The 121,896-nt window shown below is 37.4% G+C and overlaps 2 protein-coding genes across 9 annotated transcripts; one reads left to right on the forward strand and one right to left on the reverse strand.

Moving 5' to 3' along the window:
- Positions 1 to 5,047: 5,047 nt before the first annotated feature.
- gc (GC vitamin D binding protein) lies at positions 5,048 to 49,510 on the forward strand. The gene is made up of 12 exons (XM_053481405.1): positions 5,048 to 5,227; positions 7,524 to 7,593; positions 10,843 to 10,975; positions 15,928 to 16,139; positions 28,135 to 28,267; positions 33,074 to 33,162; positions 37,509 to 37,635; positions 37,956 to 38,149; positions 42,645 to 42,774; positions 44,434 to 44,528; positions 46,653 to 46,758; positions 48,425 to 49,510. The coding sequence occupies exons 1-12, from the start codon at positions 5,152 to 5,154 to the stop codon at positions 48,464 to 48,466; spliced, it is 1,407 nt and encodes a 468-aa protein (XP_053337380.1). The 5' UTR covers positions 5,048 to 5,151; the 3' UTR covers positions 48,467 to 49,510.
- A 3,535-nt stretch (positions 49,511 to 53,045) lies between these two features.
- slc4a4a (solute carrier family 4 member 4a) lies at positions 53,046 to 121,620 on the reverse strand. Of its 8 annotated transcripts, none has more exons than XM_053481402.1 (27): positions 121,414 to 121,619; positions 121,085 to 121,150; positions 112,365 to 112,438; positions 103,330 to 103,476; positions 85,497 to 85,632; positions 82,229 to 82,389; positions 80,430 to 80,582; positions 77,301 to 77,377; positions 74,946 to 75,103; positions 74,368 to 74,455; positions 74,119 to 74,273; positions 72,273 to 72,386; positions 69,897 to 70,071; positions 69,308 to 69,441; positions 67,461 to 67,732; positions 63,814 to 63,884; positions 63,039 to 63,224; positions 62,757 to 62,870; positions 61,140 to 61,301; positions 60,192 to 60,370; positions 59,707 to 59,779; positions 58,384 to 58,452; positions 58,088 to 58,261; positions 57,119 to 57,283; positions 55,423 to 55,516; positions 54,747 to 54,820; positions 53,046 to 54,346 (listed from the first exon to the last, which is right to left on the reverse strand). In XM_053481402.1, exons 2-26 carry the CDS (start codon positions 121,102 to 121,104, stop codon positions 54,783 to 54,785), a joined length of 3,189 nt encoding a protein of 1,062 aa, XP_053337377.1. In that variant the 5' UTR covers positions 121,105 to 121,150; positions 121,414 to 121,619; the 3' UTR covers positions 53,046 to 54,346; positions 54,747 to 54,782. The 8 variants fall into 8 exon arrangements, with proteins under 8 accessions (XP_053337377.1, XP_053337379.1, XP_053337376.1 ...); XM_053481404.1 differs by having other exon boundaries at positions 80,403 to 80,582; positions 121,414 to 121,618; XM_053481401.1 differs by lacking the exon at positions 55,423 to 55,516 and having other exon boundaries at positions 121,414 to 121,620.
- Positions 121,621 to 121,896: the final 276 nt, after the last annotated feature.

A 121,896-nucleotide genomic window follows, 5' to 3' on the forward strand; every position in this document is an offset into this window, starting at 1 on the left:
TTGCTATGCCATTGCAGTTAAAAGAACAATCCAGCAGATCAGATAAATGTGTGCTTCTAAAAAAGGAAATAAAACAGATTGACTATCTTAAATATTTTTATGTGGAGCCCCAATTGGCTTCGAGTACCAATAAAAACAAATCATTTATCACTTTATTAGCACTTTATTTGAACATTTTATACGGATTTCGCTATGTAAAAGCTATAACCTCTGCAACAGATGGACAATTCCACTAAAAACCTAATGCAATGAGTTTAAATAGTATGGACCTTCAATCTCCAAATCATCCGTGAAAATGGTACAGATAATGCGGTATCTGATGGCCACTCTAGTTTTCAAAATGAAGCTTTACTGAATGAGCATAAATGCAGTTATACTGAATATCAGCATGGCTAAAGCTCAAAGGTGAGGTCACTGAACGTGATGTCACTTAATATGATGTCTCATAGAAAGTTATTAACCACTTTTCAGCATAAGTTTATGGCATCATCACGGCTGACACATTTGAGATTTCACAAATCCCTCTGCAGTTTTGCATCCTCAATGTTTTTAGATCACATAGGCCCAGTTTGGTGGTGATTGTATAAATTACCTAGGAAGGGTGTATTAAATTTATCCTGGTACGTTTATCCTGGTACCCCAAAATACCTAATTTCCTGTTGAGTTGAGCCCACGACATGCAATGTGAAAGTTGTTTAGCTCAACTGCCAGTGGCCCAGATTCCAACCTGTCTGACAATTTTCATGGGTTTATGAGCATAAGACCTAAAAAAAATTCCAAAATGTTGGGAAGAAAATTCTTAGGAAAACAATAGGCTCTTCACAACTTACAGTATGATGACATAGGATGAAGTCATAGTGCTTGGGCCCTAAATAATATGTAATGAAATAATAACCAAAGGTAATTTTGGTCTGAGCATTTCGTGTTGCCATGAAATATCTTTAAAAAAAAGCATCTGCTGTTCTAAATGAGAAATAATTAGCTCATAAACCTAATCTAAGATCATCAGATTTCAAGCAAATCTAAGATCATCGGATATCATCCTAATAATATTTTTTAAAATATACAGTAAGTCCCTGACTTACAAACAAGTTCCGGTTTGGAATCATGTTCGTACTGTAAGTCTACCAAAGTGAGTCTTTTACACCATTGACACAAGTATACAATGTAAAGCATAAAAAAACACATTTTCTCATGTTTCCACATCACTTTCCCTGTAAATCGCTCGGGGAATCCTTGTTGCAAGGAGAATCCTTGGATGCTTGTTTAAAGGCAGCATGGGTAGACATCAGGGAGAAGATAACGCTACTGTACATGGTGTTTACTGCGCATTTGAATGGATGCAATTTTGTCTTAGAGCTGTGCTGGACTGTGAACTTGCTGAAGATTTTCCGAAATTAGGATTATTTACCTCCAGCACATCTTACAGGACAGGGTTCACTGATTCCCAAGCAATTCCCAAGTGGAGTGAAGGCTAGCCCGTCTGGTCCTTGGATGCTGCTTGCAGAGGGGCTGGTTTGAAAATCTATTTGTGAACCTCTTCAGTTGAACTGAATGAGGTGAGAGATGGGCATTCCTGCCAATTTATTTTTATTTGTACATCAGTGCAAACTTCCTTCAGCATAATAAAACTGAGCCGATCTAAACCAGGACGATGGTTTTATGCAAATATATAATAAGATCAAACATCATACACAATGCACCTCGGTAAACTCGTACCATCACTTTGAGGACATCCATCATATTAAGTCGTATTGGAATTGCCATTTTTGGGTCCCAAATTTGGGTCAGTAATGCTGTTGGTGGCCTGTTCCAGCTGCTCCTGTTGAGGCGTTCCCAAAACAGAACATCCGATCTGCATGTTTACTCTCGCACAGGTTTTATGCTGGATTCCCTTCCTGATGCAACTCTCTCATTTTTATTGGCTCATGGGACCGCCCCTGGGAATTGAACCCAGGCCTTATGTGTGGCAGTTGAGAGGTGTTGATCTTCTGGTATTTCAAGTTATCAAATAAAGATTATTAGATTATTGAAAATAAATTATATGGACAGATGAAACCATCTTGTACCAGAATGGTGGGACACAGAGGACAGAACAGGAAAGAGAAATGGAGGACAAAAGTAGTAGAAGGAAGGCTAATCAGATTTAGTCAAATGCTGCAAAGCGGACAGGACGATGCTTCACATGACGAATGCATGATAACCCACAACACACAGCAAATTAGCTGACCTTAACCCAATCGAGCATGCTTTTTACTCTCCAACAGGAAACTCAACATTTGTTTATAAAGATATTGGTTGTAACAATAAAAAAAGACTATTCCATAAAGGTCAAATTCAGAATATATTTTTCCACCAAGTTATCGAAAGCCTCAAGAAGTCTTTTGAATGGGGATATTTGCCAGATAAGGATCTTTTCCTTTGATTGGAAAAATCCTTATGTTTGTGGGGGAATAAATAACTCAAATCATGAACAAAATATATCTGATGGCTTCTGTTTTGAAAAGCTAAAGCATTTTGAAATGGCACAATGCCGATGATTATTATTGGAGATGCAGCCCATACCATGCTGAGACCTTAAATTTCTATCATTTTACAAAAACAAACTTCTACGACCAAGTAGCACGGATAAATTTAGGAGTGATTTAGATGAAATTGAAGAGGCTTTAAAAGTAGATCATTCAATTTTCTGGGGAAAAGTGTAGATATTTATCAGACAGGAATTGCCTATTTTTATAACATGGCTTCTTATTGATTTTGCTCACATCAAATGGTGAATATGATGAAAACAAATAAAACAATTCCGCAGGTGAGGTAATTTTACAACAATTACTTCTCTATTTAAATTGCAGTTACTACTTTACACTGGATTGCCTAACTGCTAGGACTGTTGGATGCAGGAACTAGTTTGGACCAATCTCTTATACTATTATACTATTACAATCAATTATATTATTATTATTCAGTATGCATTGTAAATAAACACTTACTCACTCACTCATCTTCTATATCCTTTACAGAATCACGGGGGGCCTGGAGCTTATCCCAGAAGACTTAGGGCACGAGGCGAGGTACACCCTGAACAGGGTGCCAATCCATCACAGGCCACAAACATACACACATAATCACACACTATGGGCAATTTGGGAACTCCAATTAGCCTACCCCACATGTATTTGGACTGGGAGATGGAGAGAACATGCAAACTCCATGCATACAGAGGTGAGAAGGGAATTGGACCTGGCCGGGAATTAAACCCAAGGAGGTTCAAGCTGACAATACTGACCACCAAGCCACCAGCCTGTAAATAAACATTTAAAAAATATATTAGCATGCTCAGTTTCCTGTTGATAGAATTAGAAATAGAATATCCATGCATTAACATTTACATAATCTTAATATTATTGGATGATGCTCCTAGTAAAATGTTCTTCAGTCCGTAAGAGCTTTGATTTCTTTATTGTCTTGACACATACAAACTGTTATGTTTTTAAAAATTGATGATTGACACTTGCCGATTAGCTTGGACATGGTGGCCGAGAGAGAAACAAACAGACATGCACAATATAGTGTCAGAATGTGCTTAGGTTTATTCAAAGAAAAGGATGTATTTACATCTTGAGCCATTTCCCGAGTGAATACAAAGTACATACATGTCACATCCATCTGTTACTATGTCAAAGAGCTTAAGCCATCATCAACCCATGGAGGGCAGTATTGAAAATCAACATTGAAATGTGACTCAGGAATGTATATGGCTCCCAAGTGCCTACTGTACATGCACTCCTAACAACATCTCGGCATGCTCCTTGGAGTCGGTGGATGCTGTCCGGGGGGGTTCTCCCCCCCCAGACCTGGATCAGGGCATCAATAAACTCCTGAACAGTCTGTGATTGTACTGTACTTGGTGTCTTGGTGTCAGATGCACCCAACAAAATGTCCCATAGGTTCTCAGTTGAATTCAGGTCAGGGGATTGAGATGGTCACAATTGGCATAAATTCTGTTATATTGAACTTCCCTGTTAAATCTGGGTTCTCTCAAGGTTTCTTCCAGTTGCTATCTCAGGGAGTTTACATGCCAACATTTATCGTTATCCTCAGCTTGCTCATCAAGGACAATCTAAGCATTATGATTTACACACGTTTCTTACTCATCACTTTTTCGTAATTTTCTTTTAATTTTGTTAAGCTGTTTTAAGACAATGTTGTTCAATTTAATTTAATCCTTCAATTATCCAGAAGGTAATTTCAGAATCTGTATATTAGGTACAGTTTTTATGTTTAGTCAAGTAGTTATATTAGTGGATACATTTTACTTTTACTCCACCACATCCTACAACTAAAGATCTTTACTTCTACTTAGTAGTTTTTGAAGAACTTATATCACCACCTAACATTATTGTGTAATTCGCGTTCCTCCCTAAAACACATGTAACATTTTTACAACAATTATTTTGAATACATCATGGGTAGTGTTACCGGCTCACAGCTTCACGGTCCTCAGTTCATTCTTAAGTTCAGATGACTGTGTTGTGATTACTTTACCATGTGGCTTGTCTAAAAATTTGGGTTTTACCCCAAGAACACAAAGTGGATTGGCTATGATAAAAATCCTCTAAGTTTACATAAGGGTGTAAAGGTCGGTGTGTGTGCATAGCGCCCTGTGATAAATTGGCATCCGATTCATGGTGTAGTTATGCCTCATTCCCAGTCTTGCCAGGATCCAAACTGGTGTCTTAATTATATAATTGGTTTGCAACATTTATAGAATCAGAAACCAACTGGGAATAAAAAAATTTTTCCAGCCTCAAAATGTGTACATGTTCAGTTTCAGATATACCTGTAGCTCAGCATTTAGGCTTTATCCAAAACGCATAGTATGAAACTTAAACTTTTGAGTGATACATGAAAAATTTCGTTTTGATAAGTAACGCAGTACAAATTCCATTTATTTACCAACCGTAGATCTGCAGATATTTGCCTGTCCCAGAGTTCTGTTTGCATTAAAGCATTTGTTGAACTCTAAGCTTTGTCTTGGGTTAATTCTTAACAACGCATGTGTAACTTCTGTGCCTGGCAGTACACTAGCAGTTCAATGACTGACTAATTCAAAATTTCATTATACACTGCCTGAGCTAAATAATAAGAGTTATGAGGGCTCACATACTAATTTTCATTTTTGGTTCTGCCATTGTTGTTTCAAGTATAACCGCGGACAAAGGCAAAGGTATGAAAATTTACATTTTTATTCGACAGTTAAAATCTCAAATCAAAACGGTGCACCAATTTAATATATTACTGAGGATGTGATAGTAGTTTGCCTATAACATTAAGAATAGGTTTATAGTAATGGAGTCACATGGACTTGTATGGTACTAAAAATGGACCAGATAAATTTTGACCAAGAAAATTTGATTAAGAGACATGTAGTTCTTTAACAAAGGAAAGCTTACAATTATTGACATTGTGATGTTTTCTGTAAGGATTTGTCATCCATTTAAAGAGTATTTAGTGTCAGCACATTATAAAAATCAATCCACAGGAGTGTCTCCGGGACAGGGTATTTGACATATTCTGGTGTCTCAGTTATACATCAAGCTGTGTCAATATCCTCAAGAAAACAAGAGAGACACTTGTGAGGGATCTACTGTTAAAAGTTAGTGTAATGTAGAATACTTTATTGCATACTATTAATGTAAATTATTTAGATTTCCTTTTTTACTATAAATGTATACACCTTAATCCAAAATAGCAAAATACAAACTTTAATTAAAACCGTATTTCGTTAAGCTCAGCATTCGGGGATTAATTTGGCTAAAAGCCCTTCAAACTGCATCTGGTTTACTTTGATTGCTTTGAGATTGAGGTGTTGACTCTAGAACTTGACGGAAGAGTCTGCGCCAAATTCAACTGATTCAACAAGATTTAAAAAAGCACTGTGAGCTGGTCTTACAATTCACAGTGCTTGTCAAAGAAAAATCAAACAATTTTAACAGCTTTCAATGTCCCCAGAAGCACAGTGTGCTCCATCATTGTAGAATGGAAAAAGATTAGAACCACCTGTATTCTTATTACAGCGGTTCATCTGGGTCAAACTCAGTAACTGAGCTAGAAAGGTTTTGGTCACGGAGGTGGCCAAGATCACAGCAGTCCTCTGCATTGATGGGAGCACCTGCCAGAAGGACAGTTATCTTAGAAATACATCAGCAATTAGACTTTTATGGTCGGAAGTCTCTGCTAAGTAAAAGTTATATGTTATATAAAAGTTTTCTCACACATACACACTTCCAAATATTTTCTTTTCTGTTCTTTTCTTTTCTAAAAAAAAAAACACAATTCTTAAATTTTTTGTGAAGCTGCTTTGAGACAATGACCATTGTTAAAAGCGCTATATAAATAAAATTGAATTGAATTGAATTGAATTGAATTGAATATGGAATTTACAGGACTAAGAGCATAAGCTAAAATATTTTATCCGTACGACAGGCACTTAAAAGACTTTTAAAGGCATGTGAAAAAAGATTTTCTGATGAGCCAAAAATGTAAATGTAAAATCCAAACTTCAAGTGCTACATGTGGCAAAACCCTGGTACTGTTTCTCTTACTTAAACCTTTGCTACAGAGATCATGGTGGTGGTAGCATCATGGTGCATTGACAAGGATATGTTCATGCATGTGGGATTGACAGCATGAACATAAGAATAGTACAAGTCAAAAGTTTTAATTTATGCATTCTAATGCAATATTAGATTTTCAAAACTATAAAATACTAAAGTAATGATGACAGCTGTTCTGGAAAAGTCCTTGCAAAACACATCAAGCACCATGATGAAGCTGGCTCTCATGAAGACCTTCCCAGGAAAGCAGGACCAAAACTTAACTTCATTTAGTTAAATTAGAGTTACTAGCCTCAGAAATCACAAATTAACAGCCCCTCAGATTAGAGCCATTATGAAGGCTTTACAGAGCATAAGTAGTTCAAAGGAAATTATTGCATATTTTAGATGCCTTTAGCGTTGTACAGTGTAGAAAGAAATAAAATCTGAAAGGCCATGAAGTTAAAAGGTGTGTCCAAACTTTTGACTCTTTTGAAACTTTTAATGTATATCCTCAAGACAACACTATAGTAACTATGAGTCAAGTCTTATAATATCCTTGAGTGGCTCAGCAAAAGCCCATACTTAAAGCTCGTAGAATGTCTGTGGAGAAACCTCAAGATGACATTGCACATATACTCCCCGACTATTCTGCAAAAAAAAAAGAGAGAAATTGTCTTAATTCAGGATGTGCATAATTATCAGGGATTAACTAAAGAACACTGTAATTGCTGTAGAAATGCAGAGAAAAGTTTTTTCTTCTTAAAAAAAAAATCTTAATCTCATTATAGGCTCTGAGTAAATTAATGGGCAAAAAAGTTCCAGTATACACCATGCTGTAGGGTAGTTGACAATTAAATGGATCTTCAATGATAACAATATAGTTGGTTTTGCCAAGTAAAATTGTCTTTTTCTCCTTTCTTGCAGGAAAGCATTATGAAAAAGAAAAAGTGTGTGAAGAGCTCCGAGTCATTGGATCAAAAAACTTTAAAATAATGTATGTGCATATATTATGCAATCACATTTTATATGATACCTTGTACAGTATTTTGTTTTATCTTTAGCTATTTTGTATAAACTAACTTTAATATCTTTATCTAAACTGAAATGTTACATTTTCATGCATAATCTTCATCTTAATTTTGCATAAAACCTGGCTAGATCATGTACTATAATGCTAGGTACTTTATATCTTAATGCATAAGAATAGTTTAAGGCAAGAAACTGCTTCCAATGCATGCAGGTTGGGTTTATTTGAACCCACTCTCAGATGGAAAATCTCAGACTGATTTAAGGAGCCATAAATGATATACAGTAGTAGTTCAATTACTCACTTTGCAACGCAGGCAAGAAAGAAAGCATCTGAGCATGCACTAAACATCTGAGCCTATTATGGGCACAGACTCTGAAAACAGTTAATAAATAGAATAAAAAACAACATTGTTTTCTTTCGAACCTCAACCATCCAGTTTGTGTGAGCCTCAGCTTCCTCAGAACTGTTGCTCACTTAGTGTTTGTTTTGTGCACCATTAGGTTATTAACTCTAGAAACTGTTGTACACTGTGTGTGAAATGCCAGATTGAACCAGATGAGCCATGCTCAAACCAGTAACCAATGCTACTGTAAAATTACAGAGATCACAAAAAAAGCTCATGACCTGATGCTTGGTATAAATTTATTAGCAGTAAGTTCTGTAATTTACAGGGTGGAGCCGCCATAATTTAGACTTGTTTGTCCAGCACATCCTATAGATGCAACTGGATTAGATCTGGAGACCAGGTCACCTCCTTAAATTCATTGTCACATTCCTCAGACCACTCCTGGCCAACTTATGGCATTTTTCTGCTAAATGCAAAGAGGGGGTGTACTTGGTTTTCAAAATCATGCTGGTGGTACATGTCAAGGTAATATCCACATGAATAGCAGGACCAAAGGTTTCTCAGCAGAACATTGCCTAGAGCATCATATCTCCACCACTGGCTTGCCATCATCCCCAGGTACAGTAAGTAACACACATCCTGCTGTACAAATGATTTAAAAGAAAATGTGTTTTATTAGACCAGGCTGCCTTTTGCCATTTTCTCATGGTCCACTTCTGATGCTCACTTGGTCATTGTGGACACTTTTGTTGACGGACATGGGTCAGCTCACCGGTCTGTAGCTATGCAGCCTCATATCCAGCAAGCTGTGATGTACTGTGTGAACTGACACCTTTTTATTATCCCCAGCATGAACTTTTCCAGCAATTTGTGCTACACTAGCTCTTCTGTGGGATTGAACCAAATGAGCCAGTCTTTGCTTCCCAAGCTCAATGACCTTGGACCACTTTTGCTAGGTGTCCATGTCAATGTCCTTGTCGATTTGTAGATGCTCTGACCAAGTCGTCTAGCCACCACACTTATGCCTTTGTCAAAGCCATACAATTTTGATGAAATGGCAAACAGCTTATCAATTTATTGAGCGATAAAGCATTTTATTAGATATTTCTATTTTCTGCTCCTTTTAGACTCATGCTGAAACGTTAGCTCGCCCAAAACTGTATCAAAAACAATCTTTCCTCAAAACAGTAATTTAATCCTTTAAAAGAAAGTAAAATCAAGCTTAATGTCTATACCACACAGAGGAAATTGCTATTGATTACTCGATTCTATCTGATAGAAACCATTTGATCATTTTCTTTTCCCTGCAGATGAGGGAACACTCCAGGAAGCATCTTAATCGACTTGACACATAGTGAAAGAATTGTTATTTTTGTGCCAAAGAGTTACTGATAGTGGAGATTTTAATTATGCTTTTGTCATTATATGAATAATGAGGCTAAAATAATAGAGGCTTTAAAAAAAATAAACAGGGCTTTACATTGGCAAGGCGTGAGATGTATTAGGCCAAGTAAGCAGTCATTTTTCAAAGAATTGTTGGCTAATTTGCTATTGACAAATTATATGACATGAGGTCAGAGCCTCTGCAGAAGGGCAGGTCTTACAGCGTGTTATTGGTAGAGGTACAGATAGTACCTAGTAAAAATGGTCCAAGGAGAAAATCCAAGGCTCACTGGCGTGTATATGGAGTGAAAGCTAGCTTGTCCTGATCCCACAGCAGCGCTTTAGCTTTTGTAATCATCAGAACCGGACAATGGAGCAGCAGTAGAAGGTGGTCTGATTTAATAAATCGCATTTTCATTTGCATCATGAGGAAGGTTGTGTGCATGTGCATCATTTTCCTGGGCAAGAGATAGCGCTTGGATGCAATATGGGACGAATGCAAGCCAGCAGAGGCAATGTGATGCTCTGTGCAATGTTCAGTCGGAAACGTTGGCTTGGCATTCATGTGGATGTCATAAACCACACATACCTAAACAATGCACAATAAGTACACCCATTCATGGAAAATATCAAAAATGTCCTATGCCAGTGGCCTTTTCCAGAAATGGTTTGAGGAACTTGACTGCGTTATCAAAATTACTGTATATGCAGATGTGTTCCAGATAGTTAAATTTCTCATCTATCTTCTTCTTATCAAGAAGTAAGTAACCAGAACATGGAGAACTAATTATTACAGCAATTGATAAAGGCCTATTCTACAGTATCTATTCAAATTTGTAAGAAACAATGGGTATCAAAACGGGTGAATTGAGTTGAGCAGAAAAAATTACCACTGAAAGCCACATTGCAGTCTATAGAAAAAAAGGTCTTCATGGCAATGCAAAAAAAGCCTTTAGTAATTTTACTCATTAAATACCAACAGCTGAAGGCTAGCACTGTGGCCTCGCACCTCCAGGGTCGAGGGTTCAGTTCCCATGTGCATGTTTTCCTTGTGCCTGGTGGGTTTCCCCCCATTTTCCAAAGACATGCAGATTAGGCTAATTAGCACTCCCAAATTGCCCATTGTGTGTTTGTGTGTGGATGTATGTGTGTGCCCTGGATTGTGCCTGGATTGGCACTCTGATTTGACCCTTGTGCCCAAAGTCTCCTGGGATAGGCTCCAGTCCCTGTCCCCCATCCCCCAAACCCTGTACTGGAAGGAGGTATAAAAATTAATGATGAAGTTGAAAATAAAAAAAACAAATTATGATTATGATTATGATTATGATTATTATTATTATTTAATTACCATAGATTGGTCCACATTTTCTAATCCATCCAGACAATGTATGTTCTTTTGTGTTACATTTGCAATGTATTTGTTACTTTTGTGTTTGTTTGTTTTTTAGCATTTTTTAGCTTTAATAAAAGTATTTATGTTTCAGAGTGAGAGCCATATACAGCCAAAAGTTCCCAAATGGAACATTTGAAGAAGTAAACTGCGTGGCTGATGAAATGGCTAAGCTAGCAGAACAGTGCTGCCAAGATGATGCTAGTCTTGACTGCTATGACAAAGGGGTAAGCTGCCAGTTACAGTACATCGTTTTTGTTTGTTTTTTTCTTTAAAACCCAATCATTATACTGAACTCTATATAATAATTTGTAGAAGAAAATGTAGAGGAAATAAAAGGACTTATTTTATTAGCAGTACATACTGTATTCATACTGTTTCTTGGCAGAAAACTCATCATTTTACTTGAACAGCCGTAAAACAAACTGAACATACAGTTTCAGTACAATACAGTATACAGTATGCAGTATATAATGTACAGTTTCAAATACTGTACATTGCACCAGTGTAATCCAACCATAATCTGATCTCAAATGTCAGTATAAAGTATAAATCGCTCATACTCTCTGTGTGAGATGTCAGATGTAGTTGGCCAATTTTCAGCATAATTAAGACACTTAATTATCAAAATGTACATTTTGGCATTTGGCATACATCCTTACTGTATCCAGAGCAACTTACTGTACATTTTTATCTCTATATACATCTGATCAGTTGAAGGGTAAGGGCCTTGCTCAAGGGCCCAACAGTTGCAACTTGGTGGTGGGGTTTGAACCTGAGACCTTCTAATCACTAATCCAATACCTTAACCACTAAACTACCCCTACCCTCTGAAATTAATTAATCAGATACTGAGAAAAATAATTGTTAGAAGTGTTAGAAGAAGAAAGATGCACCATTGCTCTGCATTGTTCTCTGTGTCTTTACTGTGAGGTTTCCTCTGTGTAAATGCTGTGATATACAGTAAAATACCCCTGCAAATTTCAATACAGTCTTTGTTAAACCCATTTTCCTTAATGCCCATTACATCAAATGTGTCTTGCAAGTTGTTTCATTCGCAAACGAAGACTTTTGATTTCCAAGTTTTTTTTTTCTCAAGCATCTGATCAAATTTGCATCAAAATGAACAACATAGCAACTCATCTTTTTTTTTTTTTTACATGATCTCTTGCAAACGTGATCTGCATTAAGTAATTGCATTAAAAAGACACAGAATCCACTTCATACAAACCCACCTTATCACCAAATCCTGGGATAGAAAATCTATGCGTGTTGAAATGTCAGGGGGTTTCAAAGGTATACTTTCTGTTTCTGTCAGTCTTGATTGACAAGAAAAAAAAATCTGTGGGTGGAAATTTTTTTTTTTTTATAAAAAGCCACTATATGATTTATCTGCAGTGTCAAAATCATGGAGTATGGCACACATAACACTTTATAGTTTAAGACATGTAAATATCATTGTGTAATACTAGATTTAATATTAATCGATTAATGTATAGTATTAATAAGATGTGGTTTTAGTTGAGCTTAGTGGACATAATATACTGTATCTTGGAACCATTTACTTCACTGATTCCCTTTTCACGGCATGTGATCATTGTTTTTTTTTTTAATTGAGGTCTACAATTTAAGTTCTGTGGATTGTTCTCTTGTTCTTGGGGAATTCTAAACTGTCATGGACGATATGAGATGCACTTTAAAACTTTGATATTAGCTACAGAGTTAAGCAAGGCTGTGAAGTATAAACACAGACAGTTTTTATAGACTAGGAATAGAAAAACAGCTTGTTTTTTTCCCGACTGTCTAAGAAAAACAGAGTTATTGACTCTGCTAGAATGATAAAGCAGCTTGTCACACATTTTTACCAAAGGTATTGTTCTCGAGCAGGTGAAATTTCTTTAGAGGGCACAGCAACAAGGTGAGACTGTTGCTGCATATGTGGTCAGGCTGAAGCAATCATTTACTTTGGGGAAGAGAACATACTGAACAGCCAATTTCTGTTTCATTGGTAAATAAAGCAATCAGCAACAGATTGAGAGAAAGCTGCTGCAATAGACACTTAGTATTTAGTATTTGTGCCAAAAAGGGCTTGATGCATATTAATGTCTGTTGTAATGTAACTACAGTAGAATAAAATTGCTCATTTCTGTACAGTTTGGCATTTGGGGGGGGGTAGGGGGGGTACCATATTAAAATTCTATTTCTGGGAGCTTAGAAACAAAACTGAGAAACAGAGAAATCATTTTACTTTGAAATGTGGAAATTATGATGACACTTTTGTTACTGGCGACAGTGTATAATAATAAGTTGCATTTGTTTCTTACACAGTGCTTGCAAGTCAATTCTAATTATTGCAGGATGGCAAAAAAAGCATGATATCCGAGGTAGCAGCTAATAATGAATGCTGTATAGAAAATCCCACAATAGAAAAACATAGCCTTGCTTATTACTGTATGTAATGTATACTTGTGCAATGGATCACACTCTGTCCACTATTCAAACTGATACAAAAAAGGCAAACAGACAATTTTCATTACAAATCTTCTTACTGGAATAGGACGCATTAAAGGTTTTGAGCATTCACTTCAACGAGTGAATATACAGGGTCATATGTTTCAATATGATCTCCAGATGTGATAACGCGAGTTCATCAACAGTGAGTGAAAGGTATTACGATGTGTTTTCAAACCAATGGTAATCATGTAGAGAACATTATATAAATAAATTGTTTCTTATATTAAAAAAAATATTTATTACTAAAAAATTTATTAATTAATTTTTAATATAATTTATTAATATAATATTTTTTAAAATATTAATTTTATTTTACTACCCTTAATTACTCTTTATTACTCTTTATAGAAGTTTCTTTTATGCAGAAATGTTTTCAAAAGCATATTTTGCTTATGCCATATTTTTCTATGTACCCAAGACTTTTGCACAGTGTTATAAGTAAAACAGCTGTTAGGTTTTACTGAGTTTGCTGGAGAATATGAGTTCTTTTGGTAACTTTGTCACACTCGCTCCTTTTTATATTTTAAGCAAATCCCAGGAGCATACATTAGGTTTTTTGTTTCCATCTAAAAACTGGTCTGTCTTGTACTATTTTTTTTGTTTGCACCCATACATATATTCTCCTGTGATGTTATTTATTTATTAATTTTTAAGTTATATACAGTATGGAAATACTGAATGATTTTGTACATAATTATGCTAAATTGATAAACATACACTACCGTTCAAAAGTTTGGGTTCACTTACAAATTTCTTTGTTTTTGTTTAGTAATTTATTTTTTTACATTCTGCAAAAATACTGGGGATTTTAAAACTATAAAATAACACATCTGGAATTAAGTAATTACGTGACAGCAACAAAAACAAGTTAGTTGTTATTTGAAGACACAAAGGTCAGCCTTTCTGTAATAGTTCTTGCAAGAACAGTATTGTCAAGTGCCTTTGCAAAATCCATCAAGCATCATAATGAAACCGGCTCTCATGAAGGCCACCCCAGGAGGGCGAGGCCAAAACCTACCTCTGCCGCAGTCGAGAAGTTCATTTAGAGTTATCAGCCTAAAAAATGACCAATTAACAGCACCTCAGATTGGAGGCGTCATGAAGTCTTTACAATGCAGAAGTAGCAGACCCATCTCACCGTTAACTGTTCAAAGGAGATTAATGCATTTTTTGGACGCCTTCAGTATTCCTTTACAATGTAGAAAGAAATAAAAATCAGGAACCATCATGGAGTTAGAAAGTGACCCCAAAACGGTAGTGTATATAACAAAATTGGCACAGCATAGAATAGGATGCCTAAGACTTTTGCACAGTACTACATATACACAGTTAAATCTTGGATTGTGAGCATAATTCGTTCCGGGAAGTGTGCTCCTATATCAAAGTGAATTTCCCCAGAAGAAATAATGGAAACTCAGATGATACGTTCCACAACCTAAAAATATTCATATAAAAATAAAGAATTCAAAATATAAAGTAAAAATAAAACAAATTAACCTGCACTTATCATGGCTGGAGTAAGACGAGAGAGGAGAGGAGCATGAGGGGGGCTACTGTGTACACACACACACACACACGCACACACACACACACGCACATACAGACTAATTGAATCACTGCTTTCTGACAGAGTCTCGGTCGGCAAACTCCTTTAACAAGGAAACTCTTTAATGCCACTTGCTTTGGCCTCTTTTTGAGAATTTTATGAAAATGTGACATTGTATTTTTGTTAAACAGATTTATCTCCCGCACTACTACAGTCTACTATTACTTCAGTATAGTTACTAAAGAACAGTAACTACATTTGGATGCAAAATAAAAGAAATATGCTTTACATGGCGTGCACCCACACGTGGTCACAATGTTATAGTATACAGTACACCCGCACATAGATGTTCACTACATGAGTGACGCATTGACACTAATACTGAGCATGGGAGACAATTACCCACAATCCTGCAGACAAAAACAAATAATGTGTCAATAATACATAGTTTATTACCATAAAAGATATTACTTGCAGTTACTCACTTTCCTACAACATACACAAGAGCTGTGTGGTTAAATTGATTATGCAATTTATTCAATCTTTTATTAGTCAGTTCGAACTGTTCAGTTCTGTTTCAGAATTGATTCACATTTTTTAATTATTGATTAAAAAAATACTATTTGGTGCATTATGACCACCTACTGGACTGGAGTGTGGAGCAAAAGATCATCAGGAATAAAGATTATTGTTAAGAGACAATATTTGAACAACCAAGAATACATCTTACAGTACATGGCATCTCACTCATTCACTGACTCACTCACTCACTCACTCATCGTCTATACCGCTTAATCCTGTGCTGCTCATCATGCTATTTCATTGTTTATTTAATATTTAGCAGGAAATATATTTAGGAAAAATAGTTCCTTGAAGCAATACAGACAATGAGCATTAAAGCTATTGAATCAAATTAAACTCTAATTGAACTGACAATCTAATAATGATCAAAAGTGCTTATAAAATAAAAATTTTGTCCACTGAAAATGGACAGCAAAAATATTAGTTTTTACTTTGCATTTTTGTTTTTGACATTTTACTGGCACAGATATTCCAATAATTGTCATTATCCAAAGGCATAGGATGCTATATTATTATTAAATATGTCCATCTCTTTAGGGCACAGAGATCTCAGACAAGTCTTGTGGGAAGGACTCACCTTTTCCCAAACACCCAGGCATTGATCAGTGCTGCAAGGTCCAAGGTGATGAGAGGAAACTGTGCTTGGCCATGCTGCGCTATTCAGCAGAAGAACTTCCCTCTCTGCTGGAGCCCACACCTGAAGAGATCTGTACACAGTATACTCAGGACCCCAGCAACTATTCTCTGAGGTATGTTAAAGCATAACAAAATAAGATTCATTTAATAAGTCATTTATTTCCTCTACAAATAGATCAAAGCTGCGTCCAGAGTGAATTCCTTAGGATCATTAGACCCTTTCTGATTGCTCGCAACAGGCAAAATACAGATTGGCATATTACAGTGGCAAAAAAAGCAAATGAACCATTGAACCATTTCCTGGCTTTCGGCATAAATTGGTTATGAAATATGATCTGATTTTTAACAGAGTCAAAGGAAGCTTGAATTGCTTGCTTGAGGTTATTGTTGCCAAAGTGTTTTAAACAAATATTAAAACACTTTTTCACTTACAATCACCTGATGGGTGTGTTCAGTGAAGACACAAAAGATCATAATTGTGTTTACCAGCTTAAAAAGATTGATAATCTTAAAAATATGGTATTGCTTTTGTTTATATTTGTAACTCAGATAACACTTCCTAACCAATTTATGCAGTAAACCAGGAAATGTTTACTTCCACTGTGGGAAGTAAACTTAAATAAGCGCCATGGCTAATATAATTGTGCAGGTTATCATATCGCACAGTGCTGCGGCATTTTACTTGTGCACTGATGTGGCAAGCTCCATGTTCCCCCTTTGAGTTTTTTATATTACAACCTGGGATTTAAATAGACTTCAGCACATGAGTCAGAACATCAACAAAAATGCCATGAGTAACCTCAGACTAATGCTCCCAGTACCATGTATCACTAAGCGGATGCTGTTCTTTAGGGTGATGAGGAGTCTCTGATAAGACTACAAAACATTCCATTTTGGTCTTAACAGACTAGAAGACCTTATTCTATTCAACTAAACTTTATATGGCTCATTACTCTTGGGGGAAAAAATGTATAATGTGGAATGTATAGAACATGCGTGGGTGTCTCCAGCTCCATTTCCCAGATTGCTTTGATACCTCCTTTGTCTTCATGATGCTATATGTTTAGATATATTCTTTGACAAATTGAGACCATGTAACAATAAATACAGACATGTAAACATCAGTGATCTAAACTACTTCTATTTCCATGTTGTACAGTAAGTCTACAAAGTGTGGTAAATGGACTTTACTGCACTGTATTAATTTGCATTAAAACTGCAGTGTTGATGAGGTCAGCATGTACATTAATAATACATGGGATCTCTTCTCTACCTTCTCTATAATACAAAATGTCACTGGACAGAATCTGTCATGTTGTAATACATCATCATGTTAATGTTTTTACCCAGACACAGACATCAAGACCTAAGTTCTTTAATGCATTTCAATGTAGATATACACATATCTATGGTGCATTAACAAACAAATTGCCTGAAAAAGCTAATTTACTTTTTCAATTTAATTTAAATTTAAAGAAATTCAGCAAAATTCTGGACTCCTTCAGCACAAATTAGTCTATCAATTCTGCATAGCATAAAGGTGATCAGCCTGTGGCACTAGTGAGGCTTTACTGAAGCCCAGGCACAGTAATATCATGGTCAGCAAATCTGTTAGTGGTAGTTTTGGCACCGTGTGCAGGTGATCAGTCCTGTTGGAAAAGAAAATCAACATTTCCATAAAGCTTGTCAGCAGACAGAAGCATGCGGAGCTCTAAAAGCTAGTAGACAGCTGCTTTGACTGAACTTGATAAAAACACAGTGGAACAACCACATCCTCACTGTCTGTGAAAACTTCATACTGGACTTCAAGCAACTTGGATTCTGTGCCTCTCCGCTCTTCCTCCAGACTCTGGTACTTTCAAATGAATTGCAAAATTTCCTTTTATTCTAAAAAAAGGGCCTCCTGATGTTTGCGCTGGAGTGGCTTAATAATATGAATGCAACAGTTGTAGCCAATTTCTTGAATACGTTTGTGTATGAAGGCTCTTGATGCACTAACTCCGGCCTCACTCCACTCCTTGTGATGCTCTCTAAAGTTCCTGAATCAGCTTTGCTTGACAGTCCTCTTAAGGCTGCGTTGCGTTTAGCTCAGTTGCTTGTAGACCTTTTCCTACCACACCTTTCCCTTCCAAACAACGTTCTATGAAAAAGCTTTAATAAAAGTACCTTATGTGGTTTACTCTCCTTGTGAAGGGTGTTGATGATCATCCTCTGGGGAACTGTCAAGTCACGCATACACTCGGCCCCCTGTGAAATCACGGTCCAGAGTTCACGGCCTCAGTCATTCGGATAATTTTTCTTAGAACCTAACTATAATTGTTTGCGGAAATCGCAAATATCCTTCACAATTTTTATGCTTTTTTTGTGGCAATATATAATTTTCTATGCATTTTAAAGCTAAACTATTGAGAATAATATAATTTAATAATTTCGTAACATAAATATTAATGTAAAAAAATCTGCTAAATTTCCATAATATAATACTGTATAAATTTTTCTGAACTGTACAGAGAACATAAAGCAACCATAGAGAAAAACACAGCTTGTGATGCTGAATTATTACTGTTTTTTCGACTGTATAGTGAACTCAACCAAGATGGTACATTGCGTTCATACTGTATGTAATTTACTTAAGCTTAAATTGTAATATACCTAGTATTTTGAGATATTGGATTTTCATGAGCCGTAATCAATCAAATATTTCAGTTAGGTGTAATAAATGTAGAATATATGAAAGTATCACACATAAATTAAATTACAAAAACAAAACTAAAAAACTAAAAAACGTTTATTCCAATTTATAAATTAAATAAATGTATGTCCGAGATTATTATTAAGAAGGGTTTGACGGCTATTTGATTTATACCTGATGTGTTTGTGGGTGTGTGCATTCAATAGGTTATTACTATTAGCTCATACAGCAAGCTACATCATACATCAGGTTTGTCGCAAATGTACTCTACATTTTCTTTTGCTTTGAGCAGTTTGCTAATGGAAAATAATTATTGACTTGTTTTGGGTGGCTATGCAAGGTGTTGTGGAATGCAACACTATAAAAAAAATAATTACCTCATACTTACACAGTCCATTCATCTTCCTGTGTGAGAGCCTGTAGACTTGAGAAAGCCCCACCAACATGATGCCAAGCTTAACATACTACTTTAGCAGTCATGTCTTGTGCCATCCTTATCCAAATCAGCAAGTTCATGATAGGTACAAGGTGACAGTGCTAATGGAGGTACAAGGTGACAGTGCTAATGACTACAACACTGTGCCGTCTTATAGCTCAACAGAGTGATGTAACCAGCTGTGTCTGGTACCATTTTAACCAGCAGAAGTAAAACTGTATACAGTAGATGATTTTGTTTATCAGAAGAGCAATCTTATAATTAAAGGCTTGTGTGAATATCTCGTGTAAAGATGTCAAAATAAATTGAACCATAAAAAGTTCATACAGGTCAGATTTTAAAGAGGATACATGTGGTTGTCTCTGGTTAGATCTCTCAATCAATGCAATTCTTGCTGATGTTCTTATTGTAGATATCTTGGCCTTATTATCCACACACCAGTGGTTCATTTTAATTCAGCTATGTCCTAATGAAATGGAATTCATTGACCAAGCATATTTATACCCAAATTATACCATTTGTTTAACATGGGCTTTATTTTAGCTGTTATGTCGGTAAAAACAACCCACTTCTGAGTTTGTGTGCACAAATTAGCTGTCATAACATATTCAACATAGGAAGAGATATTACCTCAAGGGTGTACTTATCAGATCTGACAATACAGACAATACGCACATAAAAGAAAATGCCTGCCATACATTTTGAAAAGTGGATGAAGGGTTTTTCCCCCCGGCAAGTAGCATGTTTTGGTAGTTTCTATCAGATTCGTGACTTGATTAAAAATTGATCTTCGTATAATGGTTGAATCTTCACATAATAGTTTAAATGGTCAGTCTTGTGAATGATGCTTACTACTTGTTCTGCCATTAAACCTAGGAATGAATATTGTGACTATGGTTACAAGTGAGCTCTAAAAACCCGGTTTGACAGAAATTTGATAAGTAGCTTGCCATTTGCTTTATAAATTGACCTTCTCCATTTCTAACTGCTATGGAGACATTGAATATTATCTAGGCGACATTTAAATACAAGCACAATTTTATCTGCACTATATGGGTCCATAATGCATTTTTTTAGTCATTTAAAGCCAGTTGACTCGCCACTCGCACAGCAAATTTAGCGTGATGCTGTGACAAAATCGGCTGGACAGACATACAGATATACAGACAGAAAATTTGGTTTCTGGTCCTCCAATGTATGAAACATAAAGGTATCATTAAAGGGCGAGTTCTAAACAATGTACAGATAAAACCTTTTATTTATATAGATTCAAGCGCTCACATTAAATATATCAAACAGAACAGAGCTTTAAATTTTAAAACTACCTCCATTCAATTCTGTGCTGGCACAGTAAATCTCTCTGACTTTTGAAGGTCCTACTACTTAAATGACAGAAAGGCAGCCATCAGAAAAGCATCCACGAGTTCAGCTACAACACTGAGGTGGTAACAGAACTTATTGGTTGATCTAGGAGAACCTTTCCAAACCTCAACAGTGTCATTAGCTTGTTACAGAGTATGCGGTCTAATCCAAAACGCATCATGTTTTGCATAATCTAATACAGCTAAACCAGGAGGTAACAAGTTAATTGGTGGTAGTGTCTTTTCATCAGGAGGAACTGGAATGTTTGTTGCCATTGGCACCATGGATGGACCTAATTGATTGAGGAGAACTAGTTCCAGTCAGCCAGCTTTTTGTATTTAAGTGAATGTATATGTTTTGAACATATGAACAATGAGCCAATATACATAGCAAAAAACTAACATGGCATCGTCAAAACCAGACTTAAGAAAAAAAAAAGGGAATTTTAAGGAGACTAGAAGACAGACAGGAGAAGGTATGAGGAAGGGCAATGAAGAGTCTGTTTTATAGACATATTACAGAGGACCAAGTGGGACAACCCATGTTAGATGTTTTGGAGATAAAGTCAGAGAGGCCAGATTGAGGTGGTTTGGACATGTTCAGAGGAGAGATGTTGAACATATTGGTAGAAGGATGCTGAGGTTGGAACTGCCAGGCAGGAGGTCTAGAGGAAGACCAAAGAGGAGACTTATGGATGCAGTGAGAGAGGACATGAAGTTAGTTGGTGTGAGAGAAGAGGATGCAGAGGATAGGGTTAGATGGAGGCAGGTGATTCGCTGTGGCGACCCCTGATAGGGAACAGCCGAAAGACAAAGAAGATTACAGAGGACCAAGGGCGATGGAAAAAAATAGTCCAAGATGGTTCAAGATCACACAACCCTAACGATGCTTCCTTAAATTCAAACAGAATTTGCAAACAATTTTCATTCAAATGAACAATATATAAACAGTCACATGTGTCATAAAAATGATACACAAAAAAAAACAATTGTCATGACAAATGACTACCGTATGTGTGGACGTGAGAAGATATTCCCCCTTTTTGCAGTGTCTTCACGATGCATGATGCACTTGCACTCCATTATGGGTTCATGCCCTCAATCTTCCACTGAGGTTTTCAATACTTCATCTTTGCTGCCATTTCCAATTTTCTACTTCTTTCTACTCATATATGCATCTGCATCCAAATCATTAGGCTATGCTGTCCGGAGATACATACTGCACTGTATGGCTGAGTTTGGGATACCACAGAAAGTGGAGCCAAAAATCCCTTATTGCCTGTTGCTGCTTTCATAATGCAGTCAATTTCAGAGAGCTGTTCGGTTGGGTTAAAACAATATTCATGCATTTTATTAGACACGGTTTTTCTCAGTTCCTTTGGAAATCCTTCCCTGATTGCTGCAGGAAAAAAAGGTCATGAATGGATTATCTAGGGAGGGACCAAGCCCTTAATTTACAGTAATGTTAAAGGTTAAGACGTGTTTCATACAATATCATGATAAAACTAATTTTAAAAACCCATTTAAAAATATTTTTTCTGATACATTTCAAAATGTCTAAAGAATACTGCAATCTACACTTGTATTACTAAAACATGTGACCATGAATACACGCCTTAGCGTTCCTGAGACAGTTCCAGTCCTGTCCTCTAACCAAGGTGGCGATTCACAATAAAAAAGGAAAATAATAATAATAATAATAATAATATATATGTATAATTTTTTTTATTATTCGATTTTTTTTATTTAACGGGGTATCTGGATTACAAGAATGCATAAATATATATATATTGTTCCTAAGAAACACTCAGGAAATAGATCTTAGTGCTGCACACTAAACCCGCGTATGACTATATCAAATTGTGGATTCACACATTTATAATTGCAACTACATGCTTAAACTGGAACCACCAAAATTTACGCTTTAAATGCCTTCTTAAATTAAAAGTGACATCAAACGCCCCTACAACTACAAATTACAACAAATTATGTATAACTGTGAATACTGTACATACGTCAACCACATTAAATGTTAAAATGACCGTACATGTTAAAGGAAAAAATTAAAAAGTAACCCACTAGCAAAGGAAATGCAGCAATGAAGAACATAAGTCACAAGGAATATGTGTACAATGTTAAATACTAGACAATGTACTTTTTCTTAGACAGCTGTGTCCTGTTTCTTAATATATTTAATAATAGATCCACAAGCAAGTAAAACTAGTTGATGTACGTATGTGTAATGTAGTAAGTTAATGGTGGTGGGATTGAGTTTCAGGAAACATTACAAGTGCAAGAACCATTGACATTACAGTACTTTACTTGTGGAGGTTTCCCAGTGTACCCTGAGACATAGTGACAGGGTTCATATTTATTAATAATAATAATCATCATCATCATAATAAAACTTGAGTTAAGACGCAATCACTTTAAATCTGTATTCATATACAGACAGTAGCATTATGCCACATCTCTATGCCCAAGACTACTTAAATTTCTTTGCTGTGCCATGTTTTTGCTTATCTAAAAAGACAGATTGTTGCTTTTACACCAGTCTCCACGATGCTTCACCTCTTTCCTGTTTGCTGACTCATAATAATGTGGTGAGTGCTAATAATGCTCATCACTCTTGTGTCATTTGTTTTTCTTAGAAGTGTGAAATGCAGCAGCTCTGCAGTGTTAACTATATTTTCTGGAAGACAGACAGAGCTTATCAATCTTTAAGAATCAACGAGAATGATGAAGAAGACGCTACGGCCCAGTTAGGATTACTAACAATAAAAATGAGACTAAATCAAAATAATCAAAACTGAAACTCTTTCTTTCTTAAGGCCAAGTTTTCAATAAAAAGGCCGGTTATGTTCTCAAGAAGGCAGGACCTCCTACTCAATCTTTGTGAAATTTGTTGACATAAGTAACAATGTTGTCTTGAGCTCACAAGAAAAATTGTGTACGTATGCCAATATCACCACTCCTAATCTAAGCCAATAAAGAAAACTTGAGCCTGGACTTAATTCCAAGACCAGATTTGAGGCAGATGTCGTTATCACCAAAGATCATTTCTAGAATTTAACACAGTTACAAACTAAACTAAGTGCTAAGAAAAACAAATCTTTTATAATACATGTGCCCTAACTATTGCAAGATGCTATCCTATTAATATGGGCCAACATTTCTAAAGAATGCTTTCAGCACCTTGTTGAATCAACGCCACGTAGAATTAGGGCAGTTCTGAAGGCGAAAGGGGGTCAAACACCGTATTAGTATGGTGTTCCTAATAATCCTTTAAGTGAGTGTGTGTATATATATATAAATTGGAAAAGTGAATGACAAGGGTGAAAGTGATTTGTTATTATTTTCCACTGGGATTTTTTACACTGACTTCATGTCATGTCTATGTCTTGCCCAATGTTTCATCATGCAATGCTATATGCAATAAATTTCAATTTCCTTCAACAGCCACATGAATTTTAACGCTGGCATTTAATTTAATAAAAGTTGAGCTCGACTGGTTATTTTTATTATCACAAAATAAATATATATATGGATTTACATACTGAAGACCTCATGACTTTTTAGTTAAATTCTAGAGGTTATTTAATATATTTAAAAAGTTTCCTCTTTGTAATTTTTTTTTTCCCATTAATTGTTCAGTATTGAGTGTTTAAATACTTTTCCCCCTGCTTCCATCATATTCCGAGCCCTGGAATATGGCCATGACATCAGAGACGTAAAAACTCCATAGATATGATAACCTGCTCTTTTAGGTCATCTGACTTCCTTTTATTGCCACATGACATTGCTGAGTGCCAGGCAGAGCAGAGGGCCTGGTTCCTTCGTTGACCACATTTCTTTGGAGAAGTTTAGAGTTTCCCAATCTCCCACCAGGTTTTATTAATGCTTTGAACAGTTCTTTACCCAATTCAGCTATTTTCTTTCATTTTCTTAGCTTTATGTCCCTTCTGAAATAGCTTTTGTTTTTTCCCAGGCACTGTATCAACCTTCAAATCTGATTTAAAATGAGAAATGAGATATATTTAACAGTAATAACGAAATCACTCATGAAAAACTTCCATTCATTCTCTTTTTTATTATTATCAGTTTGAGATGAAGGTTCAGTGTGATGATTATGAGGCCATCAGAATCAGAATCATCCATCTCAATCAAAATTATTTTATTAAATATATTGGTACTCCCTAAGGATATCTAACGGTTTCAGCTTATTACCTAACATCACCTTCCACATAATATTACTTCTGAAAGAAAAACAAAAAGATTTTCTGTACGGATACAGTCCTGCTATAACAGATAGGTTTTATATTTCTTATATACTTTATATTTTTGAAAATTTTTATATTTTGTTCTATTTTCTTATAGTTAAGCTATTTATTTCTTGTTTTCTTTTCTATTTCACTTTCTTATTCCTTGTTAATTGTTTTTTTAATTTTTAAGGTCACAGGCGGTCATTTAAGCATTTCGTATTGTGTATGACTGTGTATGTGACAAAATTTGAATTTAAACAATTCATTCATCTTCTATACCGCTTTATCCTGTAGAGTACACCCTACAGTAGACAGGGTGCCAATTCATCGCAGGGCACACACACACACATTCACACACTACAGGACAATTTGGTAAGGCCAATAAGCCTAATCTGCATGTCTTTGGACTGTGAAAGAAAAGCGTTGTACCCAGAGGAAACCCACTAAGCACGGGGAGAGCATGCAAACTCCATGCACAAAGACCCTAGGAGGGAATTGAACCTGCAGCCAGGAGGTGCAAGGCAACTGTGCTACTTGCTACCACCTTGCTACTTGCTACTTAGAATATTTCTAAAAAAAAAATAACAATGAGTTGCTAAAATGGTGCAGGAAACATCCTTGGGAACGTTTAAACCATGTAGTCACTGGCCTCAAGGGATAACATTTGGCGGTAACATTTTAAGCTATTTTAAACAACGTTTGGGTGTAAAACCTCCTACAGATATTCAGCATCATGTGCAGTAACTGGCATATTTATTATATTTTTACTTGTGGGAAAAAAAATTATTCACACTTCCATTACATTTGACAGTAATATATGCAGAAATGTATCTTGTCTATCAGATGCAAACAAACATGTTTTGTTCTTGCTTTACCATCGGCAGGCAATTATATAGAGACACCGCTCACTGCATTATAGGTTCTATTGTTAATGCAATTACAGTACGTACCATACATATCACAGAAAATCGATGCTGCACAGTGCATTCCACTAGAGTTATGGTGCAAGTAATTAATAATGCATATATTAAAAACAAACAAATATTTCTACTGTAGCTATCTATTTACAATCTATCCTCTGTGTGGCTCTTGAGAACAATTAGTACACACAAAAATCTCATTAACTAGATTCCCCCGTACACACATTTCGCAGACAAAATCATTTACAATCATTATTTGTAAATCACCCAGAACACACCTGCTAAATGTGCAGACAATTTATCAGATGATATAAATTACACATGTAATGTACAGCACTGTAGTGTAATAAATCAGGCCCATGAATTTAGTTCCACATTATTAACACTGCATTAGACGGCTGCTCCATGTTTATAGTGTTCTTTGTTGTACTCTACATAATGTGATGTCTATTTTAATTTGAGTGCATTGTCTATATACTCTTATTCAATTGTGGATTTACAGCTGCACAAGCCTGAAAGAGTTTTTTTTATCTTGTCTTGTCATTCAAGTGATTTTTCTTATTTATCTGTTGATTTAAAACTTACAATCTAATACAGTTGTTTTGCATGGATGCCATTTATAGATTTTTTGCTTATCGACATTTTTCTAGACATTTCTGTTATACTGAGGACAAGGCAATAAGGGCAGCACATTGCATCCTTAAATACATGGGCTGTATACACGATGCACACCACTGTCCTATATGCCAGCACCTTACTGGTCCTCATCGCTCTGACATCCTATATAGTATTATGTAGTATGCCTGTTGGGACTTGAATGTGTATGACTTGTCTCTCACATCCAAAAATGTTAATTCAAAGCTATAATTTTTCGATTTGCTTCATGGAACGAACTAGTTTTGTACGTCTTGCCCCGAATTACTTACTAAAAACACACAACAATCAGATGTCCATTGTCTACATATACACGCTTAATAAAAACCATTAGCTCAACAACAAGCTTAAAGTGAGGCAGCATTTTGCGTTAAGCATTTTAAGGTTACAGACTATAGATAATAGGCACATTATCAATGATGGTCAGAAAAGTTCAAAGTCTATTAAGGTCAAAAAAGAAACAGGAGCAAGTGAAGACGTCAGCATGAAACAATAATGTGATTTGTGAATTTGTCATTTTGATTTGTGATCCAGAATTTAAAATTAATGACATATTATTAAGCATTATGTAAAACATGTTTGGTTTGGAGTAATGTCGACTAAATTCTAAATATGTATGATTATGATGATTATATTTAAAGCTCTCTGAATGCAGAAAACAAAAAGGCCTCAACCCACACAATACAGTGAGCCATGGTGTGCCACGTAGCCCTTCCACAAAACATTATTATATATTTTCTGGCAAAGAGCTAATGAACTAAGAATTTTCATAAAACAGCGCACACACACAAACATTATATATATATATATATATATAAAAGCAATTATCTAAAAATTCTTATTGTTAAAGAATCTTCTTCTTCTTTGTCTTTGAGCTGTTTCCTTCCTGGGGTCGCCACTGCCTCCATCTAACCCTATCCTCTGCATCCTCTTCTCTTACAACAACTAACTTCATGTCTTCTCTCACTACATCAATAAATCTCCTCTTTGGCCTTCCTCTAGACCTCCTGCCTGGCAGTTCCAACCTCAGCATCCTTCTACCGATATATTCACAATCTCTTCTCTGAACATGTCCAAACCACCTCAATCTGGCCTTGACTGACTTTATCTCCAAAACATCTAACGTGGGTTGTCCCTCTGATGAACTCATTCTTGATGCTATCCATCTTTGTCACTCCCAAAGAAAACCTCAACATCTTCAGCTCTGCTACCTCTAGGGTTAGGGATAGGGTTACCTAGGGTCATTCACAATTCGCATCATTAATTTGGCAAATGTTTTACGTCGGATGCCCTTCCTGACACAACCCTCTGCATTATCCAGACTTGGAACTGGCACAAGGAGACACTATATTGCGCCCCCCGTGGTTGCATTTGATTACAACATATATTAATATTTTATAGTCTTGGCTTATTAGCTGTGGTGGTGTTGACCTTGAAATAGTCCCTTTGGACTTCAGAACATTATAGTCTACTCAAAATTCCCAGAACTCACTGACTTTAATCTCTGAATTCTGACGTTATTCTTTGATGGTTTAAGAAAAAGGTTAGCATTCTGAGACTAACGTCTGAACTCAAATAAATTGCTTATGGCAGCCCTAATCCTCTTCTGTTCAAAACATTGGCTGACATCAAATAAAAGGTATAAAGACAAAATATGAGAAAAGAAAAAAATTGCACCACTCTACGGCTCTGCACCAAATGTCCAATTTGTTTTTCTCATTTAAATGCTGCTACGGTACACATTTGCTGTAGTTAATTTCCACTTTCTCTCTTTGCTCGATAGGTATGTATACGAGTTTTCCCGAAGATACAGGAATATCCCAGCAGGATTTGTTCTAAATGTCTCTCAAAATCACGTGAGGATGGCAGAGAACTGCTGTAAGCCCGATGCATCAAAACCCTGCTTTTTCAAAGAGGTACTGTAAAAAAACAAAGCTTTACTCATCTTTTTTGCCTAGTTTCAGGATATTATAAAGATTAAAATGGTCTTAATAAACAGCCTCAGTTAACCCACAACCAGATCTTTTACTCTTCCTAAAGTTGAACTGAGATGATAGTATAATAATGGAAACATTTTGACCATTTTTTTTTGTTAGTTTCCTTATCTGGAAGAAAAAGATCATGTTCTCATTAACAGTTTTGACTTTCCTTTTGTTATTGCTTACAGTATTTAGACCCTCAAAGTCCAAAAGTTTAAAACTTTAAAAAAAACAAAAAACATCACAGTGTATTTGATTGTGAGCATTTAAATAAACAAATAAAAAGAATTTGGTCCATAGGCCAATATTGGGTAATTTCACACATGTATGGTTTTTTTTTTTACTCATTTACTTTTAATTAAAAAGTTTACTGTCCCAAAATCTGAGCACTGCACACCAATGACCTAATGTATAGTACTGTAAGTATAAAGAATCTCACCCACAAAACATTACTAAATGTTACTAAATTACTAGTAAAATTATCACCTTGCAGCTGTTATTAATAATTGGAGCAATTAAAATAGCTCAACACAACTAATATAACAAGTGGTTTCTCCAAATTCACCACCAACGGCCCCTTTCTGACATGTGTCAAATGTGTTTTCTCATATTTTTCTAAACATTCCCAGAAATACAGTAGGAAGCCTATTTTGTAATTTCAAAGTGAAAATTTTGGATGGCTTCCTCATTGTTTTACAAAGTAAAAAGAATTGGCCCCCCTGTTGTTAGGGATGCTCCTAACAGCACTTGCGTTTTTATGTGGACAAAGATATTTTTAAAACATAGGTTGTGTGGACAGAATTATTTAAATAAATAAAGTACAAAAATCTTAGATTAAAAAAAAAAAAAAAAAACTGGACATGCCGGAAGTGTCCTGGAGACATAAAGTTTGTGGAAGCATGGCAGACGGCAGCCAATCACACCCTCTGGAGAGCAAATGGCATGCTACAGTCTGCTCTTGTCTTTGGCAGTTGAGACAGAATTCCAGATAGTGATGGAGCAGGTGAGGACGGACTCAGGGATTCAGGTGTAGAAATGCACCATCACTGACTGTGGCAGGTAGAACCTCTTGAGCTGCCGCAGGAAGGACATCAGCTGCTGTACCTACTTGGTTAGGGTGCCAATGTTAATCTTCCACTTGAGGTCCTGGCTGATGATAGTACCCCAGAAGAGGAAGGACCCCACAATACTGATTAAACCCAATCAGGATGGTGCCATCTGCAAGTTTCAAGAGCTTAATGGATTGATAAGTTGAGGTGCAGCTGTTTGTTTACAGGCACACTAGAAGAGGGGAACAGCTCTGTGGAGAACCAGTGCTAATTGAAAGGGGGGGCGGGGGGGTTCCCACCTGCTTCCTGAGTATAAGTAAGTCTATGAACCACCTGCAGATGTCTGGCATGTTCAGCTGTGAGATTGTTGTCTCTGTAAGCAAACTGTATGGAGTCCAGGAGTGGGTTTGTAATGACTTTAAGATAGATCAGCTCAAGGCACTCAAATAACTTCATTTCTACAGAGGTCAGTACAATAGTTCTGCAGCCATTGAGCCCTGTGACCCTTGGATTTTGGGAACAGGGATAATAGTGAAAGATTTGAAACGGGCTGGAGCATGGCATGTCTTTAGAGAAAAGTTAAGAATTTCAGTGAATACAGGAGAGACCTAGTCAGCACAGTGCTTCAGCACGGAGGGAGTCTGGGCCAGCTGCCGTGCATGGATTTTGTAACTTGAACAGCATGTTAATATACCTCTCCCGAATAGTGAGTTTTGATGTGCCTCTAATAACGAACTGAACTCCATGTTAACTTAAACACATCTCCTGTTTTATTGAACTTCCAGCCACCTAACACACACACTGTCTGACTGCTATTATGGGTTTCCTTTTCAATCTGGTTCCTCTTAAGGTTTCCTCGCCAGGGAGAATCTGATCATTTTAATTCATACACATTTTATACTCATTTGCATTATTTTCTTTTGATTCTGTAAAACAGTTTTGCGACAATGACCGTTGTTAAAAGCGCTATTGCAAATAAAATTAATTGAATGTGTGAGGAGGAGAGGGGTCTCTGAGTTAAGCAGTTGAAAATTGACCTAGAACTCAGCTAAAGTGAAGGAGCAGAAACTGGAGAACGGGAGTGAATGGCAGTCATCATGTGTGGGACCATGTTTTTGTCTTTCAAGATGATAGAGGAATGCATTTAGGAAGCTGAATAAATGCGTCATGGTCATGAATGAAGTAGGGGGTTTTAGGCTTGTAATTTGTGATCGGTCTGAGGACGTTCCAGAGTCATTAACTAAAGAAACGTTTTTAAAGCTTTTTAGAGTACAGCTTGATAGACCTTTTGAAACCCGTGTTTGGACCTGGCCTATTCCCTACTTAAAGTATTATTATTATTTTTTCAACCTAAGCTTGCTGAGTTTAGCTAGAATTTAAGCTTGAATGGTCACCGCCATTTTTATGTCTCTAGCCTGAGATCCTGAGCCCAGAGAACTTTCTCGCGCAGAATTGCCCTTTATTTTTCTGCATTCATTTCCTTTGTATTCTGTGTCCCAGTCCCAGACACCGAAAACCACGATGCAGCCACCACTGGGTTAGACTATAGGGTTGGTTTTTAATAAGGTCATGTGCAGTTTAGTGCATTTGACTTTATGGCTGCCCACACTACAATACCATAGAGGCCAAAGTGGTAGAGTGCTGCAGTGAAGCCTGTCCCATATAAACAAGGGAACTCAGGATCTCTTGGGTTTTTGGTTACCTGTCTGACCAAGGCTCTTGAGTGCTCTTTTAATGCTGCAGAAATGTGTGTGTGTGAGACAATGAATTCAACACTCGTGGACTCGAGTTAAGTTGTAGAAACATCTCAAGGACCATTGATAGGAGTAGGCTGCACCCGATCTTAACTGCAAGTGTCATAATTAGTCTAAATACTTATGTAAATGGGATAGGTCAGTCTTATTTAATTCCTTAAAGGTAGCAATCAGTTATCATAAACTCCAGTAATAACATCTGAAAGCTGAGAGGGTAGTAACAAAACCCTTCTTGCATGCATTTTATTTTTTTTTATATTTTTTTCCCCAATGTGATCTTGTTTATCTGTATACTAACAACTCCACCTAATGACATTTTTATTATGTCTTATACAAATTTAATATAACGATAAACACCTTTTTGCTTTTTTACAGAACAGTAGCCTGTAGCTATTTTTTATACAATCTGGGACACCATTCAATAGATTAAAATAAAAATTTATGCAAAATTTATATTAAAAAAAGGTGTCTTCTCTTAACATTTACTGTGTGAGAGATGACCTTGCTGATGCTGAGATTAGAATTCAGTCAGAAATGACCACCTTTTTGAACCAGATGATAAGTCTACCACACTGGTTATCAAAAAAAAGCTTACTGCTCTTGCATCTCTAGATATACTTCTAGACTCATCCAGGTTGAGTTCTTATATACTCATGGCAAAGATATCTTCTGTCTAGAATTGGGAATCATTGGGAAGACGGGAATCATTGGGGAAGACGATGATTGGGAAGACGGGAATCAAGCCTGGCCGATTCCCGGCCAGGCTTGATTCCCATCTCTGTGTGCATGGAGTTTGCATGTCCTCCCCGTGCTTGGTGGGTTTCCTCCGGGTACTGTGAAATAATAAATACAATGTTCACCATGGCCTCCAAGTTAAACTACAGGTCCCTAGGTAGACTACGAGATAACAAGATAGATGAATGGATTCTGTCACAAAAATCAATGACAGGACACAGATTAAGTTGCAAAAATGTGAAGCTTTATTAATAAAATTAAAACAAGCAGAAATAATAAAAAAAAAAAAACAGAATAGGGATGAATTAGCAAAGCAAACCCGACAGCAGGACAAGAACTCAACCAAGACAAGCTCTTCATGAATTGGCAAACCCCCCTGGGAAAATAAAATGCCAAGCAACTGATAGAAAATGCTGGACTTAAATAAGCTGATGATTACAATACAAGGCTTGTGTAAAACAGCCAGAACTGGGAATTAAACAACAGAAGAAGAAAATGTCCAAAAAGTGTGCCATCTGGTGGCTTGGTGAGGAATTGACCAGGAGCACTTGGCAAAGCGCCTAATATTGCAAGTTTTAGGCCTCTCTTTATCATTTGTCTTATGTATGTAATTAGATTGATGGCTTTTATTTCAATACCTTAAGCTTATTTTATGGAATATGGAAGCATGGAATATGCTGGGTCGTCTTCTCGTCCATAGCATATAGTAAGGAGTTGACCTGTGTATCTGTAAATCTGTAAATTAATACATCAGTATTTTTTTCTTTATTCTAAAGGGTTTCAAGAACATTTATTAAAATATTAGACTAGTTTCTAAAACAACAGGGAATATAATAGACACAGTGCACGCAATTATTTGTATCTGTAGTTCAAAACAGAAAAAAAAATTACTCTACCTAAGCCAAGATTTGGAAAAAGCAGTGTGTCATGTGTCCAAATTGGCGATAGAAAGGGGGACAGTTGCAGTGAATGCTTTTTTGTTGGAAATAAAGTTGAAAAAAAAGTATAGATTTAAAGCACTTGTTTGAGAGACAGGCACAAGGTCAAGCTATAGATTTATGATGCATCCTGGAGTTAGGGATTGGAGATAAGAAGTTTAATGCAGGTTCTAACATGGACATGCCATAGTGATGATATTGATTATAAAGGTGACAGTTCTAAATGAGAAATAAAAATAACTGGAAACAATGTTTTTCTATTTGCAGAGGTTTCAACAGAGGAGCACAGCCAATTTCCTGAAGTTTCTCTCCAACATGTGTAACAATGAAGTCAATTTGAAGTCTCACAAGACTGGGTAAATCCAACTTTCAGTTGAATCCAGGAAAAATCATTGCTTATACATTACAGTGGTCTTTTATAGTTCTCACCATTGCAATAGTTTGGTTGTTTTAGTTTAGTTCTGGTTGAAAATTAACATTTAAAATTATGGAAATTGAATGGTGGAATGAAAAATTGCTCGACCTTTAGTGAAAGTTAGAAAAAGAAAAATGAGAAGAATGAGAAGAATATCTGCGTTTCTATTGCAGTGAGGATTTGCAGCAAAATTCCTACCTGGCCTGTGAGACATGTCGATTATTTGCCACCACTATACAATGACACGCCAGGGTCGACACTCCATTGCTCCTCTTTTACTTTTTACAGTTTACTACATATATTGTGCTAAGAGTAAGTAGACCTAAACAGAACATAATAAGGTATAAACAATGTTTACTGAATAGAATATTTCCTTTAAGCACGCACGGCATAAACAGTCCAGAAGAAAAGCCAGTCTAGCAAGACAGACACACTAGAGAAAAATGCACTGCACGCTAGCACATCACCTTAACCTTAAGTGTTACTGGCTGCTTTTAAACTTGAAGAGGAGAAAAGAAAAATGGACCTGCTGTTCTTGCAGTTCAAATGTGAACATTGACACAAACTTTAACAAGAGAGGGAGTTGGTTGTGATTAACCTTGGTTCAAGTGTCACAATTGTACATACACTCATCATGAACATGGCAATATTAAGCTTGCAATGAACTTGTCTTTTTCTAAGAAAGAAATATGCATGCAATATTAGTGCACCCTTTTTTTTGTGTGTGTGTGTGTGTGTGTGTGTGTGTGTGTGTGTGTGTGTGTGTGTGCAAAAACATAATAAAAATCATTTTATTGTAGTGGGTCTCAAGCCTTTGGGTGAACAACCCAAGTTGCCATTATTTATTTAACCGTGTGGCTTCATGTGGGCAATACTAAGTAAGTACCCACAAGATTCAATAGCTTGTTCCATCTTTAACTTGAAGTAATTATTTCTTGTATGACTTTCAGTCTCTTACATTTTTGTAAGAGACTTTCAGTTCATTGAGGTTTTTGGACATATGAATATGCACAGCTCTCTCATCATGCCAAAGCATATCAATTGGGTTGAGGTCTGAACCTTAATTATTTTATTTTTCAGTCATTTTGATGTAGATTTACTGGTGTGCTTTGGATCCTTGGATTATCCTGATGCATGACACATTTGCCTCTAACATATACAAGAGGTAAACAGAGACTTGTAGCTGCAAAAACAAGCCCAAATCATCCCCCTTCCACCCCTGTGGGAAGTGATGGTGGGAAAAACCATGTTTCTACTGAAATGCTTTTTGGTTTTTGCCAAACATGGCACTGGGCATTGAAGCCAAACAACTCCAGGTTTTTTTTATAAGATAATCAATTAAGGGCTGATGATTAGCGACACCTGACTACAATTTACCCGCTTAAATCCTGTGAAAGCATTCAGGATGTATTTAGTATTGGCCATTTTTTTTTTCTTTTTTGACTTATATTTTTTGTTAAATAAATAACGGCACTGTGAAGAAAGTTACATGTTTTTAAGGTTGTATTTCCCTTAGTACATTCCACCTTCAGCAGAGGCATAACTGCTCATAACGTCCCACTCATTATTTTGATTTCATTTAAGGCACAGGTTTAAGTTCTGTCTGGCTGGAGAGACATATAGACAGAAATCTTTCTGAGACTGGTTTCAAATCTTTCTTATATATATATATAGTATATGAACACAAAACACTCCATATAATTGTCTATTCAAAATCTTATGTACATGTAATGTAATCGGGTGAGTTGTGCCCCTACAAAAGAATTTGAAACCAAACATTTGGACATGTCTGGTTTTTTTATTATTATTACTGTTTCTGTGAAACTATTTAATAATAAAGAAATGCTCTGACTCAGATGTCTAGCCATCACAATTTGCCCTTTGTCAAAGTTGTTCAGCTCCTTACACTTGACCATATTTTTCTGCTTTCAACAACATCAATTTCAAGAACTGACTGTTCACTTGTTGCCTAATATAGCCCACTCCTTGACAGGTACCACTGTAACAAAATAATCAATGTTATTCACTTTATCTTGCAGTGGATTTAAGGTTATGGCTGATTGGTGAAAATGTATTTATAACGCAATTTTTTTACATTAGTCAAGATAATTAAAAAAATGTCTTTAAAAAAAGTTATAGTTTGTGTCTATACAAATGTGTCCAAACATGATGGAGTATAATGGCATTGTCATCTGTCACCCCAGGGACGGGGGTTTAACTCTTGATCTGTCTGTCTAGAGTTAACTTGTTCTCCCCTTCCTTGGTAGGGTTTTTTTGGGTACTCTGGTCCAACGACATGAAACATAGGTTGGTCAGCATTTCCAAATTGTCCATAGCATATGAATCAATGAAATAAAAATCTGAAAACTGTGGTGTGCATTTGTGTTCAGGTATCAATTAGTCAACTAATTAGTCAATAGAGTCCACCTGTATGTAATTTATTCTCTGTATAAATACAGGTGTTCTTTGAAGGCCGTAGAGGTTTGTTAGAGAATATTAATTCAGCAAACAAAATCATGAAGCCCAAGGAACACACCAGACAGGTCAGGGATAAAGTTGTGGCTAAGTTTAAATCAAGGGTAGGTTATAAAAAGAAATATCCCAAGCTGTTAACATCTTACAGAACACTGTTCATTCATCCATCCATCACGGAACCTCTAGTCCAACTAGGGACCATGTAGACCAATGGTGATGACTGTATTTTTCTCATTTGTATATTCCTGATAAGGTCTGGTCACAATCCATCATCCGAAAATAAGAAAAAGTATGGCACAATTGCAAACCTACCAAGACATGACCATCCACCTAAACTGACAGGCTAGGCAAGAAGAGCATTAATCAAAGAAGCAGCCAGGAGACCTCTGAAGGTAACTCTGGAAGAGCTGCAGACATCCCCAGCTCAGATGAGAGAATCTGCACACAGGGCAACTATTAGTTGTGTGCACTCCACAACTCTGGCCTTTATAGAAGAGTGGCAAGAAGAAAAGCATTGCTAAAAGAAGCCATAAGAAGTCTTGTTTGCAGCTTGTGACAAGCCATGTAGGTACACATGTAGGTACTCAAGAAGGTGCTCTGGTCAAATAAAAACCAAAATTGAACTTTGTCGTAAATGCAACTAACACTGCATATCACCCTAAACACACTATTCCCACCATGAAACATGTTGGCGGCAGCATCATGTAGTAGGGATGCTTTGCTTAAGCAGGGGCAGGGAAGCTGGTCAGGGTTTAAGGGAAGATAAATGGAGCCAAGTACAGGGCAGAAAACCTGTTTAAGTCTGCAAAAGACTTGAGACTGAGGTGGATATTCACCTTCCAACAGGACAATGACCCTAAACATACAGCCAAGGGAATGGTTAAAGAATAGATCAAAGCATATGTATATGTAAGAATGGCTTAGTCAAAGTCCAGCCATAAATCCAGTTAAGAATCTGTGACAGGATTTGGAAAAATGCTGTTTACAAATGCTTTCCATACAATCAGATTGAGCTTGAGCTATTTTGCAAAGAAGAATGGGCAAAAATGTCACTCTCTAGATGTACAAATCTGGTACATACACCAAAAGACTTGAAGCTGTAATTGCAGCGAAAGGTGGTTCTACAAATATTAAGTCAGGGGGACTGAAAACAAATGCACACCACACTCTTCATATTTTTATTTGTAAAAAAAATTTGAAAAGCATGTACTGTATAATTTTCCTTCCACTTCACAATTATCTGCCACTTTGTGTTTTGGTTTATTAAATAAAATCCAAATAAAATACATTTACACTTGTGGTTGTAACATGACAAAATGTGAAAAAATTCAAGGGGTATTTTTTCATTTATTTATTTTTTATTTTATACATTTATTTATTTAAGGGTAACTTTTGCAAGGCACTGTGGATAATTACTAGATCTATGGAAATGTTACTTGTTTATTTTCTCACCTTTTAGCCAGTATCTGAAAAGTCTGAATACAAGCAACACCATCTGTGACCGGAATCATGCAAAAGTACATCTGACACATCTTAGTGTCGAGTGTGGCCTTCATTTTAATCTAATTGCTGCTAGCTAATTTGGGGTTGTCTCTAAGCGTATGTGTACGGACGTAGCCGGAATGCATTTAGTCGCTCTATGACGTTGCAAGAGCGTCAGTGCCTGAATCATCAGTGGCTGGTTTCACATGTCTTGCAGGAAGCGTATCACCCTTGAATACAGGGGAAATAGTGGACTTCATAAACGGGTAGGGTTTAGCCAATTGCTTGGAACTGTAAGAAAAAAAAATATCACTTGCCTTATCATTTTAGGCTGACTGCATATTTTGGAAGGCTCTTAAGAGTACCATTCGAAGAAGCATTGGCTATTTCTAAGCAGTTTCAGTCTGGGCTTGCAAAATGCTGTTTGCAACCACAACCTCAATGTGTCACTGAAGAGGTAAGGTGAAAAAGAGTACACTCACACTCCCAAATACAATAACAATGCAATTATTATTATTATTATTTTTAAAAATTATTAATTCTGTCCTAAAGATATTGTTGGGCCTTGCAGAGTATGATCTACCGTATGTTAAATTTCTTTAAGGGTTTGAATGTTGAACACAGAAAAGCCAATACTTTAGTGCAATACTTTAGTGCAATCTTTAGAATTTCTAATTTACCAAATTGTTATGTATTATTGCTAACTATTTAATTTGTTAATATAAATGTGACCTTACCTTAGTTGCCAGACTAATATTCTGTCTTAACCTGTGTTAGTTTATCAGCTTTCAAAGGGTCCTCTGTAAGGATGGTGGCAACGTATCTACGGAACTGCAAAGATGCTGTAACAAAGACCCTCTGGATGCTGTCACCTGCATGGATAGCGTAAAAAAACATCCTGTCATCTCTTCAGATCTGCAGATCCACTCGGCACAGCTCTGCGAGGAAGCCCGACCAGATAGCACAGAGAGGTGTTCATTTCAACATTTATTCTACAATGCATTTTATATATATATATATATATATATATATATATATATATATACGTGTGTGTGTGTGTGTGCGCGCGCGTGCATGCGTGTGTGTGAACTACAGGTGCGCAGGAATGTGTGAATAATTTATAGGATTTATTTATTCAGTAATAAATACCTTACTAGGTATCTGGTCAGGGCCATGATGGATTCCATGTTTATTTTGGTCTACATAATTTGGAATACAGAATAAACTTAGTATGTTAGAAAACATCATGTGTATGTGCAAAGAAAATATAATGTAAAAGTCTCATGCATATCTCTAGTTTACGTATGAACTTTAATGATATTGCTGACCTTGAGGAGTTGTCAGAGCAAGAATGCATTCCCCATGTGCTTTCTAGAGTTTCCTTTAAAAAAAGACAGAGAAAGAAAGAAAAAAAGAAAGAAAGAAAGAAAGAAAGAAAGTAAGGATGATAACCGATTCTGGTTCATGTCACACTCCATACTGGGTAAAGTCCAAAGACATATCAAAATGCATTGCATTACTTATGTAAACAATTACAAGCAAAACCCTAACTGTTCTGATGAGTATTTGTGATATCACATGCCATAAAAATGCTCATAGGGCTACAGGTCATTTCTATTTTCTATTTGTGGCATTCGCCACGCAAACGTACCCAGAGCTACATTTATCTTATTTATCTCTGTTGATTTCTCTCCCGCATTTTCAGCTATTTTTGTTTCTCTTTTTATCCTCACTCGACCCATTTTTAAATGTTTGCAGACTCAGAGGGACAATTAGGACCCATCTGTGTGAGGTTCGCTGTAATATTCCAAAATCTGGTGAATAGATTAGTGGGTACACAAAGAGTCAAAGCATAGACAGAATTGCAGGCCAAGTCATAATTATTGAGAAAAGAAAAAGATTCAAAACTAAAATAAAAAATCAGACTTGATTATAATCCTCAAGCCTTCCGGACAGATTGATTGGAACTCTTTGTTTGTTTGTTTTTTTACTTTGTGTGCTTATATACTGTGTGTTATAAAAATGAGCTGAATGTGAATGAAGACTGGGTTAGTATTCAGGAGATGGCGGAGAGGGGAATCGATGGGAGTTGAAGCAAAGTATAATAACATCAATATGTCATTGTGTTGTGTCAACTTGACATTAAACTGGTCGCAGCAGTCCTTATGACAACCAAATGTTGGAAAATATGTATATATAACGTATGTATATATTATTAGCATTTTCATTATTATTATTATTATTATTATTATTATTATTATATTAGTGTTGTATGTTATCCTGGAAAATTCCACTGATGGCACTATGGTACTGATCTTGCATTACTTCATGAGCATCCCTTCTTACCCTGACAGAAGTTCCATAGTTCCAGCAATTTCCATTTTTCACCCTTCTGAAATACATGAACATCTTTTCCATAACCACAAGATCTGTATTCTGATAAAAATCTACTCACTTCATCAGTCAGGCCTAGAACAATCCGTACCACTGCAGGAACTTTCTATCAAAGAGCCTAAGGCATTTGCTTATTTAAATCCAAACTTTTATTTGGGACTTTTATTTTGGTACATTTAGTTAAGTTGACATGAAAGCTACTGCAAGTATCATGTGGTGCTGTAAATACTGCTTTTAAGTAAAGTGTTACCATCTATACTCATGGTATTTGCAGCATATGTTATTATTTATTTATTTATTTATTTATGACATATTTCTAAAATATATTAACGAATGCATAAATGACTCTGGATGCTTAAGTAACTTAATTCTGCTTATTTAAGACCAGGTTATGGTTCTATTTTGTATGCACAGTATTCAACATAAAAAAAAAAAGAACCCAAATATCGTCTCATTTTTACCACAATTTAAATTCCCCTCCAGAACTTTATAACAAAAAAAACAAACAAAAAAAAAATCCTTTAACTGAAAACCTTTCATTACTCCAAGTTTTAGTGGGACTTTCACATTATTATCAAAATTAGCAAAAGTTATCTTTACCGAGCCCCATTCAGTGCTCTTTTTCATCTCTGTTTCAGTGTCTGAACGTCTCTGCTCAGTTTTGCACCTTAGCCTGGCACACAGTGCTTAGTACAAAGATGCACAGTAGGCTATGACGTGCTGCACACAGCTGATAAATTAGCTCGTGTGCATGGGTGGACAAGAAAGGAAGAGGCCATGCCGAGAGGATGTCAGCTTCCCAGAGAGGCGATGATTCATTTATTCTAGATTGTAATTAAGTGGTCCTCTCTACATGGCTTACCTTCTATAGTGGAAAAGGAGAAACAGCCTGAGCCCTTAATTTTATCAAGGCATATTTAGAGTCATGTAGTGTTTCTAGACAAGCTCGTGCACTGTATAGTGTAAGTGTTGTCTGAAGAGCAATCATGATTTTAAATATATTTGTTTGTTAGTATTGAAAGGATTTTCAGATTACTACAATTACTACAATAAGTTACAGGCTAGGATCAGATCATTTTTGGGAGAGCCCTTATTCCTTGGTGCCAACAATGAGCATTTATTCATTTGTTCAATTACTAAGTTCAATCAGTAAGTGCTTTATCTTAGTTAGGGTCATGGTGGACCACTGGGTGAAAAGCAGGATGATTTATTGTTTATTTACTCTACACCATTCAGGCATGTCACTAGCACCTCCGCCAGGTGAACTGAACATCTTTAAATCACAGACTGCTAAGTAGGGGCTAGCAGGCAAAGAGTTCAAGATTGTTGATTTGGCCTCCAAATTCTTCAGATCTCAGTTAAGCTTGCTGGACAAGAAGATCCCACTGGACAACCAACAGCACCCAAAAGATCTGCTGCCAACATACTAGTGCTAGACAGCCCCTCATACCCCAAGGCCTTGTGGAATCATACAGGGGGAACCTACGCAACATTGGGCATAATGTTTTGGGGTTAAATTTGATGGCTGTTGTAGGTGTATGTATTGATGTCATTTAAATACCATCATTTAGACAGTACCTACCGACCATCTTTGGACAGTTTGGACAGTATCCGACATGCAGAGAGACATATTTGCAGAGAAACACATTGTAAACTAGAAATAAAGGGTGGTGATGGCTCAGTGTGTTGAGGCTCTGAGTTACTGATCGGAAGGTCAGCGGTTCAAGCCCCTGCTCCACCAGGTTCCTGCTGTTGGGTTCTTTAGCAAGGCCCTTAATCCTGTCTGCTCCTGGGGTGCTGTATAATGGCTCACCCCATTCTGACCCCAGCCTACTAACAAGATATGGGATATGTGAAAAATAAACTGTGCTATAATGTTTATGTGATGAATGAAGGCTGAACTTATATATACATATATAATATTGGCCACTTCCACTTCATTGGGTACGTATTAGTAGTACTGAGTTGGACCTCCATTTGCCTTAAGAACTGCTTTAATTCTGTCATACTGTAGATGCAACAAGGTTATGAAAACATTTCCTTGAGATTTTATGTCCATATTGACATGATAACATGTTGCTACAGTTTTGTCGGCTGCCATAACGCGAAAGAAACCAATTTGAGCTGATTTTAGCTTTGTGACACTATCCTGTGGTCATAAAGGGATGGACGTGGTCTGCAACAATACTCGGAGTGTGCCAAGAAAAAATCCCCCAAACCATTATACCAGGAAGAGCCTGAACCATTGATATAAGACAGGATGGATCCATGCTTTCCTGTTGTTTATGCCAAATGCATCCCATCTGAATGTCACAGGAGAAATTGAGAAGAGTCAGACCAGGCAATAATTTCCCAATTTTTTCTAATGACCACTTTTGCTGAGCCTATGTGATTTGTAGCTTCAGGTTCCTGTCATCAGCTGACATGAGTGTGATCTGCTGCTGTAGCCCATCTGCTTCAAGGTTCGACGAGAAGCTCTTTGGCATACTTCAGGTTTGACAAGATGTTATTTGAGTTACTATTGTCCTTCTATCAGCTCAAACCAGTCTGGCCATTCTCATCTGACCTCTGGCATCAACAAGACATTTTTTTTTACCTGAACACTGAATATTTTCTCTTTTTTAGACCATTCTCTGTAAACTCTAGAGATGATTGTATGTGAAGATCCCAGTAGATCAGCAGTTTCAGAAATACTCACACCAGCCCATCTGGCACGAACAACCATGTCACATTAAAAGACACTTAAATCACCTTTTATGATACCCAGTTTGAACTTTAGCAGCTCATCTTAAGCATGCCTAAATGCATTGAATTGCTGCCATTTGTTTTGGTGATTAGATGTTTGCAATAAAAAGCAGTTGAATAGGCATACCCAATGAAGTGGCTGGTAAGTGTATATATTAATAGTGTGTTTAAGGAGAGTTCCTTTCACCCCAGGTCTTCATGGACATAAAGCCTAAAATTACTGTAAATAACAATAAATATATTTAAGCATTTGAAGCAAATATGAGCCATTGTTGTTGTATGTTTGGAGCATCTATAACCTCTGTATGTCTGTCCATCTGTTTCCAGATATCTGTTCCAGATTGGGGTGAAGCATGTGTCAGTCTCATTGCCTGTACTGACAACTATTCAGGATGTGATGAGAAGCACAGTGGCAGCCTGCTGCACAGACACTAATGACATCACAGCATGTTTAAAGGTAGGAACCAGCAATCAACTTGTTGATATGTGTTTAAAGAAAGAATTAACAGCAGCAGCACTTCTAGACTCAATGACAAGAACACAGGCAGCATTCAAAAACAGAAATGATGTGATTAGCTTGTGATAGCAAAAGAAAAGGAAAGAAAATAGCCAGTGAATTAAGATGCTTTCATGTGCCACAACACAAGTGTTCATCCCTTTTTAGCAGAGGTTGCAATTGTATGACAGCATCTCTGACCAGCAGTCCAGAGGAGCAAACTTGACCTTGTATGTGTTATTGTATGTAGTGAGTCCATAGCCTGTATAAAAAGACCTAGACGGGCCTCCAGTGACATTACCCATAGTTTTCTGAAAAAGAGTTTTAAAGCTCAAATATGAGAGCTCTTCTCATTGCCATCTTGGCAGGAGCTGACTCTGCCTAAACCCCAGTTAATCCCTAAATGGAGAAATGAGCAGAATGAATAGAGCCGGGCTGCTTTAAAAAAATCTGCAGAATTCTGCCTACAGGTCCAAAATCAGGCACCACAGATCCAGACAGAATTGGTACATGGTGGCTAAAATGAGATTGATACAGTAAGTCCCCAACTTACGAACATTCGAGTTATGCATTTCTGCAGATATGAACGAACTGCGGATCTACAGTTTTTATACAGAACATTCGTAGATGTGAAAAAATCGCAAAATAAATACCAATATTAACAATTATATACAATATTTTCAGTGTGTAAATGAATGTATAAAATGTCTGGTATATTGCATGTTTGCGTGTGGGGGTGTGGGAGAAATTAATCAGTCTGGGAGCACGATGATAGAAAATAGCTGTCCTGTAAAGCTCTCCGGATGGTAAATAATCCTAATTTCAGGGTTCACTGTCCAATACAGGTCTGAGACAAAAAAGCTTTCGTTCAAGCGTCATGTAAACACCATGTAGTGTTATCTTCCGTCAATGTCTTCCCATTCCCCCTTTAAATGCGATCAGCTGACATCACTGCATCAATTCCTCTCGTGATTTGGAGGCGAAGTCCAACGAGAGTACAGTATGATGTTGAACCAAAACACAGAATCCAATTTTATTTCAGACTCCAGCAACCTCTGTGATTAGCTCTTAATAAATATTCGAAAAAAAATTATGTACAAGTCAATGTACAAGGCAGGTCTGTTTAGCATGGTTAGGGCTAGTTTGCACAAGTACCACAGCTTCTGAACCTTTACCTCTTTCTTAAATGTCACAACATTTATTGTGATTACACATTAGTTTTTTTGTTTTGTTTTGTTTCTTTGCAACTACGCCTATGAGCACTTAAGCCAGACAGAGTGACAACACACAATTGGGAATCATTAGAACGCATTTAATTAAATCTGAATATTGGTGCCAGAGGGTAAACAAGAATAATTTGCATGCATATGAGGAGCTTTTGCAGGTCCATCAAGTATGCTTTTTTTTCTTCAAGATTTATTTTTTTCACCTACAAAAAGTACACTTTTACTCATGAATTCATGACAAGGTGCCAAGAACTGTATTATCCAACTGTACAGTCTGTGTCAGCATTCAGCACTGAGGTCTCCAAAATGTAGTCTTATTATTTCTGCCATTTCAAAAGCCTGGATGTCACACTGACCAAAGAAGTTGTTTCTTTTCAACTTTCTTGTTTTGCAGGACAGTAAATTGGAGAAAGCAGCAATGCTAGTGTCAAGGATTGACAACTTCTGTTCACAGTATTTTCAACTGGAGTTTCCAGCATTCAAAACAAAGTGAGACTTAAATCATGTAACCTCTGTGCTGTGCAATATAAAGAAGTCTGCTTCCAACGACATGCTTCCTCTGTTATAGTTTTATAACATCTATTGCATTTTTTTAAGAAAATGAAAAATAAACATACCATCAGCCAACTGTCATTCAACATATGTTTTCTGCCCACTATGAGAATTTAACAGCTTTCATAGAAAATAAGCCACTAACACTAAAGAAACATGTTCCTTAAATAAATAATATATATTTAGCTAGCACTGCAAGAACTTTATCCTGAGATTGTTGGCTATGATGTTTTAAAGCAACTACCAAAATGTTGATGCGGCTGATAACAAATACAGGTAGTCCCCGACTTATGAACATTCAAGTTCCACAGATACGAACAAATTGCGGAAGTAGCTGAGGTGTATTGTACAAAAATAGACACTGCAGTGTATTGTATGTGTGTGTGTGTGAGGGTGCGGGAGAAATGTGTCGGCCTCACTTGTTTCAATAAATCAGTCCTCAAGCAAGATGATAGAAAATGGCTGTCCTGTGAAGCTGTCCTGATAGTAAATAATCCTAATTCCGAAGAGAGAGAGAGAGATGTTAATTTTACTTGAGTTTTCCACTTTCTTTCGTTGAGGATTTTTCGGAATTAGGATTATTAAAAATCCTACAAAAAAAAAAGCTCATCCTAGTCCTCCCCTGTCGGGGTTGATTCTTTTCAAAGGTTAAGAACAGGTTAATTATTTACATTTTTACTTTATATTTTCTATTAATTATTTTTATTTAAATATTTTTGGGTTGTGGGACAAATCATTGTGGTTTCCATTATTTCCTATGGGGAAATTTGCTGTGAAACAAAATGGCACTCAGGAATCCCCCTTGTGATTTAAAGGCGCAGAGACAACACTGAGATTTCCTTAGACTATGGTTTTTGGCCATATGATGGCAGTGTTGGGAAAGGTAACAGATTTAGTCAAGTGGATTGGTATGCTTTATATATTGTACATTTGCGTTAAAGGCATATACCTACCTTAGACTCATGTTGTCCGACTTACGAACAGATCTGACTTACGAACGTGGTTCTGGAAAGGAACTCGTTCATAAGCAGAGGAGACCCTGTATGGTAATTTTAATTATCCCTTTCCAACTGGGCACTTTGCAAGCACTGTCGCCTTGCACCTCTAGATCTCTAGGGTCATGGAATTTGCATGATCTCCCTGTGCTTGATGGGTTTCCTCCGGGTACTCCGGTTTCCTCCCACAGTCCAAAGACATGTAGATTAGGCTAACTGGCATTCTCAAAATGCCTGTAGTTTGTGAATGGGTGTGTTAGTGTGTGTGGCATGTGATGGATCAGCACCCTGTCCAGGGGGTTCCCCCCTCTTGTGCCCCAAGTCTCTTGGTATAGGCTCCAGGCCCCCACGATTCTGTATCCTGGATAGAGCGGTATAGATGATGAGATAAAACGAAAGTTTCCAACTGAGAGAAACCATTTACATCAAGCTCATATTAAAAACTGTTCGAAATGTAAACTAAAGATGAAGTAAATGTGTGTTTTCAAAGGGTTGTATAAATTAAAATGTTTTACAGATTCTGTTGTTTCAGCTTACGTGGAACCATTATCAAAAAAGGAAAAAAAAAATTTATTTATTTATTTATTTAATGAAAGAACATTGTCAAAACACTATTAGTGGTTTAAAATGTTTTTATTTCATCTCCAACGGAGGTTTGGCAATTTTAATAAATTTTCATACATGCCTTTGATCATAATTTGTTTGTGCGATCACTGTTCCCAAAGTAACTTTCAGGCTTAGCACTTCAAATCACAATGCAGGTGCAAAATGTAATCCATTTTCACAATTAGAAACAAGGGTCTTCACTTGCACATGTAATAAGGCAATTACACAAAACAGGAAAGATGTTCTAGTAAATCAGCATGCACATATTTTACAGGCCTTACTGGATTGTTTTTATACAAAGGCTTTGTTCTTCAGATGTTAAGAAATGTGCTAAGGTTTAAAGTTAACACGGTAAATGTGAATACTGGCTAATAAATAAAGTAAGTTTAGGCAAACTAGAGTGCTTTGTGAGTAGACTGGTTCTTCATACAGCTTTTACCATATCTTTTTATGTTTCCAGGATCAAGCAAGAGTTCCAGGGAGATGAGCCCAAGAGCCAGATGTGGTTGGATCTGACCACCAGTTGCTGCTCCCAACATTCACCTGCACACATGTGCCAAAAACAGGTGGGCACTCTTCTGTTCAGACATCGGAATGAATAATGGAGCAAAAAACACAAAATTTTTCTATTTGTTGTTCATTTGTTTATTCGTAATTAATTAAACATTATTTTAAAGAATGATGTTAATCCATACTTGTAGTTGATATTGTACCAGTCCCTTTACTATGTCCTTTTAATCGGGATTGTGCTTTAATTTTGATTAATTTAATTTTCTCTCTCCTGTTAATAAGCTCCTAATGCAGACAGTATGGAGATACAGTTATAAGGACCCCCACCCATCACCCATCCCACCCACCCACCCATTATAAGGACCCCCACCCCACATTTTCAAAGCATTTGTATGTGAAACATTCAAGTCAAAACATTTACAAAAGACTTCAAGCCCAGTACAATAATGAGCCGCGGGAAAAACATTTGAATGGTGCAAACAATTTAAAAAAGGCTTTAATAGTTTTTGTGAACATTCAGCGATGAACACCTGATCCTTGGATGACTTGTCGCAAGTTTGCAAAAGAGACGCATCTGTCTGTGGGAACTGTAAACACAAGCATTCATAAACACCACTTGCACATTACAGGAACTAATCTGGGAGTTATTGGCCACGTTTGACCATTAAAGGTGTTCCTGGGACGCCAGCGTTTTAGTCATGAATCAGGATCATGGCTCCAGCAGACTGTGAAAACGTTCTCCCTAGTGAAAGACTGGGATGAGTGCATTAGTGTAACAGGGGATTATATAGAGAAATAAAATGCGTTTTAACTCTCATAACTGTGTCCTTTTATTCTGCCCAATCGAAAGTCCCGGTTTGACTTGAACGCCCCTTCTTATTTTTGCAGTTCAGGAAAAGGGTATGCATGCTTGGTAGCTAAATACAGAAACTAGAAGCAGCTTCTAATTTTTCCGATGCAAAATACAGCATCATGGGCGAGTCTGTCTTAATGGGACTTACTGTAAATTATCTGTCAACCGCAGAGACGGTCCCTTTCTAGTAAGGAGAAAAACGGACATAGACTACCTCAAATAGAAGAATTTTATTTTTTTAGCAAAATGGAACTTACAAAACATCATCACAGGCTGGTCTCTCACACCTATGAGAAATTCATGTTGACGCATCTGGTGCTATGCATGAAATGTCTTAATTATGTTAATTTCCCATGTGTATGGAGACTTTCGGGATGCCTGTATGATCCAATCAAAGCACCCAGATGCAAAGAAATTAAATCCCATCTGAATGGCTGCTTAAGTTGGATTTAGTCACTGATTAAGAAGAGGTTAAACACTGAGTTTGGTGTGTTTATCAAATATTTAATAAAAGTTATTAAAGACATATTGTTTGTTGAATTGCTTTTAATTTGCACTGCAATCTACTGAGCGTGAATGTATATGACGCCCCAGAGTGGTACTTTGATTAATCTGTGGACTAGAATCCAGATTGGAAAGTGACTATGCATAGCTATTTAAGGATTTCCACAAGTACAGTTATTAAAGGATTTCCACAAGCATGGCTGGAACAGGATTCTTGCAAGCATGACTATTAGATGCACTGCATGTGAGGTCGGCTTAGCTCCTGTTTCTCATCATTTTTGCGACGCTTAGTGAAATGTCAGTAAAATAATAGCTGAGGCCACATGTTGCTGTTCATTAATTTATCTTTTTGTTGCCTTTCACAGACAGAGGCGATCATTAAGGATGAGGATGTTGCTGCGGCTTGAAAACTTACAGCAGGATTTCCATGACAGATCCTGGGCTTAAGAGAACGCACATCATAAATTCGAAACGTTTAATTATACTCCATTTTGTCATGTTCCCACAGGGTTTATGATATGAGTTTAAAAGTTGTTTTGACTCTTCATCTCCCCCAAAACAGATCAATACCATGAATTTCTGTTGCCACAGAGGCAGAAAGCTTTGCCTGTTCTAATTAAAGAAGATTTGAAAGATATTTACACATCAGATTTTCAAAGCAATATGCGAGATTTATGATATACAGTATAACCATATGATTTAAACAAATAAAGCTAAACAGAATAGTGCACAAATATGCATATACAAATTGTTCTTGGTATTCTCTTTATACCACTTTATACTGCAAGTAATCTAATGGTGATTCATCTTTTGTTTAGGTCTGACATTAGTCCGTCTATGTTTAAAAGCACTTTATGATCTTGTAATAATATATGTTCTTTTTTTTTGTTTTAGAAAATGAGTGAATGTAGATTTAATTTCTATTTGGGTCAATATAAGTTTACTTAGTTTATTAGTCACAATAATATTTTCATGCAAGGCACACATTTTCTGCAATACTGGGTTGATGTTCCAGTTTATCAGACAGTGTCATGTTTTTAAGTAACTAATTTCCGTCTGGAGTTATCTGCACTTAGCAATAATAAGGAAGCAATTAATTACAGTAATTAAGGGTAATTATGTAATCATTTTGTGTGTGTTTGGGGGGGGGTGTTGGCACTTGCTTAATCATATTTAATTAAGGTTTGAGAGATAAGCGTTTACAGTTGTGTGAGCAAAGTAAAGGGAAATATGTCAATAATTATACACTACTCAGAGAATAGGTACAATATAAACTTTAAAATACAAGGAAATGATTAGCAAATACATACAGAATATTAAAATCTTTTGTGTAAAAAAACTTGATGAATACAGTATTTGAGCAATATGGGGAAGCTTAAAGGTTTTTACAAACTCCATATAATTTGTATTTTATTCAACTGTTCTTTTAAAGCTACATTACTTTCTCTTTTATAAAATCAATTCATAGCATGATGTTTATTTGTTTCATCATCATCATCATCATCATCATCATCATCTATTCTGGATTGTATCAAATTGGTTAATAAGAAAATAATGTAAATATGAATTTGTGCAAGATTTATCTTTTAACACTAGATGGCGCCATTGAATCATTTTGAAAGCCAATGGTTTTGAAAAGACAAATTATGTAAGTCTCATATGCACATAGTTATTAAAGCATAGGTGAAGATATGTAAAACCTACATGATTATACTTAACCCAGTTAAGAGCTACTCTCTGTGGCTTTAGCTTAAAGAGAAGCTAAAAAGATTATTATTATTATTATTATTATTATTATTAATAATAATAATAATAATAATAATAATAATAATAATAATAATTTTAAAAAATATTGTAGATTGTGCTTTTATTACATTACTGTCTTCCATTACTTTCTAAAAATTAAAACACTGGAATGGAGCTTATTTTTCCTGCAACTGTAAAGTGCTTCAAGAAGTCCACAACCACTCTGTACATAATCTAATCCTGAAATTCCACTTCTTCTGTTTAACAAATTAGACTAAAAGCTATAAACCATACTATGCTTTACTCATTTAAATCATTGCTAGCTTTAGTTAGTCAACGCAGGCCAACCTTCACTCCCCATGTGCAACAGTGAACCTTGACCACTCTGACCCTGTCGCTGTTTCACCGGTTTCCCCTCTTTGGATCACTTTTGTCACGTCCTGACCACTGCAGTCTGGGAACATCTTACAAGACCTGAAGTTTTGGAGTTGCTCTGCCCCAGTCGTCTAGCCATTACAATTTGGTCATTCTCACAATAGCTACAGATACAATATCTCATTACATTGGCAGCTGGAAGTGGCTGGGATATACAGTATAAAACAGCAGGGGAACATGCTGGCCCTGAAGTTGAAAGCAAAAAAAATGGGCAAGGAGACAAATTGTGATGGCTAGACGCCTGGGTTGGAGCAACTGCAAAACTGCAGCTCTTGTGGTCTGCACTGGTCAGGACATACCAAGTACTCCAAGAAAGGGAAACCGGTGAACTAATGACAGGGTCATGGGCGGCCACTAATGCACATGGGCGAGTGAAGGCTGGTCGTGTAGTCTGATTCAATAGAAGCGGTAAATGTAGCTCAAATACTTGAAAAGGTTAATGCTTTGACGAAAAAAAAATCGTCGGGGGGTCATAATGTTATACAGGTAGCTGATCGGTGTATATAACATGCTATAAATGCATTTCTATTACAGTATCAATTTAGGTATTAAAGACATTGTTAACAAGATGCCTAGCAAATAACATTTCTTTTATATTTAGTGATTATTGTGTAAAAGCATTTAACTTAATTTATCTTTTTTCTTCTTTGTCTTTTTTAAGAAAACATATTAGATGGGTATTAATACACTACCTGCTGATTCTCCAGGAACAAAAAAGCTCTATAAAGTGATAATGTGAACATAGAACATGACAGCGTGATTTTATTAAATTCAGTTTATTTTTAATATTCATTTCTTTTAAAAAATATAAATTCTAAAATAATCACTTCTGCGGTGTGCTCTAAAACGTTATCAAAAATTAAAATGTTATTGTAGTTGAAAAACAAATAAGATTCGTTTTAAAAGATCTGTAATTTACCCAACTTTCTTCTGTTACACAATCCCCCAAAAATATAAGTTAAAAATGCATTGATGTACAGTACATTGTTAAAACATGGTGATTCAGTACGACAGAATTTACACAAAATTATAGATTTTTTTGTTTTTTTGTGAAAAAGATTATTAAAAAAAACTACATGGAATGTAGAGGACATGCACAAACAAGGCCGTAGGATCGAACACACACACACACACACACACACACTGACATTTTTCACTGACCACAGACATAATCATCATAAGTGGCAATCACATTATTGATATTTCACATCTACAAGACAACTTATCAATTTGTGTAAATAGAAAGTAAGCAGAACGCAATATAAAATTTAGTCAGTTACTAGAAAAAAAAAACAAGTGGCTTGATTTCTATGCACCCTGTATTATTTGATCAACTATTTTGGAGAGTTTTTAAAATAAATTTTAATATGTTATCCAATTTCAACATGAGTAGACGTCTGGAGGAAGATATAACTCAGTGTAAATAGGATCATATTTGTGTGGATACTGTGAACATCCATGACGCCCATGAAGAATGAAATTTACAAAAATCTTTATAAACTTCATAAACTTTGTCAGATCTTTAGATCGGACAAGAAAAAAAAATGGTCCTACAATAGACAATATATTTGTTATTTCGATTCACTTAAAGCACTAAATGATACGCTAATAAGTCATAACACCATACGAAGTCCACCAGAAAGCTCTCGTCTATCATATGCTTGCTTCCATCCAGGGAGTGTAATGGCGAATGAGACACGTGAAACCAGATAACCACATCTTTTTCAACCTCCTGCTCAGGTTATGACACTTGAACGAAAGTGCTATTGACCTTCTTTCACATACGTGAGCTCACAGAGGTCAACGACTGGCTAGTGTCGCTCTGAGAACAGCAGGACTACTGAAGGCTCTGGGAATGTTTTGGTTGCAACGGACGTTTATTTTACTTATTTAACGGAATGGATATGTTAGACTTTCAAATAAGCTTAGAAAATCCCATAAAGCTTTGTAAATACAGGCTCCGCAAAAGGCGACAGAAACCCAATCTGTAAAGACCATATGTATAACGACTTATATTCATAACATTACAATGCATTCTTTTTTTTTTTTTGGATTGTTCCCGGATTTTCCGTCGTATCCAATTCCCACCCGTTATTGGTGCATTCCCCCTCCAAGGCTACTACTACCAATCGGAGACTATCATGTGTTTCCTTATAACCACAAGATGTCTACCAACCCCTTTACCACTGCGCTACACTGCATTCTTGATCAATACACACATTGTTATAATTATATTTGACATTTACTATAGCAACTGTTATAATGCATCAATTTATTGCTGACAGAATGCATTACAATCAGAATTTATTAAACATTACACCAATCAGCCATAACACATTAATACCAGAAACATTAACACATTAACATTGATTATCAATTATATACCAGTGAATTGGCTCATTTATGCCTAATTTATGCCCGCAGCACGAATCAACAGAAAACGCCAAGGCTGGCCCGAATACTAAGGCACCGACATCAGAATGTGCACTTGGAATCCAAATTCCCCCATCCTGCAATCAACAGCATCACAGGGATCCCCTGCTAACATCTAGGTGCCAGACACTACAGCACACCTCCAGAGGTTTTGCAGAGTCAAAGGGGCGCTGAGGGGCCACCCAGGGGGCACAAGGGGGCCGGCACAATATTGGGGATAATGTTTTGCATTGTAATGTTAATGCTTGATCATTGTTTATTGAAAAAAAAAGGGGATTGAAATTATATATTTTTTAATTAAAAAAAGTAATAATTTTTTAAAAATCATATGTATACTTTGTACTTTACTATAGTTGCGATTGTTGTTTTAAAAAAAAAATGCTTAAGTGAACAATTTAATGTAAGTCGTGTTTATTCCTTAATTTATTTGTTGTTGTTTTTTCAAGTAATTGATCAGTGATCGGTCTTTTGTCTTTATGTGTTATCCCAGGTGAATGCATTATAATATGATATGAATGTGTTTTTATATTAATTATAAATATGACCTTCACAGAAAGTGTTGGCGTTCACTTTGCCATGTATTTATTTATTCTTTGTTTCTTTAAGTAACTTTTCGAAAGTCATCAGGTTGAAAAGCGGGAAGACATTAATGGCGGTCGTTACCAGGACAGATTGCAGAATAATACAACCTTAGTGGAAGGTACAAATAAGAAAGAAAAAATGAGACTGATATTTGGTTATTAATTGATTAGCATCGATTTCATTTCTTTGAATAAATCTGTACTTGAAATTATTTCATTACTATTAAAGGGATAAAAATATTTCATAACACTGTATAAAGTGGAATATCATACAGCGAATCAGAAATAAACACGATTAAAGGTTAAAAAAATCACGTAGGCATTAATGTTCTCTGTTGTAATAATACAGTGTGAGCCTTCGATTTTAATATTGTGTTCGGAAAGTACAATAAGCATGATAACATTAAAACTCATGCTGAGAAAAGAAATCAACACTTCAATAATTTTTTTCTTACATCAATTCCTTCCATCTATAGAGGTAGAGCTACAAAATAAAAAAATCAAAATATTATTTTTCCTGCTACAGGAAAATGGTAATTCCTTATACAAAAGAAAACAAAGAATAAAATCAAATAAAAAAAAAAAGCCAAGAATGATGAAGGAGTGTTTTTTTTTCTCCTTGTGTGGTCACAAACCATGTACAGCATTTTCAGTTGACCGACACAAGAATGAATGAATGAATGAATGAATGAATGAATTGCATAGTAGTAGGAATTACGATGTCAGCCAGTGTTCTTATGAGTGAGCTGTATAACTGTATATTTCTAAGTGAAACAGAATGAAGGTTTAAAATGGCATCCATGAAGATGAAGCGTCCAGAAGTTGTACTCTGGTAGGGAAACGCATCCAGGCAATGTAGGCGTGATAGAAACGGCCCGTTACAAAAAAAAAAAAAAAATCCCTTGATCGGACAGCTTTCCACCCGAGAAGATTCATAATGTTTTAGGTTTGTTATTGGCTAAATAGGCTGACGGGGGGAGGAGCTAGAATTACGCCTCGGACCCTTGACTCCTCCAGAAGTAGTCGCTGTCTTCATTGTCTGAACCATAGTCTATTCTAATTTGAGGCACATTTAGTGGTATTCTCTCTGGACTAAAACAAAGAGGAAAAAAAATAAAAATAAAAATTATTACAATTTTATTAGGACATTCTGGTGAATAATTAACATATTTTATAACTTCTCATGACCTTTTTTTTTAAGTACAAAAGTCTACTGCGATAAAGTGTGTCCTTGGACATTGATGTCTGTGATGATTATTCTTGGCGTATCCATTACACCTAAACAAGATCCTTTGATCCGCCATTAATGCCCCTCATTCAGTCTGGCCCAGGCGGACCGGAAAGCCACTGTTTAAGCATGACAGACTACCGCTAGACCCATGTGATAGACCCAGACCAACACCCACAAATTTAAATGTACCATATTCAAATGGATCTTCCCCTACACATGGACATCCCACTGCTCTCTGACCACGAACACCTTTTGACTCACCTTGATATTGGACTGTCCTCACAGTAGCGCCTTTTCTTAACATGGCGTGTATCGGTCAAGAAACTGCTTTTCTCCTGCCGGAGGCAAACAGAGGGCAGGGTTACCGTAATTCCCTCACAGCGTGAACAGGACATAGAGATAAACATTATTACTGCTGCAGATTAGACAACGGAAATAAAGGCACACTGATCTAAGGCATGCAAAGTGCATCGTTAATTAGTTGCACAGCAAGCGAGAAATATCAAATCTATAAAATCTTTCCAGTAGTTCACACACATGCATATTAACCTGGAGCCATTTACATTCATATGCAAACATGAGTGCAAAATTTTGCATCGATCTTCTCTCGGCAACAGTTCACTACCGTCAATCTCTTTTTAAAACGTACAGCGAAATCTGATGCACTCGTATTGCTACACACCTGAAACATCTGGAACATTCAAATTTTCAAAAGAAAAAGAAAAGGCATGCGACTAGAACAGAGCGTCAGGATTACACGCATCAAAACAAAGTGATCTGAGATTCAGCTTGTGATTAGGAAAAGGTTATTATGATTGTTATTGCTGATAAGAGATAAGGTGTTAGTAACAGCATGCAGCGAAAGAATAAGAAGGCACAAGAGGGTATGAACGTTAAAGAGGCTGTGGACTGGCTGAGAAGCTCTGCTCCTACTCACTGTCAGAGGCCTTATCCCCTAAAAAAGGCTCCTGCTCCATCATATCCATGGGGATTTTAATGGTGGGCACAGTCTCGTTGAAAGGGTAATCAGACTGCAAGAAGGGAAAAGGGTTCACTGAGTGTTTATGGTGGGAAATATACCAGGGATGCCTTGAAAAACATGTGAAGGAGGGAATAAAACTCAACAGTTCATGGTGTTATGGGGGAGTAACGGTTGTGACGTGGTATCACACTTTCTAATGCGTCTGATTCCTTTTGTAGCACATTCGCATTTATTAGAGATTCACACATACTCTTACATCCTATTACATTACATTCAATGTTGTGGAATATTATTATCATTACAAGAACACAACCATAGAAGAAACTGCAAAGTAAAAGGGCTTCCATCTTACGAACATTCCTTATCTTCACCACTAACAGATTCCACTTAAAAAACAACTCGTAAATAAACCTTTACCATATCAATTATTAGACATTTTATTTGCTAAATAATAACGTGCCTTTAACCTATTTATTAGTATGATCTTTGTGTCTGGACCATATGCCATTTAAATCCCTCAATATGTTGTTACTATAGAAGTACAACATATTAGAAAAAGTCATCCATCCATCCATCTAGGGACCGTACAGGCCAATGGTGATTATTATTGTTTTAATTCCCATTTTACAACCATGGCAATAACTCTGATCAACATTCACACACCAATTAACCTAATCTGCATGGGAGAAAACCGGAGGAACCCCACCAAGCACAGCCAGAACAGGCAAACTTCATGCACACAGACCCCGAGGCAGGAATCCAATCCAGACCCTGGAGGTGCTAGGCGACAGTGCTCACCACTACGCCACCGTGCCGCCATTTACAGTAGCTTGCATTTGGCATTGCTGTCAGAGGAGCTGTTATAGACAAACAAAGCTGACTTGAATCATTGCCACCTTTTAAACTTACAGATTATTATTTAGTTATTCATAGTAAAACACTATTCAGTATATTCAGTATATAATTTGTAGGTATAACACTGAGTAAAATACGTTGGGCTGTTTATGGGTCATATTTACAGCAGTTTGAATAATACAGTATATGAATAAAAGTGCATATACGGTACTCTTCAAAGTATAAAGAAATGTGTTTCCAGTTATTGCTATTCATCCAAGAGCCTGGATAGTCCAGTCAGAGTTAATGTCGTGCTAGTTAAAACTCATTTATGTATATAAAGTAGGCATGGTTTGCCTTCAGTGCAGGTTTTTCCTACTGTACAGTTCTTTATCCATCTGAGCACATTGCTTTTGTCAATGGTGTCAACTCAGTAAACGTTCTGAGGCACAGTGGGAGACCATCAACAATCAATAACGATCCTAAAGTGCTGCGATGCATTAATATAGGACTTGGGCCCACTTTTGCATTACTTTTACTTTTGCATTAGTTGTGTGTGCTTATATTATACTTCTATAATATTATACAATTATATATATTTATATATATAATGTAATTATATAATTATATTATACTTTTATAATTATACTTATATATAGCTTATTTCATAAGCTATATATACACTGGCAAAGCACCTGAAATCTATTTCAATAGTGAACAACAACACAACCTACACATGTTAAAGCTTTTGTGTACGGTGCATACCAATGCAGAATGATAACGCCAATAATAATAATAATAATAATAATATTATTACCTCATCTATGTCGCTGTCTATGCTGTCTCTTGTCTTCTTCTTCTTTTTCTTCTCATCTTCCTTTTTCTTTTTGTCCTTCTCTGGTATAACATCATCCAGGAAGCTGAGTTCATGCTGAGAGAACATGTAGTCCATAGCCTTCCTCACAGCCACCAAAGCTAGGATCTGGCCAATCACAATGTACAAAGAGACAAAAATCATTGCTTTCAGTCCAACTATAGAATTAAACCTTTAAAATATCACATTTCAAGTTTTTAAATACTAAAAATGCATTTTGTTTCTACTTTATATTGTCAGTCAAATCCTGATTACTTTTGCATGTGTTACGACCTGAAAATTACTGCTTACCACCAAGGCACCATGAATACAACACTACAGTATGTGTGGATGTGGATCTAATCTAATACCAGGGTGAATCTACCCCAAAGATTCAACAAAACATTCCCGTCTTCTTCTTTCAAAGCATCCTCATGCATTGTCAAGAAGTTTTTCCCAAGCCATAATATACATATGTCAAAAATATATTTATAAGGATGAAGATTTACATAATGATGGCTTCCACTACACTGATCCAAGACTGCTGGGCAAATTCTTATACAGTTTAAGGTCAAGGTCTTGTTCAGAATCAGTGTGACTGAAGTAGTTGTGTTTAGTTGCTCTAACCCTAGAAGTAATTGGTAAAACATCACAAGTTGCACTGATTTACCAGTACAATGTTTTCTTTCATCATGGAAATGGAAGGGCACAGTCAGGGCATAACTGAATATCACAGGTCTGTATATACTGTAGATCAGCTCGTGCAAATCTATCTGTTGCACTTCATGAAAAGAAGTCACATTCCTAAAGCGAATGAGCCTCAGGCTGCACTGTTGTTGGAAACAGTAGTAGTTGGCACACAGTATTTGCAACGAAAATCAGCTCTAAAGTCTAGTTGTATCTCAACCATAGGGAGAAAACAATGAACCTCACCATGACAGGGAAGATGATGGCAGCCACGGTGGACTTGAGGATCCAAAGCAGAGCCAGGCACAGCAGCTGGACAAAGGTGAAGAGGTGAACTTTGCGCAGTGGAACATGCCGCAGGTAGATTAGGTCTGGCTGGTGCTTGGCAGGCATCAGAAGCAGCTTCAGGCGGTCCATGAACTGGATGAGCAACAAATACAAATAAAGCATTACGGGAAGCTCTGTTATAACAGAGTTTAGGACGGTTAAGACACGAATGGTGGGAATTCTCAGGAAGATTAGGAAACCCATGACTGACTCACCTGTACGCCATTAAGTGAGGCAACACCCATATAGAGGAAGACTCCATAGAGGACAGGCATGGGGATAAACTGCAGAGAGGGACACAATATGTAATAAATAGGAGGACGTGACGGTCCAGTGGGCTCAGCCTTGGGCTGCTGAGTTGAAAGGTTGTTAGTTCAGATCCTAGCACTAGAATCTGCACCAAGCATTAGAAATCGATGCTTTATAAATATATATATATATATATATATATATATATATATATATATATATAAACACAAATCATTGAGAACATTAATACTACTGCCAGGTCAATTGAATTACACTGTTTATTATTTATGTCCCCTTACCCTGGTGACAGGACACCCAAGGCTCATTTATGCCTTTGGGGAGCACAGAAAAGCCAACGTAGCACAAATTGATAAAAAAGATAAAGGTGATAGAAAGGTATCAGAACACCCAGTGCATCACAGCCTGCCATTTATGAGACTTAGCAGAGAAAGAGTTCAAGCTTGTTGATCTGGCCTCCAAATTCCCAGATCTCAATCTGATTGAGCATCCATGGAATGTGCTGAACAAACAAGTCTGATCCATGATGGACCCCACCTTGCAACTTCTAGTACTTAAAGAATCAGCCAACATCCTGGTGCCAGATACCACAACCTACTTTCAGCGGTCTTAGAGTCATGCCTGAGGAGTCAGAGCTGTTTGGCCGGCATAAGGGGAAACCTAAACCTAGGTGGATTTAACGTTAATGGTTTTAATGTTATTTCTATTCAGTGTATATAACTGTTATTGCCATTATCCACTGCCAGTAGCATGGCCAACACCAACAGAGGTGGAGAAATGGAGACATTGGAGATTTAATTAACATTATCAGGGGAATCGGTTTAAAGCAAAACTGAAAGGAACTGAAGTGGAGTGGTGGTGTAAAACAACGGCACAGGAAATCAATGTGCGCATGAAGTGGGAAAATGGAAAGACAGATGGTCTGGGTCCGAAATTCAAACTGTTCAAGGAAGCTTGTAATGTAAATGTGGCCTTATACGTACAGTATGTGGTTCTCTGGCTGACTCTGTGTGTAGGAGCTGTAGGCAACTGGAATTCACACAACCTGGCTTGTATTACCATCTCCCCCATGCAACTATCCCGAGCCTCCAGTTCAGGTAACTACAATATGTACTGCAAATGCTTAAATATTACTTCTTAAAATTGAGGTAATTAAAAAGCAATGATTCAACCCTATCAACTTTCTAACTGATCAACATGTACAATGTGCATTGCTATTTGTGATACATAACTGTACGTGTTTAACGTTCCCATAAGAAAAGCTAGATTACCTTAAGAATGGGAGACATGAAGACAGAGAGTCCAGTGAGAAGGAACACGAAAACCCCGGTTACCCGCTGCTCCCTGCAAAAGAATCATACAACTCAACTTGGTGGACAAATTTTGATACTGTAGCTTCTTAGGCTGTATTTTCTATAAACCTACAGTATTTGTTTGTTCAGCTTACAGCTGCATCAACACAGCCTTTCCTGAAGTTAACTAAATAAGCCGCTCTCTTAAAACAAGCATCCCCACTGTGCTTAACCCCAGAATGCACAAAATCAGCAAACCCTGATGATATCTCTAAATATACTTCAACAATGAACTGATCGTAAACAAGCACAGCTTCGTCCGTCCACGGAGAGCAGACACTGATTGTGCAGTGCATCCTGTAGTAAATTGAAATGGAACTTTTAACCACAGCATGAGCATCAATCTACGCAATCTGCAACAGAGCTACTGACTCCCATGAGAAGATTAAGTCATTAAAACTTACCTGACCCCCAAAAATTTGGGTTGCTCCCCCGGGGCTGAGGTCTCCGTCTCCATTTTCAAGCTGTCTATGTGGGCGATGGAGATGACGGTAGCAGCCACGTACCAAGGCAGACCCATGAAGGAGCACAGCGCCATTAATACAGCCACCCAGAACAGGTCCAAATGATAGCCTGCACCTTTCTAAAAAAAAATAATAATAAAGAGGTTTCAAAGAGCCGTGTTGTAAGAGCTACTTCTTCTGAACGCCGTGCTGAATCATATACAGGTCAGCATACTGTTTAAGAGACTTTAAAGACCTTCAGTCAACAGCTTATGGTTTCATTCGTGAAGAGTTACTGGTGCAATAATGGGTTTCGTGACAATAAAACACACTTGAAACTGCACTTGTGTAACCTGATACAGTGCACATCTGCTACTCTTTTTTAAAAACAGCAATAAAACCACTTCCTCAGCTTTGCCACTGCACAGAGAACACAGTCACAAGGCAAGTATCATGTTACTTCGCCCAAAGGTAAATGGATGGATTGTTTTTAGCCACTTCACAGTCGCTCCCCTGTTGGGATCCACAAAATCTATTCACACAGAAAAAGACTAAAAATAAAGAATAGTGGGAAACCGAGAAAAAAAACCATGTTAAATTTAGCAGTCATGTCTAAATCAGAGTAACACACAATGGAAAATCTGGGGCCACAAATAAATGCCGCAATTTTTCATGCATTCAATCAGTTCTGACTCACTCACCTGCCTTGCTCAAAAGAAGCTTTTTTTTTTTTTCTTTTTCAAAATCACTTTCTAAAAATAGACCTGAGACCAAATAAAAGCTCCACAGGCTATAAATATAGCCGAACTGGCACAAAGTGCAATCCTACTGTAGCTATGATTGAGGTCTTTCCTGGATTCCCAGGATGTTCAGAGCGAGTGTGCTAATCCATCTCTCAGCGTGCTCTACCTTCAGTTTATGCTCCTTCCGGTTGACGATGACGGCTGTGATCTGCTGGTCCATGAAAAGCAGGATGGTGACCAGCAGGGCAGGAAGGGCTGATGCCAGGTAAACCCACCAGGGGTTGCCTCCAAACGGTGCCACAAACCAGCCACGGTGTGGGCTTGTTGGCTGAGGAATGAGAAAGATGTTGGGGAGATCAGAGCGGAAATCATGTCTAACAATAAAGTCAAGAAACCTTTTGTCATTCCATTATGGTGATTGCAAAATCTTGTTTTCTGTTTATCTCAGCACTGTCGGAACCAACAGCGAAGGCTACATTTTTTTTTTTGTTAAAACTCATGCACATCCAAATTCCCAATGCTTTATGCAAGTTTTTTGGGAGTTATCTTTCTACTAAATACACCATAACTTTGAAAGATGTCAAAGATTTAGCACAAGTAGACTGCAGAATCTTTACATGAGTCTCAGTTGAATCTTTTTTTTATATGAGTCTCAACCGAACAACAGAGACCTATTGTAATGTACCTGCTGTAACCCTAACCCTAAGAAGAATGCTGGAGATGAGTGGCTAGCCAGTGCACTTGACGGTTTCTGGGTCCTTCCCGGAGCTGCGTTTTTTTACCCTAACCCCGTGGTTCTCAAAGTGTGTGGCGCGCCCACTAGTGGTGAATACAGACATGACAGGTGGGGCGCAATGAACAGGAGGGAATTAGTGGAAAATAATAGGAGAGTACCTATTCTAATTCATGCTTTTCTTTATTGACAATAAAGATCAGACACTCAAAACTAAACAATTACGCGCAAAGAAATGGATCATTAATACAAGTAAATTAAAATAACATCAGAGAAAAAGTGGAACCATAGTGCAACAATAACGGTTTAACGTCGGCATGTTAATTGCAGAGGAACAATATATAAGGAAACATTCGGTATTATATATGTCATTTCATTTATTCTAATGTGTATGTTGATGTTTATGTATTTTTGTTAAAAATGACTATTTTATCAGGCAGTACTAGTCTGGCATTTCTAGTTTCCAGTGTGACAAAAAAGTTGCTTTTTGATCCTTCAGGCGCTGAACAGAAGGGAAGATCAATATCGTTCTACGCTTTTTGTTGGTGTGCGGCATTTTGCGATGATCCCTAAATCATTCGTTGCACCAGAGGAGAGACCCGTGTGTGTTACGTGTCTTAAACCGCTGGCAGCAGACAGCATGCGACCCAGTAGGAAGACACTTAGAGACAACACACCCCAGTCACGTTAATGAGCCACTCGACTTCTTTAAAAGAAAGCTCTAAATAAGTGACGAAGTAAGCCTGTTATAACAATTGCACGTGTATTTTATCTGTTTTAAACTTGGTGTTATTTGATCTTATTGGTTTAGAAATTAATATTTTAATAAATAGTACACTTGGCTGTTTTCGTTATCATTTTGTTGACAAGTGGGGCTTGAAAATTCGCCCACCCCTTTAAGTGGGGAATGACAGAAAATGTTTGAGAACCACTGCCCTAACCTAACCCTATGTACAACTCAATTTTGATTTGAGACAGAATTTTTAAAAAATCTGAACTTTCCTTTAAAACAGCATGGAATTTTGGTGCATAGCTGAGAAAAAGACAAACCTTAAATTCTGTTGGCACAATTAGCTTTGGTGTATCAACTCCTACCAAAGCATCAACACAGCAGAAAATCAGGATGGCCAGGATGATGGCGAAATCACTGATTAGTTTCCTCACCTAGAAAACAAATAGAATCTAGACAATTATAGTTATCTAGTTGATCTTCAGCATGTTCCTAAAATTTTATCATGAAATTGCTACTACAATCCGTTAACATACCACTGGGAAGACATACGTATATTAGCTAAATTGTACAGTTGCATTCCTACAAAGCCTGTTGCTTACCGTGGTGGGGAAAAAGGGACTGAACTTGAACTTTTTCAGACACATGGAGCAGGTGTAGGTCCCGAGAAACAAGATGAAGGACATGAGGGTGATGTCGGGCACAAACTCGCAGGACTTCCCCACCAACTCTCCACCATACTTCAGGCATTCCTTCTTTGTCAGAGAGGACCAGGTGGCATTTATGGGCTTTCAGGAAGAAAAAAAAGACATGAAATGCTGTGGTTAGATTCAGGTTGCTTAGAATTCAAGAATCCACAATAGCTGTTAACTGTTATGTCACTTAAATGATGGATTAACTTTAAATGAATGTGTCTTTTGATCTAGGTTTAAAACATCTACAAGTATTGTGATTTAATTTAACTTGATACTAAACGCATTCTGACGCCATACTCATAGGAAGACATTCGTCCCAAATGAAAGAATGAGTTGGGTAATGAGATTTAAAAAATCATGGAACAGACTGGTTTGGTCATTAGGTTTCAGTGAGCTTTGACTGACGGCATGAGCTCAAAGAACCCGTTGTGACCATTTTCAGCATTGTTATTGAGAGATAATGGCTGGGTGGAAGGATACTGAATCAAATTTCAATTAAATCTGGGGCAAAAATTGCAACAGTGGTGTGTGATTTCAGTCAGATAAAAAGGTTGTGGTCATGAAAATGTCCTCCTGAAAAGAAGTACAGATTGTTCGAACTAGGAAGCGGGCGATCTGTTAGTTCCGTGGGAAAATTTCATACATAGGAAGGAAGTTGATGTTTTGAAAGTTGGTAACTTACTAAATCTGTGTAGTTGGCGAACCACATAGAGGTGCTTTCAGCTGAATCTGTAATTACTTCTGAGGTGTTTACTGAAAGAAATAAAAATAATAAATATAATAATAATGAAAACTAAATAACAGATCAAATACTGACTTATACATAAGAATATTTAATACCAAACTAGCACGGATGAGAGTTATCAGGCTGCACAATATATTATTTTATATTGTATTTTGAATGTCTGTTCCCCCATGTTTTGTCACACAACTAGTTTTATGAAACTTTTGCAGTACTGGGGTATTTCCCTGAAATGAATCCTGCACCTGAAATAAAATCCAAATGTTGAGAAGAAGTGAAGTTATGTGCCAGATTTAATAAACTACTTTAAAATAAGCTACTTGCTCAATGTGAAAAATCACCTGCACCAAGAGATATTAATTAGTGAAGCTAAACTAAATATTTATACTGGGATTTTTACAGCTGAAATAACAGCGCTGAAGTGGTAGAAGTGAACTGGAGTGACTCTCATCTGTGACTCACTCTCCGATTATCGAACAAGGAACTTTTCTATATCCTCTCTGATTGTAATAGGATGACATGGCAGCAGATTAACAATCATGCCATGGACTAGGTATTAGACACCAATCCAGTGGAAAGCAGTACCATGTAATGTTGTCACGCAAACTGTGAAATTACAGTTTTAAAAAAAAATCAATAATTTATCTTTGTTGCAGGCATACATGTACATAGGCTTTAACCTGAATAATAATATCACTGATTACATTAAAGCTGATCAGCTTGGTTTAAGCTTTAACCTATTCTGTTCAGCCTTTTGGTTTTGGTATAATTGTAACATGTCACTTCCGTCAGCTGATCATAAGCAGTAGGACACATCTGAGCCGCTGCATGATGCAACCTGGGAAATGCTTGCCACCCCCTCCAACATTAATCTTTTATTAGCAGCCTCAGCTAATTTCCATTGTGTTGTTGTTTCTCCCAGTGCATTTGCAGTGCGCTTAGGGGGAAGACAGACAGAACCCCTTGGAGGAAGGTAGTAGGTGGCGGATGAGCACGCTAACCCCCTGGCGACCCACCCACGCGGGGACAGATTAACCCTGTCACCTCTGTTCTTTTAGGCCCACCTGTCACAACAAACACATGTATCAGCTGTTGCAAATGAAGCAGCGATGAGTGGTGACAGTACAGTGAATAGGTACAGTACGTGATGCTGCTGTGCTCCGGCACAGTGAATAAATTCAAGGTTTTATTTAGCAGCGATACAATAGATGGATGAAAGATGTCTATGCTACCTTAAAATGCTGGCTGTACATACCGCCCCTGTTTGAAAATATATTTTCAGATTTAACAGGTTTCCTCAGAAAAATCAGATGGCAAAAAGATAAGCATGTAGTAAATAACAATTGGCTTTGAAAGATAATACTTTGTTTGTGTTTGCAAAAAAGGTCCATAAAAAGCTGATTAAACATTAATGCTGGAATTAATCATTCATGTGCCACATGGCTAACAGAAGCGCTCAAAGTGTTGAAATTTACAGTTCTTTTTTAATAATCTGCAAATATCATGAATCTTAATCAAAACTTGTTGTCTTAAATGTTGTTAAAAAATGTAAAAAGGTATAAAAAGGTGGTACAACAAAGATATATGGCGCATACTGTATATCCTGTAGTTTGGCTCTCGACTATGCAGAAATAGGGCACTTATATGACCAAGACCAGTTTATGCTAAATCAGACATGCTTCATAGAGCAAATATTGTAATATGCATCAGTGCATAAGTGCAGACAGAAAGCAGAACAGACATGTTGGCTCTCTCTCTCTCGCTCAGCCCCTATTATTACTTGTAGTGTAGCTAGTATAGAATTAAAGTAGCACAGCCATTTTAAATAAGGGGAAAACAATTACTTTTCACGCACTGGAGCTTGTTAACCAACCAATTAAGGTTTTTACTTTTAACAATTTATGTATGGATTATTTATTATTTTATGTTCCTCCAGCAAACATACATAAATAGGGTGTAGATTGGGTCTGTACACCTCTGTAAAGTATCTTCATGTCATACTGTACACATCTTAATGCTTAATCCACATGCTTAAAGATAATAACATATTCTCAACTTGCTCATCAGTCTGATTACGAGGCCCAGATGTTGAAGGAAGCAGTATTTCTTTTAAGGAAGTGATTTACACTGAACTCATCCCTGCCTGTGAAGACCAAAGGATGGCCTGCCTGGCCAGATCCCACAGAAAAGCCAATGCAGGTTAAACTGCCAAAAAAGTCAACGCTTACTTTGACGGAAAGGTATCAGAAGACCAAGCACATCATAGCCTACTATGCATGTGGCTGAGCAGGCAAATAGTTTAGTTGATCCAGCATCTAAAGTCCCCAGATCCCAATCCGATCGAGCACCCAAGAGATACATCGGACAAACAAGCCCAATCCCCTGAGACCCCACATCGCAACACAAACCACCAAGTGCCAGACACCAGAGCAGAGGTATAATGAAGTCATGTTCAGGTCATGAAACCTAGGTGGTTTTAATGTTAATAGTTTTTAAGTTGTATCAGTTGATCAGTCTACAACATATGGGCACGCACTCATTCATTCTCTATCCCACTTATCCTGTACGGGGTTAAGGAAGGCCTGGAGCCCAATCCAGAGGACTAGCCTGGACAGAGTGCTAATTTATGGCAGGGCACAATCCCTCACACACAACAGGAAATTTGGAAACGCCAATCAGCCTAATCTGCATGTCTTTGGACTGTTGGAGGAAACTGAAATACCAAAAGGGAAATCCACCCACGCACACAGACCCAAGGTGGGACTCAAACCCTTGACTCTGAGGCCACAAGGCTAACCACTATGCCACCATGCTACTGGTCTGTGGACACCTGGCATCCATATGTGGGCCTATTTTAAACTGCTGCAACAAAGCTGGAAGCACACAATGGTACTGAAGCATTACAATTTGCATCGCCTGGAAATGACGGCACAAAGAGAGGTTTATAAAACCACGGTGTACCTAGTTTGGGGCCTCAGGCCTCTTCGGGCCAACATAAGTGATGTTTGGTGTCATTATGTCGCTTCTGGAGTCCCTGATGGATTAGTATGTGGTCTACTCATGTTCTCTCTGAACACTAAGTAACTGGATCCACTTCTAAAGTCTCATAGAGGATATTAATCTGCCTTTGCAAAACGTTTTTTCCTGTAGGAAGACTCATCTGATTCTTACCCTTATCAAAACTGTTATATTTAATAAAACTTCCACTCAGAATGCCCATAAGCCTCAATGGCTTCTTTAACTTTCTAAAATAGCCTTCTGTCATCACATAGATGATTTTCAACTATAATCATAGCTTTACCCCGCAGATTTGAGTATTTCCTCAAATTTAACTAATTAACAGCCATTTTTTAATTGAGTGGGTGTGGTCACAATATGACATGACACATCTTCACCTGATGGCATGATGACAACATAACATGGTTGTTTAATGATACGAGAAGACAACATTAATAACATAACATGATAATGTAACATGACCCGACATATCACGTCATATTGACCTGACATGACATGACATGACGTGACTTGACACAGCCTTAATATCTAACCCCAGATTTTCATTACTGTGAAGTACAATTCTCTACCTATAGTGGGTGCCATGCACAAGCAGTCGTACTGCGTGACATGGTCGACTTTGAAGTCAGAGTTGATGGGGTAGTAGTGGGCGAGCTTCAGCATCTTCTTGAAGGCGTCGTAGATGAAGATAAAGCTGATAAGCGAGGAAAAGCCCTCTTCTGTGAAGCGCGTGAAGTATTGCACCAGGAAACTGGCATCTGTTGCAACCAACACCATGAGCAAGAAGGCTGACCAGAGACCAATCCACAACCGGAACTCCAGGTAATCAAAGTCGTTTTCTCTGCAACGTCAGAGTGTACAGTTTATGTGTTTTAAAGTAGAATTACAAATTGGGGATATAATATTGTAGCACATTATATAATAAAATGTTAATACAAGCTCAAGGGTTAAGGTACAATTCTTAATGCAAATTCTTATAGTCTAAAATTTCTTTAACCACCTTATCATAAATGTTTTTAAGCAGCTGAAATCACATTGCAGTTACTAAGCCCTTAAAACTCACTCTATGATAAGGAGACACATACAGTATACACTTGAATGTCAGTGCATAAAATAAACTTTTTATTATATTAAGCTGCAAATTATGCAAGCTTTTATAATATTAAATATGCTTGTACATATGCATTTCTTTATTCACAAAAAAAATGTTGTTGATGAGAAACAGCAATACAAAAGGTTTATGGATAAATACTGACGTTAATAAATTGGGGAAACAGATTATTCATAAATAATATGATAATAATAATGTTTCCCCAAACAAAAACCACCCAACACTGTGGAACAAGTGTTAAAACAAACAAACAAAAAAAAAAGTGGCACAGATCCGTGCAGGCAACACAGCATAGGTCAATGAAAAAATTTAACGAAATCATTTTTATATACAGTATATCCCTATAACCAAAAAAAAAAAAAAGAAATTATGGCATAGAAACAACCAAAAAACATGTGATCGTGTGTAGCCGGGGATTTTTATGCCCATGTGACCCCTTTTAAATTTTTTGAGACCTATTTGTATAGTTGGTTAAAATGAAAAAAAAAAAAATTCAGTTCATCGTATTGCCTATTTTATGCTAAAAAAAATAATTTTATTATATTTATCCTAAACTCTGTATGTGTTTGTTTGGGCTTTAATGCTCTGAGTTTCAAGAGCTACCGCCTCGTGTTTAGCAAATGTTCATAAAATACTCATTAAAAAAAAGATATCTTAGCAAGGGAAACTATCCTGAATATAGTTAAATGTATCTACATGTTCGTAAAATAAGATTACAACAAACCAAATATATGATTATCAAATTTTTTTCTAATTAAATTTTAAACAACTAAAATTGTAAAAAAAAAAATATATATATATATATATATATATATATATATATATATATATATATATATATATATATTGTTCTATTAGCAGCTACTTTTACTAGTTTAGGAATAAGTAAATTTTTCCACCAACTGAACGAAATATATTCTTATACGAATAATACGAACGAATAATATTTTTGCTTACAATTTTAGTAATATTTGACTAGAAATAAGCTTAAATGTATAATCATGTAAATAAGGTGCATAACCTGGCGTTTGGTTTGTTGCAAACTTATTTAAAAAAAATGTATATATAGGTTTGGCTCAATATACAAAATATTTTTTATTTAAAATACAAAATATTCCATCATTTTGTAAGTTTAATTCATAGCAATAATTATTTAATCATTCGTATATGTTTTTTTCCATTAAAACGTTGCTGTGCCATAATTTCCTTATAATAAAAACTTCCACATTCTTATCATTTTTGACTGGTGTATATAGGTCACTTTGGGATTGTTGTCCTGTTATGAGTATAAAAGAAGATAAAAACCTGCTGAAGGTGAAGAGGAGTCTCTCAAATACAAGTACTGGCCCTGTACTGCTGAGGATGGTGAGTGGCTGTCCAGCTAAAAGACAGAAGACAGCTCCTGACACGGCTGTGCCCAGAAAACTCTCCAGCACACCCTGCACAGAGCCAGTGAGGTGAACTTAACACATGCAAAGCCATGCAGCAGAGGCTAAGCTAATTTCCCTTGCACACCAGCTCACCCTGACCCAGTAAGGAATGCTGTTAAGTGTACTGTAGGTGCGTGTGTGTGTGTGTACTTATCAGTGTTAGAAAAACAAGGCAACAGTGAGCCGAGCAGGGATCTTACTGTCCTGGCATGAGGTCATCATGTGCTGTGGGTAATGTGTGGTGTTATCTGGTGTGTGTGGGGGTGTGTGTGGTTTGTGTGGTCCCGAGTGTGGTGAAGTCAAGCTTCATTGCTACATTTATCAGTACTGAATGTCCTTGGTGGAGGTCTCCTACTGTTAATCAGCCATACATATTACATTATAGTGTTTCTATCTGTATTATTACACTCAGTAATTACAGTAAAGTAATACAAAATACTGGCAGCAGTAGGTATGTGTTTTACCTGCATGTTTTCCGTGGCGTCTCCCAGCAGACCTCCGAACGTGATTGCATTGGTAACTGTTCCCAAATAGATGAACAAGATGGCAGAGAGAGACTGGATGTGCAATGCATCGTAAAAATCGCTGGCAAAAAATGGCGCTTTCCTTTTAATGTCAAGCACAAGGCCTCCACAAAAACTGAATAAGAAAAATACAAAAAACAATTGGACGTTTTATGTCACAAGATTTCTTAAAACAAAACTTGAAGCATAAAGGCTCCAAACAATATTATTATTATTACTATTATTACTATTATTATTATTATTATTATTATTATTATTAATTATTAATTATTATAATTAATATTTGTATTAATTAATTGTTAAATTAATTAACTCATTAATTAAAGCAGAAAAATCTTGCTGCATGGATGGAGCCGATTTGAGGTGTGTTTTTACTTTTTAAAGGAATTGAACCAACATTTTCCATGAAAATTCCTGTTTTTCAAAACGCAACTCATCTGCCGTATTGCTAATGGACTCACCCATAAACCTTAGTACACAGACCTTTGTCTTATGGACTAAAAACAAACTGTTTTCAGTGTTTTGTTTAGGCAAAGCTGGGCGCCATTGTGTGCCACTTCACAGTTTCTTGTAGTCACATATTATTTTGAATACTTACCAAGCGATCTCTAGTAACATCAAGCAGAAACACACAACATGCTGGATCAAGTGCCAATGCTAATAAATAATTATTATGGAAGTTTATATAATAAATGTTCACATAAATTCTTCCAATATTCTAATTTAAACAACATTGGCACCTTTCATGTGAACGCTCAGGTATCCATATTGGTAGTAGGAAAAAAACGGGCAAGCTTAAGGATCTGAGTGACTTTGACATGGGCTAGACAATCTATTCTTGGAGAGTGATTCTTTACAGCAGTAGATGTTCATGGTATGCAGTGGTCAGGACTACCAAACGGCATCCAAGGAATGACAACTGGTGAACTGGCGACAGGGCCATGATCGCCCAAGGCCATGCAAGTGGGCAGTGAATGCTAGTCTGGTCTGATTTTATAGAGAAACGGTTAATGCTGGCTATAATAGGAAGGTGTCAGTTCTTCACAACTTGTTGTGTATAGGACTGTATAGCCAAGGACCAGTCAGATTACCCATGCTGACCACTGGCCCCTGCCAAAAGCGCCTACAATAGCATATAAGCATCTGAGCTGGACAGTGGCACAATAGAAGAAGGTAGCCTGATCTGGAGAATCACATTTCATTCATATCATGTGAACAGCCAGCTGCATGTACAGTACAGTATGCTGCTTACCTGGGAAAGTGATAGCACCAAGACGTACTATGAAAAGAAGACAAGCCACCGGAGGCAATGTGGCGCTTTGAGCAATGTTCTGCTGGGAAACCTTGTTTGGATGTGGATGTTACTTTCCCATAAACCACCTACCCAGTACATCACTTTATCAACTGTATTTCCTAATAGCAATGACTTCTTTCAGAAGGATAACTCTCCCTATCACACTGCGAATACTGTCAAGGAATAGTTTGAGGAACAAATGTTTGGTGTTGACTTGGACTACAAGTTCCACAGGTCTCAATCTGATAAAAAAAAATCTAAATTATGGGATGTGCTAGACAAACGAAGCCGATCCATGGCAGATCCTCCTTGGAATTAACAGTTCCTGTTGTTTAAGTCTTTGTGGCAGGTACCACAGCACACCTACAGAGAGCATGATGAGCTTATGATTTGATAAGTCAAAGCCGTTTGGGTAGGATAAGGTGGACCTCCACAGTATTAAGCAGGTTTAAATGTTATGGATACATGCACATATCATTCATATGTGCTAACCACTAAGCCACTGTGCTACCTTCAAGGATGCCTTTAAATTACGTCGTCCTGTTATTAAAAGCGAAGGTAGAAATCACATTGTGCTTCTTTAGTACACACTGTCCATCCCCAGTGTTTAATGGAAGTGTGTTTTTTAAATTTCAGAAAAATCTGGCAACCTCACAGCAACGAACAACATGCAATTAATGGTAAATAAAAAAACTTAAACAACTGCATACAAGCAGCATACAAGCATATTATGTATTTTAAACTTCTGGATACCATTATGTATATTAGCATTCCAATGGTTTAACATAGAACTATATGACTCTAACGTTAAATTAAAGTAATTTTTTTTACATCGGTATAATACAAGTGAATCCGTGTATGGCAAATCAGCCTGGAGTCTTCCTGCTCTTCATCTTTTAACCTCAAAAGATGCTGGCACTTTACAAAAGCTGTTCCCTTTTCATCTGCTATTTTTAGAACTGCTGACCGGAGGGAAACATAACAGAAAAGAGCAGAACGTTTTTAAAAATCGGGAGACGCACCGTCCTGTCTTTTTCAGCTCGTCACCGATGGCGTGTCCTCCACCTCCGTGTCCCCCGTCATGGGGTGTGTCCCCATTCATCTGTGCGTTGTCTCCTCCGGCGTACATGTTCTTCCTGGAAAACAGCCCGGGGTGACAGGAGTTGTTAAATAGGAGAGTCAGTACATAAAGTACAGTGTTCTCACTTAGAGCCAGTGCTTTAAGGGCACTTTCACATCTATTTGTCTGCGTCCTTAACCGAGCCAGATTGATACCCTTGGTGTGCTAAACAAACTCCACACTTTGAAAGCTTTCAAATATGCAAAATGTAGTTGAGTTTAATGGAACTCTGGTGAATTTAGATCATCTTCACAATTCTTCTGGGCAAATGAGAACTTTAAAATAACCTTTAAAAGACCATTGATGTAATGTTCTCTGAGTTTGACTGCAGTGACAAGGTGATTCAAATTTGAATGAAATGGAGGAAGTGAGTTAAACATACTGTGCCAAAGAACAGAGCTGTAGCTCTACAGAAATGCCACATGTTCTGGATATTTGAAACATGAAGCGATTGATCAACCAATCAAAAATAGATAAATCTGAATGCAATACTGAATACATTATAATATACATTATATTATATTAAATTATTTATTTAATCAATCATTTTGTACTTTTTTATGGCCAGTTCCCACCTTGCTGGCGGCTGTGCCCTATTAAACAATAGCTAGCAAAGGGGAGGGTGAAAGCTTTCATGTGCTTCCTTCCAGGCATGTGAACCCAACCAAGTGCATTTATTTACACTGCTGCTCCTCCAATGTTAGGGGAAATGTAACTTACTAGGGGAAAAAAACACAACATGCTATCCACCCACTTCACTTGAATGGGCACACAGACGTTCATTTTTGGCCAGTGTCACATAATCGTATACCACCCCTATGATCGTATACCACCCCTATGATCGTATACCAACCCTATGATCGTATACCACCCTCATGATCGTATACAGCCCCTATGATCGTATACAGCCCCTATGATCGTATACAGCCCCTATGATCGTATACAGCCCCTATGATCGTATATACCACCCCTATGATCGTATACCACCCTCATGATCGTATACAGCCCCTATGATCGTATACAGCCCCTATGATCGTATACAGCCCCTATGATCGTATATACCACCCCTATGATCGTATACAGCCCCTATGATCGTATACAGCCCCTATGATCGTATACAGCCCCTATGATCGTATACCACCCCTGCTCTCCTGACAGCCAATTCCATTCCATAGAAAAATGAACACACTCCCTTATAGACCACAGATGGCTATGACATCATCAGGACTAGAACCTGCAAACTCCAAGGGATAAGAATAATAATTTTAGTGATGCCAGTTGGGAGCCCATGAATGTTTTTTTAACCAATTTCAAACACCTAATTTCGAATGTTTTTAATTAGTAACTGTGTACATGTCATAAACATTAAACGTACATGCATTTATAGCCAAATAGCAGCTCTGAGCTACCAGAAATGTTTAAAAATAAATTACTAGCAGGTCAAGGCATCAGCATGCAATCCCGTCCCCTGCACAGATGCGACATTTACTTCACAGCTACCCTGCTCTGCTTCCTTCTTGACTGAATGCTACTGACTGCTCTATATGAGAGAAACTAGGATATAAAGTATCACTCTTTGTTGATAGTCACATTTAGCTTGAACTACAAAGTTATCATGTTTTTACTCCTACTCATTTGCGTAAAGTGTTATAAACATGAGTTGAAGCACCAAGACATTTATTAAAATCATAATGATCAGTAAAAAAAAAATACACACAATGGCATGCAAATCTTAAAAGAATTTGGACCTTTTATCTGAAGAAGGGAGGGACTTTGGAGGTTCTATCCTGATGGTAGGATCCCATTCACCAGGAGGGAGGACGATGACCTCATCCAAGAACTCTTCAATGCCAGCGAGAAGATCCTGTCTGTCCTTGGCTTTGTACGCAATATCATGGAAAACCTTCATAGTGAACATGTTGGTCAGTATCTAAAAACTTCATATCAAAATAAAGCAAAATGAGTTCATTTTTCTTATCACTTCTTATTTCTCGTACCTCATCAGACATGAGGGTGGCAATGGCTCTACCAATTTCATGGTACGACTTCGCTTTGCCTTTGGGGCCGAGAAGAATAAAAAGGAACCTGTATGGGGGGGAAAGGTTCCTTATTGTAGTATACTGTACATCTCAGATTCATTTAAAATAGTAAATAAAGGGAAACAAATAGACACTTTCATAAATACATTTAAACTACATATATTTACTTGAAACAGGGATTGTTATGCCCAGTTCCAGAGGGCTAGTGTCACAGTTTAATGATGCTTTGGCTCAATCAGCTGATTCAACTTATGTGTTAATTATTAGGTTCAGTTTAGGTGTTGGTGAATCACAAACTGTGTCGGACACTTCAGCCCTCCAGGATGCAGTTGGAGAATCCTAACTCAGAACATTTAGGCTTAGTCCTGCTTATAGTATCCTGCAAAGTTTTGTTATCTTCAATCGCTTTCCAAAGTCAAATTCAGAACCTGATCCTTGGGCCTAACCAAGGTCTGTCTTCCTCAGCATAAGAGTTAATAAAGAACTAATACAATATTTGGTGATCTCAGATGTTTGACATATAGTTTAGATGATACCTGGTTGGAACTGGCACTTCTGTTAGTGCTCCCAGCATGACGGCCTGCTGTAGCCTCACAAAGGCCACAAAGGGTGTGTCCAGGAAGTCGACTTCTCCGACTAACACGTTGGAGGCTTCGGCATCCCTGGGCAACTTCTTCATGAACTTGTTCTTCAGCTGAATATACAGACATAGTGGTAAATAAATAAATGTAAAAAAAAAAAAAAAAAAAAAAGTTTGTCTAAAGGCGTAGATCAAGAGTGTGCCATGCCAAAGTAAGACATTAATGGTGGTACAGTATATTCCAGGGAATGGCAACAAGTGTCCATTTGTTTAAATGGGGCTGCTGTACAGCTTGTGCCTTGTCTTAGTTCTGCATACCAGTTCTTTTTCTCCCACAACACCGTTGGTTACATCGACAATGAAAGTGAAATGGTGATGTTCTTACAATATAAGGCTGACATACTGAGAGACAGCTTTAAAGCTAACTTCTTCTGCTGATACAAAGCTTGAAACTGGTGCCAAATCTTAAAATTTACAGACTGAAGATAAAAAGTCCCCAATTACTCCAGCCCTGTTCACCTCGGTATCACAACGTAATGTTAGACAGCTTATCATTAATCACCGGCTGCAAGGCCATCCCTGCTTCTGACTGTTTGGGAAAATGTTAATTTAGTAGTTTAACCTCATAGACTTTTAAAGTTCTCTGTGTTTACACTAAAAGACTAAGAAAAATGCAACTCTAGTAAAATATGTAAAAAATCATGGTATGTTGAACTCATTCAACAAAACTGCATTCATTTACAGACAGAATTGATCGTAGTTAAGTAGACAAAATGTCAATATATAAAACCTTCAGGAAGTCCAGATCACTTTTTTGAGTGTAGGGATTTAACCTCTTTAGTTGATTATTGTCTGATGATAAAAATATATTAATGCTACTGTAATAAAAACTTTGATTTGGATTTCTTGCAACATCAAGACATGTCTAAATCCAGAACAAGACTACATTAATATCCTGCCATAAATGTCCGATTGAGCTGTTATGTCTACTACTGTGTTACTCATTGACAGAACACTTCAGTGGGAAAACTTCACCCTAAAGGACAGGACAACTTTCTGTTATTGTGCCACGGGGCAGCAGAAATGTGAAAACATGGACTAACATAATATACAAAACAGGCAGATTTGCTGTTCACTTTCTTTCCCAAAGCTAAAGCACATAGTGGATTTTGGAATGCATTCAACATTTATTAGAGTTCTCTGATAATAAAGTCTACATAGTACATAATGTATATGTATAGTACATAAAGTATATGCATTTATTTATATACAATACTGTGCATATATAGTATATATATAAAGACAATGAAATTATATAAATAATAAAGTATTTACACAGCTTAAAAAAAAAAACTATTGAAGCTGATCTCACACATGCCACAGCCACATCTGCAGGAAATACTTTTCCAGCATATTAATGGTGACATCAGCGTGCTCTGCAACCCTTTCACATTTTTATGGAGGAGAAAGCAAAACTTCATAAGCACCATATCACCATCACTCTAACAAACACTAGAAAGCTGAACATTTGATTTGGGAGTAATACAGTACCAATGTGTTGTCAAGTAGGATTTGTAAATATGAAGAATGGCATTTTTTTAATGCATTGCATTTCGACAACTATTCCATAAAAACAGTGCAATGCTATTCCTTCTTTACTGAAAAATACTGACTTAAGTGTACTATGACTCTACCGAAGGAAAAAGTTAAGCCTTGAGTGAAGCAATTTTCCAAATGCCTTGCCTGCCATAAAAATATGCACATGTGCCCATTTATTTATTATCCAAATGTATAATAATGGACAAATGAGCACCGGCTGCATTGGGTGCCAGTGGTACACTGTATATACTGTACATTTATCATGTTTACCAAGATGAAGTTGCATCAATGAATAACTTTCAAATAATTAAACTTAACTGGTTATCATTCACACACTACGGGCAAATTTGGAACGTCAATTAGCCTCTATGTCTTTGGGCTGTGAGAGGAAACCAGAGTATCCAGAAGAAACCCACCAAGCACAGAGGGAATATGCAAACTCCATGCACATGGACCTGAGGTGAGAATCAAACCCCAAACCTGGAGGTGCAAGGCGACTGTGCTAACCACTAAACCACTTATTGGTGGTTATTATGCCTGTTATGCATACTTTGGACTTTCTTAAATACTACCAATGTGACTAAAAGCTGTTTCTTAACCTGCTTAGACAAACCTTATACATCATAAATCTTCTCATGTGTAAGCAGTTCCAAATATTAATTTAAACACAATTCATGTAGAAAGGATAATACAGAAATGTAAAGGTACATACCTGATCCTTTTCTGGTTTATCAGATATATCGTTCATGCTGCTTGACGTCAGGTTTCGATGTGCAGTGGCAGGACTACCTGAGAGAAATGATCAGTCCTGAGAATGTTAGCTCGGTAATCACAGATCGATGAGAAATCAATAAGAATCGGTAGCAAATCAATGAGAAAAAGGGATCAGCGCAAACACAGACAGTGGCGCATTCCACTCTGCATGCAAAGCTGAAGAGAAGTCCAGAAAGCAAATCCCAAGCTGGACAGCGAAGAAACTCCAGATCCGTCACGGGCGTCTAAATGTAACACCTCATAAACTGGGCCGTGCAACTCCAAAAGCTTAAACAGCCTCCTTTAAAACTAAATACAAATGTCAGAGTTAAGATGTGTAATTTTACTTAGTACGAAAGGGAAACGTCTCACCGTACATACGACTTGAGGTTATTGTAAGTTTGTATATTGGGAATACTTACTGGTGGAATGGACTGTAGTGCAGATTAATTGTTAAGCTATATGTACCATATAAGTCTGCTATGCTGGGGGAAAAGATTAATTAAAAAATATATATAAATAATAATAATAATAAAAAAAAAAACACACAGTAGTCCTTACACCACTGTGGGAACATTTCCAACAGTTAAAAATTACGGATTATTAAACATTAATAAAAAATAAATAAAGAACAAAAAATACAAATGGTACGGGTGTCAGTTTGATGCAGAAAAAAAACTCAGGCCTTACAGATTTTTTTAAATAATGCATTTATTATCTGCAAGGGCAGATCTTTGTACTTTAATTTCCCAATCCGGTACTACTGATAAACGCTGATCGAAATCTGTTTGCAATAAGATGAGGCGATGGAAAATTTTGTTACTGAATGACTGAGCTGAAGATCAAAGACCAAACTGCAATACGATCTCCGGTTGTATAAGAGAATTCTGATATCAACAGACAACAAAGCCTCATTTTATGACAACTTATCAGGAAACTTTTTAATGGGGTAGAGACGCTGGATGCAAACGACACAAGAACAAATCAGGATGGGCAAACTTTAGTAGACAAACAGATGAGTTATTAAACATTCACATCACTCCACAGTGTAACCCACAGCAAGCATGCAAAGGTAAGGACTCTACATGACATGGAGTCTACTGGGGAGGTAGGGGGGAGGTGGATCCTAGAGCACTCACTGGACTTACTAAGCCATTCTGCGCTGGGACTTCCTGAGGCTCTCAGATCTTCTTGAGAGGCATGAGCCGTTAGACAAGGCACCGAGTTCTCAAATGAACTACAAGCTTATCGCGGCAAAGAAACAATGAGAAAGAATTGAAGCAAAGTGAAAAAGGAAGGCGTTGGGAAAAGCTGAAAGAATGTGAGAAAGTAGCGAATGATTTGTGAGAGTAACTTGTTTACTGGGTTAATCATCATTCACGCTTTTAATACTTGCATAAAGTGTAATACTTAAATGAAAAATTTAAGAGCGACATCACACATTGTGCCTTTGTGGAACGATCGATGGAAAGTAATATACAGGTTCATCATCATTGAACTGATATATTAGATCATAAACGTTTGCTTTCATAGCAGTAAAGTAAATGTCTCATAAGGGACAAGTACTTTGCCCAGGACATTGCGTTAATGACATCGATTAGTGTTAATAATCTAAAGCTAATGACTGACTAAGATTAACCCATACATAACGAGTTACATTCTCAACAACGTAATAAAACATCTCACTAATTGCAGCATGTTATTCATTAATACACACAGAGAGCATTAACCTTTTCCTCAATTTGAGCTACATTAGCCCTCTCAGACTACACGGACTAGCCTTCGCTCCCAGTGTGTATCAGTCAGAGTCTTGTCCAGTTCACCGGATTTCCTTTCTTGGTTTACTTTTAATAGGTCCTGCCCCCTGCAGACCAGGAACATCCCACAGGAGCTGCAATTTTGGAGTTGCTCTGACCCGAGAGCAATCACAGCCATCCTCTAGCCATCACAATGTGGCCATCGTTAAAGTCACTCAAATCCTTATGCTTGCCCATTTTTTTCCCTTTCAACACATCAACTTTGTGGAAAAAGTGTTATAAGGAAAAAGTGTTACATTTAATAAAATATTGTAACTGAAGCTCTTGTGGGATGTTACCAGGCTGCAGTGGCCAGGACATACCAAATGTGCACCAAGGAAATAAAGTGAAGGCCCGTGTAGTCTCATCCAATAGAAGAGTTAATGGTAGCTCAAATTAAGGCAAGGGTTAATGCTAGTTGTAATATAAAAGTGTCAGAACACATACAGTAGGTCATTAATGCTTTGGTGGCAAAAAAAGGGGACCTACTAAAATAAGGCCAATATCAATAATGTTATGGCTGATTGGTGTAAGTGCAACAAAACACAAATTAGAAAATACATTTGCCACACTAATGCATAAATCATATCAAAATCATCAAAATTCTTGGTTGCCCATGAAGAAGGCAATGAATTAAGATTAGGTTAAAAACTACTAGAGTATTCCTTTAAACACTATTAACAAAAGAGTTGTTCCTGTAATGTACTAAGGACATTATTTATCTGAGCGCGTTACAGGAAAAATTGACAATCCGCAATGATATAGTCTTTAGCAATGCTAAACCTGCTTCACACAGTGTTAAAATAAGCCGTAATTATATGTGAATTAAAGTCAAATAACATAAACTGGTGTTAAACAACATTAGCATGATAAATTAAATGAAACAAGAAATGATTGTTTTGTTTATGATGATTAGTGAAATAGTGCACACTGGGATAATAAGGCTTAGTTGTGCTATTCAAAGGATTTACATAATTAACAACAGCGTTTTGTAAAATATACTAATTGCAGAATCTCTACATTTTACTCGTGACATATTGTCTGTGTGTTTCCAAACAGTAAATATTTGTTTATTAACGTTAATAAAAAGTAATCTGATTTTAATGACTCATAATCCTGTTTTAGTACTTTTTCAAGAAAGATCACCTTGTCCATTTAAGAAGAAAAAGAAAATGATTTTAAAGAATGATTGATAAAATAAGGATTAAAATGAATAAATAATAATAATACTGATGATAACTGCACCAAACTGGCACCTGTATTACCATTATCCGTGCTGGAAAACATCCTACTTGCACTGGAGACCGTCTTGCCAATGTCGGCCAGGGAGCGCAGGTTGGATTTCTTGGTTTGGTGCCGATGCTTCCGGAGCAAGGTATAAGTGACTTTATCCTTCAGTTCTGGCTTCAAAAGGCCGGCATCAATCTGACTGTCTGTAATCGTCTCTGAAAAAAAATATACAGCTTGTCCCATTTCCTGCAATTCACATTCTGAGCTTATGAACTGGTAATTTGAGCAGTATTTCAGAAGAAAGAAGGCTTTTCAAGAGAAGGTCTTTGGTTTGGTAACTTAGATAGACTGAAATCTCTTGTTATGTGAGGCAGTTTTTACAAGTAACTATAAAGCAAGTATGGTAAGATTGTGAGTGCTTACATAAAATTTTATTCATTTAACAATGGTATTTTATAGAAATTATAGAGATATTATATTATATTATATAAGAAAAACTGTATGTAAGCACTTACAATTATTAAACATGAAAACATGTCAGGAAATGAGCTTAGTAAGAGAAATGAATTTACATAAATAAACTCTACTACATCATATCTCTTTTGACATGGTACCCTAAAAAAACTGCCACCCAATAGATGGTAGACACATTTAAAGTAAAAAGAAAATTATATAAATGTGATTTATGATGATTTTCCACAGGCAGGGGATTCCGCACACAATAGGGCTTCTGTCCAAGAGGCAACCACCAGGATTTTTTTTTTTTTTTTTACAAAGTCAACATTGGAGTGCCAAAACTTGCAGTTCCTTGAATGTCCACTGGGAGCTGGCTCCAAAGTGACCCCCATGTTAAAACAATGTTTACAGCATGGTACTTAAAATGGTTTTGGTCTCTGTAGCTAGAATTTTAAACTCATGGCAACTGCAGAGGGGAATTTTTTATGCAACTCATCAGTTAAAATTATAATAAGTCATAAAATTATAGATAATTATTGGATTGAAAGCTGCAGCTTTAGCTAACCAGCTAACTAGAATCACTGTAGTTTAACTTACCATATGAAACATAAACGTTACTATGTACTGAAGTGATGTTACAGATAATGGAGTTCAAATGTAAGGATGGAAATTAACATGAGTCATTTAGCATTTTAGCTAAGCTAAAAATATGCTAGTTGTCTTGTGGTAACCGAGGTACGTAGCCATGTTTAGCAGGCAGCTCATGCCAAGAGGGCGATGAAAAGAGTTCCCACAGCTGAGCTTCAAAATCACTCCTTAGAAAAACTATGGGAGATGTCACAGAGGATTTGTCCAGTTTTTTTATACAGTCTATGCTTCTGTCCTACAGAAAAGTTTACACAATCAGAAACTGTGCCCTACCTGGGCCTTTGCTCAACCAAGCTTTTGTCCAACATGGAGAGTTATCTAACCAGGAACTTCTTTTGCCTAACAAGTGACTTCTGCATGACATGAGACCCCTTTTCACTCAGAGGTTTCATCCCAACATGGGACATCAATATTGGGCTTTTACCCATCATAGATCGATTGCCAAAGCCTGGTATGGGGCATTAATCTGTGAGTCCGCCACTGAATCCCGATTTAATCTTGGCTTTATAAAAGGGGGAAAATATATAAAAGCATTCTTGTTTCCCCACGTGATAGCTGTCATGTAACATATGAAGCCTAAATGAAAGGTTTGAACTGGTCAAGACTAAATTAGGGAGAAAATGGGAATTTCAATTTCAAGAACCAACTTGCCATAATATTTAGTTTTCCAAATGGTTCCAAATGGGCACTTTTCCAGTGGTTCCACAAGGAGCCTAATAACACTGAGATTTCTGAGAAGAAAATTCACTTTACTTACCCACAACCTGAGGCAGAGTGGAAGCTTCCAGATCTAGCATGATGGTACCCTTCTCTATACACGTTCTGAGCTCAAACAGACTGTGCAAGGAGAGTGTTGCCACATGAGGTTTACTCCAGCGTTCTCCACCCTTCTCCACCTTTTCTTCAAACTTGATCCATCTGAAAAGGTCCAATCCCATAAAAATCAAACACTGAAGTGTCTTCCCACACTCACAACATCACTATTTAAAGCCCCCCATCTCCAACTTTCTCAACATGACATGTTGCTCGTATCTGACATCTGAGGTGTGAGTCTGACTTTAAACAGAATTATTTACAGTAATGAAAAAGCAATGGGCTTGACTGACTTTTTTAAGTTTTAACAAAGGTTAAGCCTACTATCATCAGCTAATTTGTACTTACAGTTAACCACATGATTGCATTATTGCAGAAACTCATGCTTTTTATTCATAGACTTTCAGTAATTAAATCAAGGAAAACATGTTTCAATTAGAAAGACTAGTGAAGATCAAAAACTACTAAGAATACAAAAATCTCAGTTTCCATCATCGTCAGCTTCTTCCTCTACTAGTTTTAGTTTCATTTCTGTTGTTGACAAGAGCACTTTATCAAGGTTAAAGGTACTGTATGCACTGTAGAACGTCCATTTGTGCATCATTTGACTGTGTGTGTGTGTATATATATATATATATATATATATATATATATATATATATATATATACACACACACACATATATATACAATCTTGGTGTAAATTGGTGTAATGTTATCTTTATGGTTAATTTTCCTTTAAAAAATATTATTGTAATTATTGTGGCTTCCACATGCACAAACCAGTGCTATTGATAACAGGAGCCAGAGAAAAAAAAGAGAAGTGTCAATGTGGAAGTGAAACAGAAGGTTCCACTACAATATCCCACACAGGTTTGTTAAGTATATAATAAGATGTCTGCAAAATATGTCCTATTTCACAGTGTATCATGGATGTTAAGCGATGCATACTTATACCCCATTAATGCTGGTGTCACTTCAAAGGCAATAAGAGACTTGCCTTTACCATCCTCCAAAACCCATTAAACACATTTAGCTTGCTCACAGTAAACTGTTGTGCACAGCTGGTAGGTTCGTTTCATTCGTTCGTTCGTTCAACCAAGTGACAGAAAGATCTGATAGAATTTGATTTTTGTGTCAATTTTTGTTATAAAAAAGTGTCCACTCTGTATAATGGTTTGACTAAAACATGGACATTCCACACTTCTAAAAACAGACAGGCAATGGTTTTCAAATTAAACCTTGTTATAGGCATTATCTTGTATGCCAAAGGAAAACTCACTCACTCATTATCCATACCGTTTTGTCCTGTATATTGGGTCACACAAACACAGTCATTCACACACTACGGGCAATTTGGGGATGCCTATTAATTAGCCTAATCTGCATGTCATTGGACTGTGGGAGGAAACCAGAGCACAGGAAGAATGGCATCAAGCACAGGAAGAACATGCAAACTCCATGCACACAGACCAAAGGCGGGAATTGAACCCGAAGGTGCATGGTGACACTGTTATCCACTAAGCCACCGGAAGAAAATAATTTGACGTTTTACGTTTATCTCGTTTTGCTGTTCCTTTGCACTACCTATATGGATTTCCATGCAATGCCCTATAGCTTGCCACAAAATCGCCAATCACATTCTAAAAATCCTAAACTATTGCTAATTTTCAAATTCTCACTGTAGGTCGTGTTGGGCAGTTTTGTTTTTTTGTTATACGTTTTCCTGGAAATTAAAGGTTTAGGTTAAGTTAAGCTAAATTAAGTAGCACCTTACATGTTTTTTGGCCGTACATATGGTGAACATTATAAATTATAGACACTACATTCAAACTAAACACCTGTTACTAGCAAGCAGCCAATCTAGGAGCTCCACCTGCCCCGTTTTTATCTCTGCACTGCATCAGCCAATTATGTGTACTGCCAGAATGGCTTATATTTCACATTATAAACAGTATTTTGCCTAAATGAAAGTGCGAACACTATCTATTGAAACAGTCTGATTTTTTTCCACATCTTCAACTGTCTAGTTTCTGTGAGCTTGTACCTAGTATGGTCACTTTTTGATGGACAAGACTGGAAACAGGTGTAGTGTGTGTGTGTGTGTGTGTGTGTGTGTGTGCACCACTGTGTATAAATTATATAGACTGCTGTGCATGAAAATCCCCGGAGAATGGCAGTTTTCCAAATACTCAAACCAGCAACCAAGAGCATCCATTGTGTGGATGTTATAGCTCAGTAAGTTAAGGCTCTGGGTTACTCAGTTTCAAGCCACCAGGATGTCACTGTTGGGCCCTTGAGCAAGGCCCTTAACCCTGCCTGCTCTGATGCCACTATAATCATTGCTGACCCCGCACTTTGAACCAAGGAAGTTCACTGTCACTTCTTTTTCTGATGTTTGCCATGAACATTATCTAGTTACACTTGATCCTAGACCTGTCTTAAATATTATAGCCCTAACATTCATCTGACTCAGCTTTTAAAGCTCTGAATAACCAGGATCAGCTAAGCAAAAATTATATTTCTTTTTGCTTAGCAATGACATATAACAGTAGTGTTGTGGGACGTTGTATTCTCCAGTAGCTGTTGATGGTGCTTGAAATTTAAAAACCCAGTGAGGCATATTTGAGAGCACAGCATGACTCCATAATTGATGTGTGCTGAGAGACTCGTCTTTCATCAGACACCAAAGACCTGTGTATGGGACTGTCTATTATGTCGAGCAGAAATAATATGAGAACTACTGCTCCTGTTGTGTTGGTGTAATGATTAATGGATTTAAGATGCATTCAAAAAAAACTCTGTCCTTGGGAAAAAAAAAAAAACTATTATGTGTTGGTCAGCCTGAGTGGTACAACTTAGCATATTGGCACTAAACTGTCACTGGCGATATGCCACAGACCCGAAATGTTTTATTCAAGAGTTCATCAGAGCTTCAAATATGCTGCTGTACACAGTCCATCCATCAAGTTGTGCTGTATAATAAGTAATTCATCTTTTCTTCTAGAATTTCGTCTTTCTCTAACCAAATTTTCAATGATTTTATGGGTCGACCTGTTCTTACTAAATAAAAATATCAAGTTGAAACCTCAAATTTTTTACAAATATTTTATTATATTTATCACAGTGATTAAAAAAAAAGTTTTATGGGCTATTTTCATTCTTTCTCTTGTCTCTTTAAACATGGATTTAATATGTAAAGATAAACTTACCTGGCTGTCTCCTTCCATTCCATCTCCTGGCCGTCTTCAGAGAGGAGTTCGTCCAGCTCGGTGAAAAGCTGCGGAGGCGATGGCGCATCATCGTCCTCCCCCAGCATGAAGCGAATGCGCTCGGCTGCTGGAGAAACTGTCAGGGAGAAAATACTTTTGATCAGAGGTTGATGGGGATGTCCAAGGACCTGTGGCTCACCTTGATCCCCTAAACCGTTGGGCCTGACTTTAACCACAGTTACCGGGTCAGATTGAGAAGGAATCTTCGGTTCAGAAATATCCTGCTCTGTACCAACATTCTGGTCGGCCAGCTTTTTATCTTCCTCCTCTACCTCACTTTTCTCCACATTATTATTGTCCGACATGCTCTTCGCATCAGTCCCGGATGGCTCCATCTCGAAGAAAAGTTTTCCTTCAAGTGACAGCTGGATATGACTTGGTGAGGATGAGTCAAAGCGGGATGGAGGTTCAACTAACAATCCTCCAATCCCTAAGATAAGTACGCTTAGACCTTCATTGGAGTCTTCTGAGTTGGTTGCTGTCCTTTTTCTTCTATTGGAGCGCAATGACAGCTAGGTAGTTAAAAATTGGGGTCCCCTCATCCCCAGAGTGCAACAGCCCACCCCTCTGCTGCTCCATCAATACCCCCCTTTCCCATTGGCCCACAAGTTCTGGCACCTTGCCCTCAGTCCCTCATTAACAATTAGGAAATGTTTCCCTGAACACTTCATTCTGTACAAAAAGGCTTTCCTTTCCTTCACCTTTGTTTCCTAATTTGAATATTAGTCAGGCATCGGTGCTCACTAAAAATGTATCAAAACACTCAATACAGGGAAGATCTAAAAAAAAAAAAAACAATGTTGTCTGTTGGGGTCAGGTATGGCGGTGGAAAGGGTGAAAACTATTATGTTGATTTTTTTACCACTAGAACAGATTTTTTACCACTACATCCAGCTACATGGATGTCTCCAAGGTCTTTTAAAAATTATGCTGCAAAATGACATCAAATACATTTAATTATCATGCAATTGCTTTGTTCAGTTTGGTTCTTCTACAGTTATGGGGTAAAAAGGTTTAGGTTCTTTGTAGCACTGGAGACTATGACTATAAAAAACCTGTTAATCATAGTAATATTAATTCTAATATAATTGTGTAATATGATATTTTTAAACAAAACAGAAATCCCAAGTGTGAAAGGTTCCAGGACATTATCAGTCAAATCCAATTAATGAAGTCTTTTTTCTTTGGAAATGTGTAGATTTAGTTTTTTTATTCCACCATAATTACCCAAAACATTAACACAATAACATTGAGTAAACTGGTGACAGGATCATGGGCACCCAACACTCACCCATGCCCGCATTGACCAAAGGCCACCCTATCCGGTCCACTCCCACTAAAAAAGCCAAATCCAGAACAAATTGCTAAAAATAGTCAATGCTGGCTAGGATAAAAAAGTACCAGAACACCCAGTCCATCACAGCTGGTCGCGCAGGCAAACAGGCCAAGATTACCAACACGGCCTACAAACTGTTCAGATACTACTCAGACCGAGCAGCCCACAGAGCGCCAGTCAAACAAATCCACTCAGTGGAGCCCAGATCCCTGCAACCCACAGCACCCAAAGGATCCACTGCCAACGTCCTGGTCCCAGACACCACAGCACACCCTCAAAGGCCTTGTTAAGTCATGCTAAACTGGCCAGAGACACCTGGTGGATCAATGGGAACCAAAAACCTGGTTTTAATGTGATGGCTGATTGGTGCATGTTGATCAGGTCATCTTTTCCCTGATGTCCATAATTTAGTAAAGCATGTAAAACTAGTAACTTCCCACACAATATAATCTTGTAAAACCACTATCGATCCATTACTTTCATCTCTTGCTGCTTACGTGCCCAGCTTCAGTCATGTGGCGCACCATAACATAGAAGTTTAGCTAAGGAGAAATGCTATTCATATAGTTTCATGCATGTTGTCAAAAGTGGACAAAAATTATTATACAATTGCTTTGGGCTGGAATAAACAAAACAAAATAACACATTTAAGTGTTCCATAGTATGATGTCAAATGTCTTTAAAACAGTATTTGAACATTTCTCTCATAACGACAACAGTACAACTGGTAGACTGACTACTACATTCATGCTTTTCAGCTCAGCTTTTGATCTTTCCTGTTTCTGAAATATGATACAATCTCCTCATCGTGCAATGCAAAAAATTAAGCCTGGCTCCAAAGGGCTCAAAGCAATGTTTTTCATGCTAAGGCTAAGAATAAATATGAACATTTTAGCGCTTTGCTAAATGTCTCATTGATTTACTCAAGACTCTACACCAAATCTCATTTAGGTCACTTAGTTGTTCCACAAAGTCCCCAAACACTGTCCCCCTGAGCTGCATACAGACTACATCACTATGGATGCCATGCACCGAGCCTTGGAAAGAAGTCGTCTCACCCAGTTGCTAAGCAAGGCTCCAATAGAAACGGGTTGAGGGGAGGGAGCAGAATGGAGACGAGCGAGTGGTTCAATATGGGCAAATGAACAGGGAGAGTGAAGCACGAGAAGGAAGAGATGGGAATGAAAATCACATCGTTCAAACACATTTCAAAGCTGCAGGCTTAGTCGCCAAGAGCCACAGGCCTGCACAAAGGGGACTTTGTCCGTGAAACCATGGGCTCATGGGAAAAGTAAGGGGAGGGAGAACTTGCCCACTGCCCAAACTAGGGCTTATTGGAGCTGCCTCTCCAGTTGGAGAGTCTTAATCTTGCTAAACCTCCCATACAACATCTGTTAGACAGGATATGTGGCTGCGTTCTCCAGATAAAGCATGAATACTTGTTTTTTTTTAAATGACACATAACATACACTTAAGCTCTCTCATGTGCATGTCAGATTGTTTGTACATGATTCACAGAGAAGTCTTTGCATAGTTTACATCTAGTCAAGAGTTGTGCAAGAGAAGGAACATGGTGATATTTGAGAATTCTTTGAAGTTCTTGCATTGATGATAAAAGCAGAACATCATCACTATGACAGTGCATTTAGGACAAACACGGTGGGAGCTCGAATAGGGATTTGAAGTAACTGATGATGTGATTAGAGTGAACACGGTGTAATAATCCTCATCTTCAATACAAAATCCAGGTAACAATTATATTATATATTTTTTATCATTACAGAACGTCTTGCACTTTTTATCTGTTTCTTGTTACTAATGTTGTGGAACACTGATGAAACAAGTTGTTATTGCTTGCCAGGTATAGACAGTCATCCCTTCACCTGCTGTTCTTTTTTCCCTTCATGGTTTTATAGACACCCCCCCCCCTCCAAAAAAAATGCCGCCTGTCACGTTAGTGAGAAACTGGAAAGTGCAAAGCCCTGAAGAAATGTTCCTTTTCAAAAAAGTACAAGAGAACAACTTTACTTCTAACTATAACAACAAATTCACAAAAGATCTCTAAACTTATACCCTATAGACAGCACTGTGTAAAAGCCTTAAGCCACCTCTGACTTCTGACTTTCTTGTCATTTTGAGGATTAGGACTCCAGACTTCCTGAAGGATTTTTGTTTTGTCTCTCATTGTCAGTCCTGTCCCTGTACCTGACCAGTTTCTGAAAGCTTAGTGGTTAAAGCAAACGAGAGGGGAAATGAGGCTGCTGCTGGGGTTGTGACCTCAAAAAACAATTTTTAAATTGTATCTTAAAACACTTTGCAGCCTGTCAGAGTAATACATTTATTCAAATTTCTTTAATTTATTCTACATAATGGAAATAAATTCACTTAGGGGTTGTTTAAGACATTTGCACAGTACTGTATATATCTGGGATATACAGTAAATCACCAGTCACCTTCTGACCCAATATCATTACAATACTGAGTGCCGATTTGATTTAAACTGCAATTCTATAAGTATCGCAATTTTAGAAATATCCCGATTCGATATTACATTTTCCCCAGATTTTGTTACAATTTGAAACCTTTAAAAAACGTTTAATGATTAATTAAATGTACATTCCTTATAACATTAGTCTTCTCGCTTATAAACCAAACGCAGCATTTAAACAATATAAACTTAAACTACAAGAGAGAACTTCTCTTTAACTGAGCATCATGTATATAATTATTATTTCTAATAATAATTCAAACTCAGAAAAAAATTCACTTCTACCACATGGGATGAAAATCGAGCGCTTTTGAGCATGCAGATGTATGCCTCGTCTTATGTGGCAACGTGGAGCTTCTGATGCACTTGGGTTTTAGCTCATTCGCGCTCATGGTGTTTTGAGACTGGTGTAAGTGGGTTTGAGACTAATTCGCTCACAGTGTTTGAAGAAAAAGGCAGATCGGAGGCTTTGAATATGCGTGATTTTTGATAATGTAATGCAATAAAAATATGTTTCTGTTGCGTCACTCGGAAGCTTCTGCATTCGGTACAGAATCAGTTATATCTAAGGCTGATTGAATGACCGGTTCATCTCTATTATAATCAGAATAGGTTAAAAAAATCGATTCTGGGGTGAGTGTGACAATACATGAATCACCACTCAAATTCTTTCCCCACAACAGTACATACAGTCCAGAACTGAACCAGACACGCTGTGGCTCCATCATAATCCTGATGTGGAGTCTAACCACAGATAATCCCTACATAAATAAACAAGCAAGCGCTGCAAATAAGAGATAACAGGAAGTCTAGGTGTTTAAAAATGTTCTCTGTGTTGAAAGCCCTGTTCCAGTTGTCTGTTAAAACACTGTACATCGCCTGGGTGGAAATAAATAGGACAAGGACACTGGCATTGTGTCTTTTTCCTGGCAACCCAAGCTGTTTGAAAACATGCCATTAGCTACATATCATGAGACAAAGAGGACTTGAAATTCAGATGCGATTCGATTCAGTGGTTCATCTACTGTTCTGCCCTATGAAGGGGAAAATGAACAACAAAGAGGAAGCAGCAAACACACAGGCAAAGTTAAGGATTTAGCCATGAATGGCGCAGTGGTAAAGTGCTCGCCCTATCATCCGGAGATCGCTGGTTCGAGCCCCGGGTGATGCTGTTTTCCTCTCGCAGCCAGAGGTCTAGAAAGAGCTGATTGGCCGAACCCTCTCAGGGGGGAGGAAAGAGAGGTACTTGGCTCCCACATTAATCACGGCTCTACAGCCAATCAGGGGCGTCTGTGAGCTCGCGCACGCGGAAGGAGCGGCTAGCGCTTTCCTGCGAGTGTGTTACTCCGCCCCTAATGGTGCATGAGCGAGCAGTTCGAAAAGATGCGGTCGGCTGACGTCACGCGGTTCGGAGGAAACACGTGATAGTTTTTGCCCTCCCGACTGAATGGTAGTAGTAGCCTTAATGTGGGAGCCTCCCTAGTGACGGGGAGGAATTGGCCACGACTAAATTAGGGAGAAAATTTAAAAAAAAAAAAAAAAAGGATTTAGCGATGAATATTGTAAATAATTGTAATAATGGTGTTGTTTGTCTTTCAGCTGCTTCTATCGAAGGGTCGCCACAGCAGACCATTCGATCCGTACAACAACTTGGCACAGGGTTTACGCCGCATACCCTTCCTGACGCAACCCACTTATTCTATCCGGGTTTGGGACCGGCACTGCATCTAGGGGCTGGGGTTTAGGCATAGGGTGGGAATCGAACCCGGGTTTGCATGGCGGAAATAGCAGTAGTGGCGGTAGTAGTCGTCAGAGTAGTAGCAGTGCTGTTGTTGTTATTATTATTATTGAAATAATTATTTAGTTTTCACTAAACTCTAAAGTTGGAACACTCGACTAACTTTACATGAACTGATTAGATGTTTTTTTTAGGAATTCTAGGAACCAAAACCCAAGGTGTAAAAGTAATCTTTATTATATGTAATGTTCTGCACTCAGCTGTAACTTATCCTGTATAACTTATACACTTAACATCTCACACACTCCTATTTCAATTCTATTTCATTAACAACCTTGTACATATTGTGAATTATCTATATTTAGAGAAATCTAATACCCTATAGACAGCTTGACTTTACTTAAGCATCCGCCCCTTTCCTCCAGGATGCCTCAAGTGCCCTTTTCTTGTTGTTTTTTTTTGTCGTTGTTGTTTTTTTTTTTTTTTTTTATGTCTATGTGCGTATGGAGCCCTGTCTTTGCCCCTCAACAATAAAATGTAAATATTAATCTCAATTTTGCTAAATAAAAGGATCTGGCTTGCATCAGTCACATGACTGCCATTAACCAATGCTCGCCCTTGAGGGCAGAGCGCGCTCGTTACGAGCCGGGTACGAGCTCGCAAAGTGCACACGCATTTTCTGCAGGCTGGGTGGTGCGAAGCTGGAGGAGAAGCAGGCAAATTAATTGGAAGGTGCAGACTGCAACAAAACAGTAAATAGGGTGTACAGCGCACACTATAGTCTATAACAACAAATGAATTGAAATAAATGAGCGTGCTGTTTGTGCAACAGCGCGACAAACATTACCTGTCCTTGCACAAGTAGTGGTGGTCATTAACCATGTTAATGGTGGTTTTAGGAAACATGTTTTAAAGTAAGTTACAGGACTTTACCCTTCTTTTCTGTAGGGCTTTTATTTCACTAAAAACTATCTAATATGGATATCCACATAATTATGGATTATTATATTTATGATATTAAAAAAAAAACACTGTTTTTAAAGAAAATATATTAAGTAACAGATATTAGGTTTATATTTCAAATTAGATAAAATGCTGATTTTACAGTAGTAAAATTATTGTATCTTTACAGTTTAAACATTTAATAAGCACTGCATGTGCATGTTTGTGTGTTTTATGTGTTTAGATTTTTTAAATACATTTTCACCCTACCATGACCTTTTGTACTACTAATATCCTAGTTTCAGTTTTTTAAATCTGTTGCCGTATGGTTCCAAGCATTGTCACCAATCTTTTTACATTTTATTTTTATCTTAAAGCACTTCTTTAATCAGCTACCTATTGACTTTTTATTAATGTCTACACTCTCAGAACAATGTATGATGCAATTCCATATTAGATTCGTCATGAATGTGAGTTGTTGTTATTATGATGTTTTTTTTAAGGTCGCATAAAACTAATTTGTACCGGGGAATGCTTTTATGCATAATCCTTGGAAAAGTCTTTTTCATATTAACAACAACAAAGCAAGAATATCAAGAGAGAAACATTTCAAGTCCTGTCTTTCCTGGCGTTTCTATGTTACAATGTTTAAATGAATTTACATCTTGTGTTTTTTTTTATCTATCTGTAAAACAGTTCTGCATGTAAGATGGAAAAACGAAAGCACAGAAAACACATTGGAGGTGTCACATGCCTATGATCAGTGGCCCTTGTCTTTTGTTTGCAGCACAATGGTACAGCATTGAGACTGGTGATTGTCCTTTCAGTTCATGCCCACCCATCTACTGCTTCTTGCCTCCTAACAATGGTGAATACTCAAATTCTGCATAAAATAGTGCAGTAAATCTTTCCTGTCCTAGAGTGCTAATGTGAGGCCTTGCTCTAAAAATGGACCAAAATCTGTTGGATGGTTATTCTGCAGTTGCCAGGTCAGAATCCTCTACTTAATTATAAATAGAGGATTCTCAATTATGACTCAATTATATTCCTCTCACAAGTAGTGACTCCACAAAATAAATTAAAAATTAAAACTATTTTAGTTGTAAATGTCACAAATAATACTCGTATGTCACTCTAAATGCGGTCCACATAACCTCACATCACTCTTTCTACAGTCACATAATATATGGTATTAAAGATATTTAAGATATTTTATGCAATAACGCTACAGCATGCTATGTGAAATTTAAAGTGAGTTATTCAATGGACTGAGTGAACCATCAAAGCCATCTATTATAAGGACACATTCTGAAACATAAGTGTTTAATATCCGTATCTGTAAACTTGGCCCCATTTATTACGCTATAGAGAAATACATTTATATGAAATCTCATTTATACGAGCATACATACAGGAAATTTAACAGCAAATATTTTTGGGAAGAAAAAAAAACTGGTCCTGAGAGTGTTTAAATGTATTTATAAGACTAACTAACAATGTTAACCTCGACTTGACTTCAAATCATATTGGGTGCATAGATCGCTGCACCTTTATACTCCGATTAATTTGCTGAGTTTTTTCAACATTTATTAAATACCATAACCCAAAAAGAGTTTTAGATTGGCTTTCTGAAAAGAAACACTCCCACATGCTCGTTCAGTAGGTCAGGGACTAAGAGAAACAATCCTAATGAACATTCTGTAAAAAAACAGATGTTCTATATTATTGGCATTAATTTACAGAATATTAGAATAAGAAAACATAATCCCATAAATTAACTCTTTTCTTTTCTGTGTGTTCGCTTGCAGAGTTTTAAGACTAATGTGTGCACGGTTTTGACTGAAAGTGAGTTTTGATTTGGGACTAATGTGCATGTAAGCAGTTTTAAAATCAATTTAATGCCATGCTTTATAGCCAGGGGTAAAATCTTCATGGACAGCAAAAAGGGTTTTTTTGTCAAGCATTACAATGCTTGTTTAGTTCTGGCAAACACTTTTAGTCTAAGTAGAACATTTGGTTCTGCACATCAGAAGGAAAACTACTAAAACTATGGACATATCTGGTTTCATATTTAAACTCATATGATGTAATAAATAATATTACTAACAATATTAGAATTCATTTCAGTTTAAAATGTGACAGCCAGCAAAACGTTCCACACCTCACCTCGAACCAGTGGAAAGTATTTTCTCTTTGACTGCACGCTATTAGCATTAACCTGTATATGCACGTCCGTGTTAAACGTGTGCAAATGCTTTTGTTATTTTTTTTTTCAGTGCTCCAGTGTAATGTTTTGAATGTTGCTTCCCGTAATAAGGCATAGGGCAATACATGTAAAAAGGCTGTTTCATGAGACAGAATCTTAGTTAATGGATTTTGGTTTATTGGGAGCATCAGATCTCCCTTTTCCCCACATTGGGAAGACGTGTCCCCTGGTCCCCAGGCAACTGCGCCTCTGCTTTAGTGTTTTCAGTCACATGACCAGATTTTGCTATTCAGCCACACTGACAGTCCGGCTACAATATGTCTAACCACCAGCATGGAGCATTGCATCTATTATAGTATTAAAGTTACGGTCCACAGCCTTGCTGCATTTTCAATAAATAACCAAGATTAGTAGCGAATTTGGCAGGACAGTGTCTTATTGGTTAGCACTGTCACCTCGCACCTCCAGGTCCGGGGTTCGCTTCCCGCGCCGGGTGTGTAAGCATGGAGTTTGCATGTTCTGCCTGGGTGGGTTTCCTCCGGGTTCTCCGGTTCTCCTCTTACAGACATTATTCTACTGCATCGAATGTTTTGAGAAATAAAATGTAAGAGAGGATCGCATTAAAACTCAAGCAGCACAGATCCATGCCAGTAACACAGCATAGGTCAATAATGATAAAAAAAAAAGAAATACTTACATATAGCCAAGCCCGAAATTCTTCATACCCCTGGCAAATTCTGACTTAAAGGAACTTTCATTCAACCAGCATGTTTTTTCTTGATTAGAAATGACACAGGCGTCTTCCAGAAGATAATAAGACGATGTACAAAAGGCATCATTGTGGAAAAAAATATTACTCTGCTTTTATTTTTTATTGTTTTTATTACTTGCCGGTGTATGTTAACTGGAAAGGCTTCAGACATCAAACTGTGCATTTGATGTTTCAGATATGTTAGATAGAATGAAAGATATCATTACTTTTATAACATATAAATTTCTACCGGAATATTGATGCAAAAATGTGCAATTATTATTGCGATATTATTATTATTATTATTATTATTATTATTATTTTGATCATAGAAACAGACCATAAAAAACATACAGTGTGATCACATTTGTAAATATCTGTGCTATTTCTTTGCCTATGTTAGGCTTTTTTTATAGGCTGTTAGGCTGTTTTGGCTTATTCACGTTTGGGTAGTTGGTTTAAACTAAGTAAAATTCAGTTCATCACCTATTTTGTGGTTAAAAAAAAACAAAGTAAATGTCACTTTATACTGCACAATTCTGATCCCCATATATATGTATGTTTTTAAAAGACTAAAAAAAAAACTAATGTCAGTATAGCTCTGTGGTCTGCGTCAGTAACAGTAGGAATTACACATTCACATTTATGTTTTTTTTGTCCTTCATCTAGGAACATCAACACATGCAACACTTCTCTGGCATTTATGGTTTTATAGACTCCAAGCTCGAGATAAGATTGAACAAATGAAATGGCAGCGGCCCAGAAAACAGACTGCCGGAAGTGGATCAAGGCCGAGCAGTTATGTCAGCGACGGACACTCTATTCACAAACGGTGAGAGAGACAGAGGGCACGAGTTGATCAAAGCATTACGCTGTACAATACAGTAAAATACTTTTTAAATAGTAAAAGATAAGGAGGAAAAACAATTTGGTGGGAGCGTTAATATTGTGACAGGCTACTATCTGGGAAACACTGCGATCGTTCAGTTATGACATCAGTCTGTCCACACACGTAGCCATGAGGTGTAAACAAATACCTGAAAGAATTGCGCTCACTGATTATTAATATATTGAATTCGATCATTAAGGCTGTTCAGTGCAGAGGGAAAATAATTTTGCCTTTCAGATTAACCCTTAATATTCAGCTCGAGTCCAACATAACATAAGGGGATGACAGTTTACAGCTGCATTAGTGTAAGTGATAACAAGAACGGATATGTTTAATGGACAATCCGCATCATTAAATGTAACTTACATATAACTAAATCATGTGGAACACTGTCATCTTTTAATAAATGAAAAAAAGTTAACCTTGACAAACTGCTGTGGGTTTTGAGACAAATAAAACTATTTGAGATCACGGGATCACCTTGTTGTTAATTATTTTCCACTAACGTGAAACCTGTGCAGCAAATTCTTGGAAGAATTCACAACAAAACGAGCTGAAGTGACACTTTATACTCAAGGACTTTATTGTCTCACTTCGCCTTGCAGGATAGATAATAAAGTAGATTTAATAGCACTTATATACAAACATTTATCAGACACCAGCATTGTGTAAATGTAAATGACTGATTCGAAACGTGTTGACTAAATGACAACCGTGAACTCGAAGCCAATTTACATGAAGAGAACATTTTAAAATGTAGTTTTAAATGCGTTTAAGTTAATAAGAGTCTTTCTAGCCCAACGCGCCTCAATTAGTAGCAGCCGTAGGACGCGGAAGAAGGTGAGATTAACTAATTACAACCTGGGTTACGGAGAAGGATGGACAGCTTTAAAGAGGATTAACTCAGGCTAAATGCCAGTGACACACTTTAACCATGAGTAAGGCCAATGACACACAAAAACAAAAACCCACAGCTTGGAAACGTATATGACAACTTGATCCAGCTGCTATTATGCTATTAACTATTGTATTACGATTCAATGCATCAAAGCGGAAAAGTAACAAAAGACGGAAGGAAAACTGTGAAAACTGACAAAACTAAACAACAAAAGTGATATGGTTTTCATTTGTCTATGCTATTAGTGATCTCGGCTCTCGCTCCGTTCCGTAGCTAGCTGTACTGTACGTCTCGGGTGTACGTCTTGAGCAATGTTGCAGTGAAGCATTCATTTACTGCACAATATAGTAATGTTAAACCGGCTTAATATATTTTAACAATTCCTGTGAAATACTAGTTCTGCTTCACACTGACTGGTTAATCTTTATTTACATATAATCCGGACTCTCATCGATGTCGGACTTCATCCTCTGCCTAGCCAGGGATGCTTGTTAATGGTTAATTAACATTATTGTGAGCTCACAGAGCTGATTCATGCTTAAACAGTATGCAATAACAGCCGCTTAGAACGATGCATTTGTCTTGTATTTTTATTCACACACACATAAAGAGGCACCGCAGAAGATAGAATATCAAACCACACATACTGTATCATGGCATTATTTTACAAAGCAATTAATGCTTATTACTAAGGCTCGCAAACCTCACCCCGGTTACATGATACACAGTTCCAAACCTATTTACCTCACTGTGCAGTGGGCTTAAATAAACTTATTGTAGGTGTAGGTAATTTATTTGTGATTGTGATGGGTGACTCGTTTAAAACTTGTTTTTATGTAAATATACACTGCCTGGCTAAACAAAAAGTCGCACACTCCAAGTGGCGGCCGGTTTATGGGGGGGAAATGATTCTTCATGCTCCCTGAACCACTTTTTTTCACAATTTGGATCCCTAAGTAGGTAGATAGATGTGATACCCTGGTCATTCAGTACATTCAGGTCGTCAGCTGACTTTATTTAATTGACATATAGCGTTGCTGAGCCTGGACCTGAGCAACTGAAGCAACCCCAGATCATAACACCGCCTCCAGAGACGGGTACAGTCGCCACTATTCATGATATGTGCTTCCCTTCTCACCCTGACACGCCCATCATTTCGGAATAGGGTCGATTTAAACTCATCAGGACGCATGACCTTTTTCCATTGCCCCCTAAGTCTCACTAACATGTTGGTTTCTTATGGCCAGACAGCGGTTTAGTCCCAATTATGAGAGTTCTCATCATAGCGTGTGTATGAAAATGCTTTTACTTTCACTAATAAACATAGCTATCTTTTCTACTCAACTTTTACTATGCAACTTCACCCAGTGTTTGAGTGACTGAAAGTAATGATTTTATTTTCCGGCCACATGTCTTCCACGATTCATTAATCAGATTTAGATAATGTAATAATGTGTTGAATGTGGCCAGATTATATGTGTTACAATACAGGGTTAAAGAAAAATAAAACACTTTAGGTATGTCAAGGCAAACAGCCAAAAAGGAAAGGATGTGGTTTAAATTCATTACGTGTCAAAATGTCAGAGACGTTTCTGTGGCTCAAATCATGCAAATCAACAAACAGTATCGTGCTAATCATGTAAAATAGTCCGACTGAAAATAACATCTACAGTAATTAATAAATTAAAAACGGTTAACCTATTTGATTGTATATTGAAGCAAATTAAATTGAAGTGTTCATTTCAATTGAAGTTGAAGTGTTTTATTTAAACTACTTAATTTGTTAATTACTAAAATTTATGAGGAAAATATACGTTTTTAGAAACATGATTAGAATCATGATTTCATTAGATAATCCTCATCTGCTTATGCATAATTAGTTAAATATGTAATGAATGTCATCTGATCATCTATACCACTTCATCCTGTGTACAGGGTCACGAGGGGTTGGGAGCCAATCCCAGGAGACTTAGTACACGAGGCGGAGTACACTCAGGGTGTCAATCCGTCGCAAGGCACACGCACATACAAACACACACTACGGGCAATTTGGGAACGCCAATCTGAATGTCTTTGGACAGTGGGAGGAAGCCCATCAATGACGGGGCAAACGTGCAAACTCCATGTACACAAAGGCGGGAATCGAACCTGGGCGGGAAACCCAGACCATGAAGGTGCAAGGCCTATGTACTAAACGTGACAGGCATGAATGATTATCTGCTGTATGAGATAAGGTTTGATAATGTATACTTTTTAAAATATAAATTAATATAAATATTTTTTAAATGTTCACTTGTGTACATGAACTAACTGTCTAACAGAACTACTTACCTGCGAATTTCTATTAAATAAAAGCACAAATTATCCACCTAAAAAGGACGAGATATGTTAACAAATCCTGCTTTTGTACTGAAATATGTTGGTCTTAGACCCGAGGGTTTCTTCCCACACCATGAACAGCTTTTACTGATACCTTCCTTATGTTATAGGATACCTATAAATCCTCTACTGAGGCCTGGTTACAATAGCAGCCTTTTATTTAAAGAATAGAAAAAGAATGAGGATAAGAGGTTTTCCCCTTATCCTTAGAATAATAGTAAATACGTATGACTTATTGGAATCGGGACCACCCAGATGGCAGATTGTCTCTGCTTCACTTTGGGGTATGAAGTCTTTATATACATCCCAAATAATAGATCAAGCTTGTGAACAAAACGTAACCAAAAGATATACCTTGTTCAAAATATCATAGATAACCTGTAATATAAGACCTTTAGGAATAAATGAAACACCAAGAATCGATGTCATCTCACAAATACCAGCTCTAAACAATCCCTAAACAAGTTTTCCGAGTTTATTATCGCACAAGCTAAATCCACTGATACTCTCCGAAAATAAACTCTTACAAAAACACAACTCGAAAAAAAAGACTTTCTCAGTATGCAATTTCACAAACGGCTTAGCAAATTAATATACACACCCTCATCAAAAAAGTAGTCATTTCAGAAGGAGCAAATTACTGGGTTGAATCAAACAAAGAAAACACCTAAGAAGATTTGAAATGACTGTTATTGGGTTAAGAACCAACAGCACATAATTAAAACCTGAAAGGATAGTGCTAAACCGTCAAGTTCATTAAAGAAAAGTGGTCTTAAAAACTCGTGAACTTTGGAGCAATGGGTAAAGGTCAATGTGGTCTAATGAATTCAGACTGACCCTATTCCAGAGCGATGGCTGCATCAGGGTAATAAAAAAAAGCACAAACCTCTGTAGGCAATGCTATAACCCGAGGTTGCTTCAGTTGGTCAGATGTTATGTGGCAATAAAATGAAGACAGATGACGACCTAGATATGCTTAATGATGAGGGTATCACATTAATGGGATGGGATTCTTCCTCACTGATGGTACGGGCATATTGCAGAACTCACATTGTAAAAGAGTCGTTTTTAGTGCATGAGAAATCGACTTCAAACATGAATTACACACTAGTACAATCTAGTTGGACAAGAGGCATTCCAGGAGTGATGATATGCACGGTAACATCACTGGAGTGTTTTACTATATTTATCACTGCGCGTCGCAATTTTAAATTACACTATAATAGAATGATCATGCCAAAATGCCCATACAAACCAGTCATGGACACATTTTATTTAAAAAAAGTATATGATAAGCTTATATCACTTTGTCTTCTTAATAACTGTTCGTTAAAAACTCTGCATTGTTTCAGAATTGTTTTATACACGCCTAATATATGGGTATGTTTTGTCGGGGCAAAATAACTGGTTAAATAAACAAACCAATCATAATCTGCTGATATTGAATAGTGTTTGTGGAACAGTTGTATGAAAGCAATATCATACTCGAGGTCGTGCCTATGACCGCATCACAGCCGGGATGATAAGCAGCATCAGCACTCCCTCCCATGTGACACTGCTTAATTGGCCTCAACGTTGTGTGCTATAATCAAAGCTTAGGGCAGTCAAAAGAATTCTTAGAGTGTCTGTGTTTTTTTCTGGCCAAGCAATGTATACAAAACATGCATGCGTGCTAAGCTAGCAAACACAGCTGACTGTTATTATATATATATATATATATATATATATGTCATATAGTTTTCATATAGTCCATGAAATTTTGACTTCTGATTGGAAGGTCATAAGTTCAAGTCCCAATGCTGCCATGCTGAGCCTTTGAGCATGGTCTTAGCTTAACTTTCTCAGGTCTATTCATTCATCTTCTATACCACTTTATTTATGTGTACAGTGTCACGAGGGGCCTGAAGCCTATCCCAGGAGACTTAGGGCATAAGGCAGGCTACACCCTGAACAGGTTGTTAATCCCTTGAAGGGCATGTGCACTATGGGCAATTTGGGAACGTCAGTTAACCTACTTTGCATGTCTTTGGACTGTGGGAGGAAACCGGAGTACCCGGAGGAAACCTAGGCAGAACATGCAAACTCCATGCACGCAGACCCGAGGCAGGTATCGGACCCTAACCCTGGAGGTGTGAGGCGACAGTGCTAACAACAACCCCCTTTCTCAGGTATATAAATGAGATAAATGCTAGTCGCTCTGGATAAGGGTGTCTGCTAAATGCCTTAAATGCAAAATGTCAATGTGAGTCAGTCTACCTATGACAAATTCAAGCTTAGTCAACTAGCAAGTTTGTTCTATATGTTCTAACATCACTTACACTTGAGTACAATCCCACACAGATGACGTGTGTCTATGTGAGTAAATGCCATTTAATAACTGAAAATGATGATATATCAACAACTTTGATAAGTAGATGTTTATAGTTTACAATTCAATATTGACCGTTCTGAGAATATGGTGAAAAAACATGAGTTTATAGAGTAAACAGCTTTGGTGTTGGATTATCCAGATGGTAATCAGTTCTTAATGATGAATTCTGAATTAGTATGTGATTTTGTCACCTCTGAATCTTTCGGTCATGACTATAAGTCTGATGTAGAGTCCTACAGGGTCGTCTTTCCCCGGTGTTACATTGCCCGTTGTCATTTCGTAACGTTATAACATAATAGTGGTAACAGGATAAGCGTATCCATGATGCTGTTGAAAACGAGGTAGGAATGAGACGGGATTAGGACAGGTCGGGATTCCTAACTTGCAACATATGGACCAAGAAGTGAAATAAATTACTTCTAAACACAAACTTTTTTTTAAACTCTCCTGCATCCTACAGTGCTTTAAAGAAACATTCCCATTTTAGGCAGATTTACTAAACCTCTTTTGTCGCGGCTTTTATTAGGGAATGACTGATAACCACAAACAAGCATCCGGATCACAGATAGCAATCAGGAAGCAATCCATCTAGAGACAAAAGGTTAACTGTGTGCACAGCGGGTTTCAACCTCAGAGGGTCAGTCGCTAGAATGCGGCGCATTGTTCTTGCTGCATTTGCGCTGATCTTCTCTCTTAGGTTATCAGTTTCCTAGCAAAAGCTGCTAAGGTGGACACACACACACCAGAGGCCCTGGTGATCTTAAATATACGTAGCAACGACGATAGAATATTCCGATATCCTTATCTGACATTATAGATTTTTTTTTTTAATGCTTCAATCTTGAATATGCTTTTATTTTACGAGGGCTGTACCCAAAGAAACGCAAAAGTATGCAAACATTTAACTTGCACATATTGGTGGAGTAACTCAACATGGTCTCCATCACGAGCGATCGCGGACCCGACTCGCGAATCCTCTTTATCGCAGTTGATAAACGTGTCTGCTTTGTCGTCGATGCTGGTTTCCCCTTTTTAAACCTTCTCATCCATCTGTGGACATCACTCTTGTTAATGGTGTCATTCTCGTAAACCTTCTCTGGTGCAGATGAACATCGCTTTGTGTAACGGACGTGTAGACTAGTATTTCATTAACACTCATTTGTACGCTGCTTTTAAATATTTAACGGATACTTTCTTTTCCTCCTTCTATGTCCGTCTTGTTTATTCCCCCTTGCCTCTCCTCCTTTCACCTTCTGATCCTAATCCCCTAGAGCCATCATTATCATGTCTTGATGCTAGGCATCCGAATTGAATTGAAGAAACGTCTCCTAATCTCTCTCTCTCACACACACAAAAATGTAGACTTCTCTCTGTGACTCACAGTCTGGTTCGAATAGACTAATACACACCTGGGCCTTCATTTCTGTCTGTCCAAACACACTCATACACTCATAAACAGACTGGATATTGGATCTGACTGTCGTCATCGTTGTCGTCTATACCGCTTTATCCTGTATACAGGGTCGCTGGGGTCGCCTGGATCCTATCCCAGGTGTGTATAAGAAAAAGAAACCACTTCACTAAAGTGGATTCGGTGCTGATGTGAGCTGACAGCTCTTACTTAGCAGTTTGTGGATGGTCTGCGTGTGCATGTGTGTGTCTTTAAAAGATAAATACCACTGTATGAGAACTAGGTGCTGATGTAAGTTGGCAGTGCTTACTGAGCAATCTGTGTGTGTGTGTGTATGACAGAACTAAGACCTTCCAGCACTTACCAGTCGGTTTGAGGATGCTGCTGCTCGTCTCCTCTGCGTTCTCCGTCAGTTTTTCCTTCCTCTCTTTGTGGCTGGTGCGTCGGCGATGGCGTCTCCGCCGCCTGTAGCTCTTTGGTACGTGCACGCCGATGTAGACGGTGTGGTGGCCTGTGAGAGAGATGAGGCAGAAGATAAGGCAGAGACCCTAGTTACCTGTCCCAAAAGTAAGGGAGCTTTTAACCCAGAAGTGTTTGCATTTTACATCCATCATCAAGTCATCTGCGTGTCCCGTTGCCCCAACTTTAAAAGGGCGAGTACATACATATAACTTGTCTACATTTCAACATCTATTTTTGTGCCTTTTTGATTGTTGTATTATTTAAAGCCTATTAGTATGTCTCTTTGCTTGATGGCAGTTCAAGCACACTATAGGGATGTTCAAGTCAAAGCGGGACTTTGGGTTACGCAGAATGACAGAACACAGTTATGAGAGTCAAAACTCCCTTTATTTTTTCTACACTTATCCCAGCGCTTCACTAGTGCTCGGATACTATCAAGGTCGAAAGTTTCTCGCTACGCCGGAGCCCTGATCCGACTTCCTGCTTCACACCTAAAACGCTGGCCTCCCAGGAACTGCTGTGTGTACAGTTCCCACAGACAGATGCGTCTCTTCCGCAGGTTGGCAACGATTGATCTGTCGATTTTTTAACTGAGGATCCAAATCTGCAGTGCACTCCGAACAACCTCGGACAAAATCGTCTTCCACAGAGATACGGCCTTCTTTAAAAATTTTGCAGCGGTTTCATCATCGTACAGCTCAGTGATTAAGGCATTGGACTACAATTCGGAAGGTCCCAGGTTCAAACCTCACGACCACCAAGTTCCCACTGTAGGGCCCTTGAGCAAGGCCCCTTAACCCTCAACTGCTCAGGTGTATAAATAGATAAAAATGGAAGTTGCTATGGATAAGGGCGTCTGCCAAATGCCTGAATGAATGAATGAATGTGATCAGGGTCATAAGGACCAAAATCTAATCTCTGCGTTTTGGAGGAAAAACAAAATGAACACAGAGAGCAATGAATTAGCCTAAGGAACTGAATAAATCACAAGAGAAACATTCAAACTACCGGCCAAGGATCAGCTGCTCTTAGATCATATGATGCATTAACCCTCAGCTCCAAAGCCTGCATATTCTCACCATTAAAAAAAAAACTATAACGTAATTAAAAAAAAAAAGTTTACAACTATAATCCCTTTGATAACCAATCCCAAAAGGGGAAATGACGTACGAGACCTTGAGGTCACCAGCTGGGTGTCAATTGCTTCCTCATGGTCCACCGGGAGAGCCATTTGGTCTTCTGGCCAAAGTGAGGATGTAAATACATGCCAATTACTTCCTTCACACAATGTATACAGGAAATGGCTTCGTCATTCGAGAAGACATTCTGAGAAAAATGGTCTGCTCTCGCTAAAAGGGTCTGCAGGTCAACATGCAAGCAAATCATTTCCCTGCGGAGCGGACTTCAGGCTTTAGCAGGTAGCCACGAAATGACAGCGTTTAGGGTTTTCTCACGGAGGCACATTATCCTGTTTGCAATCTTTGAGGGCATTCAGAGGCAAAATCATGACATACTCGCTACTCTGTTTGGGAAAGCTGATCAGAACAAGATGATGAGATAACTACTTGACCTTAGACAGAAAAGACAGAACGCAATGATTATTTTTCTTGTTCCTCCTGGAGATTTCTTGTCATCGTGCACGCAAAGGATTATTTATCGTACCGGCCTCCACGCACTGGAAACATTCATCACGCGCATAAGCAAACATTATTCCCTAAGCCAGGGTTTTATCTTAAATGACAGGACGTGTGATTTTTGTTTTTGTTTCTGCTAGAAAGTTAGCCGTTTAAAGGAACATCTCTCCCAATTATATGGCGGTGCTTGCAGGGAACCCCATGTGTATTGTAAATGTAGTGCAGTAAACAGTGCTCATGTCGTTAAATAAACCAGGTCAAAAGTGAAGTGAAGCTTGTGACTCAAACTTTATCTGAGTGGTGTCCTTGTTTAACTTTCTTTCCCGAGATGACGGAACGAATAAATGATAAATAAAGGGTTTAACTAAAGATTGCCCCAAACTAACAATATATACTTTTTAACATTAGTGCAGCCATAATGTTATACCCTCAGTGATGCACTTATAATATACACAAATAATACTGCAGTTGTAGTTCTTTCGACAAAGATAGAATAAACAATAAATGCACTTTAGATAGTAAATACGATGGGGGGAGGAGGGGGGGGGAGTTCAAGCCAAACCGTAAAACTAATTGACATTTACAGAAGACTTCAAGCACAGTACGGTGCTGCAGTAAAACATTTGAATGGTGCAAACGTTTTAAAGAAGCCCAGGTGTCCGTGAATGACGACCCGGGTGGCTCAGAGCACGCTGCGGTCGTTCCCGTGAACATTCATTGGAATGGAATGCCTGATCTTTAAAAACTGACGGATAACTTGTCACCAACTTGTGGGAGAGACACGTTTGTCTGCGAGAACTGTACACACAATCATTCACCAACACCAACACACATCCCCTGTATAGTCCTGACCGTGCTCCAAGCCTTTTCCACATGTTTGGGCCAGTAAAGGAGTTCCTGAGAGGCCAGCGTAGTGGCCTGGCAGACTGAGAGAACTTTCTACCTTGGCGGGTTGCAAGCACCAGTAAAAGACTGGGATAAGGGCATTTAGTGTAGTAGGGGATCATATAGGGAAATAAAGGTCGTTTTTACTCACAGAACTGTGTTCTGTTATTCTGTCCTGGTTTGACTTAATAGCCAAAATATCGTGGCTATTGGAGTTGGTCTTTTAAACCAAAGAAAAAAATCATCTCATCACTTTATCCTGTATCTTGTGCCATGAAAAGCCTGGAGAGCCTATCCCAGGTGCCAATACAGCACAGGGCACGTACCCACACTACGGGCAATTTGGGAATGCCAGTTAGCCTAATCTGCAGGTTTTTGGACTGTGGGAGGAAACCAAACATAGGAGCTAACATGCAAACTCCATGCACACAGAGACGGGAATCGAGCCTGGCAGAGCATCGAACCCTGTAGGTGCAAGGCGACAGTGCCAATGTGCTGCCCAAAGAAAATAGTGCTGCCCTGTGAAATACATGTTTTCCTAGCGATAAGAAAATAATAGCCACTGTGCTGCCCAAAGAAATAAATGCTGGAAAAGTAGAAAGTGTTATATTCTGAAGTTAAGGGTTTACCTAAATGTATTTTGTATGATGAAAAATGTATAACTAATTTGAAAAGTAAAAAAAAAAAACACAATACACAATCAATATCCATTTACATACAGGTAAATATCTAAGCATTTTATACATTTATAATCATTATACTTGTTTTGTACTCTTTTTGTATTTATTATTTATTTGCACAAACTGTTCAATTTCAGCAATTTTTTGCTTCCTACATACTTAAACATTAAACTTGCAAAATGTACACCAAGTGCTATTTTTAAACAGAGCTGGCCTACGACATTTTCTTTGGCATGGCTTAATAACAATATGTGAATTCATAACTGAGAAGCCGTGTAACGTGCAGTTATTGTAAAATTAAACATGGGTCTTTTGCATCAATGCCTGTTCATGGTTGCGTTTTGAGGTATTGTTGAAAACAGTTAACTATAGATTTGTGATATAATTTAATCCAGTTATTTATTTTTAAACTTATTCACAAAATAGGTTGTTCTTACAAGTAATTCTTTTTGTACATTTTTGTATACCAAAGTACACTAGATCTTACATACTACATAGAATGCATTACTTACTGATAAGAACTTTGTTTGCGTTATTACTGAATTGCATATAAGTTACTGCTGTACAAACCATCTAGTTTTACGTATGTTACTATGCAAAAGTCCGTTATACTTACCAAAAACACCTTTTTATTTCTACTCACTTACCTATTACATATTGGGTGCCTACCATGTTGTAAAAATAACGGCTACAAAGACAAAGTTAAACCGGGACTTTTGGTAGTGCAGAACAATAGAACATAATTATGAGAGGTTTTTATTTTTTAATATATATAACCGGCTGCTACACTAATGCACTTATTCCAGCGTTTCACTAGTGCTTGAATACTATCAAGATAGACCTCAAAGATCAGATTGCCGGCTTCATGTATGAAACCCTGGCCTCCCAGGAACTCCCTTATTGCCCTAAACATTTAGAAATCTCCTGGAGTGAGGTCAGGACTGTACAGGGGATGTGACAATAACTTCCAGCTAAGTTCCTGTAATGTGCAAGTAATGTTTGTGATTGATTTTGTGTAAAGTTCTCACAGATGTCAACAAGTCAATTTTCAGGGATCGGGCGTTCCACTCACTGAATGCTGACGTAACGACCGCAGCGGGCACCGAGCCACCTCGAATGGGACTTTCGTTTACAAACACACCGCCTTCTTTAAAACGTTTGCGCCATTCGAGAGTCTCATCACCATACTGTTCTTTAAGTCTTCTGTAAACGTTAATCAGTTTTACGCCTTCCTGTCCTGTCAAGGATTGACTTGGTTTGATTTTCTACACAGTCTATAAAGTTCCATAAAATTTTTAAAAGCTACTACATGCACCCAGTGGCTTGGGTTTGGGCATGGGCTGGGACACTGATTATCAACTAACTTTGCTAAATTGTTTATTAGCTAATTAATATTAACTAACTTCGAAATTAAGTCAAGGTTCATGGGGTTTCTTGCTTTTACCGTCAATAAAAAAAATTGCTTTGAAAGAAAAAAAAAACAGCCATTATTGCTGGGCTTGTTTCCTACAGCTGCATTTAAGCATTTTCAATCTAAAATTTTTCACTTTAAACAATTGGACATAAATCCACTGGGAAATTTCACCATTTGTTTCTCAACACGTGCCTGATAAGCAATCTGTAATCTGATTAAAGTAGAAATTTAATGGCACCAGACATTGAATGAGAAAGATAGTGAGAAAAAAAGCAAGGAGGTAGGAAGGGAGGGGTAATAAAAAAATCACATTGATGGTGAGTAAAATAAGGAAAAGGGAGTGAATGTGAAAAAAGTAACGGAAGAAACAGGGAGGGTGGAAGGCAGCTTTGTGCCAGACTTCCTGTCCTTTTGGGCAAACCCATAGAAAGCAGCGTGAATTAAAGTGTTGCACACACGCGCGCACACACCCACACCCACACACACACAGGAGGAGAAAGTTAATAGGTCTGGCGAAATTCCGTGGCCTTCCAGAGTCCAGCACCTCTTGTACCCCCAAATAACAGAGCGGCTGGGACATCCAGTTCCAGAGGAGCGACAGAGATACACAGTGTTCCAGCATGCTAATATTGTCACAAAGTAGAAGTAGGTGGTATAATGGTACAATATTGGCGATTAATTGATAAATTATATAATAAATGAAATAATAACAATACACCTTTTTAACAGTATCATCATTACTTCTACAACATTAAATATTTGCTCACTAGATGCTGTTATTTGTACTTTTTTAACCACTAATTAAGGCCCAAGCACTATGACATCATTGCTCTGATAGTGCTGATGCCCTGATAGTGCTGATGCCCTGATAGTGCTGATGCTCTAATAATGCTGATGTAGGGCCTTATTATTCTTCTAAGGATTATTTAGGGCCCAAGCAGTGTGACCTACTGCACGAAGGGCCCTCTTGTTCTTCTAAGGATTTTATTTTCATCCGGAGCTTTTTGGAGGTCTTAACGCGCTCGAAAGGTCATGAAAATCAGCACACGTGGGAATCTGCTGACATTAGGACGCCTGTAATCGCAGGAGATTTTGCTGCATAGCTCATACGCACTCGCACGTGCACATTTAGATCTCATTGAGCTGAACAACTTTCGCTATGCATGTCATAGCCTCTACTTAACAGGAAGTCAGTTATTTTGGGTTGTTTGCAAAACGCACCCAACGGAATTTGATATACTCCTCCTAGGGGATTTATTTGATCACCAACAAACTGGGCTAGTATTATCTCGACACATTGAGGATACAAAATTGCGAAGGGATTTTTGATATCTCAAACGGTTCAGCCGTGGCGATGTCATAAACTTAAGGCGAAAAGTGGCTAACTTTCTTGATTATATAAAAAGCTGATGAGGACAGTGCCTACTATCACAGTTGGCGAGGAACGCCTGTGACATGCATGTGCCCTCTGTGTCCACTGACTTCATGGTGTGCCCGGGTGGCGAAGTCACAGGTGCTTGGACCCGATCAGCATTGCTTTGCAACTATATTTTTACTTTTCAAATCTTGACTATTTCCAATAGGCAAACTAAACTAAAAATCGTGACACATACGCTTTCTTGCCTATTTATTGGGAGCAACTGTACACCCACTTATTTATTCAGTATATAAATTAATAGTTTACACTCATCGGTACAGAAAATCATTTTAGTGACTCGGTTCTTTGAATCTCGTTTATCAAAATTAACAAATCTGTTTTTAAGTCATTTAGTTCATTTCGTTCATTTGAGTAACAATAAAATTAAATGTAAAATTTTCAATAAACAGACCCCCGATATGTCTACATACACAAATTTTGGCTATAGTTCCAGTAATTAAATTCTTACAATGCTGTTAGGGACATATTATAATAAACAGAATGAGCAGCTCACCTCTTGTATCTTCTGGTCCGAGTCGTTCGTTCTTTCAAATCTATTGCACTCCATAGCGACTAGTGGAGTCACGTGACAAAAGAACGAACGAACCGGACCAAAGACTCAATTCTGTTTCCTGTACATAACCTACGGAGGTTTTGCGATGCTTAGCGCATGCGCGCCCAGCAGAATATAAACGAATCACTTTTCGAGACTACTTGTTCTTCTGAGTCACGTTAAAGAATAATTCAAAAAGAACGAATCATTCATGAACGACCTATCACTATTAAGTATATGCTTGAACCTGGTCAGGATTGTGGTAGATCAAAGCTAATTTTAAGGAACAATTGGAGTAGGAATACACCCTAGATGGAAAGCTAGTCTATTGATGGGCACTAAGTACCAACGTTCACACCCTTATTCACACTAAGTGGGAAGTACAATGTTTTCATGATTTTCATGACTAAGTGGGAATTTCTCATAACCCATCCACATGCCAGCATGCTTCTGGGAAGTGGGAGGCAACCGGAAAAACCAGAAGAGCATGCACAGAACTGCATGCGCTTACTTCTGCACAGAGTGTTTTCTTCTTTACTTATTAATGTATATTGTAAATACAAATGAATATAAATAAGAACAAGTTGCCTCCTTAACAAAACTCTGCTTATTGTACTAAATATACGGCACTCCTTGAGCAGGGCTTTAAAAGTATAATGCATGAACTCACACTGAAGTGAACTTGAGAGCTAAGTAGAATAGGAAGTGTCCACCAGAAGTGATTTAGTTCCACAACCTGGGAACACTCAGTATCCGTTGGCAAAAGGAAGCAGGGAGGGATTGTGTGAGAGTTCGTTCAGAGGTGAAAGGAAATGTCACATGTAAAAATGTAAGCATAGTGAAAAGGAAAAAAAAAGGATATACTGTACATACTAATCTCAGCGTATTCCATCATTCTACACTTGTATGATGTCATTAAGGACCTTATCTGATGAAAATATATTGTTCTAAAATGTCATGGCAAGCTGGTTTGTACTGACAAAGTTGTTTTCTTAACAGAAGGTCATCAGTTTTGCATCTCGAACCATAAAATCTAGTTTTCAGCTCACAGACATCTCAAAAGTGTTGCTTCAGTGTAGCCTCGGTGGCTGATAATAAATACACTGTAAACATGAAAAGATATGGTTATGAGCAACATTAGCCAACAGCGCTAGCTAGCCTATTAGCAAAGGTTACAGATATGACATGGTGTTCGGGGGAACTCGCTGTTCTCTTCCTGAAGAAGTATTAATGCAGATGTTCGCATTACTAAGACTTGACTGATGTGTATGTTCTTCTTTTAAGTAAACTGAATCTGTTCCTTAAGCACAATCTGTATGCTTTAGAAACATTACACATTCAGTGAGACTCACAGCTGATGCATCAAAATAAAGTTAATACGATTAGAAATAAAAAATTTGGTATGATTTCGAACTGAACGAAGGTTAGTTAACACCGTGTCGACATGAAGGTCAGAAAATGACTTAAGTACAAATTTTCATGTATTTGCAACCGTTATTATAACTATTGTGTTAATAAATGTGAGACGTCTCACAGACACAAACACACAAGCCACAAATAAAGAAGCATGAATCTGATATATAAAAAATTATACACACCCCAGGAAAAAAAAGATAGTATAATGTATATTATATTGATATAATATTAATAATATTATCATATATATCAATATATAACATATTTAGTTAATTTACTTGACATGTGTATACATTTTTTTGCCTGACCTAACTGTATATCCAAACTAAGACATTTTTTACATTAAAAAATGTCTTCATTCATGAAGTTTAAAAATAATTTTAGTTTATAGTAAAATATTGTAATACTCATAACACTCTATTGCTGTTAATTCTAAAAAAAATTCTAATACCCATCTGGTTAACCCAATATACTGAATGCTAAAGCTGTCTAAATTGAAAGCTAGACATCTAGGCAAATGCATTTTAAAACAAATTTTAACGATTAACGACTGAACACACTTTTTAATCTGCTCATTTGTTTTAAATAACATGTTTACATGATTCCGCTATGGCAACAAGAACAACAGCAACCAAAAAAAAAAAAAAAAGAGAAGTTCAGAACATTTATTCTTACTGATGTTTTTTATTTCCCTGGTATTATTTCAGACTCATTAATTAAAGAGCTACAGAATAGCAGATTCTACATTACATTAGCAGACAGTAAATGAAGCAAACACAATGCTATGTGATACCTGTTCGCTCAGTGTTTGAAACACCACGGACACAAAGTTATAATAACGACCCTCTTTCGTACTGTTCGTGAATGCAAAGAAACATCACTATTTGGCACGAACATATAAAATATCTAGTTAGAAAAAATCATGTTAGGGATCTTACCTTCGACTTCCTCCTCATCACAGACATGTTTGAGAAAGGACGCCCCCCTGTCCAAGACGGCCTCGTCCTCCATCCTGTAATAGTAGAAGAAGAAGAAAGATTGCTCGCATTTTTCTTCCAGGGACAGTAGAGATCCGTAGTTCCTCGGCTGGTTTACATGCAGCATGTTACTGCTAAGGCCAGACATGTTCCCGGCTTAGCAACTGACTATCACTGACTGCTAGGGCAGTTTTACTGTAGCTTTGGACCTGGATCTAGGTGAGGGGGGAGCTAGTGGGAGGAAGGAAGGTGTCGGTAGGTTACGTGAGGGTAATCCATCCGATGGGGGGTAGGCTGAGTGTCCCTGCTAGACGCTAATTGAATTTGATGAGCCTCAAGCTTCCACGTGGTCAGAAAACATACTAAGCGTGTAAGCAAGCTTAGACGCGCATGTTGCATAAAGGGAAACTTCCTCTCAATCATCTGCTCTGTGAGGATTACGAGAGCTTGTTCCTTATAAAGTGTATAGCAGACTTGTAATATCATTTACTCAACAGGATCTCATTCAATTGGAATAATAAACAAAGAACAAACAACACGTGATCATTGCAGGTAAGAGGAAGCTACAGTAGGCATGGATTATTTACCCATAACAGCACAGTGTACCAATAATTGCAATTTTAACTTTATTCAAGAACAACACATCACCTCATCGAGACATCATCATTTACACCAGCCATAATATTTACACCTCATACCATTATTACATTAACATTGATTATCAATTATATACTAGTAAACTGGTGACATGGTTATGTCCACCCAAGGCTCACCTATACAGTATGTATAAGGATCAAAGACCAGCCCCACACAGAAAAATCGAAGCAGCACAAATCGGCAAAGAAAGTTAGATAACAATAAAAAGTCACCGGATCACCCAGTGCACCACAGTTCGCCACACACGGATCCCATCAAGCAAAGAGCGCAAGACTGCTGACATGGCCTCCGAACTCCCCAGATCCCAATCCAATCAGTCACTCATGGAATCCACCGGACAAACAAGTCCCTAATGCATGGAGTCCCTGGCCCACAACCCACAGCACCCAAAGTATCCACTGCCAACGTCCTGGAGTCAGACACCATAGCACACACCCAGAGGTGTTGAGGAGTAATGCCCAAAGGGAACCTACACAATACTGAGCATAATGTTTTGTGCTATATTGGCTGATTGGTGTATGGGAAGAACCATAAGAAGTTACTGTGAATAATAAAGTTTTGTGGAATTACTGTCAAAGCAATACTGTTCAAAAAAATCAATACCTTCTGAATCAAGGTTTATAAAATTCAACAGGATTATTAGGGGGTCTGGAGCCTATCTCAGGAAACTTAATGCATAAGCACACACACACACACACTACAGGCTTGGAAATGCCAATCAGCAATATAAGGCATGACTTTGGAATGTGAGAGGAAACCAGAAAAGAACCCTAAGAGAACTCACCAAGCCCAGAGGGAACATGCAAACTCCACACACACACACACACACACACACACACACATACACAGACTGAACCCCCAACCTTGAACATGTGAGACAACAGTGCTAACCACTTCCTCCTTATTACTTTTACAAAAGTCAGTGAATTATATATTTATAATATAATAACAATATACTAAATGACATAATTAAAAGAAGGTTAAAGTGTAAAATGCTTTTCACATTCCTTTAAATACAGTAATTAGACTCTTAGTGCTAAATAGTAATGGAGTTCAGTAAACCTTGGTCCTAAAAAAAAAAAACACCAAACCTAATCGCCTGGACCATTTAAAGCACTCAAGACCTTTCCTTTGTGATGTGATGGTCGTTTGCAAGTCATCGTTTAACCTTAACTGTTAGATTTGCATATAAATGAATGTGCGTTAGATTTGGTTGCAAAGCAGCTACAGGCAGGAGTGAAGCCGTTCACACTAAACGGCTGAAGCTCAATGGTTTACGGCTTCCTAGCAGGATATGACATATGAAATTGTGAAACTTTCCTAAGTGTAAGATAAAAGGAGTCCAAAGAACAAAAACGCAGCCATAACACGAGTACAGAGACGGAAAGTTCGCCAGATTTCGCATGGATTTTCAGCTCTCGTATGAGGAGATCTGTTTAAAAGTCACTTTCGTGGATCATTTTGGAGAAATGGTTAAAGTAGTGTTGCAATGCAATTTCTATTTATGGATATGAGTGAGATGTGTGAGATTCTCTTGCAGTAGTTGCAGCAACACTCGTCTAGTAGAACTTGCTCCCTTCTAAGTTAACATATACAAACCTTTAGAGAAATTGTTCTATTTCTGCAAAAATGCTTTGGATATGTTTTTTAATAAAAATCCATAAAATAATATACTTTTAATAATATTATAATAATAATAATAATATCCTTTTTTTCTTAGGCAGGAGATTAGGTTTGTATATTATATTGTAAATTAGCATAGAACCAAAATTTCCCATGACCACCCAAAAACAGACCTTCAGTACAAAAGTTTGTTGTTTGTCATAGTAGCACAAAAAAAAGACACTGAACAAGAAGTCCCTTCAGTCACCGCACCACACCGCATCGTGTCACTTGATAGCTTGCACCTGAGTCACGTTTTGGTTAATGAACACTAGTTTATATTACGCCTCTTGTATAGTGCTCTTTGTCTGGCTTTGTTTTTCATTTGGTCTGTGCTATTCCCTAATCTGATTGTGTCTGCCATGCTATCATAATTCATGGTAAATCTTCTGGCCTTGACTGTGTGTTGTTTTTGATAGTATTTTGGGGCGAAATAAACAAGATCGGCACTTGCATCAGCATTAAACCATCTTTTTTTTAAAAAAAGGAAGGACAAATTCTGGCTTTAATAGTTTGAAATGTAATATGGCTTGATGGGAGGCCAAATATGTATATGACATCTGCTTCTGATCACTAGCCCTTTATCTTGGAATTTGTTAGCTTAGAGGCCGGCAATTAAACTGCCAACTTATTCCTGATTTCTTTATGTCTTTATTTTAACTCATTAACTAGTATAAATTATTCAGTAACTATGGTTGAACTAATAGAAAAAAGTTGCAAGAGTGAGGATTGCAACTCTGGATCTGATGCCAAGTCCTGAGAGTTTAAACTTTCTCTAGAAGTTATATGTTTTAGCCAGAGCAGCAAGTTTGTCCGCCTATAGCTTACTGTATATGTAATGCTGAGCGGGGTTGCTTTAAAGGGGGCGGGGGTAATTAAATACAATTCCATTTGCCCCGAGGCACAGGGGATCATAAAAATGCTGTGGCAATTAAAAGGGCTGGGCTTGATTATGGTTAGGAGACTAGTATATTGGGCCCGGAGTTTCTAGCGGCACCGTATGCCTCATGCTGTCTCGCGGACAAATCGGCCCCCAGGAGCAAGTATAAGCTGCTATAAGGTATGCTGCCTATCAAGATTCTGACATGGGTTATATCTTGATTGTCATCATAATCATATCATGGTAATACACAAAAAATATAGACTGTGTATTTAAGTACATATCTAAGCTTGTAACAAGTAAGTGGCAATAGTAATATATTAAAAAATCCAATGATTTGAGGGACCTGATGTAAAAAGAAGACCTAGAATTGCAAGAAAACCATCTTGTGATGTCATGTGTTGTGACAATTAGTCGCATAAAAAAAAATCTAAATCAAATAGAAAAAAAATTACCTTATAGGTGGCAATACATTTTTTGGGACTATATGTAGTGTTTGTCAATAATATAAGTATTTGTCTAATTTTTAAAAATAATTTTGTGTTGATAAATAAATACAGTCAAAAATCTCCTTATTGAAATAATTTGTGCCATTTTTATACAGTACATTTAATAGTTTAATATTGCAGTTTAAATCGCAATCAGAGTGTCAAAATAATCACAATGAGATTTTTTGATCGAATCGTGCAACCCTGGACTGTGGTGTCTGCATGGGCCTATTTAACATTTTACCATACTTTCTTTTTCTTTTTAAGTTAATCACCAAGTTAATTAAACAAGTTCATCGCGCTAGGAAAACAAACCGCCTTATCTAAGCAACATAAACTGGGATCGCATGTTTGCTGTTCAAAAGTAATAAGTACAAATTAAAATAATCGCTACATACAGGAAGGATGGATCAGGTCGATCTGATAGCAGTGCTTGGGCCCTTTAGAAACACATTTCTTATCTTTTCCAGATTCAACACACCGCATTAAAGAATGCATTTACCCCCCAAAGACAGCTAAACAAATTTGTCCTCGTGTCTTCAACGAGATCAGCAGATCATCATTTCCTCACCGAGATTCAGCTGAAGTGTATATCCAAAAGAGTATGTGCTCTGGAATTCTTTGTAGGTCCTAAGATTTTAATCACTAGTGTAGAACAAATAAACTTCTCAGATGAAATACTTATAAGAAATATATATAATAAGTCGCTCTGGATAATGGGGTCTGCCAAATGCTGAAATGTAAATGTAAAATATATTGAAACAAATAAAGCATTTTCTGAATTCTATACAGTTGACATTAGAATTTTACATACACTTGAAGTAATTAAAACAATTTTTTTAACCATGACACAGTTTTTACATTAACAAACTATAGTTTGGGCAAATAGTTTTACTTTATGCATGATGAAAGGTATTTTTTTAACAATTGTTTACTTATAATTTAATTCTAGTTTATCAGAAGTTGACATACATTCAGTTGACTGTGCCTTTAAACATTCTGGAAAATTCCAGAAAATTATGTCATGGCTTTAGAAGCTGACATCATTTTATTTAATTGGATGTGCAAGTCTGGCTCTACCTTCAAACTCAAGTTACTCTTTGTTTGACATCATGGGAAAATCTAAATGAATATGTCAAGACTTGTGGACCTCCACAAGCCTGGTTCGTCCTTGGGAGCAATTTCCAAATGCCTGAAAGAAGTACCACGTTTATCTGTACAAACAATATTACACAAGTATAAACACCATGGGACCACACAGCCTTCATACCATTCAGGAAAGAGATGTATACTGTCTCCTGGAGATGAAAGGACTTTGGTACGCAAAGTGCAACTCAAGCCCTGAACGACAGCAATGGACCTTGTGAAGACACTGGTGGAAAAAAGTTTTATATATATAAAAGTTTCTATATCCACAGTAAAACCAGACTAATATATAACCTGAAAGATTGCTCAAAAGTCACTGCTCAAAACCACCATAAAAAACAGACTACAGTTTGTAGCTGTACATGAAGTCAAAAACCTTACTTTGTGGAGACATATCCTGTGGTCTGATGAAACAAAATTGTAAATGTTTGGCCACAATGGTCATGGGTAACTGGAGGGGAAAGTAGTGGGCTTGCAAGCTGAAGAACGCCATCCCAACCATGAAGCACGAGCGTGGCAGCATCATGTTGTGGACGGGGGGCTTCACTTTAGAAGAGAAAGATGCACTTCACAAAATAGATGGCATCATGATGAAGGAAGGTTATGTGGATATATTGAAGCAACATCTCAAAACATCAGCCAGAACGTTAAAGCTTGACCAGAAATGGGTCTTCCAAATGAACTCTGACCCCAAGGATACTTCCAAAGTTGTGGTAAAATGTCTTAAGGACAATAAAGCAATTTTTGGGTCCCTGTCCAATAGAATTCAATAGGAAATTTATGGGAAGAACTAAAAAAGTGCATATGAGCAAGGAGATCTACAACCCTGACACCAGTTCTTTTAGGAGCAATAGGCTAAAATTCTAGCAACTGATTGTGAGAAGCTTGTGGAAGGCTACCCAAAAGGTTCGACCCAAGTAAAACAATTTAAAGGCTTACTCGATTCCCATCCCTGTGTGCATGGAGTTTGCATGTTCTCCCCGTGCTTGGTGAGTTTCCTCCCACATTCCAAAGACATGTAGATAAGGTTAACTGACGTTTCAAAAATGGCCTGTAGTGTGTGAATTTGTGTGTGTGCCCTGCGATAGATTGGCACTCTGTCCAGGGTGTACCCTGCCTCATGCCCTAAGCCTCCTGGAATAGGCTCCAGGTCCCTGTGACCCTGAATAAAGGATAAAGGGGTATAGAAGATGAGTGAGTGAGAGTGAAACTTCTAACCCACTGGGAATGTGTTAAAGAAATAAAAAACTGAAAGTATTATTTCCCTTTACTATTATTTCACATTCTCAAAATAAAGTAGTGATCCTAACTCACCGAAAACAGGGAATGTTTCTAGGATATAATATTAGGAATTGTGAAAAACTGTGTTTAAATGTTTTTATATAGGGTGTACCTCTGACTTGAGCTATGATATAGAGCAATGTCTTTTCTAAACCAAGTACTACTTTAATTATACAAAATGAACATACTGTAGGTAATAATTACATGATACATCCAGAACATTATATAACATCTTCCCCTATTATAACTCATTCTACGATCATCCTAAAGAGTATTATTCAGCAACTATATTAAAAAAAAAAAAAAAGTTATGTAGTTATGCAAGAATGAATGTCAGTCTGGACCCACATTTTTTCCCTCATAGCACTTTGAATGAAGGCATGAAGTAATAAAGGCAAAGACACAGAGGAATAGAGAAAGTGAGAGAGAGAGAGAGAGAGAGAGAGAGAGAGCAAAAGAGTGAGAAAGAGAGAGAAAGTCCTAACCACAACAAGTGGATGAGCCACATGGATACACACTGAGTCAGCTATTTGGCACAGAATGGCTTTTACTATGGAAATATCTGTTTACATATAAACAGCAAATCTTTCAAAATTGCTGTTTCCATAAAGCGACTCAAGTTACCCAGAGATTTTATAATTATTATTATTATAAAGATGTTATATGCTAAACTTTGTAAAAATAAGTTTCTGTTCATATTACACACGCTCTGAAATGAATCATACTATATAATGTAGATAGTACTGTCTGGAACATATGACAAATAAGTAAATAAATTAATAATTGATAATTAGGCCTATGTTGACTCAGTCTAAACCTAAAACCATATATCAATATCACAACACCAAACACAGCAAGATGGTTTCCTAGAATATTGTAGGTACTGTAGGTATTCTAGGAATTGGCAGTACTTTTGTAACACTAAGAAACCCTGATGTGTCTCAACATGATTAAACAATGAAACATATTATTTATTATTATTGTTGTTATAATAATAATAATAATAATAATAATAATAATAATAATAATTATTATTATTATTATTATTATTATTATTATTATTGTCTATGGATACGAGCACGGGTATAAACGTTCACGTGAATTGATTATATCTCCCTTGTGCTATAAATATTCAGATGTTTGTCCTGGCCCTCTCTAGTACTCTCCCTTCCCAAAACTCCATTGCCACCTATGGAACAAACCAAGAAAAACAAGTGTTCTGTAGAACAGCCAGCAGCAAAGTTCCTAACGCAAATGTGCTTCAACATGCATAAAGACACTACTAACAACATCAAGCTGAATATGACATGTAGCCTCATGTTTACGTGTTCACAGCGCTGAATCACAGCCATACAATTTCAATAATACCCCGAGAACCACTAGGACAAAAAAAAAACAAGCATGTCGTTGGTCAGAGAAATGTCCCGAGATGTACGTTACATTACACCTGAATACACAACAAAAGTGTCACATTTGTTATACTCCTGTCTGCAAAGATTCAATCCAGTTCTTGTGTCTAGACATCGTTCATTCTCTCTGTATGTGATTAATAGCCCTGACCTTACCTATGGCTTTGTGTATGTGCGTCTTTGTTCTAGTTCTGCAATTATATCACTGTCAGATCCTTTTACAGGTCTGTGCTTGAATCATATTTTACTTTCCCGGTACAGTAAGCCACATCTGGATAAATAAATAAAAAAAATTAAAAAATCTGTCAAATCAATACATTTGAATTGTAATTGTAAAACTTAGAAAGTAAAAGTTCTACGGTTGGCATTAAGGAAAGATCAATAAAAAATAAATCATTTCATTTCAGGAGTAATTTATTAATGTAAAATTGATGGATATTGGAGAAAAAAAACAAGACGTCATGCTTGATTGCTGTCATGTTAGTTATTCAGAGTACAAGCATTTTTTTGGTAACTTGAAATCAGTGTTGTGCAAATCAGTGTTGTGCACTAAGTCTGTTCTTACAGTAAAGACAATGCTAGTCTTTTGAGAACTTTCTCTCAGTCCTAATGCCATTGTCAGCATGTCACACGGATAAGTCGAAGTCAAAGGATTTTAAGTAGCAATCTGTAGGTCAGAGTCAAGGGCTGACTTTAAGGCAAAAAATAAACTATTGCTTAACACAAATGGGGAAAAGTACATGCTTATGCAAGATGCATAATATTATATATATGACAGGGCTGCAACATTACACCACGTGCGGAAACCCTTCAAATCATGCCGAATGAATGAACTCTTGCACAAAAGTATTACACTGTTTAGCTTTAACTTTTACTAAGAAATAGATTAGATGTTCATGCACCACTGTGCACCTATTGCAATGACCTGCAGAAATGCAAGTTCACTAACTTAATAAAGGACTTCGATCTCATGAAAGCTCTCTCTCTATGTGTGTGTGTGTGTGTGCATGTGTGTGTGTAGAGTATGTGCAGTATATTTGGGCTCCATTTATATAATTAAACACTGAATGCACTCATTCAACCCTGGAGCCTGGCTTTGCTGTAACCCGAGAGTACAACTTCTTGAACGCAGCACAGATGAATGCAGTGTTCACTTACTTGCTTTTTCCGCCGCTCATTTCTGAAATTCAGATTCCCCCCAGCTGTTCTTCTGTTCGGACACTGCTACAACAAACAAGAAAAAATGAAATAATAAATAAATAAATAAACAAACAAACAAACAAATAAATAACTTTTGGTAAATATCGAAACATATATTCTTTTTAAATATTTAAAACTTTACAATTCAAATCACTTAAAATCCAGGCAAAAATAAAACGCGTGCGCGTGAAGGGCTGGGGAAAGTTCACAGAAACTATCAAAGGATGACATCAAAGAGAAAGAGAATCTAAGTTTATATTTAACTCGAATATGAGAAACATTTATACCTTCTGTTCTTCCGCAGTCTTTCAGTTCGTCATGTGAGCGCGCACTGCTCCGCTACAGCGCGTGAAGCCTCGGTTCATATTTGAAGCGTCATTCATCCGAAAACGTCACGCCAGAAGTCAGACGTCAGGGGAGGGAAGAAAAAAACTAAGAGGCGAAGGCTCACCTGAAGAGGGACAGGTGAATTAACCTGTATCAGACCGAACTCTTAAACTGAGCTGTGCATGCGTGTGTGTGTGTGTTTTTTTTTCTCTTTTTTTTGTTGCTAAATTCTATGTAAACACCACACTCAGGGTTACTTCTGTATATTCGCTCTGGATCTGTCACAGGGCTGCTGCTGCTGTGTTTTTTTTTTTTTTTTTTGTTCACACTGCCAACTTCAGCGCATTTATTCTCTTCTTTTTCACGCACGAGAAACAGCGACGCCTATCGGACATACAGTATATTCAATCCAATTACTTATAATTCAACATTATTTAATTTAA

The sequence above is a fragment of the Clarias gariepinus genome, chromosome 21 (assembly GCF_024256425.1).
Source record: "Clarias gariepinus isolate MV-2021 ecotype Netherlands chromosome 21, CGAR_prim_01v2, whole genome shotgun sequence".
NCBI lineage: Eukaryota > Metazoa > Chordata > Actinopteri > Siluriformes > Clariidae > Clarias > Clarias gariepinus.

Bases quoted from the DNA above. Each gene is read 5' to 3' on its own strand.
- gc (XM_053481405.1), top strand. From the start codon at position 5,152: ATGAGGGCTCACATACTAATTTTCATTTTTGGTTCTGCCATTGTTGTT. The intron at 10,976-15,927 runs GTAAGCTGCCAG...CCATCTCTTTAG, and splicing joins TTGACTGCTATGACAAAGGG to GGCACAGAGATCTCAGACAA. The intron at 37,636-37,955 runs GTAAGGTGAAAA...AACCTGTGTTAG, and splicing joins CTCAATGTGTCACTGAAGAG to TTTATCAGCTTTCAAAGGGT.
- slc4a4a (XM_053481396.1), bottom strand. From the start codon at position 85,891: ATGGAGCCATCCGGGACTGATGCGAAGAGCATGTCGGACAATAATAAT. The intron at 70,072-72,272 runs GTGCGTCTCCCG...TTTCTTATTCAG, and splicing joins GAGCTGAAAAAGACAGGACG to TTTTTGTGGAGGCCTTGTGC. The intron at 63,225-63,813 runs GTAAGTTACCAA...TCTTCCTGAAAG, and splicing joins TCGCCAACTACACAGATTTA to CCCATAAATGCCACCTGGTC.